Source organism: Phoca vitulina, unplaced genomic scaffold, assembly GCF_004348235.1.
Source record: "Phoca vitulina isolate PV1807 unplaced genomic scaffold, GSC_HSeal_1.0 scaffold11, whole genome shotgun sequence".
Classification (NCBI taxonomy): Eukaryota; Metazoa; Chordata; class Mammalia; order Carnivora; family Phocidae; genus Phoca; species Phoca vitulina.
In genome coordinates this window covers 1,506,424-1,650,602 of record NW_022589714.1, presented here as the reverse complement: position 1 = coordinate 1,650,602, position 144,179 = coordinate 1,506,424, and positions in this window count along the sequence as shown.

Below are 144,179 nucleotides of genomic sequence, written 5' to 3'. Positions count from 1 at the left end.
AGAAGGCAGAAAGGCTATGAACCAGGCACATGAGCTGCCAAGTCAGTCAAAGTGTCAAAACAGGTTATGTCTGTAAGTACACCTTAAACCTAATGAAGGCCAGTTTCTAGGGAAAGGTCATGAAGAAATGTTGGAGGAGAGTAAGTATTGTATCACCTGAAAGCTGTTCCATGACCAGGAGGTTAAATAGCCTTCTTTTGCCAAGAGAAAGGAGTAGTCTGCATGACAGCATATAGACTAGCTAAAATGAGGTGAATGAGGAAATAAAAAAGTGACACAAAAAGAAAAAGTCTCAAGAATTCTCTTTCAAAAAAGAAACTCCACAGCTTTTTAAAAGAAAAATTGCTTGCTAAAACCAAGGCTTTCTCTTAGTGTGTATGCGGATACCACAACTAGTTTGGGGAGAATACAGGAGTTATAAATCAGTGAAGATTAACTAAATGCTTATAGTGAGTGGCTATGAAATCTTGAATTGGATGCACTTTTTGATTTATCTTTTTAAAATTTTATGCCCACCTGGGTGCTTTGTGAGTCATGCCAAGTGAATCACCATCTACATGTTCTCAGATTTCTACCATGCCCCCTATTCATAACCCTGTTATTTATGGAACTTAAAATTTGGTTCTATTTACGTGATGATTTATAATTTATAGACAGAGTATTTAATGACTGTTCACAGTACCAATGTCTCTTCCAGAAGGTTCTCCCTCTCCTTGCTCTAGAAATGCTCTCTAGTCCTGTTTTGTACTTCATTTCAGCTGGTGAAGAACAAGAAGGTCTTGGCCAGTGAAGTATTCCATATGGCAATGAAGATACAACAAAGCAATTCATTTTTGTGAATCTCAATTTGTTTTGTAATGAACTTGTTTTAAAAATAGCTAACAGAAGTCTCTCAAATAAACTAGGTAGTGAGAATAAGGAAACGAAACCTACCTACCGTTTTGTAAATACAGGTTTTGTCCTGAGGTAAAATTTGAAGCACATGTTATTGCCTCTGTCATTCACACATCTCATCTTCCTGAACCCCTTTCCTCTTTCCTGACACCTCGGCTTTCCAAGTTTCTTATGTTACCCGGGCATACATACTGTCCAGCAAAGGCCAAGGCTGCAATGCATTGATTAGATCACCTATAATCAATCATTCAGATAATTTAATTTACATGAACCATGTTGAATACTATAATGTTTAAGGATATTCAAAATTTTAGGGGCACCTGGGTGGCTCAGTCGTTAAGTGTCTGCCTTCGGCTCAGGTCATGATCCCAGGGTCCTGGGATCGAGCCCCGCATCGGGCTCCCTGCTCAGCAGGAAGCCTGCTTCTCCCTCTCCCACTCCCCCTGCTTGTGTTCCCTCTCTCGCTGTCTCCCTCTCTGTCAAATAAATAAATAAAAAATCTTTAAAAAAATATATTCAAAATTTTAAAGAGAAATCCTGAAGCAATAAAGGCTTATACAAAGGGATAAATCTAAATGTGATGAACAGTAGAAGTGTTTGTGCTTAAATGAATTGTTAGTAAAATTTTCACACCAAAATTCATTTTTGGATTGGGAATCCCTGGAGAGACTCCAAAGAAAGAGATATTGAAGACAATTACGTTTTTTGAGAAGAGGATACTGATCTAGAGACAACTGACTGCACAGAACTTTTGGGAGATATGTAACTATTTTAGCCCAGCTTTCCTAGAAAACAAAGCATCTAAGGCAAAAGAAACTGCTAATGAGTATTGTGGAGAGAGATGCAATATCAAGGCAGAAAGAATGAGGGGGCAGAAGAAATGAGGCTGGGCGGGAAGGGGTGCATTACTGAGCTTCAGGAGGAACATAGCATAATACTGTGTCTCTATAGGGGTCATATAGAACCAATCAGCTCAGGACAGTCTTGGTGGAAGGAAGGATGAGGAATTTATCAGTTGAGTCTTTCTATCTCTTGCTCTCATTGGTTCTACTCTATTCCAGAGAGCATTAACTACCCTGCTTTTCTGGCTTATGTTATCAGGGAGGCTGAGATAGGTGGCTAATATCTCCCTTCAGTGAGAGGCTGAGGACACACATTAGGTGGAAGCAGGAAGGGAGACCATGCATGGCTCAGTAAATCTAAGAGTGCTGTTGGTGATTCTATGTGGTGGCTATCGATACCAACAGCCACAGATAAAAATGGTAGTGGTGGTGAGAGAAACAACAACAACAACAACAACAACAACACAGAAATAATCCCAAACAATGTGAAAATTGCCAAAAAAGAGAGAAGATGGAAGTGTTAAATATAAGTCGTATAGTCATGGAGAGCATATTCAAGGCACACGAGCTGTCCAGAAGAGAGGGGAGGAGAGATTCAGAAACACAGAGATGCTGCTTCATTGTCGTTTTAGTAGCGATGGTGACATACACTGTGATTAGATTTTAAGGCCCTTAATGACAGGCTCATATCCTTTTCCATTGTGTCACTCCGGGCAGGTAGCCGATGGCCTAGGCAAGTTGCAGACGCTCTAATTAGCATTTATTGAATTAGGGATCAAACACTTTAAGTTGAATCAAGTTCATCTCTTTGTTTACAAATAAGTTTTGTGTTGGTAAATGAACTTAAGACTTTAATGTGTGGAGGCCAGGGCTCTGTAGAGAATGTGATCTTCCTTGGGGCAGAGAAGAAGCCAGTATTTCTTTGGAGATAATATAACATAAAAGTTAGAGTCAAACAAATTTGGGTTGAATCCTGGCTTTGTCACTTGTTGTAGTGTGATCATAGGCAAGTTAGTTACTGTCTCAAAACCTTACTTTTCCTCATCTATACATTGTGTATTGTAATAGTAATTATCTATGGGATTGTTAGTACAAGACTAGGCGGTATAAACTAAATGGGTAATTACTGTTGGTATTATCACCATTGCTATTATTATGTTTTTCATGCTGTGAAAAAGGTACTTACAAAAGGTAGGTTAGATGTGGTCTGACAAAGAATTCCTTTAAAATTTATCTTACATCAATATTTATACACTTCTTTATAGGAAAGTGAAATAGTAAAAAGCATTTTGTTGGTAAGTCCTATATTATTATTATTATTTTTAAAGTTTTTATTTTAATTCCAGTTAGTTAACGTTAATACAGTGTTATGTGAGTTTCAGTTTACAATATAGTGATTCAATAATTCCATCTATCACTTGCTGCTCATCATGACAAGTGCACTCGTTAATCCCCATCACCTAGTTAACCCATAGCCCCCACCAACCTCCCCCTGGTAACCATCAGTATGCTCTCTATAGTTAAGAGTATGTTCCTTGATTTGTCTTTCTCTTTTTCCCCTTTGCTCATCTATTTTGTTTCTTAAATTCCACATATGAGTGAAATCATATGATATTTATCTTTCTCTAACTGACTTATTTCACTTAGCATTGTATTCTCTAGCTCTATCCATGTCATTGCAAATGGAAAGATTTCATTCTTTTTTTATGGTTGAGTAATATTCCATTATATATATATACACACACATACATATATATGTGTTTGTGTGTGTGTGTGTGTGTGTGTGTGTGTATATATATATATATATATGCCACATCTTCTTTACAATTTCATCAATTGATGGACACTATGGCTGCTTCCATATCTTGGCTATTGCAGATAATACTGCTATAAACATTGAGGTGCATGTATCCCTTTGAATTGTGTTTTTGTATTCTTTGGGTAAATACCCAGTAATAAAATTGCTGGATCATAGGGTAATTCTATTTTTAACTTTTTGAGGAACCTCCATACTGTTTTCCAGAGTGGCTGCACCAGTTTGCATTCCCACCGAAAGTGTAAGAGGGTTCCTTTTCCCCCACATCCTCACCAACACCTGTTGTTTCTTGTATCATGATTTTAGCCATTCTGACAAGTGTGAGGTGGTATCTCATTGTAGTTTTAATTTGCATTTCCCCGGTGATAAGTGAAGTTGAGCATCTTTTCATGCGTCTGTTGGCCAGTTGTATGTCTTCTTTGGAGAAATATCTGTTTATATCTTCTGCCCATTTTTAAAAATTGGATTATTAGTTTTTTGGATGTTGAGTTTTATAAGTTCTTTATAGATTTTGGATACTAACCGTTTATTGGATTTGCAAATATCTTCTACCATTCCATAGGTTACCTTTTAGTTTTGTTGATTGTTTCCTTCCCTGTGCAGAAGCTTTTTATTTTGATGTAGTCCCAGTAGTTTATTTTCGCTTTTGTTTTCTTTGCCTCAGGAGACCTATCTAGCAAAAAGTTGCTATGACTGATGTCAAAAAAGATACTGCCTGTGTTCTCTTCTAGGATTTTGACAGTTTCCTGTCTCACATTTAGGTGCTTAATCCATTTTGAATTTATTTTTGTGTATGGTGTAAGAAAGTGGTCCAGTTTCATGCTTTTGCATATTGCTGTCCAGTTTTCCCAACACCATTTGTCGAAGAGACTGTCTCCTGCCCATTGGATATTCTTTGCTGCTTTGTGAAGATTAGTTGACCTGTAATTGTGGGTTTATTTCTGGGTTTTCTATCCTGTTCCATTGATCTATGTGTCTATTTTTTTTTTTTAAAGATTTTATTTATTTATTTGAGAGAGAGAATGAGAGAGAGAGAGAGCACATGAGAGGGGGGAGGGTCAGAGGGAGAAGCAGACTCCCTGCTGAGCAGGGAGCCCGATGCGGGACTCGATTCTGGGACTCCAGGATCATGACCTGAGCCGAAGGCAGTCGCTTAACCAACTGAGCCACCCAGGCGCCCTCTATGTGTCTATTTTTGTGCCAGTACCATACTGTTTTGATCACTACAGCTTTGTAATATACTGTGAAGTCCAGAATTATGATATCTTCAGTTTTGCTTTTCTTTTTCAAGATTGCTTTTGCTATTCAGGGTCTTTTGTGGTTCCATACAAATTTTAGAATTTTTTGTTCTACTTCTGTGAAAAATGCTGTTGGTATTTTGATAAGGATTGCATTAAATGTATAGATTGCTTTGGCTAGTATAGACATTTTAACAATATTTATTCTTCTACTCTGTGAGCATGGAATATCTTTCCATTTCTTTGTGTCATCTTCATTTGCTTTCATCAGTGTTTTATAGTTGTCAGAGTACAGGTCTTTCACCTCTTTGGTTAGGTTTATTCCTAGGTATCTTCTTATTTTTGGTGCAATTGTAAATGGGATTGTTTTCTTAATTTCTTTTTCTGCTGCTTCATTATTGGCTTATAGAAATACAAGAGATTTTTGTGCATTGACTTTGTATCCTGTGACTTTACTGAATTTGTTTATCAGTTCTAGCAGTTTTTCGGTGGAGTCTTTTGGGTTTTCTGTGTATAGTATCATGTCATCTGCAGATAGTGAAAATTTACTTCTTTCTTACTGATTTGGATGCCTTTTATTTCTTTTTGTTGTCTGATTGCTGTGGCTAGGCATTCTAGGCTTATGTTGAATAAAAGTGGTGAGAATGGACATCCTTGCCTTGTTCTTGAACTTAACTTAGGGGGAAAGCTCTCAGTTTTTCCTTGTTAAGGATGATGTTACCTGTGGGTTTTTCATATAAGGCCTTTATTATCTTGAGGTATGTTCCCTCTACACCTACTTTGTTGGTGGTTTTTTTATCATGAATCGATGTACTTTGTCAAATGCTTTTTCAGCACTTACTGAAATGACCATATGGTTCTTATCCTTTCTCTTACTGATGTGATGTATCATGTTGATTGATTCATGAATATTGAATCACCCTTGCAACACAGGAGTAAATCCTACTTGATTGTGGTATATGATTTTTTAATGTATTGTTGAATTTGGTTTGCTACTATTTTGTTGAGGGTTTTTGCATTTATGTTCACCAGAGATAAAGGCCTGTAGTTCTCTTTTGTGGTGTCTTTGTCTCATCCTGATATCAGGGTAATGCTGGCCTCATAGAATGAATTTGGAAATTTTCCTTCCTTTTCTTTCCTTTTTTTTTTTCTTTTTTTGGAATAGTTTGAGAAGAGTAGGTATTAACTCCTGTTTAAATGTTTGGTACAATTCACCTGTGAAGCCATGTGGTCCTGTGCTTTTGTTTATTGGGAGTTTTTGATTATTGATTCCATTTCTTTGCTGGTAAGCCGTCTGTTCAAAGTTTCTATTTCTTCTTGTTCCAGTTTTGGTGGGTTGTATGTTTCTAGGAATTTATCCACTTCTTTTTTTTTTTTTTTTTTTTAAAGATTTTATTTATTTATTCATGAGAGACAGAGAGAGAGAGAGGCAGAGGGAGAAGCAGGCTCCCAAGGAGCAGGGAACCCGATGTGGGACTCGATCCCAGGACCCTGGGATCATGACCTGAGCTGAAGGCAGACGCTTAACCATCTGAGCCACCCAGGCACCGGAATTTATCCACTTCTATGTTGTCCCGAGTTGTTGGTACAGTTTTTCATAATATTCTCTTATAATTGCTCATATTTCTGTGGTGTCTGTTGTTTTTTCTCCTCTCTCATTTGTGATTTTATTTATTTGGGTCCTTTCTCTTTTTTTCTTGATAAGTCTGGCTAGAGGTTTTTCGATTTTATTGATTTTTTTCAGAGAACCAGCTCCTGGTTTCATTGATCTGTTCTAATGTGTGTGTGTGTGTGTGTGTGTGTGTGTGTGTGTGTTTGTTGTTGTTGTGGGTTTTTTTTGTTTGTTTGTTTGTTTCTATATCATTTATTTCTGCTCTAATCTTTATTATTTCCTTCCTTTATCTGGTTCTGGGTTTTGTTTGTTGTTCATTTTCTAGCTCCTTTAGGTACCATCCCAAGGGTTTTGAACCATTGTGTTTTCATTTTCGTGTGTTTCCATGTAGTTTTTAATTTCTTCTTTTATTTTCTGGTTGACCCATTCATTGTTCAGTAGCATGTTACTTAACCTCCATGTATTGTAGTATTTCCACATATTTCTTGTAGTTAACTTCAAGTTTCATAATGTTGTGGTCAGAAAAAAATGCATGGTATGACTTCAGTCTTTCTTAATTTGTTGAGGCTTGTTTTGTGAGCTAATATGTGATCTGTTCTGGAGAATGTTCCATGTACACTTGAAAAGAATGTGTATTTTGCTGTTTTAGGATGGAATGTACTTGTAAATCCATTTGGTCCATTTGGTCCAAAGTCATTGCTCTCTTGTTGATTTTCTTTTAGATGTTCTGTCCATTGATGTCAGTGGGGGTGTTAAGTCCCCTGCTATGATTATATCATTATCAGTTAGTTCCTTTATGTTTGTTATTAACTGTTTCATATACTTGGGTGGTCCCATGTGGGGTGTGTAAATATTTATAATTGTTATATCTTCTTGTTGGATTGTCCCCTTCATTATTATATAGTGTCTTTCTTTGCTTCTTATTACAGTCTTTGGTTTAAAGTCTATTTCATCCAATATAAGTATTAATACTTTGGCTTTCTTTTGACATCCATTTGCATGATAAATGGTTCTCCATTCCCTCACTTCCAATATGCAGGTGTTTTTAGGTCTAAAATGAGTCTCTTGTAAGCAACATATAGATAAGGTTTTTTGTTTTTTGTTTTTTTTTTTAAATATCCTGTCTGTCACCCTGTGTCTTTTGATTGGAACACTTAGTCCATTTACATTCAAACTAATTATTGATATATATATGTATTTATTGTCATTTTATTACTTGTTTTGTGGTTGTTTCTGAAGATTTTCTCTGGTTCTTTCTTGTCTTTCTCTCTTTTATGCTTTCCTAGTTTTCTTTAGTGATATATTTGGCTTTCTTTCTCTTTATTCTTTGCATATTTATTAATGGTTTTTGATTTATGATTGACATTAGATTTGTGTATAACATCTGCATGTAGCATCTGTATTAAGTTGATAGTTGTTTAATTTTGAACCCATTCTTTACTCCTGTCCTCCCCATGTTTTAGGCATATGGTGTCATATTTTATATCCTTTTATTTTGTGAGTTCCTTGACTGTTTACAGAAATATTCATTTTTACTGCTTTTGTGCTTCCTACCTTCATACTGTCACTTTTCATCTTTCCTTTCCACTCACAGAGTTCCTTTTAGTATTCTTAAGGGCTGGTGTGGTGGTCATGAACTCCTCTAGTTTTTGTTTGTCTGGGAAATTCTTTATCTCTCCTTCTATTCTGAATGACAGCCTTGCTGTATACAGTATTCTTGGCTGCAGGTTTTTCCCATTCAGCATTTTGAATATATCATGCCAATTTCTTCTGGCATGGAAAGTTTCTGCTGAAAAAACCACTGATAGTTTTATTTGGTTTCTCTTGTATGTAATGGTTTTCTTTTGTCTTGCTGCTTTTAATATATTTTTTATTTATCACTATATTTTGTCACTTTAATTGCGATCTGTCTTGGTGCAGATCTGCTTTTGTTGATTTTGTTGGGGCTTCTCTTTGTCTCCTGGATCTGGATATCTGTTTCTTACCCCTGATTAGGAAAGTTTTCTGCTATTATATCTTCAAATAAATTCCCACCCCCTTTTTTTCCATTTCTTCTTCTGGGACTCCTATAATATGAATGTTATATGTTTGATGGAATCACTGAGTTCCTTAAGTCTATTGTTGTTTTACATTATTCTTTTTTTTCCCCTCTCTTTTGTTCAGCTTGATTACTTTTTCTTACTCTGTCTTCTAGGTCGTTAATTTGTTACTCTGCTTCTTCCAGCCTGCTGTTCATTACATCAAGCATGTTTCTGATTTCATTTATCGAGCCCTTTATCTCTCTTACGTTATTCCTTATTTCTGTGTTAATGATCTCACTGATGCCTTCTACTCTTTTCTCAAGTCCAGTGAATATCTTTATCATCATTACTTTAAATTCTGTCAGACATGTTACTTATAACTGTTTTGCTTAGATCTCTGGCTGTGACCTTGTCACGTTCTTCATTTGGGACAAATTTCTCTGTCTTCTCATTTTGTCTAAGTCTCTGTGCCTGTTTCTCTGTGTTAGGAAAGTCAGCTACAACTCCTGTTCTTGAGGGTAATGGCTTTATGAAGAAGAGGTGCTATAGTGCCCTGAATGTAGTGTCCCCTGTTCCCTAGACCTGGAACTTCTGAGAGTGTGTCCAGTGTGTGAGGCCTATGCTCTGCTGTTGTGTTCTGGCTGCTTCAATCCTCAGGCCAGTCTTTTGCAGAGGCCTCTTTGCCTAGTGTGGACAGTGTTTGGTCCCTGGCCTGAATGTGGCATGTTTTACTAGGTATGCTCTGGTCTGCTCATGAAATGAGACCTGTCTCTATTGCTGCTGGAACCAAGGCTCCACAAAACTCTTGGGTTGGGAATCTTGGTGTTGGCAGGGGTTTGGGCTGGTCTTCTGGGAGAGGGGGACTGTGCTACTGGGACTAAGGCAAGTGTGACTCAGAAAAGCAGTTCTTCTGTAGTGAGGGGCCAGTAGGGCTTGGTGTAAGCAAGTTAGGTAGTGAGTATTGGCACTGCCCTGGTTCCCGCAGGTGACTCTGTGCTTGTGCTGAAGGGTGGGTAAGGGAAATGGTGCCTGGTAGTTCCTTTATTCCTAGAGGGGTCTCTCCATGAACACTGCCTCTTTGAGACATGCTCTGAGAAGAGCAAATAGGCTTCCCATTGTGTGCCCCAGGTACTCTTCAGATTGCTGTTTCTAGGCTGTATGTCTGTGGGCTACACGACTTGCCTTTTCTTCAAAAGCAGCCCCAATGCCTCTGGGCTCTATCCCAACCAAGCCCACTGATCTTTAAAACTCCAGGTTTTAAGCACCACTGGTTGCCAGAACTCACAAAATTCAGCCTCTCTTGCTTTCCAAGCCAACTGCCACAGGGATTCATTTTCTCTGTGTGCCCTCCTATGTGCCAGTCTGTCTCTTGCCCTTCTCCATGATGGTGGCTCCCTTCCTACCACAGCAGCCACAATTCATTTCTCTCCCAAGCCACATCTCCACACTTCCTACCTTCTTTGATGTGACCTCTTCTCTACCTTTAGTTGTGGAGTTTGTTCTGCCAGCCTTCCTGTCAATTTCTGGGATATTTAGGATAGTTATCTGGTTGTATTTGTCAGCTGAGACGAGCCTAGGGTCCTCCTACTTAGCTGCCATCTTCTAGCTCCAATCAAGTCCTATATTATTTTTAAAGTTAAGTTTCAGTGCTATGTAAAATAAGAAATTCTTATAAGTTAGGCAGTTTCCTTTTAGAAGATAACTATGCTGCATGTATGATTTATTCAAGTTAAATTGAAAGGAGACTAAAGTGCCTTTAGTGTCTCAATGTGAACATAGTCTATCAATGTGAACATAATTTGAACTGAAACTTCCTATTTTTTACCTTCTCTGTTATTACCATCCTCCATTAACAAACAGAAAAATACTGTCCATAATTAATTAATACTTAATCATGTCATAGGTGGATTTTGTAGTTATCTATTTGATATACAGATGATAAAAGTTACTATCTTATTAGCAGTAGTCCTTGATATAATTTAACAAGTAAAAACGTCATGTAATAAACATTCCAAATCAAAGCAGATGTGCCAACCTCCACACAGTTGTTTGTATATTGTTAAAAACTCAGATCCAATCAACATCTATGTGAAGCAGAAAAGTAAGCAAATTATTAATTTGCTTTTCTATGTTACTCTTGAAGAAAATTATTTATTTTTATTTAATTAAGATTTGTGGACTTTCAGAATTGTAAACACAAAAAAGTACTTCCTGGTTCTGGCTTCTTCCTACAAAGTGGAAATCTCATGAAAAGAAAAATTTGAGAGAGGGAAAAGCAAAACAAAAGAAAACATAGAAATTTAAATGTACAGGAAATTTATAACCAAGGTATAAGCTCTTACTTAAATCAATAAATATTTAGTTTTGGAAATAAAATTCTAAATAAAATCCTAGTTCACAAATGTGTCCATGAAATAGTGAGTTCAAACACTAGCTCCAACACTTACCAGCTATGTGAAGTGGGGCTAGTTAACACACTTTTTAGAATTAAAATAACATTAATAAAAAATGGAAACAGTAATAACCATTTACAGGCTGTTCTGGGGTTTTGAATTAATGAACAAAGTACAGTGTGAAACATCTGTCAGACAATAGGAATTTAATAGATATAAGCTATTATGTTCTTACCTGCAGTGTATATTGTTTTCATATAAACCACCTCGTCTATGAGAAACCCCTGCCCTCACTGTGTTTATTCACTGAGACAGACTGCATATGTTTTATCAGACATAGAGCTTATTACTAATTACATTTTGATTAAGGGGAGCATGGGAAGATCTAGATAATCCCTCATTCTGACTCTTTCATCTATTATTGTAAATATTGAGTGGGGATTTGCTTCTGATGTAAATTTCTAGGAAAAATGTAGTATTAAGAGAAATCTTATTAAGACTATTGAACCCATTATATAGCCAGAGAAATTAATGTAAAAAGATTGCACAACTGTCGATTAGGTTTTTTTCCCTATTGATTAGTAATTTATACTTTGCATAAGATAAAGAGAAAGTGATCTAGTTTGAGACCTCAACTCTGGGAATTTAGTAGCAGAGGAAATCTCTCAGCTCCACTATGTTGCTGACCTTCTGGAATTAAGAAATAAAGAAATTATGGAATTTGAAATATATAACAAGGATTTCATTATAATAGCCTGATAAATAACTACAAAAAGTTTATTAGCCCTTATGAAAAAAGTGACTTCCCTCTACCATGTGTATTACACTGGTGATAAAAATGAACAAAATCAGCATTCATTTTTATTCCCTTGAATAAACTGTTTTTCACCTTGGATGAAAAGGTGAGTGGTTATTTCTACTGCTGTCTTAAAATGTAGTTGTTTTATGTTGTCCAGTCTTCTGGCATTCCAGTCACCACAAATTTTTATCAGGCCACAACTTTATAATAATAAGAATAAATCCAACTATCTATTGGTTGTTACCTATTTACTTGAAAATAAATTCATTTAGTATGAGGAAAGGTATACTTCATTTTTCTCAGCACTCTACTTGTGTATACAAATTCTGTTGGAGCTGAAACTCTCTAGTAGTCATTAACTTGTTGAAGAAGGGAAATGAATCAACAGACATCAGGGATTATTAACTAGAACAGAGGGCCCATCCCCACCTGCCCCTACATGAAAACTGGGGACTATTCAGGAATCATTTGAATTTTTTCAATCATGCTCCAACTCCTCAGGTATTCTGATAGACCTACCTCCTTCCTGGCAGGTGACACTGGTGGTGGGATTCCTCTACCCCTTGGAAATCACACTAATAATGATGTGAGCAGGTCATATCTTTCCCTTTTTTGGGGTGGAAAGTTTTTGAAAATCCCTGTTCCTGATGGAAATTTAAAAAGTCATAGAATGTTTGCTTGGGAAGCATATAGACAGAGCCTCTCTTGCCTGGAAAACAAACAAAAACCCTCAATCCAGTAAAGAACAAAACATTCTTGAAATCAAAGCTTTAAACCTTTCTTTCTTGATAACTTAGAGTAAGGGCTTAAGATCAAATTGTCTGAGGTCTTTTTGTATCAAGTTGGCTGATATTTCCAAGGTAAGTTTTGGAGGCATGAATATGTCCTAGGAAGGGTTTTTGACTTTTTGTGTTTTCTGGACTGGTGTTTTAGAGAACATGGCTTTTGCAAGACATACTGGGAAAGAAAAAAGGGAAAAATTTGGATGGGCTTCATTGCCCTATTGGTTTGGAAATTCTGTATCATTATCCAAATGTTGAGAGGTCTTGAAATCACAACATCTATAGTACTCAAAAACAAAATGAAAATGCATACGGCTTTCTTCCTTAAGCTTACCCTTTGAGCCAATCCTGACGTTCAAAATATGGAGAAGAGAGGAAGGGATATTTGAATCATTATTGTGGACTTGGTGGCAAGTAACTAAAATTGTGAGCAAAGTTCTGTGGAAATTTGAATGATGCTAAACATGGTACATATGCACTTCTGATCTAGCCTTATATCTTTCCACCACAAATGAATATGTTGAAGGACATTACAAGAGCACACAGTAGACTTTTTTAAGCAGCAAAATTAATAAAAAAGGAAGCTATTTTACCTTTTGATGTATTACTACTTATTTCCCTGTGTGCACTGCTTTTGGCAGCTCAGAGACAGCTTTAAAAACCTAAACTCTGTAAAGTAATACTTGCATTTCCAGGCATGATTCAATCAGGGGCAAGATTTCAAAATCTAATGCTCTGGGATTGGAGGCCCCTGACCTTTTTTTTCTAGATCAAAAGTTGGTTTTCCAAGGCCTTCCTTATCAGTGGACAATGGCAAGTAGGACAAAGAGCAAACAAATTGTGTACAAAACATAGGGTCTTATGATGTTATTTGTAGGGATTCTGTGGCTGCATATTCACTGCCTCCTGCTTACTTGCTTTTTTTCATTGCAGACTGTTAACCTATGTACTTTCACTTTTGGAACTGAGTCCCCAAGATTGTACTGGAAACTATATGATATTAATTATCTGAGGTAAAAGAAAACTCCCTTTCCAGAACATCTTAAAAGTAACACATACTTTCTATTATAAAATAAATATGAGTGGAATGTCCTAAGTGCTTTATATGCATAGCTTATTCAATCTTTATGACATCGGGACTGTTATTTTACCACTTTAAATATGAAAAACTCCAAGCAGAGGTCATGCAGTTAATATAGGAAGCAGTACTAAATCTGGTCATCTGGCTCTAGAAACCATGCTTTTAATATTTGTGAATGACTGCCTCTCATACAGTTGAAATAGATGAGTCCAGATGTGAAAAATTGAGTGAGCTCAGATTCAAATAGTTATTGAAAATAATAGAAGAGATGTCAAAAGGAAGTGCATGATTATCAAATAAATTGTATAGGCCATACATATTATCCAAGTATAAAAAGAGAAGGAAATAGATTAGGTTGGGGATGCCCTGATTGGAAGAGAAGAATGTGGTTTTAGCTTAGGCTTGGAGGAAGGGCAATATTTGCAACATCAGAGACCATGGTGTCTTGAGGTCTTGCGAATAAAGCCTCGGTGATTCAAAATTTTAAGAGGAAATGTGCAAGTCAAAAATGAAAGATGGTCTTAGGAAATGAAAGCTTGTTATCGATGTTTAATCTGAGATGACAGGGAGATACTCAGGAAGGTGTCTGTAATAGACCACTGGAAATAAGGTACCAGACCTGGGGAGAGAAATAAGGGCTGGTGATACATATTTGTGAGTCTCCAACCTAGAGATACTATTAGAGATCATAAAAGTCAAAGAGTTATCTAAGAGGGCAGATAGGACATAATGGGAAATACATGGCCACATTAAAAAAGAGAAAAAAGAATTTCATGCCAGACATGAGTAAGTAGTCAAAAATTTCAAATGCTACAGAGAAGTCAATGAGAATAAAAACAAAATACAGGACCATCGATTTAAGAGTTAGATGGTCATTCATTATATTTAAGAGTTATTCTTAGCATAATGAAGCTACATATTTGGTGGCTTGAAAAACCAATATGTAATAGCCATTTTCTTGGAAATGTAGTTTAGATATGGCTGAACAATGTATGCATATAGGTCTTAAATATTATTTGTCTGGTGTTTGGGAAATCTTTTTCTTTTCCCATTTAATCCCTTAAATGGACTGTGTAGTATGTCTTCTAAGTATGTTTATATTCTGTGCCTGCTCCATCCTATATTTCCATTTCTTTAGGTGCAACCAAGTGGAAATATTTCATCTCTGTTACTATAGGTCAGGGTCTATCAACCTTGGCACTACTGACATTTTGAGCTGTGTAATTCTTTTTTGTAGGTTGTTGGCTTGTGATTGTAGGATGTTTAGTAGCATCCCTGGCCTTTAACCACTGAATTCCAGTAGCACTAACTCTCCCTGATCCTTCCCCAACTCCCCTGCCCCAAGTTATAACAATCAAAAATGTCTTTAGATTTTGACAAGTGTCTCTTGAGGAGCAAAATAGCCCCTGATTGTGAACCACTGCTGTCAGGGATATTTGTGATTTTGGCTTTCCAGGACTTAGTTGTTCTTCTGCTATTCTGGTAAGTATGCTCCACTATTCCTTGGGGAAACAACTGCCTCTCATAATCTCTACTTAACTGGCTTCAGATGGAGTTGACTCTGCTTTTCAAATAATGGTGGACATAGGACAATAAGTCTGGCTATTTCCCTGCCTAAGTTGTTGATTTAGAGATGGATATATCAAACCAGTTGCCTTGGGTTAAAGCTAATCCTAAAGCTAGTCTTTTTAATCAAGTGGCCAAACATATGTGGGTTCTTTTCCACTAGATTTGATCTCAGATGTAGCTCTGGAACTGTTGGCCAGCATTTTGATACACCTAAATTCATCTGTGTCTTCAAGCTAGTCAACCTGGACTTTTTAGTTATGTGAGCCATTAAAATACATTTTGTTTGTGTGCTTAAGTCATATTTTCTCTTACTAACAACAGAAAACCCATGATACAAAAATGAGTTCTAGAATTTGGGGTTACAAATGAATGATCCTATAATGTGGAATGGGCTGTTTTAAAGTTGGTGGAGGAGAATGAAGTCACTTCCATAATACTTTTTTTAAAAATTGCACTTTTAAATATTATCTCAGCTGTTGGAAATGGAAAGCTATGTTATACAATAGCAAAGCAGATGATTAAAGTGTCACCTTTGGTATCTTGGTGCTCAGACCATGTGCTTACTGAAGCTGAAGCATTAATTAGGGGCTTGATAGCAAAGTGGCAGGATACTGGATCTTTATGGACTATATTTTGAAGCCACAGTGATGTTCTACCAAAAAGAGACAAGCTTATGTAGAAACTGTCTTGTCTGAAGATAGAAGGAAGAAAATATAACTTGCTAAGAGAAGCCTTTTACCTGCAGCCCAGAGTACGAGATGGTTTAAAAGTCTGGTTTTACAGGTTTGGAAACTCCTAAACCAAATTCCCAAATTAAAGATATATGAAGTAAAGATGGTGTGTTCAGGCAAGAAGGTAGGAAACAGTAGGAAGTAAGAGTGAGGCTTAGGGAAAATCTGACTCTCCAGGCCTTTTCAGGGAACTTCTCTGTTATGCCTCCCTGCCTGAAAAGAGACCACATTCTCCCATAACATATGTGAGGTAGGTTAGGGCACAGGGCAATTAAAACCCTGGTGACAAATTCCTCCCAGGCAGAAGCCAAGATGGAGTCATTAGAATAAGAGAGGATGGGCTGAGCATCTAGACCTGTTGCTGAAGAATAAAATTCCCAGGCTGGGTTCTAGATTGGAAAAATATGACCTAAACAGATCCATGGGTTTTGAATACTAAGTTATTGAATTAGTTGGGAATCAAAAGACCAAACTCCTGCTAACTATTTAAGAGAATTATAATGCCAGAGAAATACCAAGTCTGTCACACAAGCTCAATGTCAGTTACTTCAAACCTCTAAATCTCCACCAACCAGTATGTTTAAAGGAAATATTCAGAACTAGTACTTATTCATTCAGTCAGCAAATGTTTAATGAGCGCCAGGGGTCAGACATTGTGTTCCAAGTGGTCATATGGTTTTAAATGAACCAGATCCCCAACCCCGCCTTGTCTGGCCCCAAACACACAGAGCTGAAATTCCAGTGAAGAGAGCCAAATAATAAAAAATGTAAACAAACAAATGAATAGATGAAGTCAGATTGTATTAGTGCTATGAGAAAGAAAAAAAGAGAGAGCTGTGATAGAGATTGTAAAAGGGTGTGATAATATGAAAATTTGGAAACTCTCCTTTTTATTCTAAAGTGTTAACAGGCTATTTTGGCCCTTCTACTAAAAAGCACTGAAGTAGGAAATTACCTTTGGCTTTGACACTGTACTTATCTCTTTGAAAGGTCCAGGTGTTTAGTATTCATCAATTACCAGTGCAAAGGTAGGCAGTTTCAGGTGGTCTTAATCATTGAAATATTTTAGCGTATTTGTCGAAGGCCATCTTCCTTATGTGGAGACAGAAACCTGAAATGCAGACTGGATGGCATATTACAACCACCTAATGAATCTGTTCCCTCCCAATTGGGATCTCGGGCGCATTTACTCATCTTCAAACAGTGTAATTAAAGATGAAAAGTATAACACTGATGTATACTTCTCTGGGGAGGGAGTTGTTTTAATTGTAGAACCATCAGTGGAAAATGAACTATGCTGGAGAAAGATCAGGCTTAATTACACACCTGTGGGTGGTATCAAGCAAAACTGTTGCACTCTGCTGTAATAGGGGAACTACCTAGAAAAACTCTGTGATTTGGCAAAGCTCAAAATATCACCTCATTAGAGCTTATAGTTTCTGCCTTTTAAATCATTGAATCATCAAATTTTAGGTGAAAGGAACTTGAGGTTGTTTAGCATAATTCACATAATTTACAGATGAGACAACTCAAGTCTGGAGGAGTTAACTGACTTGGCCAAATTCACACAAATAACTTAAGAGGCATTTATTAAGCTTCTTTGCTAACTGTTCATGTTTTCTAAATGTTATCTATTTAGATTTGAATGGAGATGGTAGAGGTCAGAACCTCTATTTGGAACCTCAGGAAAAGTTTTAAAATTAAAACCAGACAAGTTTCATTTTTAGCCAACTTTTCTCAAAATGTAAGAAACTGACCATTAGTTGGAGGGAAATGGCTATGATCCTAGATCCTTTAGGCAGCCACCAACATACTGGAGCTATAACCAATTCTTCTAAATTCCAGCAGGATATAAAGGATAGAGAACTCTCCAAGAAAAAATCGTATTTTTAAATGTCACCTCAGGATTTAACCTGAAATTCCTATTTAATTTTTTTTTCTTAGTGACTGTTCTGAAGTGTGTGATCCTGTCACCTCTTACCACTTTGCTTAATCCTACACTGATTATGGGTGTAAATAGTTGGCCCCAAGCTTCATTTCCCCTGGGCTGCCTCCTGGGATCTGATTTGCTTTTCTTAGGCAAGGTCTTCCAAAGCAAGCAGGCATACCTAGGCACAGTAGAGCCAGAGAACTCTAAGATGCAAGACAAAAGATGCATGTATTTCTACACACATGTGCAAGAAAGGGAAGAAGGGGAGGGAGAGAGAGATTCATTTATTAATTCAACAATTTTTACTGAGAGCCCATTGGGTGGCAGGAATACTGATGAGTTCTAGGTTTAGAGATATAAACCAAAGAGATATGATTACTCTCTTTGTGGAATTTATAGTTTTGGAAGAGTTTGAGCACACTTTTGGCACAAATGTTATCTTGGGCTAGATAATTCTTTGTAGTGGGGACTGTCCTGTGTATTGTAGGATATTTTATGGGATTCCTGGCTTTTACCCACTAGATGCCAGTAGCACACCCACAGTCATGGCAATCAGGAATGTCTCTAGGGGTGCCTGGCTGCCTCAGTTAGTGGAGCATGTGACTCTTGATCTCAGGGTGTTTGAGCCCCACGTTGGGTGTAGAGATTACTTAAAAATAAAATCTTAAAAAAAAAGAAATGTCTCTAGACATTGCCAAATGTCCTCTGGATTGGCCCCAGTTGGGAAGCACTGAGCTAGAGAATAAGCAAATGTTCACACTTAATTAAATCATCACAATGGTATCTAATCCTTTTATTTTCTTGTTGCTAACTTTAGAAAATTAATATGAAAAAAATATTATTTTTTGGAGGTAAATGTTTTATTGAAATAAAATATACATACATGAAAGTTATGAATCTTAAGTTTATATCTTGAAGAGGTTTTACAAAATGAACATCCTATGTAAATACCCAGATAAGGAAATAAAATATGGTCAGTTCCCTGGAAGCCTTCCTCAAACCCCATCCCAGTCACTATTAAAACTTCTAACATCACAGTATATACTCTTTTATGATAGGCTTCTTCTGGTCATTGTATCTTTTATGGGAGTCATTCATGTTTTTGCATGTGGAACAGTTTGGTTTTTTCTCATTGATGTATAATATCTTCTTTATCCATTCTATTTTTGTGGACATTTGAGTTGTCTCCATTTTCAGGCCAATAACAATAACAATAACAATAATGTTATCCTGGATGATGTCAGTAAGATGTCAGAAAAAGTTCTTTACACTCCTACCCTCAAAGAATACTGATTTTGACAATGGACAAGAGTAGCTTTGTGGAAGTCTGAGAGTCCAGTGGATAAGTACCAGCATACTTTTGGAGCAAAAATATCCAAGATTTGGATACATTGAAGAGGGTAAGAGGAATAGTTTCACTCTACCTGCATCACCCCTCCTCCAAGGTGACACAGCTTGGTGCCAAGAGAGACCGGCTCAGCCTATGATTTCTCCCACAGGGAAAAGTGAGAGAATGAGAGTTAGTGCCTGATTTCCCTCAATGTACAGGATAAAGTAAAAAAAAAAGCTCACTTCTTTCTTGCCCCATCCAGGATACTGGAGTGAGCTGAGTGACTGAGGAGCAGAAAGGGGCTGTGAGAACAGCAGCCAGAGCTTAGAGCATATAAAAGTTACACGGAACCTACTAGCTACTTTGTGGACTCCATAAAGAAGCCCATGCATGGATCTCTGGAGATGCCTTCCCTGTGGATCCTCCCAATGGGCATGACCAGTACTCATCGTGCCTCACCTCACCCCCCCCAACCCCATCCCCGCGCCATGTAGCTGGCTCCCTGTGTGTGCCCCCAGGGGCAGTGATTGTGAGCCTTTGTAGAAGGCTAGTGCCCATGCACAGAAACCAGGGCTGACTCTGTGGGACTGGGAGAAAACACATAAAGTTGAGCAGTTAGTACAAACTTAGGGAAAGCAAACCAGGAGGCTATCAGCACCTTGCCTGGCTTTCCAGGATGGAGAGAAAGCATACAATTAAAAAAAAGTCCTTCTAAGAGGGAATAAGAAGTGTGGAGTGGGTGAATCCATAGAAAAGATTGAGAAAGCCTCAGAATTCCCAGCATCACTGACAGATGGTATTTCTTTTCTGAAGTCAGTCAGTAAAAACTGGAGGAGGTGACTGCTACTTCAAATGCAAAGATAGCAATGCAGACTTTAAGAAACATGAAAAATCAAGGAAACATGATACTACCAAAGAAACAGAATAATTTTCTTTTTATTTTAAAGACTTATTTATTTATTTGAGAGAGAGAGAGAGCACTCAGGATGGGAGGGGCAGAGGAAGAGGAAGAGAATCTCAAGCAGATTCCCTGCTGCTCACAGAGCCTGACCTGGAGCCTGATTTTATGACCCTGAGATCATGACCTGAGCCAAAAACAAGAGTCAGATGCTTAACCGACTGAGCCACCCAGGCACCCCCAGAATAATTTTCTAGTAACTGACCATCAAGATAGGGAAATCTGTGATTTTGGAGCAAAAATATCCAAGATTCGATATAGTTGTTTATATTTGATACAGTTTTTTTTTTTTTTTAAAGATTTTATTTATTTATTTGACAGAGAGATAGAACACAAGTAGGCAGAGCGGCAGGCAGAGGGAGTTGGAGAAGCAGGCTCTCTGCTAAGTAGAGAGCCTGATGTGGGGCTCAATCTCAGGACCCTGGGATTATGACCCGAGTGGAAGGCAGATGCCTAACCGACTGAGCCACTCAGGCACCCCTGAGATAGTTGTTTTAAGGAAGCTAAGTGAGCTACAAGAAAACACAGAAAGACAATTAAAGAAAATCAGGAAAACAACACAAGAACAAAACAACAAATTTAACTGAGAGATAGAAATCATAAAAAAGAACCAAACAAATTCTGAAGCTGAGGAGTACAGTGAATGAAATGAAAGGTGCAATAGAGAGGATCAACAACAGACTTGATCAAGCAAAAGGCTCTGTGAACTGGAGGAGAGGTCATTTGAAATTGCAGGCATATCTTGGAGATGCTATGGGTTCGGTTCCAGACTACCACAATAAAGTAAATATCACAACAAAGTGAATCAAATGAAATTTTTGGTTTTCCAGTGCATATAAAAGTTATGTTTAAGCTACATTGTAGTCTACTAAGTGTGCAATAGCATTACATCTAAGAAAACAATGTAAATACTTTTTAAAAAATATTTTAAAAAATTTTAAAGTAATCTCTACATCCAATGTGGGGCTTGAACCTACAACCCCGAGATCGAGAGTCACATATTCTATTGACTGAGCCAGCCAAGTGCCCCAACAATGTATATACCTTAATTAAAAAATACTTTATTGCTAAAAAATGCTAACCATCATCTGAACTTTCAGTGAGTTATAATCTTTTTGCTGGTTGAAGGTCTTGTCTCAATGTTAATGACTCCTGACTAATCAGGGTGGTGATGACTGAAGTTTGAGGTGGCTGTGGCAATTTCTTAAAATAAAACAATGAAGATTGCCACATTGGTCAACTCTTATTTTCATGAATGATTTCTCTGTAGCATGTGATGCTGTTTGACAGCATTTTACCCACAGTAGAATGTCTTTCAAAATTGATGTCAATTTTCTCAAACCCTGTCACTGCCTTTTCAACTATGTTTATGTAATATTCTAAATCATTTGATGTCATTTCAACAATTTTCACAGCATCTTCACTAGGGATAGTTTTCACCTCAAGAAACTACTTTCTTTGATCATCCGTAAAAAGCAACTCCTTATCCTTTCAAGTTTTATCACGAGACTGAAGCAATTCATTCACATCATCAGGCTCCAGTTCTAATTCTAGTACTCTTGCTATTTCCACCACATCTTCAGTTACTTCCTCCACTGAAGTCTTGAATGCCTCAAATTCATCCATGAGGGTTGGAATGAATTTCTTCCACACTCCTGCTCATGTTGATACTTTGACTTTTTCCCATGAATCATGAATGTTCTTAGTGGCATCTAGAATGGTTGATCCTTTCCAGAAGGTTTTCACTTGCCTTTGCCCAAATCCATCAGAGGAATCACTATCCATGGCAGCTATAGCCTTACAAAATTTATTTCTCAAAGAATAAGACTTGAAAATCAGGAGTACTCCTTTATCCGTGTGTTGCAGGATGTTGTGTTAGCAGGCATGGAAACAACATTAATCTCTTGTCATTCTTTATCAGAACTCTTGTGTGACCTGGTGCATTGTCAAGGAGCAATGATATTTTGAAAGGAATCTTTTTTTTTTTTTTTTGAGCAGTAGGGGTCTCAACAATGGCTTAAAATACTCAGGGAACCATGTTGTAACCAGATGGGCTGTCATCCAGGCTTTGTTATTCTATTTACTGACTACAGGTAGCATAGATTTAGCATAATTCTTAAGGGCTGTAGGATTTTCAGAATGGTAAATGAGTATTGGCTTCAACTTCAAATCACCAACTGCAATAGCCCCTAACAAGACCGCCTGTCCTTTGAAGCTTTGAAGCCAGGCATTGACTTCTCCTTTCTAGCTAAGATGCCCTGGATGGCATCTTTTTCTGAAGAAGCTATTTCATTTACATTGAAAATCTGTTGTTTAGTGTAACCACCTTTATTAGTTATCTTAGCTAGATCTTTTGGAGAGCTTCCTGCAGCTTCTGCATCAGCACATGCTACTTTACCTTGTACTTCTGTGTTATGGAGACGGCTTCTTTACTTAAATCTCATGAACCAATCTCTGCTAGCATCAAACTTTTCTTGTGCAGCTTCCTCACTTCTCTCAGCCTTCACAGAATTGAAGAGAGTTAGGGCCTTACTCTGGATTGGGCTTTGGCTTAAAGGAATGTTGTGGCTGATTTGATCTACTATCCAGACCACTAAAACTTTCTCCATATCAGCAATAAGGCTGATTTTTTTTTCATTTGTGTGTTTAATGGAGTAGCACTTTTAATTTCCTTCAAGAACTTTTGCTTTGCATTCACATCTTGACTAACTGGCACAAGAGGCCTAGTTTTTAGCCTACCTTGGCTTTTGACATGCCTTTCTCACTAAGGTAAAACAATCCTAGCTTTTGATTTAAAGTGAGAGACATGGGACCCTTCCTGTCACTTCAACACTTAAATGGCATTGTAAGGTTATTAATTGGCCTAATTTCAATATTTTATGTCTCAGAGAATAGGGAGGCCTGAGAAGAGGGACAGATATGGGAGACTGTCCAGTTGGTGGGATAGTCAAAACACACACACTTATGGACTAAGTTCCCCATCTTATATGGGCATGGTTTCTGGCACCCCAAAACAATGACAATAGTAACATCAAAGATCACTGATCACAGGTCACCATAGGAAATTAATAATAATAATAAAATTATATAATATATGATAATATAGTTATTCTTATATAATTATATAATAATAATTATTATTATACTTTGAAATATTGTGAGATTTACCACAGAGACATGAAGTGAATAAATGCTGTTGGAAAAATGGCACTGATAGACTTGCACAATGCAAATATGTGAAGTATAGTAAAGTGAAGCACAATATCTGGGTGGTAGGGCCAGGTGCTGGTCAATGGGTAAACCTTCAGTTGTATGATGAATAAGTTCTGAGGATTTAATGTACAACATAGTGACTATAGTCAATATTCTGTGTTGTAGGCTTGAAATTTGCTAAGACAGTGTATCTTAGATGTTTTCACCACATGCACACACAAAAGTTACTATGTGAGATTATGACCTTGTTAATTAGCCTGATCACGATAATCATTTCACAAAGTATATATATATCAAATCCTTACATTGTACATTTTATTTATTTTTTTAAAGTGAAGGCTTTTTTTTTTTAAGGATTTTATTTATTTGTCAGAGAGAGAGAGAGAGAGCATAAGTGGGGGAGCAGCAGGCAGAGGGAGAAGCAGGCAGCAGGAGAAGCAGGCTCCCCGCTGAACAAGGAGCCCGATGCTGGACTCGATCCCAGGACTCTGGGATCATGACCTGAGCCGAAGACAGATGCTTAACTGACTGAGCCACCCAGGCGTTCATACATTGTACACTACATTGTATTCTTAATATTCTTAAAAATAAATTTATTCAGATATAATTTACATACCATAAAACTCGCCTTTTAAAAATGTACAGCTACAGCTAGGTGATATTTGTTATATCCACAGAGTTGTGCAACTATCACCACTACCTACTTTTAGAACATTTCCATCACTCCAAAAAGAAATCCTATTAGCAATCACTTTCCTACTAGCAATCACTTCCTATTCCCACTCCCCCCTACCCTTTAGCCCCTACCAAATCTAATGTACTTTCTATTTCTATGGATTTGCCTATTCAGGACATTTCATATAAATGGAATCATATTTAATATGTGGTCTTTTCTAACTGACATCTTTTACTTACCATGTTTTCAAAGGTTCCTGAATTTTGTAGTATGTGCCAGTACTTAATTCCTTTGTATGGTCAATTAATATTCCATTGTATGATTGTACCACGCTTTGTTTATTCATTCATAGATGTTGAGTTGAAATGTTGTATAGGTAATTTCAGCCTCTATTTGGTGTTATCTTTCTCCAGAAAGGGTTGCTTTGTTTGTTTGTTTGGTTTTTGTTTTTTGCTTCTGATTAAGGACAAGAGCACCTTAATACATCCAGAGATTGAGCAGAGTTGAATAATTCCTCCAACAGTGTTTTCAAAATGGATAAGATCACAGGTTTTAGAGCCAGAGAGATTTAGATTAGAATCCTGTACCATTTATTAGCTGTGTGAATTACTCAATCTCTACTCTGTGTTTTAGTTTCCTTGTTTATAAAATGAGTACAATAATGTCCTCTTCTTAGAGTTCTCATAAAGATTAGATAAATTTATGCTTATAAGTGCTTAGAATAATGCCTGGCATAGAATAATCATAAAAATGACTATAAGGAGTTATTAGAGATCAATAATAAAATGGTTGAAATTTTAAAATATAGTATACATGAGGGACGCCTGGGTGGCTCAGTTGTTAAACGTCTGGCTTCGGCTCAGGTCATGATCCCAGGGTCCTGGGATCGAGCCCCACATCGGGCTCCCTGCTCTGAGGGAAGCCTGCTTCTCCCTCTCCCACTCCCCCTGTTTGTGTTCCCTCTCTCGCTGTCTCTCTCTCTGTCAAATAAATAAATAAAATCTTTAAAAAAAAAAAAAATATATATATAGTATACATGAGATAAAAATTATATGGTTATAGCTGAATAACAAGTTAGTGAGCTGAAAGATCAAATAAAAACTCTAGCAGAAGATAGTAGGAAAGCAAAAGTAGATTGAAATATAAAAAGATGAGTTGTTAAGTATAGAAGAGACTTCTTCAGGAATATAGAAGCCCAGAAGTAGAAGGAAAAAAAAAACCCAAATCATTATGTAATTCTTATTCTATGCCAGGTTTTGTTTTGTTTTGTTTTGTTTTTGCTTCTGATTAAGGACAAGAGCACCTTAATACATCCAGAGATTGAGCAGAGGTGATTAATTCCTCCAGCAGTGTTTTATGATTTCTTGTTCCTGTTTCAAATTACTGGTAGCCTTCTTGCTCATCCTTTTTATAGTATTTCAATGCTAGGAGTGTAGTAAGTAAAATCAGATATTTTACCAGAAGTGATAGAGCTCTATCAAAAAGTTAGAAAATCTGGAAGGATATCATGTCTGAAATACTTAAAAATAATTAGGGGCTGGGAGAATACCTGGGGATATAGATGAAATAAGATTGGCCATGAATTGATAATTATTTAAGCTTAGTGAGAGCTTATAGAGATTTTTTATACTACTCTGTTTAATATGTTTTTGAAATATTCCATAACAAAGTGTTTAAAAAATAAAATCTAGGAAAAATTCAGAAAATATAACTCACGAAATAATTTTAAGTCATATATGCTGATAATCAAGGCTCCTCCTATAACCATAAGCAATTTCTCATTAATTATTATCTTTGGGAATCAATTTACACAAAAATGAGTAATTTATCAAAATATTAAGCAATCAAGCCAAGAAATTATATTTTCTTATAGTAAGGGATTTTCTAGAGATTTAAACCAAAGTATTTTTCTGAAACATTTGAAATTTCTTTAGGAAAATAATTTCAAATTAATACTAAAGTAAAAGATGGTTGTCTCCCCAAATCCATACTCTCAGGTAACATCTCCCCCCCTGCTCAAAGTAACATTTCAGTTTCAGCTGGTGTTATGTTGTGTTTAGGTAATGGTGCCCTCCTATGGGGAAGGGCATATGGCCAGAGAGCATCCTCAGGCATCCACTGAGGTGTAACTCATCCACTGTGTCTTTCTGCTTGGCTGCATCTGCTGATATCTTGGGGTCTGCCTTGGCTATGGGATATGTCCGTGTAGATCATTTTATGTTTTCCTGATCCTAACTGTAATGCTCCCTCTGGCCTATTTTGTATCCCTTTTGAGGATACAAGGGAAATTTGAGTTCTTTCAAGTGTGGCTAGGCTCTTCATCAGCTATTGTTACCATCTTTTATTAATTGCATAAATTTTAGGCCCAGTTTGCTTCAGTGAGTTTCAAAATACCTAATTCTGGCAAACCAATAGCCTTGACTTTCAAACCTTTTCCTTTGTTAAGAGCTCCTCCACAGTCTATTTTGAAACTCAAAGCCCAAATATTTTTTTGTCTCTCCTTACCTTTCTCCTCCCCCTCCCCCCTCCTCCCCCTCCTCTTCCTCCTCCTCCACCTCTTGTTCCCCCTCCTCCTTGTTTTTCTTCTTCTTCTTCTTCTTCTTTTTTTTTTTTTTGGAATGACCTCTGAGACAATGAGTCCTATTGAATTGATGGGGCTGTCAATGGGAATCAACAAAAAGAAATGCAGGGGAGAGTCCCAGAGGTAAAATATATCTAAATTCATTTCTACCACATGAATCTACCTCATTTTTTCTCTAAAATGAGAAGTTTGTAATTTGTTCTGCTATATGAAAATTACACAGAATCATACAGAAAGATTCAGTCTTTCCAATCAAACATAAATCCTCCAATATATTTTTCCTAGATCATTGATAATTGATTCACCCTGTCTACATCTCATATTACCATTTACACCAATATACCCTTATTTTATATGGATGGTATATACTATATTTGCTATTTTGTGACCTGCTGCTTTTTAAAAAATAATTCTTATTAAATATTGATTAATAAAAATAATATTTGTAAAATATGTGAGTGGTTTAAAGAATAAGACAAATACACATATGCTAACCATCTAGTTAAAGAAATGGAAATTCATTTACCTGTAAAGCCCATGTGTCCTCCTACCAACTTCTGTTCTTATTCACCCCAAGCGTAATTATTCTGAATTTTGTGTTTATCTTTTCATTGTTTTTAATTATTGTTTTTCTACATGAGTATATTCTTTACCAATGAGTTAACTGGTAATTAACCAGTAAATTTAGTTGTGCATTTAAAAAATTCTATAAATGGAATAATACTTCATATACTTTTCTATGACTTGGTTTATCCACTTACCACTTTAACCTTAGATTCCTCTATGTTGTGTGTACAGTGTACTCTATTAATTTCCACTGCTGTATAGTATTCTGTTATGGTATATACCATAATTTATTTATCTATATTGCTGTTGATGGACATTTGGGCTATTCTAGTATTTTGCTCATACAAAAAGTACTCCTATGAACCTTTTTGAAAATATGTCCTAGTGTAATTCCAAGTTCTCTCTAGGCTAGATAGATTCTAAAGAGAAAAATTTCTGGATCATAAGTTATGGGCAATCAACATTTGGTTGTCACTTTTTCATTTTTGCCAATAGATGAGTGTAAATGATACCTTATTTTGATTTTAATTCCATTTTTTTAAAAACTAACAAAGTTGAGCACATTTCTGTGTCTATTGGCCATTCATGTTTTTTCATGTTTACAAAGAAAAATTCCATTTCATGCCTTTTCAAATTTTTTTGTTCTCCTACTTTGTGTTATTAGTTTGTAGGATTTTTAAAAACCTGTTTTTTGATATGAATTCCTTATTGGTTATGTGGGTTGCAAATATCTTATACCAAATTATTTGTGTATATTAAGACACATTTTGGCAATTAGATGGCTTTCCATGTTTTGCTATCACAACATGCTATTGAATATTTTGTAGCATTTTGTTCCATTTAAAAAACTTCTACTACTGAGTAGGCAAAATCTCAGGAGTCCAATTATTGGGTCAAAAGGTATGAATATTTTCACGTATTCTAAATAAATATTGCCAAATTGCTTTCCAAAAATATTGTTCCAGTTTGCAATGCCAGAAACAAAGATGTAACAATTTCACTCTAATCAACCTTAGGTTTTGTCATTAAATATTTTTGGCTAGTCTAATACGCAAAATGTTTTTCAACATTGCTTTAATTTGCATTTCTTGATTACTAGCATGGATGAACATTTTTCAGCGTTTGTTTACTAATAGATTTTTTACTTATGTAAATTGTGTATTTTTACCTTCCAGGTCTTTATTTTATGTTAGGCTAAGAATAATAAATATAGCTCTTGCAAACCAAAAGTAGAAAGTGATCTTCTGTTTTCAAAATGATTACAGATTTTCAAAGTATGAGGGTCTCACATGCCTTTCATATAACTACTTACAGTAATTCTAACGAATATTTAAAAAATGTGTCTGGCTTTGGGAATACAGAGGTAAAAGAGTTGGCTTTCAAGGGATTTAGTCTTTCAGGTTAAAGCAGAGAATTATGACAGAGAGGTGCTCTAGTATTATGGGGACCCTTAAGATTGGTCTTAACTCAGACAAGGTTCCAAAAGACTTCCCGAGGTGGGAACCCTTGCATTAGACCAGAAAGATGAATGCATGTTGAGTAACTGGAGTGGGTGTTGCAGATCAAGCTGACTGCATGTGCAAAGGAGCAGAGGTGGAAAAGAGCATGGCCCTTCCCTGTAAGGGACAAGAGCTGGCACTGGAGAAGCAGGCTGGAGACCCAAGTGTCCACCCTAAGGAGTTTGACATCTATTCAGAAAGTGCTGGAGAGTCTCCAAGGATTTTTAAGCAAATCTGGAAAACTTCTCACAATGGCAGAATAGAAAGGAGGATAGGCAGGTCATAGAACAATTTAGAGACATTTAGTACTATTCTAGGGAAAAGAGATGGAGCAATAGTGATGGGAATAAAGAAAAGGTGATGAACTTGAGAACTATTTGGAAATGTATCAATAGCTTTAAGAAAATCCAATTTGCTATGAGAAGATGAGGAAAGGCCACTACACAACAAGGGACAGGGGTAATAATGTCAGGGTGGAATCAGTGAGGGGACAGATGGAGGTCCGACCGCTTTCTCTTCCCACCCACAGCTCCATCCCTTACTCTGAAGAACTCTCCTGAAATTGTGTGGGCACCGCACATAATTGTATCCTAGTCTCCTCACAATAAACAGCTGCCTCTATGCCTAAGGGTGAGCATAGTGCTTCCATCTGCCCTTGGGAGGACAGAGCCCTAGGAAGAGTCTTGTGCAGGTCCTTACAGCAGATGCAAGGCTGTTGGGACAGAAAGCATCAGGCTCCTGTGTGCTCAGAGTATACTTTAGAAAGGGGAGCATTGGGCTGCAGGTAGCCAGGTAACATGGGTGTCAGAGACTCCTTGCTCTATGAAGCACGACCTGGCCAGAGGAGAAAGCCCACTTTGCCAGGACTCAGGGCTATATAGTGAAAGGTCCTGCCTGCCCCAGCAGCCACGTGGCTTTGAGGCTGGAGGCTGAGCCTGTATAACATGGATTCTGGGGGCAGCTTTAATGGGCACTCTGCTCTCAGCTGAGCTTTAAGTGTCTGGAACAACTTCATAGGAACAGGGAAGCTGAGACCTTTGCGAACTTGGTGACAACTACATTTTTGGAGACACCCACAAGGGATGATATTTATCCACTTTTGTCCAACTCTAGCTTGAGGTTGGGTTGCCTGAGGAAATATCTGTTATAGAAAATTAATATTTATGTTAATAAAAATCTTCAAATTATTAATATTTTTTTATTCTGAATGGTCACTAATGGCTTTTCTATCAGTTTTTGTGTATCAGCTTTCTCATTCTTAGTAATGACAATTTATTTACAAATTAGCAAGATTGAAATATTCGACAATATTCAATAATATTACTTATTGAGTAACTACTGTGTATGTGGTTGGGGATATAGTGGTTAACCAGGTAGGGAAAAAAAGACCTTTTTGGAGCTTAGATTCTAGTGGGGGATAGAATATAAAAATGTAAAAAGTGAGTATATAAGATAATTTAAAAAAATGATAAATGTCTATGAAAAATAAAACTGAAAATGTGCTATAGAGTGACAGTGGAGTGTGGGGAGAAGACTTTTGTAAGGACTAACATTTAACATGTGTCTCACTTGGATTTAAGTTCTGTTGAGATACTGAAAATGTCTACTTTTAGTCTTAATGGTCATTTCCTCCCCAAAGTCATCCATGACTTTTTAAAATTTTTCTTTTGCTCTAAAAGCTCCATTCACCATTCTTTACAGCATTGATCATGTTTGCATTTCACATTTGTTTGGGTGATCATTTAATTACTGTCCTTCTGCCCCAGAAACTATGTCTGTGAGACCAAGGAAAGAGTCAGCCTTCAATCTGCACTCCATTGAGGCACCAACAGTGAGCTTGCTTGTTGTAGATGCTCAATAAATAATATGTATTTGTTGGAGTGAATGAATGACTAGCAGTTTTTAAATGCTTAACAAATCTGGAATTGTGTGTATTTTCCTGACATGTTGCAAGGTCACGGTGTGCTTGACAAAGTGGGCACATGCTAAATGTCTCATTGTATAAAAATGGATTTTTCCAGATCTTATGTTAATGTGCATGAATAATATGTGGCCCTGTTTGATTTTGCAAATTGGATCATTCCCAATGTTCATTCAGGAACAGTGGTGGAAAAACAGGTAAAAGAGGAGGGAAGACCTTTTTGAAATGGAAACTATTTCTGAGCTGACAGAAAAATCTCTCTGTATCAGAAGAGGAAAGGGAGCAAAATATAAATGTATGTCATCAGGACACAGATTTATGCATTATTTTGATAATATTTCGGTTGGAACTCAGGAAAAGGAGGAAAATATTTTAGAACAAGCAGTATAAAAAAAGTGTAAATTCTGTAACTTATGTCAAATTTTGAGTATTGTTAGGATTCAAAGGCTGATTTGTGAGTCTTTTCCTTTTAGGAGGCTACCAAAACCAGAAGGGAAAGAGAAATAGGGGATTATTTGGCTTGAAACAACAACAAAAAAGAATGGGTGAGACAAAAGGGAAAGAATTGCACAGGGAAAAAGGTCAGCCCTGGCTAGATCCTCCTTACACAACACAACCAAGTTCAAGGCTCCAATGGACATTTGCTAACTTTTTTGATCAACTGTGTGCTTTGCAAAAAATGGATCAGAAAGGAAGGATCACACAGCAAGTTTCAAAATAACTACCTGTGGCTTCTTCCTTCTAGGCTGGAAGATTCTCAGTGATGAGGAATTCATTGCTTTCCAAGCAGCTCATGTTACCTTTAGACATTACCTTTAGAGCATTCTTGTTCATGTTGATCTTAAGTCTGTCTTCTTATAGCTTCTGCCTATTGTTCTTAGTTCTAACTAAGTTCTTGGTGTTTTCAAAATAAATCTAATTTAGGTTCTACATAAGAGCCCTCAATCATATGTAGTCATGTCTTTGCTCCTCCTCTTGTCCCTAATTTTTCCTTTGTAGTCTACCTTCTTTGCTACCCTCTGTGAACGCATGGACTTATCTATGTCTTTTTTTATTATATTGCCATTTTAATGGAAAACAACAATACTCTTGGTAACCATATCATGCTGTATATATCTATTGAACTCAATGCCAGATAAAATTCTTAAGTTCTTCTCAAATTATTCTGCTTCTGAGCTGTGTCACCCCATTTTGCCTTTATGCAGTCACTTGTTTGGAACAGTTGTCCTATGACTTCAATATGGTGAATATATTAGACTAATTTTGTCATCTGAACTATTATTATTTTCAGTTTTATGCAATATAAAAAACTGTTAAGCATTCCTCTCTATCTCCATCCAAGTCACTGGTAAATCTTGATCATGAAATGACCAAGCTCAGAGTCTGTATTTACCATTAGAAGGAAATTCCTCATGGGTTGACATCAATCTGTTAATTGGTATCTTTTTGGATGGTTATCCAATTATTTACAACCTATTGTATAATGTTGTCATCAGGCCCAGGGTTTTCAACTTTTGCTGCACATTAGTTTCAACTGAAGAACTTTTAGAAATTCTGATGTCTGGTCCCCACCCAAGACCAATTACATCAGAATTGCTGGAGTAGGATTGAATATTTTTTTTTTTTTAAGATTTTATTTATTTGACAGAGAGAGACACAGCGAGAGAAGGAACACAAGCAGGGGGAGTGGGAGAGGGAGAAGCAGGCCTCCTGCCAAGCAGGGAGCCCGATGCGGGGCTCGATCCCAGGACCCTGGGATCATGACCTGAGCCGAAGGCAGATGCTTAACGGCTGAGCCACCCAGGCGTCCCAGGATTGAATATTTTTTTAAAGCTCTCCAGATGATTTTCATGTGTAGCCAAGGTTGAGAACAACTGACCTAGCCTAGTAATTGCCTAAATGTCTCTGATGACATGAATTTTCTGGGCGTGCATCTTATAAGTACAAATTCCTGGTCCCAGTCCCTATTCACTGAGTCAGAATCTCCTGGGAAGCCTCAAAAACTCAGGAACACTGATAGCTCATACTAATGATTTTTTTACTCCAAAAGGATATGACCAGAGAAGTAGTCAAATCCCTGTTGTAATCCAGATTTACTATTTTACCGCATTTCTCTGTAAAGGAAGGAAAAGTGTCAGTATGACTTACACATGTGTGATACATTGCACTTTTTGTGTTAAAATATCATCTTACTGGTGGTAGCACCTGAGTTGAAGTCCAATTTATATTTATAATTATTTTTGTGAATCTTCAAGGACATTTATACATTCAACAGAAATATATTGAGTGACTCTTCTTGGCCAGGCCTGAGGCCAACCAAGGGGATACTACTGTAAGAAGAAGGTAGGCATGGTCCTTGATCTCATTTGTTCACAGTCTGGGATAGGGTGGAGGAGACACTAGCATAAAACAAGTGCCCTAAATAAGAACAGATTGTGGTAAGTGCAATGAAGGAGAGAGAATGCTGAGACAGGAATGATGGGGATGGTGGTGATGAGGGGCTTGATTTAGGGAGAGAGGGGTTCTTCAGGAAATGACATTTGAATGGTACAAGAAGCCTTAGGCAGCCCTAGAAGAAGGGAGGGAAGAGCACTGTCAGGGAAGAGAACAGCATATGAAAGGCTCTGGAGGAAGATAGAGCCTGAATGTTTGAGGGACAGAAAGAAAGACAAGAAGGGAGGGTGTGGAGAATGAAGTATGAGAAAACGTTGAGGCAATTTTTATATCATGGTCATGAGTTTGGATATATTCTAAGTGAAATGAGAAACCACTGAATATTTCTAAGTCAGGTTGTGGGTGATGTGCTTGTGAGGGGAACTGATTGAGTGGGGATTGAGGGAAGAATGGAAGAAGAGAGACAAGTTGGATTTTTTTGTTGTTGTTGTTGTTTGCCTTTTTTTTTTTGCAGTAGTCCAGGTAAGCATTGATAATGGCCTGGGCTAGGATGATGGAGGTAGAGAGTTTGAAAAGCAGATGGATCTTGGAGCTAAAACAAAACCCACTTGGATATGGAGTATAAGGAGAGGGAGGAATCAAGGATGGATGTTTGTTATAAAATATTACTGGCCTGATAAATCACATCTACACGTGTCATGTATATGAAAAACATTTTCTTTGGATGAGAAATGCTTGGGGTAAATAAATAAACTATAATCAAACAATCAGCTAATAAATGCCTGCTATGTACAGACAGACTCTGGGCTGGCAGCTGTAGGATATACGCATCTGATTATCATGCACCTGGGTTCCAACCAGGAATCAGGGCAATTGAATTCTAAGGCCAGTTCTTTAATAAATTATTACATTGCAGTTTCTGGCTGGTGACACAATAAATGTAGAGCTGATAATTAATATGAAATAGAGTATCGAGAATAGTAAGATAAAATAGTAATTGTTTGAATGAACATTTATAGGTATATGATCTATCCACTGTGTGTCCATGGGCTCACTTTCCTGTGAGGGCTTTGGACCAGGTAATATCTCAACTAACTTCTAGCTATGACATTCTGTAATTCTGTCACCAATCTGTAGAGACAAGACATGCTTGCTTCATGAAGCACAGTTCAAGAAATTAAAAAATAAATGCCAAATGAGTGGGTCATGTGGGAGTTTTCTTAGAAAGTTCTGATAAAGGAGTCTGTAGTGGTTAGTCAAGTGAAAGTTTGCTCTTAGGGAAGCAGATCTGTTCAGCAGAACTAGAAATTGCAGTCAGAAAACAGTGACAGATAAGCTTGCAAAAACATGTTCAGGTGGGGTTGTGGAGAGTCTTGAATACCTGGTTGAGATATTTCAGACTTTATCCGAGGGTGAGATGTGAGCAATAAAACTAAAACTTATGACTTCGTCTTTGAAAATCAATTTTATGTGTATACAGCATAATGGGATCTAGGAGTAAGTAGGGGTAGCATCGACGTCAGTGGTCCACCTGAGAAGTGATTGTCTCAGAACCCTGGGACTCCCATTTGTTCCTTCTTTATCCTAGAAGTAGATGCAGTCTTCAGGATATTATGTGGTAGATGGATATTTGGCTCCTCACTTTGCCACTCTCTTAGACCTTGGGCAGACTCTGGACTGCTCTGTACCTTACTTTTGTGATCTCTTAAGGGGACCAATAACACCTTTCTTATGGGGTCATTGTGAAGATTAAGTATGAGAATTTTAAAGTCTTAGGAACGCTGAAGTTTGCATGTACCCCAATACATGTGTGCATTGATGTGTGTGTGTGTGTGTGTGTGTGTGTGTGTGTGTGGTGTGTGGAAGAGATGGCAGTGATGGGGATGCTCAAACTGAGTAAAGTACTGGAGGATTAGAGGCAAGATAGGGGCACACTCTGTCCTGAAGGAGAGACAGGAGTTTGCCACAGTTCATACTCTGTCAGAGTTGTCTGAGTCTCTCTTTTAGCAGGTGTTGTTTCATTTCATTGAGCCTTACAGGCTTACAGTACACACTTGATAAGTCAGGTTGTTTTACTGTAAAGCTTTACAGCAGTGCTCATCAATTGATGGCCATGGTGGGGTGCTTAAGGGGCAAGCAACCTGAGATTTTGTTGTATTCCTTAGGTCTGCATCCTCCTATTTCCCCTGCATGAAAACCAACTGGTGAAGTGATTCTATTCTTTCAGTTGGAGTGTTGCCTTGCTTTGGTGGGCTGGGAAACCAGTAAAGTTGAAAGTCATTGCTGTGGAGAATAAGCTGTGGTGTCCTCTAAAATTTACCAACACGATTCATAATGTAACCTAAGACCGATGGCTTCATGGTGGTTTTCTACTATTTCTGAAAGAGTGAGCTCATGGCTAAGAGTCACTGTGGATTAAGAAATGCTCAGATGGTCAAGGTTACAACTACCAAAAGTCAAATAGTCAAATACATTGTTTCAGTTGAGGGGCTGGGACAGGTCTTGGCCCATGTGTTTGAATTTTTACATCTACCATTTCTTTCTAACTTCTTGAACTACTGCACTCAAGTCTTAGCCTCTGGTCTTTCATCATGATCTTGGTCAGATACAGTAACAGTTTGTAGTGATTGCAGATTTATTTTTAAAAGACAACCTAGTGACCTTTATATGAATAGCAACTTTAAAAAGAAGACTAGAAGAAGTCTCTAAGTCAAGCATACATGCTTGGTATTAGGTTTAAAATTGAAAGTGATGCAGTGGGTAAGGCTAACCCCATTCTCCATATGTTTTTAGTTATTATCCTATTTAGTACAGTATAATTTATATAAGCTTAATCAAATTTATTATCTTTGACAAAAAGGCGAATGCTTGGAATACTAAGTTGTTTTTTTTAAAGATGAAGTACATAATTAATTTTTCCAAACTTGTCTAAAAATGCTTAGTGGTCAGTTTTGCCATTTAGATTTATTTAAACATATGTAAATTTGGCATTTTGAGTAGCAATTAATAAAGTTGCTGTAATTTTATTCTTGGATTTTCTTTTCCTCTCTGGCTTTTTGAAAAGGTAGTAGGCTAAGCATTTAAATTACTGTTCTAGTTTTCAAAGATTTTGGCTACTGCTTTGTGGGATAATAAAATAGATTGTATGAAAACAGTTTCCTTATGGATCTTTTAAAGATACAGCATTTCATTAAAAATACCATTTAATTGTACTGATTTTAAAGTGTAAATATTCTAGCCTAACTATTATGGCAATTAATAATAATCTTTTCTAATGTAAATAAAATTTTGATTTAATTACTTAATTCCCAAATATTATTTTCCCTACTGCTCTTTAAACTTCTGGATGCATTCCCTTTTATGCATTTTTTTCTGTATAGTATTCGTTTATAGTAAAGAAGTTTAAGTCTTTGAACAACATTGAGCAACTATCTAACTGTGAGTAATTTTGGGCAGGTCATTTTGAAACTTTTTGGGTTTCATTTTCTTCATCTGTAAAAGATGTTGAACCCAAAAATATCTAAGGCCCTTTCAAGCTTTAAAATTGTTACTCAAAGATCTCTTACCTTTGAACACACATGACAATTTTCTTGACACTTTTTGGGGCATTTATCTACTAAGCATTCCGTTTAATTTTTTTTATGTAGGCATCTTATCTGACCTATTTTCAAAACTCCGTGGATATAGATGCCTGATTTCTCATTTTTAAAAATTGCTCTTAGCATTTAATTTCTTTAATTTTTATTGTTTTTTAAGTATTTAATTACTTGGTCCTCATCATCACAAGTGCACTCCTTAATCATCATCATCTATTTCACCTCCTCCCCCACTCACCTCCCCTTTGGTAACCATCAGTTTGTTCTCTATAAAAGTCTGTTTCTTGGTTTGTCTCTCTCTCTCTTTTTTCCCCTTTACTGGTTTGTTTTGTTTCTTAAATTCCACATATGAGTGAAATCATATGGTATTTTTCTTTCTCTGACTTATTTCACTTAGCATTATACTGTCTAGCTCCATCCATGTCATTGCAAATGGAAAGATTTCACTATTTTTTATGGCCGAGTAATATTCCATTGTATGTACATATACCACATCTTCTTTATACATTCATCAATCAATGGACACTATGGCTGCCTTCATATCTTGGCTATCATAGATAATGTTGCTGTAAACATTGGGGTGCATGTATCCATTTGAATTAGTGTTTTTGTATTCTTTGGGTAAATTCCCTGTAGTAAAATTGTTAGATCATAGGGTAATTCTATTTTGAACTTTTAGGGGGACCTCCATATTGTCTTCCACAGTGGCAGCACCAGTTTGCATTCCCACTGGGAGTGCAGGAGGGTTCCTTTTTCTTCACATCCTCGCCAACACCTGTTGTTTTCTTGTGTTGTGATTTTAGCCATTCTGACAGGTGTAAGGTGGTGTCTCATTGTAGTTTTGATTTGCATTTCCCTGATGATAAGTGATGTTGAGCATCTTTTCATATGTCTGTTGGCCATTTGTATGTCTTCTTTGGAGAAATGTCTGTTTATGTCTTCTGCTCATTTTTAAAAATTGGATTATTATTTTTTGGATGTTGAGTTTTATAAGTTCTTTATAGATTTTGGATGCTAACTGTTTATTGGATATGTCATTTGCAAATATCTTCTACCATTCCATAGGTTACCTTTTAGTTTTGTTGATTGTTTCCTTCCCTGTGCAGAAGCTTTTTATTTTGATGTAGTCCCAATAGTTTATTTTTGCTTTTGTTTCCCTTGCCCTAGGAGACCTATCTAGCAAGAAGTTGCTACGGCTGATGTGAAAGAAGATACTGCCTGTGTTCTCTTCTAGGATTTTGACAGTTTCCTGTCTCACGTTTAGGTCCTTAATCCATTTTGAATTTATTTTTGTGTATGGTGTAAGAAAATGGTCCAGTTTCATGCTTTTGCATATTGCTGTCCAGTTTTCTGAACACAATTTGTTGAAGAGACTGTCTTCTTCCCACTGGATATTCTTTGTTGCTTTGTGGAAGATTAGTTGACCTGTAATTGTGGGTTTATTTCTGGGTTTTCTGTTCTGTTCCATTGATCTATGTGTCTATTTTTTTTTTTTTTTTAAAGATTTTATTTATTTGACAGAGAGAGGGAACACAAGCAGGGGGAGTGGGAGAGGGAGAAGCAGGCTTCCCGCAGAGCAAGGAGCCCGATGCGGGGCTCGATCCCAGGACCCTGGGATCATGACCTGAGCCGAAGGCAGACGCTTAACGACTGAGCCACCCAGGCGCCCCGATCTATGTGTCTATTTTTGTGCCAGTACCATACTGTCTTGATGATTATAGCTTTGTAATATACCTTGAAGTCCAGAATTGTGATGACTTCAGTTTTGCTTTTCTTTTTCAAGATTGCCTTGACTCTTCAGGGTCTTTTGTGGTTCCATACAAATTTTAGGACTTTTTGTCCTAGTTCTGTGAAAAATGCTGTTGGTATTTTGATAGGGATTACATTAAATGTATAGATTGCTTTGGGTAGTATGGACATTTTAACAATATTTATTCTTCCAGTCTGTGAACATGGAATATCTTTCCATTTCTTTGTGTCATCTTCATTTGCTTTCATCAGTGTTTTATAGTTGTCAGAGTACAGGTCTTTCACCTCTTTGATTAGGTTTATTCCTAGGTATCTTATTATTTTTGGTGCAATTGTAAATGGGATTGTTTTCTTAATTTCTTTTTCTGCTGCTTCATTATTGGCTTATAGAAATGCAAGAGATTTCTGTGGATTCCTGTGACTACTGAATTTATCAGTTCTAGCAGTTTTTGGGTAGAGTTTTTGGGTTTTCTATGTATAATATGTCATCTGCAGATAGTGAAAAGTTTACCTCTTTCTTACTGATTTGGATGCCTTTTATTTCTTTTTGTTGTCTGATTGCTGTGGCTAGGCCTTCTAGGTTTATGTTGAATAAAAGTAGTAAGAGTGGACATCCTTCTTTCCTGACCTTAGGGGAGAAGCTCTCAGTTTTTCCTCATAAAGGATGATGTTAGCTGTGGGTTTTTCATGTAAAGCCTTCATTATATTCAGGTATGTTCCCTCTAAACCTATTTTGTTGAGGGTTTTTTTTTTTAATCATAAATGGATGTTGTACTTTGTAAAATGCTTTTCTATACCTATTGAAATGACCGTATGGTTCTTATCCTTTCTCTTATTGATGTGATGTATACCATTGATTAATTTGTAAATACTGAACCACCCTTAAAACCCAGCGATAAATCTTATTTGATTGTGGTGTATGATTTTTTTTAATGTATTGTTGAAAGTGGTTTGCTACTATTTTGTTGAGGGTTTTTGCCTCTATGTTCACCAGAGATATAGGCCTATAGTTCTCTTTTTTTTGTGGTGTCTTTATTTGGTTTTGGCATTGGGGTAATGCTGGTTTCATGAAAGCATTTGGAAGTTTTCTTTCCCTTTCTAGTTTTTGGAATAGTTTGAGAAGAATAGGTATTGGCTCTTAATTTTTTGTTTGTTTTCAGTAAGCTCTACCCCCAATGTGGGGCTTGAATGCACAACCCCAAGATCAAGAGTGTCAAGCTCTAGTGACTGAGCTAGCCAGGTGCCCCAGTATTAACTCCTCTTTAAATGTTTGATATGATTCTCCTGTGAAGCCATCTGGTCCTGGGCTTTTGTTTATTGGGAGTGTTTGATTACTGATTCAGTTTCTTTGCTGGCAATCAGTCTATTCAAATTTTTTATTTCTTGTTTAAGTTTTGGTAGGTTATATGTTTCTAGAAATTTAGCCACTTCATCTAGGTTGTCCATTTTGTTGGCATATAGTTTTTCATAATTTTCTCTTATAACTGGTTTTCTGTGGTGGTTGTTGTTATTTCTCCTCTCTCATTTGTGATTTTATTTATTTGGGTCCTTTGTCTTTTTTTTCTTAATAAGTCTGGCTAGAGGCTTTTCAATTTTATTGATTTTTTTTTCAAAGATCCAGCTCCTGGTTTCATTGCTTCTTCTCGTGTTTTTTTAGTTTTGATATCATTTATTTCTGCTCTAATCTTTATTATTTCCTTCCTTCTGCTGGTTCTGGGTTTTGTCCGTTGTTCATTTTCTTGTTCCTTTAGGTGTAAGGTTAAGTTGTGTATTTGAGATTTGCTTTTTTAGGTAAGCCTGCATTGCTATAAACTCCCCTCTTTGAACAAATTTTGCTATATCCCAAAGGTTTTGAAACATTGTGTTTTCATTTTTATGTGTTTCCGTGTACTTTTCAGCTTCTTCTTTTAGTTTCTGGTTGACCCATTCATTGTTCAGTAGCATGATACTTAACCTCCATGTATTTGTGGTCTTTCCAGACTTTTTATTGTGGTTAACTTCTGGTTTCCTAATGTTGTGGTCAGAAAAGATGCATGGCATGACTTACATCTTCTTGAATTTGTTGAAGCTTGTTTTGTGGGCTAATATGTGATCTGTTCTGGAGAATGTTCCATGTGCATTTGAAAAGAATGTGTATTCTGCTATTTTAGGATGGAATGTTCCGAATGTATCTGTTAAATCCATCTGGTCCAGTGTGTCATTCAAAGTCATTGTTTTCTTGTTGATTTTTTGTTTAGATGATCTGTCCATTGATGTGAGTGGGATGTTAAAATCTCATACTATTATTATGTTATTATTGATTAGAACCTTTATGTTTGTTATTAACTGTTTTATATATTTGGGTGGTCCCATGTTGGGTGTGTAAATATTTATAATTGTTATATATTCTTGTTGGATTTTCTCCTTCTTTATTATATAGTATTCTCCTTTGTTTCTTGTTACAGTCTTTGTTTTAAAGTCTATTTCATCCAATACAAGTATTGCTACTCCAGCTTTCTTTTGACATCCATTTGCATGATAAATAGTTCTCCATCCCCTTACTTTCAATCTGCAGGTGTCTTTGGGTATAAAATGAATCTCTTGTAGGCAGCATATAAATGGGTCTTAGTTTTTTTTTTTTTTAATCCATTCTGTCACCCTGTGTCTTTTGATTGGAATATTTAGTCCATTTGCATTCAAAGTAATTATTGATAGATATGTATTTATTGCCATTTTATTACTTGTTTTGTGATTGTTTCTGAAGTTTTCTCTGATCCTTTCATGCTTTGCTGGTTTTCTTTAGTGATATATTTGGATTTCTTTCTCTTTATCCTTTGCATTTTTATTAGTGGTTTTTGATTTGTGGTTACCATTAGATCTGTATATAACATCTGCATATAATAGTTTATATTAAGTTGTTGGTTGTTTAATTTTGAAACCGTTCTTAACCTCTCTCCTCTCCACATTTTAGGCGTATGTTATCATATTTTATATTCTTTTATTTTGTGAGTTCCTTGACTGATGTTTACAGAAATATTCATTTTTATTGCTTTTATGTTTCCTACCTTCATACTGTCACTTTTGGTCTTACCTTTCCTCTTAAATAACCCCCTTTAGTATTTTTTGCAGGACTGGTTTAGTGGTCTTGACTCCTTTAGCTTTTGTTTGGGAAGCTGTTTATCTCTCCCTCTACTCTGAATGACAGTCTTGCTGTATAGAGTATTCTTGGCTGCAGGTTTTTCCCATTCAGCATTTTGAATATATGCCCATCACTCCTGGCATGAAAAGATTCTGATGAAAAATCCTCTGATAGCCTTATGCGGTTTCCTTTGTATGTTACTGTCTTCTTTTGTCTTGCTGCTTTTACTATATTTTGCCATTTTTTTTTTTTTAAAGATTTTATTTATTTATTTGAGAGAGAATGAGATAGAGAGAGAGCATGAGAGGGGGGAGGGTCAGAGGGAGAAGCAGACTCCCTGCCGAGCAGGGAGCCCGATGCGGGACTCGATCCCAGGACTCCAGGATCATGACCTGAGCCGAAGGCAGTCGCTTAACCAACTGAGCCACCCAGGCGTCCCTATATTTTGCCATTTTAATTAGAATCTGTCTTGGTGTGGATCTACTTTTGTTGATATTGTTGGAGCTTCTCTGTGCCTCTTAGATCTGGATATCTATTTCCTTCCCCAGATTAGGGAAGTTTTCAGCTATTATTTCTTCAAATAAATCTTCTGCCCTTTTTTCTCTCTTTTCATACTATAACATGGTATGAATGTTACTATATTTGATGGAGTCACTGAGTTCCCTAAGTCTGTTCTTATTTTGCATAATTCCTTTCTCTGCCTTTTGTTCAGCTTGATTACTTTCCATTACTCTGTCTTCTAGATCATTAATTTGTTCCTCTGCTTTTTCCAGCCTGCTGTTCATTCCATCAAGTATGTTTTTCATTTCATTTATTGAGCCCTTTATCTCTTCTATGTTATTCCTTATCTCTGTGTTAATTATCTCACTGATATCCTCACTCTTCTCAAGTCCAGTGAGTGTGAGTATTCTTTTTTTTTTTTTTTTTTTTTTAGAGAACGAGAGACTGGGTGGGGGAGCAGAGGGAGAAGTAGAATCATAAGTAGGCTCCATAGATATGGGGCTCAATCTCATAATCCTGAGGTCATGACCTGAGCTGAAATCAAGTTAGATGCTTAACTGACTGAGCCACCCAGGCGCCCCAAGTCCAGTGAGTATCCTTATGACCATTGTTTTAAATTCTCTATTGGACATGTTACTTATATGCTTAGAACTCTGACCATGACTTTGTCATGTTCTTTCATTTGGGACAAAGTTATCTGTCTTCTCATTTTGTCTAAGTCTCAGTACCTGTTTTTTTATGTTAGTAAAGTCAGCTACATCTCCTCTTCCTCCAGGTCATAACTCAATAAAGAAGAGGTCCTGTAGTGCCCTGCCATGTAGTGTCCCCTGTTCCCCAGGTCCTGGTGCTTCTGGGAGTGTGCCTCCAATATGAACTGTGTGTATTCTATTGTTATGTCCTGGTTGCTTTATCCTTTAGGCCAGTCATCTGCAGAGGCTCTCTTTGGCTGTTGTGGGCAGTGTTTGATCCCTGGCCTGAATATGGCATGTTTTACTAGGTGTGCTCTGGTCTGTTTTTGAAATGAGACCTGTCACCCCTGCTGCTGGATCTGAAGCCTTGTAAAACTCCTGGGTTGAGAGACTTGATGGAGTCATTGAAGGGTTTGGCAGGGGTTTGGACCAGCCTTCTTGGCAAGGAGCCCATCTTCCAGAGAATGAGGCACACATGACTGGGAAGAACAGTTCTTCTGGAGCATTGTGGGGTGGGGCTTGCTGTAATCAAGTTAGGTAGCAAGTGTGGGTGCTGTGTTGGTTCCCACAAGTGGCCTTCTGCTTGTGCTGAGGGGTGGGGTAGGGAAATATCCCCTGCCAGTTCCTTTGTTCCCAGAAAGGTCTCTCCATGAATGTTGCTCCTCTGGGACATGCTCCAAGATGAGCAACTGATCTCCCCACTATGCACCCCAGGTGCTCTACAGATTGTTGTTTCCAGGCTGTATGTCTATGGGTTGTTTGCCCGGCCTTTTCTCCAAGGTCAGCCCCAATGTCCTTGGAGCTCTTCCAGAGCCAAGCATGCTGGCCTTTAAAACTCCAGGCTTTAAGACCTGCTGGTTACAAGAACTCAGGGAATTTGGGCCCCCTTGCTTTTCCAAGCCAATTGCTATGGGGATTCACTTTCCCCATGCACTAGTCTATGTCTCACCCTTCTCCATGACTGCAGCTCCCTCCCCACCACAGTGACCACAATCCCATTTCTCTCCCAAGCCACATCTCCGCACCTCCTACCTTCTTTGATGTGGCTTCTTCTCTACCTTTAGTTCTGGAGTTCTGCCACTCTTAAGATCAATTTCTGGGGTATTTAGGATGACTTGATAATTATCTAGTTGTATTTGTAGGGTGAAGCCTGCCTAGGATCCTCCTACTCTGCCACCATCTTCCCCTCTGAAGTCAAATTGCTCCTAGCCTTTAGTAGACAGTTCCACACAAATGGAAACTATACAAAATATTTATGAAATGTATCAATGAATTTTTTCTCCAAAGCAATTCATTTCAATTTAAAATATTATCAGATTACTAAACTTCCACATTTCTTTTGTTTGTACAGTAAGTTTTTTTTTTTAAATTGAAATATTGGAATTTAATTTCTTAGACTCATGAATTAATTACATAATATATACTTTTAAAAAGTTGATGAAAATAAAAATGTCTATAAGATATCACTTGTTTTCACCAAGGTTCTAGTTGGCATGGCTATGTGCCTTGTTTTGATAATAAAATGCCACTCTTTAGTGGAAATATTAAAGAGCTGATGTGTAATTCCTTATGCTTTCTTTCCCCACTTGGTGAACATGAAACCTCATTTGAGATGATGGAGTTATAAAATGGTGGAATCTTTATCAGTGTGAATCCTTGTAGTACAAAAATAAATGAGTCCCTTTTTGTCCCCTACCTTCCCCCACCTCATTTGACAGGGTCTGAAGTAGGTACAGTTAGATAGACAGCATAAGTCACTGATTCTTTTTTTGTTACCACAGCATAACATTAGCCCATTCTGACTATTTCAAGTTATAAATTGAATGAAAATAATTTTATACTTAAAATTGTAAGAAAAACACTATAAATTGAAATGTTCCATATTCTATTATGAGCCTCCAATATGCTTTGTGAAAGCTTAATTGAAACATTTGAGTAAAATTTAGCTCAACTTTCACATACTGTTTTCATAGAGTGAAAAATAATATTGCTTTTGATACAGCTGCAAAGTAAATTATTAAAGAAACATTTTTAGAATTGTGTTACAATGAAGATAATGGAAAATCTGTGGTGGTGTGAATACTTGTTGGACACATTTTTATTTAAACTCACTTTTTGCTGGTAAAAACCAGGCTCAACCACTTTCTAAATTCATTACCATATTTATTTACCACTAGTGATTTTCAAGTCAGTTATTAAATTTTTTTAATAGAGAATAGGTGTTATCATGTGTAAACAGATTGCATTTGAACCTTCTTTAGTTTTAATTTCAGATTTTTCAGTTTTCCCCCTAAAGGAAAATAAAGAGATTAAAAAATTTAAGAAAACTGTCTAAAAGCTTTTTGCATACCAACTACTGCTTTTGTAAGCCATAGAAGTTACCAGCACAGACCTAAGGGCTGGAAGCCTGTCTTCAAATCTCAGCCTTACCTGTTATGAGCCTTATGATCTTGGGCAAGTTACTTATTCTCCTTGTGCCTCAGTTTTCTCATCTGATAAAAAGAGATAATAATCTTAAATCACAGGGCTTATGTATTACTATATGTAAAATGCTTAAGACTGTATCTGCCATGTAGGGAGCACCCAGTAATTATTGCCCAATCTTGGTAAACATTCAACGAGATTTCCTCTTATATGTAAGAATGTGTCTATTAGAAGGGTTCTTCTATTTTTGGAGAAGTTAATCGACAAATTTTCATTTATTTTACCATATGCTGTTTAGCTTTTTTCTTTTTTTATATAGAGTTGTTTTTCTACCCCTTATTCCTTTCTCATATTTTGTTATCATGCTGGTACTTAATCATGCATGTATATTGTGAACTATATTTTCAGTTTATTTTTGTTGATATCCAGTGATCATATCCTATGAGATTAGTTACCTATAAATGATTATTACTATGGGCAATTCCCTTAATAATACTAAAAATCTATAAGACTAAAACATGTTTCTAGAATCATAAAACTTATTTCTGATCCAAAGCATATAATATAGGTGAAACATTAATCAAGATAAAAAGCTAGGTCAACAAACATTTATTAATGTACTCAGCTCTGCGGGGTGCTGTGGAAAATAAAACTGATATAAAGACAGGACTCATGCTCACCAGAATTTTATAATATAATTGAAGAATTATGAATAATAAACATGAAGCAAACAGAGATCCCTACAAGATAGGTTAGAAACAAATAATTGTTTTTATATGGGTGACACAGAAATTTTGAGAAGGGAAGCATCACTTTAGGCTGAAGAATTCACAGAAGCTTCAAGAAGGAGCTGCAATGTAGATATTCCAGATAGTCTATTCAGTTAGCTTAATGCGTACACTGTTTCTATAGCACAAAAAAGCAAAGCAGCTTAAGGTACAGCTGCATGGCAAAGCATAGACTAATAAATCACTAGGGGTCTTCAGTGTTGTTATAATATAGAGCTGATAGAAATAGATGGAGCAAAATGGGAACAGTGGGTGTGAAAACATCCCAGGAGAATGGACTTCATGAGAGAGGAGAAGCTGGAGCTAGGTCTGAGGGGGTGAGACCATGTTAGGGAGTATGTGGGGGGTCGAATAGTTGCTATGGGGTTGGGGTGGAAGAGTCTGACATTTAGAGTGAAGCCCTTAGATAAGCCATATTATGGGATAGCTGATCTTTAAGTCTCAGGGCTCTGTGCAGCTTTTCAGAATATCATCCATGGCTCCAAAATTATATATAGAGAGAAGATTCCATTATGATCACATTGATAATGTGATTTAGGTTATAGTGATTGCGACTTAAAGTCCTAAAATGGCATTATAATGTAGAAATATCCCCTTATTTCTCTTACCTATTTTTACAAATATATGTTAATATTTGAGAAATAAATTAGAGTAGCCTTCTATTAGTAACTGGTGCAATCTGGCTCACACTTGATTAAGTGGCTATTATGGGCAATAGTGAGGCATAAATACTTGTGTTCTGGAAATATTGATCTGACATCATTTTCAGAAAGGATGACAAGGGAGAGAGAGGAGTGTCAAGAAGAGGAGACGAGGCAGGTGGTGATATAGGGGTGGAGCAGGGGGTATAGCTGTGTGCATAGAGAGGGTGTGGCAAATCAAAGATACTTGTCAAAAATCTCTATTCCTCTGCTAATTTTATGAGGAAAATTTTTTCCTGAAAATAAGATTTGAAAAGGAGAGTGGCATTTGCATTAGGTATTTAACAGGCTTACCTGGGGAAGGAGGGTGACCAAAGACAAAGGGAGATTAAGTAAAGAAAAGGAACTTAAACTTTCCCTGGTCTTCAGATGGAGGGTTTCCCAGAGGAAGTCAGCCTGAGCTGCTTTAGAGTCAGCTCCAGATGACTCATGCCACCACCTCTGCATCTCCTACATCCAAACTGTGCAAAACTCATTGGACTTTTGAAAAGAGGATCCCAATAGAGTCACCCTGCAACAAATTGTGGGAGCAGATGTGAAATATCTTCTTTTCTGACAATGGGGAAGGATTGTCATAGAAAAGAGGATTTTGAGAATATTCCTCAATCAGTAATGCTTGAGCAAAACCTAAATGTTATCTTCATAGATCAGTAGAACATTTATAGGACAGTTTTCTTTTAAAATTTCTTCTTGCTGTATAAAAGAAGTAAGTCATGCAGTGGTCAGGATGATATTCATATATTTATTTATCTGTTCAAATATACCAAAGTGACCAGCTAATATTTTTTCTTTATTTCTTTATTGATCTTTATTTCCCACTAACCTTGTAGTAGTAGTGGTAGATATAATAAATAAGGAAAAGCTGCTTTCTTTGCTAGTTTGGTATAAACCTTGACCCTTGGCATGTAGGCAAATGGCAAATTTCAGGACTGAATTACCCCATTTGCATGAATTCTGATTTTTGTCACAATCTACATGAGAAAGTGATAAGTGGAGGTTAATAGGAAGCTGGGTGATTTCTAACTTTTAAAATAGGCTCATTAAGCACAACATCAACTCAAATCTACGCACTTTGTTCCTGTGTGGCATGGCTGCTAATTATTCCCTGCTGAATGAATCAGTTATAAGAGAGCAACACAACAAGTCAAAAGTTGGGAAGTTCCTAGAAAAAGCTGTTGATGAATATCAATTTGTACCTGTTTACTTTCTTGCTAGCCAATTCTAAACTTGCAACATGAATTCCCTTGATCAAAAGAATGTCAGTGGACAAATATCCGCAGCTGATAGGACACTGCACTCCAATGAATGAGATGGAAGCTACCTAACCACTCAGATACCAGTTTGATGGGAATGAAAGTGGGTCCCAAGATAACTAATTGTACTTCCCAGCCCACCCAGCCTAGTTCACATTCACCTTTCTGCCACTGTACACTCAGGAATTACTCCACTCTCTTTTCTAAGTCAGATATTTTCTTGGTCCATCATGGCCTGAGCTTGAGGTACAAGAAACACCATCTTCTCTGAAGAAGGAGAGGAGATCTTTATGGTGAAGTTATTTATCCAGTACTCCTTGATACTCTATTGATAATCAATGAGTGAGAAAACTTCCATTTTAGTTGGTTGACTTAGTGCTAATAATGATAAGGCTGCTATTTATTGATCATTTACCCAAAACCAAACACTGTGTAGAATTTACCATGAATTCTCTTTTAATATCCACAATAACCCTTTGGAATAGGTGTTATTCTTCTCAATTTACAGATAAAGGCATTCACTGAAGATTATAGAATATAGGTATTGGTATATCACACAGGTACTAACCGGTAGTGCTAGGATTAGAACCTTTACCTCTCTAGAGCTAAGCCTGTGCTCTTTATGTAGAATGGCATTAGTCTGAAACAAGAATTTTTCCAACAAGTAGCCTGCTGGGAAAAGGATTTCTCCAGGGTTTAAAACTGTCCCTTTTGATCAGCTCTAGCCCAGTCTCTGATAAGTCTAGATTTTAAACATAGCAGGATAAAGTAACTGAGAAATAAACTGGCTTGTAGGTTTACCCCCACAGGAATGGGAAGAATTGTGTTTCTTCTATCTCCAGAGGACAGTCATGTATGACCTGGGTTTGCCTTGAGTCAGGGTATTAAATTAAAAGGTTTTTGTTTTTTAAAGTCTGGGTTATGTGAAGCTAAGTTAATAGAGTGAAGATTGAGGGAACAGAAAAGTAGCTCAACTCCTTAGTAGAAATAGTTGGAATGTGAGTGCTCTGTGTTTGCCTGTCTGACAGGTAGAAGGAAGGAAGAGACACCTTTGCTCTGGGTCCCTGGAGTCCCTTGGAGGGGGCAGGGCCAAGAGCATCTCAGTGGCAACCATGATGGACTGAAATCCAGGGTCCCTCTGCAATTTTCCAGCACTGTACTGGTTCTAATGTGGGTGTGCCCCCAAATGACTAAGGCCTGATTGTTTTGATTTCTTCATTTTTAAAAATAAATGTAACATCTCTTACATCTAGTGTATCAGAACAAAATTGTACTTGTAACCATAAAATGTGTGTTCTCAACAAGGGTGATATTATCCCCAAGGTGATGCAAATTGGTTCTTGGGAGGGGTGAAAAAAGTACTACTCCTTTTATGTATAAACCACAGATATACATGTAGTACATAAACAACTATATAGTTTATCTGTAGTATATCATGGGGAGATTAGGAAAAAATGTTTAAAGATTTCCCTTTAAAAAGAGGTATGAAAATGAAAATAAGTTGAGAAACACTGCTCTAGAGTTTCAGATTCTTAGAGAAATATTCAAAGTTACAAGGGTCAGAGAGGAAGATATGAAGTGCCATTTAGGAAGGAAGATAGATGTACAATACTTGCAGGAACAGAAGTAAGTGGGGAGAAGGACAAATACACAAGCATCATAAAAAAGATTTTTTTTGCTGCTTAAATGGGCAAAAACTTACATAAATAAAACAATAAATTAGTTAAGTTCATTTCTTTAACCCAGGAGATATTGTTATAAGCTCTTTAAAATGTCTCTGCAAATGTCAGGAAACAGAAGTTCCCCAATTAGTCATGTTTGATACATTCTCTGTCAATGCAGAATTTGCCTATTTTGGGGCATGAATCTAAGCATGGACAATGTAGCTTTAGGTGTCCTTTCCTTCCCACAGTTATATTTAGTACAGTTCTACCCTCTGTTTGCTCCCTCCAAAAATAATTGCGATCAGAATCCCTAGAAAGTTAAATTAGTTGGTTTTAAGTTTCTTCCCAATTGCAAAAGGACCACATAAGGATGAAATCCCCCTTTTTTTTTTTAGAGAGAGAGAGAGAGAGAGAGCGTGCATGTGTGCACTTGAGCGGGGAAGTTGAGGGAGAGAGAGGATCTTAAGCAGGCTCCATGCCCAGTGGGGAGCCCCATGTAGGGCTCAATCTCAAAACCCTGAGATTATGACCTGAGCCGAAATCAAGAGTTGGATGCTTAACCAACTGAGCCACACAAGTGCCCCAAACCTTTGGTTTTTTTTTTTTTTTTTTTGGCTGAAGCTTAATTTAAATTCTCTATGTCAATGGTTCTTAAACTTGAGCTGTGTCCTAATCACCTGGAGGCCTTGCTAAAGCTCAGGCAGCTTGCTGGGCTCTAGTCCCAGTGTTTTGGTTCAGAAGGCCTAGGGTGAGGCCCAGTGATTTGCAATTCTAATGTTGATGCTGTTGTTTGGGGACCACACTTTGAGAACCACTGTCCTGGATTAATGGGTTCCCTAACTTGTGGGTCATCAGAATCACTGAGAAGCTATTATAAAATATGTATTCCTGGGCTAACTTCTTAAGAATCTGAGTCAGTGATTCTAGAGGCACTCAGATTTTATTTATTTTATTGTCCCTCAGATAATTCTGATAACAATTTGGGCTGGGAATTCCTCTTCCATGTGGCTCTCGTGAGAGCTATCCTCTGGCACTAGAGACTGACTGCCCTTTGGTTCTTCATTTGAAAAATAACTTTGCAGGACAATGTATTGCTCCCAATAGGTGATGCAATTTTGTAGTTTCATTTATTAATATGGTAGTTATTATAAAGTGGATGTTGATTGCATTCTTGAGATTTTAGGAAAAAGAGCAGGTGTCTCTCTTTGGGGGTTGGTTTATGAAATTGTACTGCCCAGAGACAGAATATTAATTAGACCATTTTTGAGGAAAAATATAAAAAACAAAATTCTGGATTCTGTGTTCAGCTATTCAAAGAAATCAAACAAGGGGAAATGTTTATTATTTTTATAATTAATAATGTATCAGAGAAATGTATAATATTTTACTTAAGATTTTGGACTTGTTTTCATGCAGACTCTATCTTTGAGTTGGATCAGGAGAACCCAAAGCTCTAGCAAAATATTACTAGTATTTGAGAAATTGATTGGGGTTGCATGGTTCGACAGTATTGATATTTGTGCTTGAGGAAAATACAATTTTTTGAACATACTATAATTTTCTTGAGCTTATTTTGAAAGTGACTTCCAAGACCAGATTAGATAATTTTTTTTTTTTTTTTTTTTTAAAGATTTTATTTATTTATTTGAGAGAGAGAGAATGAGAGAGAGCACATGAGAGGGGGGAGGGTCAGAGGGAGAAGCAGACTCCCTGCCGAGCAGGGAGCCCGATGTGGGACTCGATCCAGGGACTCCAGGATCATGACCTGAGCTGAAGGCAGTCGCTTAACCAACTGAGCCACCCAGGCGCCCAGACCAGATTAGATAATTAAAGCTGAGATCTCTTTACCCTGAAGAAGGGGGCAAGAACCATATTAATCAATCAATTAATCAATCAATTAATCTGTTTAATCTCTATTTCTTTCCATTGAAAATTTGTAATAGCCCCCAGATAGACCTTTAAAAAAATCTTTCTAGGGAACTTTCTGATTTGTCTGAATTCAGGATGTTTTAGCAAACCCAGTCCGGGGAGAAACTGAGATTTATGCTGTGCAAAGACATGGGAATTCTGAGAGATTATATTAGGCTAGGATGGTGATACTGGGTCAGCTAAGCCTTTCTCCCTAGAAATTTAAGGACTGGAGAATACTTATGACACAGGGACCACCCACTAATCATCCTGGAATTAGTTACAGATCCTCAAGGTACTACTAGCTCAATAGCTGGAAAGGATCTTTATCAGAGAATCATGGATATATAATCACTTATTTATTACATTTCCGGATGTGTGGAATATGTGCTATCAATTACTTGTCAAGTTTCATTTCTGAGGTCAAAGACTTCAGCAACTCCCTTCACCTCAATGAATAAGCAATTCCACAGCAAAGATTGAGGCATGGGAGGCTCTGTGAAGAATCTTTGGCATCCTAATAAGCTTTTTATTGTTTTGTAGGCTACTGTCAATACCAATTTTATTATATATTATTGCTGATAGTTATTTTTCTACATTATCCTATCCATTCATTTTCTCTAATAATTGTGAAGTATAAATACCTGCTTATAAATATCTGTTGACTTAACCTAGCCACTAATGTATAAACCCTTTAACCTTCACCAAAATAACACCCTGGAAGCAACGGTGCATGAAACTTTACTTAGATATATACAGATATCCATTTCTTTCATGTCATTGGGAGATATTTATTTCATGGTCAAAAGCAGTGACTCATAAAAATGTAACAGAATTTCCATTCATTCTTTAGATTCCAAGGTGCCTGGTGATCCCACTGCTGGGCTGTGACAGCACTATCAGTTCCCTGCTCTGGGGTTCTTAGTGGGAGTGTGGTCTCCTTCATTTTAAATCCTATAGGAGAAGGGGGTCAGAGGATGTAGAGATAGAGGATAGAGAGAATAAAAAATAATGCACTGACTGTGAAGAGAGCTAACTTGCAGGAAGGAAAGTGAGGACAGTTGCGATTGAGAGAGGAGTAGGTATCAACCAAGGATTGTTTCCCCCAAAGCATAATGGTAAAATCTTTTCTCTCTGCTTCAGAATGGGTGCAACCCTTTGAAGAGCTGGAGGGAGATTCTGATCTTGCACAACTTTAATGGTGAAATATCAACACTGAAAATTTTGTCAATTAGATTAAACCCCATCTGATCATGCTAAATGAATGCATTTTCTTTCTAGGGTATGAAAACCAGATAAACATTGTCTAGGAATGCAGAGCTCAGAGTGGAATTTAACATAAACTTAGCCATATCTTTTCATGTCTGTCAGTGTTAATACTGTCTGTCCCTCTTAAAGCAGAGACTGTCAGAAACCGACAAGTATCATTTGATCACACACTTATCCTGGTGCATTGTCACCAGTGAGTGTTCTGTAAATGCTCCTTGGGTGGTGTTTTCATCACAAGCGGTTTTTTCAAAAAGTATGTGATGGGAATGGTCATTGGTTTCGAGCAGGGGACCATTTGCAGTAATTATATCTTCTTATTAAATATGTGATAGGCATCAGAAACACAAATTTCTTGTGCATAATAACTACAAAGGATCTTTGATAATAAGTCCCAGCCTTCACTTTCAAAAGTTTTTACTTTAGCAGGAAAAAAGGAACACAGGCAAATCACTATCCTGAGAGACTTGAAAAATGGCTGAGTTGACTCATTGTTTAAATGGGACAGAATCTTAGATCTCTTATCTTTTGATGGCAGACAGAGGATGGAGGATTGGAGAAAAGCATGGAAAATAAAACTTTAATTTTCTTGATGAAGTTATACAAATAACAACAGTAGACTTTAAAATGTAAGTCAGAAATGTTAACCCAAGCGGACACTTAGAAGGCCAGTGTTTTTTCTTAAGTACCCCTGGGTTCTTTCCTGTTCAAATAGCTTCCTTTGGAGTTAATAAAACATTCATTTAACTTTACCATAAGTCATATATGTTTCCCAAACATGAGAACGCATGACTGAACAGATAGCTAGATAGCTAAGCAGAGTAAGAAGATATCTTGGAATTGAATTGCAATTGTAAATATTGTTTGTTATGATCAAAACTCCCATAAAACAGCAATTAATTTTAGATAATTACTACCTGGAAACTACATAATTGCATATTTCCCTCCAGAGTCACCTTGCCTTTGTGCAGAGTATTTAATTGGCCATGCAGTTAACCTGAAAGGGAAGGGCACTTACAGTAGAATTAAGGATTGTAGCCATATGACATTCTAAATCGAAATATGTGAAGCCACTGAGATATTTAATCACAATAGTTATTATATCTTTGGAATTAAATCCACTAGGAGAAAAAAGTTTTAGTTCAAGAATTAGTTACATATGAGCCTCCCCTCTCAGAATATAAGAGTTTATGTGTGCATATCGGAGGACCATTCTTGAAGGTGAAAGAGTTTTCCATCCCCTTGGAATTGTGGAGAGACCCAACTTGGGGGATTTACATAGGAAGCTTGCCCAGCAGAATACCCAATGTTCTCAATAGTGTAGTGGTCAAGACAGAGGCTCTGGGATCCGATCCTTTGGGTCTGAAACTTTGTTCTATCACTTATTTGCTGAATAAGCTACTTCCTTTTTGAACTTTAGTTTCATCACCTATAAAATGGAAATAATAAAATATCTACTTGGGAGGGTTTTAGGGATTTTTATGAACTAAAATATGTAAAATGTTTAGTATAGTGCCTTATATTTGGTAAATGTTTGATAAATGTTTATTTTAATTATATTTAGTTTTGCGATGGTGATTTCTTCCCTAAGACATATACTGTTAGATATAAACTGACTTAAATTTTGCTTCATTGTGCTGTCTCATTCTCCATTCAAAGAGATTTAGTTTGAATTAGCCACATATGCATTATGGATTATCATGATCCTTAACTAGAATGAAAGTTTTTAAAAGAAGTTTTATCTTTGCATTTTTTGATAATTTAAAAATGTAACCAATGCCATCTATTATGTCCACCATAAAAATATGCATTGAAAGGCTCTGTTTAAAAAGTACAAGGTAAATTTTTTTTTTCTTTTTTTTTTAAAGATTTTATTTATTTATTTGAGAGAGAGAGAATGAGAGACAGAGAGCACGAGAGGGAAGAGGGTCAGAGGGAGAAGCAGACCCCCTGCTGAGCAGGGAGCCCGATGCGGGACTCGATCCCAGGACTCCAGGATCATGACCTGAGCCGAAGGCAGTCGCTTAACCAACTGAGCCACCCAGGCGCCCTAAATTTTTTTTTTCAGTCATCAAAATTGTTCAAAGTCTTTTCAAGGACTCCTTTGTCAAATTCTAAGTGCAAAATCCTATTTGAGTGGTTGAGATTTAAATTTCTTTCATCTTTTAAAAGGCAATATTCTACATCCCTTAAACTATATATTTTATTGGACATTTCTATCCAAATTTAATGAGAATTTCTTTAAACAATTTTTGGGTTTTTCAAGTCTATATTTATAGAACAAACAGCTTGTAGGATAATCTCCTGTCACTGTTAAATTTGTTATTGCCTTATAAGACAGTTCACAGTAATCACAGGACTATGCATAAATCCTTGACTCTCTAGGCTGGACAAAGTTAAATGTCATGATATGTATTTGCTGTTGAACTTGATATGCATCTGCAGTTATCAATGCTTGTACAAACCCTGTGTCTTAACATTATATCAAGAATCTATGTAGGTGTGAATGATCTGTAGATTAGAGAACAATTCACAGGGGCATAAAGCAAGGCTATATTCTACCTCGCTTTTATTATTTTTAAAAAATTACTTATAAATTATTAAAATTTTGATGGTATGGAAGCATGACCATACATCAGAAAGAAGTTTCTTTTTTTGGGCGCCTGGGTGGCTCAGTCGGTTTAGCGTCTGCCTTCAGCTCAGGTTATGATCCCAGGGTCCTGGAATCGAGCCCCACATCAGGCTCCCCGCTAAGCAGGGAACCTGCTTCTCCCTCTCCCTCTGCTGCTCCCCCTGCTTGTGCTCCCTCTCTTTCTCTCTGTCAAATAAATAAAATCTTTTTAAAAAGTTCTTTTTTATGCAGATGGTATGATTTAATTGTCATGTACCAGGAGAGGCTTCAATACATGACTGGTCTTATTAACTCACTGTTTCTAAAGGAATGATATAAGTTCCACTATCATATTTCCTGAGATGCCCTTAATTGTAAATTTCACTGAAGATTTAATAAGAGGTTTTAAAAATAAATATTGTATTTGATGTTCTAACAAATAAAAGACCTTCTCATTTAAGAAACATTAACATATGAGAAATCATGCAAGTGTATTTTACAACTGAGCAATGACAGATGGGGCATGAGGAGTTCTTAAAGGCCTCTGGGAATGCTGCTTGACGGGCCCATGCCAATATGCCATCTCTGCCCTGGCAAGTACTTACATGGATACTTCTTTACTGAAATGATTACCAAGGATGAACTTAAAAGTGTGGTCTGGATATAAAAATTATAAATGTTGAAGTTCTTTACAGGGTTGGGGGGTGTTCTTTGTCTCCCAGGGAACCTGAGCAGGGTGTGGGGGGGTGTACCAATGCTATACATTACTATAAATTATAAAAATCTTACATTCAAGCTTGGATAAAAACCAAATTAACAATCACAAACTGGACTAAAATAGAATGAACTTTGAAACAAGTTTTTATTTCCTATAAGTCTCTAGTGGGGAATATCAGTAAAGAAGAATGTGGTAGAAATACAAAAGTGAAAGATAAAATATTTCTGGGTGGCTCAGTCAGTTAAGCGTCCAACTCTGGATTTCAGCTCAGGTCATGATCTTAGGGTTGTGAGATAGAGCCCCATGTTGGGCTCCAGGCTGGGCATGGAGCTTGTTTAAGATTCTCTCTCTCCCTCTCCCTTTACCCTTTCCCACCTCTCTCTCTCTCTCTCTCGCCCCCCTCTAAAAAAAAAGATAAAAATATTAAGAAAGATATGTAAAAGGTTGTAAAATGTTGAGTAATACTTGTGAGCAAGAAAATCTGTACTAGAGCAGAGAAATATATGAGGTTTAATACATAAAAATAAAATATAAGACAGTGATTTTAAAGAGCAAGACCATTCAGTAAGATAGGATTCCAAAGAGAAATGTTCATATTTTAGAGATCATAAGAGTAAGATAAATTGGAGTCAACCAAATAAATCAAAGGCTCCCTGAGATTGTCTTGTACAATCATGAAGACACCTGTTCCTATTAGCAATATTATAATGAGAAAAATGACATGGAAATGAAGAAATGGTTGTTAGGGCTGAAAATACATATGGCCAAGTTAGCTCTGCCTTCCAGGAAGGTTTGATAATTGGTCTGGGACAGAGGGTGAGATTTCTAGGTCATCATCTCCAGGTTGTAGGGACCATAGGACTTACTCTCTCAGAGGCTTCTGTGTATTGCTTGGGTTATAAGGATTTGTGTCAGGTTGTTGTCTGGATGGATTTTCTTGCCATGAGTAGCCATTAAGGCTTCTGAATCCATTCAAAAAGATTAGTATAGTCATAAGAGTGAACAGCCAGATCTGTTTAAATTTCAATCCTCTGTTCCCTTCCCCAACCTCATCCTCTGCAAAATACTTTTCACTAAGTTATGGTTTGACATTCTGTCCTGGTTTACACTGAGGCATGATATACAAAAGAAAATTTTAAGAATAAAACCTATTAATGCATATACTATAAGGATGATACTAAAATATTACCTTTTACAGCCCTTAATGTGCCTTGTTTTAAGGCCTATGAAAAAAATCTTTGAACTTCTTTGAATTCTCCTTTTTATATGACTAAAAAGAAAAATTCATGTATCTGATTTTGTTTCCCCATTCATTAGAAGCTACCCAGGTGCTTGGAGACAAAATTTTAGCTCAATTTTAATAATAACACAGAATATACATGCAAGTCTAACCTTTCTTTTGGTCTTGATATTCTGTCTTAATTTATAATTTCCCAGGCCCTGACTTTTTACTTATTTATATTTTAGTGGAAGTAATCTTGAGAGCTGTTCCAAATAATCTGTGGAACAAGGCTTGTTGTAAATAAATATAGACAATACAGTATTTATAAGAAATTAAATACATTTTTTTTGCCTTTTTATCTCATTTTTGTTTGGTTTAATGTGATCTGCTATGGTGAATTGTTAATGTGTTAGTTACAAAAAAAAAAAAAAAAAATTGTGCACCAGAAAAGTAGGGAGTAGGATTTGTTAGAAAGACAGAAACACTAGTAAGTAATAATGTCCAATCGATGGGATGAGTAAAATTTTGGTAATTTCAAAGTTATTTATGGGATTATATAGTTGGTGAATTTTGTATTTTTTTCCTCTTGGACATTAAAAGTGTTTTTGCTGGCTATGCAGCATGTTCTTGTTAATATAATCACCTCTGTGAATTAATCTCTCTTTCTTAGGGGAAATGAAATTCTAGCTAAGATCACCAGAACAAACCTTGATGATCATGAAGAAAGGATGAATCATGAGGAAGGGGACCTATATATTTCTTATCAGCTCTGAGGACAGTAATATTCCAACAAATATGAAGGTCCCATATAAGAAAAACAAAAACCATAAGTACATATTACACAAACAGTTCTCAGCTAAATGCTTTATGGGGGTCTTTTCAGATTAAATGGAACTTTTGGAGCCATGTGCTCTTATTTAAAGAGTGGCCAAGTGGCTCACCCAGTGTCTCACAGTATGCTGGTGGCAGGACTGAGACTGCATTCAGACTTTTGGAATCTCAGTCCCATGTTCATGTCCTTTCACTCCTAAACCAAACATGGGAGAGACTGCCCTTCTAACTTTGGAAGTGATAGTCATTCTGTTTATGTGGGACTGTGTAAATGTGTAAATGTTCTTAGGGACTTGGAAAATAAAATTGAATTTGAGTTTTGTGTCTATTTGGATGATTTTAAATTTACCTAACTCATCCTTGTGATACAGTTTTTAAAAGGATATATATTTTATGGAGAGTTCCGACTGGTGAAATACTCAATTGTTTTTAAGTCAGTAAATACCGCTCTTAGTCATTAGAATAGAGTTAAGAAAATGGGCTTTGGAGCCAGACAGACTAAATTTGAATCCTGATTCCTCCACTTAGTAGCTGTGTGACCTTGACCAAATTTCTTAACCTCTCTATACATCAGTTTCCTCATCTGTGTAATCATATTAGGAACTACCTCATTTTTTTTGAGAATTAAATGAGTTAATACATAAGGACTTCGAACAAGTCCTTATATTTTAGTGGAAGTAATCTTGAGAGCTGGGCTGGCACAAAATAGGCAGTCAGTAAGTATTAACTTTTATTTCTCTATTTTTTATTTTTAAATTAATGCACAAATTCCCACATGTTTTCCTATCTGAATAGTAAATAAGATGTATAAGAGAATATAAGTGAGCTAAAAGCCATGCAAGGGAACATAGAGGTAATCTAATTTGAGGAAATATTCTATTTATAAAGGTTTACTGTGGCTTTTTACCAAGTGTTCATTTAACTGTGCTTAAACTTTCAGAGATGAGGAATTCATCTCTTCCTTAGGTAGTCCATTCCATATGGACAATTCTATTAAAAAGTTACCCACTGAAATAGAACTGAAATCTCTTTCTCTAGCTTCCATTGGTATGGAAGGAATGGCACAGAGCAAATTCAACTCTCCTTTCAAATGACAGCCTCTACTAAATATTTGAAGGGAACTTTTCCATGATATCAACACCTCCCTTTTTCTTCTTTAAAGACAAATGAATGGTTGAGACCTATGATTTCAAGTGTTCTTCCTCTCTCTCTGTGCTTTCTTCTCTGCAACGTTATCTCATCTATAGTAGTTTTTATCAATGATTGATATATGCAGCCCCGATTGTGTTCCAGAATCCAAAGTCCCCTGCATATTTTCTAATTGGTGATTGATGGAAAAATAAATTAATCCTGTACGGAACTTTCCTTTTTGTGGAGAACCTCATCAGGTGCATAGCCCCTTGCATCTAAGACATTAGAAACATGACGTCAATTTTTGGCCTCAAGGACAGAGAAACCATAATCTTAACACACAGTTCTAGTCCATTGACTGTGAACTTGATAACTTTATCTCTCTTTGAGGTCCTTTAAAAAATCTAAATTTTTGCTATTTTGATTTCTCTTACCGTCATTAGATACAGGTCAGAAAGAATTTCAGTTGGCTAAGTATGCATAACCCCTCCATCCTGGTGCAGTCAATGGATCATAATATCAGAAGTTTGGATCATACTTTCATTGTAATGATGAATATTAATACTTAACTCATATGTGTTTTAATGTACAGGTTATTTTAAATAAGATGTGTGTAGTGCTTAGTGTAATGCCTGACACAAAGTAGTTGCTTAGTAAATAAAAAGTAATGGGACTGATAAATTTTTAGTTAAAAAAAACCCCATTGTTTACTAGTTTTTGTAATGTTCTAGACATTGCAAAGTATTTCAGACTTCTTCTTGAGTATGGTATATTATCCAAGAAGTCGGAAATGTAGAATCTCCCTGTTATTCCCATCTTTTACACTATGGAATTCCATTTTCCAGAAATGGTCATTGTTGATGATTTGATATGTTTGATGATTTGATATGTTTCATGTCCTTCCAGACATTTTGTTTTCTTACACACGTGTATGGATATGTATAATATGCACAATATGAATGGTTATACATAAAAATGACCACATATATGTGTGTTGTTCTTTTACAAGTGGAATCATATATCTTTCTGCAATCCACTTTGTTCACTTAATACACCATGGTTGTGTGTCCATGGACTAAAAATTGACATACCTCACTTTTTTAATGGCTACATGTGTGGACATGCTGTGCTTTATTTAATAATCCCTTAATGACAGATATTTAAAATATATCCATTTACTTGCTAACGTAGCAATTCAACAATAAACACCCTGGGACAAATATATTTGCACACTTAGATAAGCCTCAAGGACATAGTCTTTAAAGTGGAATTACTAGGTCAAAGGGCAAATGTGTTCAGATTTTAATAGTTATTGCCAAATTGACCTTCAAAAATTTGTACCAAAGTGTACTTCCACTCCCAGTGTGTTAATTTATTCTTTCATTCAATAGAAAAGTTTCTGTTATTCCCACAGTCTCACCAATAGTGTGCATTATCAATCTTTACATTTTTTTGGTCAATTTGGTTAGTGAAAAATGATAGCCATTGATGTTTTAATTTGCATTCTGAAACTATGAGTCAAACGGAGCTTCTTAAAACATGTATATTGGCTATTTGTATTTCTTTTTCTGTGAACCCGCCAGATGAATTCACTGTCTATTGTTCTATTGGATTGCCAGTCTTTTTCTTATTGATTTAAAAATCAGTAACATATTAGGTCTCTGTTGCAAAATTTGTTTCCTAGTTGGTTGTTTAGAGGGAGGTCAACCATTTGATGATTATTTGATTATTTGAAGCAGCATGCTACTGTGGAAAGAGTGCTTGACTCAGAGTGTGAATGCATGGGTTCTAGTTCTGGCTCTGTCACTTACTTATTCCATGATTTTGTTTTTTTCATCTGAAAAAATGGGGATACTAACACCTGACTGTGACTAAATGTGATAATGTACATGAAAGCATTTAATGGACTCAAAAGTGCTTTGCAGATATAATATGTGGTTATTTTTATGATATCTTTGGAAAAATTCATGTGAGAAAAGGAAAGATTTTTGCCTTCAATCCTTAAACTCTGGTTTCTTGCTTTATAAAGCCAAAGCCAACCTTTTTACATGTGGCAAATTTATAAGTATTGACTTCAGATTAAGGACAAGTTGTATTAAGTCCTTTCTACTCTGCACTGGTCAGGTCTCATCTGGAAAACTGAGCTCATGTCTGGAGACTGGACTTTAAAGAAAGTGCTGTTGTTTTGGACAGCACTGGGTTAAGAAGGTGTCAGGAAGCAAAGGGCCTGGAAACCATATTGTTAAAGCCTAGGAAAGCTTATCTTGGAAACAGGGCATATTACAAGGATTTAATATTTTTCTTTAACATTTGAAAAGCTGTGCTGGGACAGGGAATAGACTTGCTTTTCATTGTTCTACAGAGGAGATCTACGACTTAGAGTCATCAGTTTAGGATCGTCATAAGGAATACCTTTCTAGCAATTCCAGCTGTTTGACAGTGAAACAGCGTATCTCAAAACAGTGATCTTCTCTTGGGGCATTGGGTGGCTCAGTCATTAAGCGTCTGCCTTCGGCTCAGGTCATGATCCCAGGGTCCTGGGATCGAGCCCCGCATCTGGCTCCCTGCTCCGCGGGAAGCCTGCTTCTCCCTCTCCCACTCCCCCTGCTTGTGTTCCCTCTCTCTCTGTGTCTCTCTCTGTCAAATAAATAAATAAAATCTTTAAAAAAAACAACCACCCCCCCCAAAAAAAACCCAGAGATCTTCTCATTACAGAATGTATTTAAGTAGAAGTAGAATGTCAGGAATGTTGTAGAGGGAATTTCTGAGTTTGAAGACAGTAATTTCTGAGGCCCATCGGCATTGTCTGTCATGTGGCTATCTTTTCCACTTAATTATGTTCATTCTCCTTATAATTTTTGAGTAAATACCATTTGCCTCATACTGAGGTTGGTATTGTAAGCAATATAAAAACACATAAGATTTAATTAAGGAGTTTGTCTGTTATAGGAAATCAATTGTGGAAATGTAGAGGAGGGCTGAACTAGGAATCAGATTTCAAAAGCCGGAGATGTGCTTTCATGACACCCATTTCCATCGTCACTGTTACCCTGGAGCCTTCTTTGCTGATTTTCTTTCCTTCTCTCTTTTGTTCTCCTTATTCTTTCTTTTATTTTTCTTTCTTATTTGGACCATTCTGAATGTTCTTGCTCTCTCTCTCCCTTCCTTCCCTTCTTCCTTCCCTCCCTCCCTTCCTTCCTTTTATGTTATATGAGGACTTCTAGTTTTGCTTTAACTCCGTGTTACTAAGATTCATCTATATTTTTGAGTATAGCTTTAGTTCATTTATTTCTCATTGCTGTATAATATTTCATTGTGTGAACATACTACAATTTATTTTTTCATTTTCCTGTTAAAAAGCACTTAATTCTATTTTAAATATTTTGCTATTATGGACAAATATTGTGGTATATACCTGCTGATACTAACTCATGTGCAAGGGTTTCTCTAATAGTTATACTATAAGTGGAAATGCTAAGCCAGAGAGTATATGTATGTTTGCCTTTGCAGGGTAATGTCAATTGTTTTATAAACTGTTCATAGCTTTGGCTATATTTAAGTAGCCTCATTTATAATAGTTTACCTTGGTAAAATATATTTTCTTAAATTACCTTATCAACATGCCCAAGAGTCCATAATAGCTTTCTGATCAAATGACTCTCAGTAGTGCGTTCAAAATTCTCCATTGACTGGCATTCCTATGCCCTCAGTCATCTCCTATGGTCCCCCATAAGGATCATTTCACTCTAATCAGGCCTGTGGCCTTATCATCTCACTCTGCTTTTCCCACTTTTCCTGTCTCATCTTTCCTTCTAACTTCTTATCAGTCTCAGTCTACCTACAGCAGAATTTTAAGAACACAGACTCTGGAGCTTGAATCTCTGCTTTACCACTGCCAGTTTATACATCTCTGTGTCTCTGTTTCCCCACCCATGAAGTGGGGATAATAACAGAACTTACCCCAGACTGTTGTATTAAATGAATTAATATTCATAAAATTCTTAGAACAGTAAATGTTATATAAGCATTTGGTATTTTTATTATTATTCTATAACAGCCTCTTTTCTTCTTCTAGAAGTATTTTCTGACTACAATTTTACATAGTGTTGCATTTCATAAATAATGCATCATTAATATCTTGCCTGAGAGCAGAAACCATACTGGTACAATTTTCTTTCTAAGTGTTTGGTTCAAGTTGGGCTTACTGATTGATAAAATGCAATAAAATAACCTATGGGAATCAGATTCCCAAGTTTTCCTAGTCTTGACACTGGCTGCAGAAGAGCAGTTATCCTGGGCTTGAAGCTCCGCTTTACTAATTTCTTGCTATGACACTAACTCATGACTTAGAACTTAATGCTAAGCCTAAATAATTCACCTTGGAACCTAAATCCTAAAGATATCATTGGGACGTAGGGTAGGAAAGACTCTCCAAAACAGAAGTCTGGGATTTGCCCATTTTCCTAAACCTGCAGAGTTCCATCTTCTGCAGATTGGACTGGATTGCAGGAAACTGTTTTTCTAGAGAATTGCTCTGGTGAAATGGTGAAACAACACAGGGTCATGGAGCAGGCCTGAATGATGCACCTTGCTATGCTCCCAAAGATTGACACTGTACCACAAATGTCCACTGTCCAGCATCATGCCTGAGCCAGGTGCCCCATTTACCATTCCCTTGATGACATGTGCTCGCAATGGCACTGCCATTTCTGAGCTTATGGACCAACATTAGTTGTCATGGCTACAGGTTCCTGGACAGCTCAATCTTTAAAGATATGTCTTCTTTGATTGCATGCTATAACATTATTCTTGCAAGTGCCATTTTCTGAAGGACTTCTGGAGCAATAGAAAAAGCCATAAATTGCTTTCCATTGCTGGGAAAAATCATGTATCTGTTTGAGTATACAGGCATCTTCAGAGGGCTGTTTGTGATTGTAGCATTTTTAGACTCCATAGAGCCACATAATAAAGCAAACTCTCTCTAAGCATTTGAGTGTCCTCTCTCTCTAGTTTGAAGTACACAGATGAAGATAAAGATACACTGAAGAGGAAAACATTTCTCCCAGAGAAGCAGAACAGAGTGGGAAGTGCTAAAGACCCCAAAAGGGATAATGATTAGATTTCAGGTATTCTTGAGCTATTGGATCAATTCAAAATGCATGAGTTTTTCAATTTTTATAGAATACTGTAAGTAGAAAAAATTGTCATGCCAGTTTACATTTAAATATTGATGACTTGTAGTTTTAACAAAGCAATTCATATTACTATGAATTGGAGATGGCAAAGATCTGCATTATGACTAAATCTGTCCATCTCCTGAGTTCCTAAATTCAGTTTTTCTCTAGTCTCTGATATTAAAATATTAACAAAATTATACATTCCTATTTGGTATACAATGTAGTTTAAGAAAAAGGAATTATTTATACTTTTAAAAAGTTGAGGAGAAAGAGAAAACACTTTTGAATACATAGGTAATATTTATAAATAAGTATTTTAGAAGTGTGACAAAGTTGCTTCTCTAGATAGTGAGTTGGGATGTTATAAACCTGGGAAAAGAGGAAGAAAATTATTTTTCCTTACAGAAATGGTAGCTAGAATTTTCTGTTTGTATTAGAAAGAAAGAATACTTAAACCTAGGAAATGTGATGTCATCCTTCATCTTTTTTTTTTTTTTTAACTAACCTTTTGGCCCATTTAAGAATTAAAATAATGTATAGCCTTCTCAAGTTGTAAGAGGATTGTCAAATAACATGCTTAGAATGAAGAGATCAGGATGATTATTCTTTAATCTGAACAAGTAATTTATAGGATTATGAAAAAATCCAGGTTCTTGACTATCCTCACTTCAGAGCGAGACATAATTAAATTACAAGACAGAAGAAAGAACCATGAATCTGCTACATCCTGTAATCACTCAATAAGTTTCAATGATTATTGAAAGCAGGTTAATGCAAAACTCAGCTATTTGTCTTTGATATACATGAGAATTCTTCGGACATTTCTTCTAAATCACTTTGAAACACCGAGTAGCTTGGTACTATAATGCGATCAGACCCATTCTTATAAATCTGGTAGTGGTACCCATTCTTTAAAAGGTACACCACATTACTATAGGCCAAAGGCTCTTTCATTTCATTATATAACAATGACAGCAACTCAATTTAAGTGTATAATGACCCAAGCCAGCCATCCATAGCAGCAAAAATTTAATAGCAACCTTATCTGGAATGCTGACGAGGAGCACTTCCCAAGAAACCATTACAGCCTCTTCAGTTTACAAAACAATTGGCTTTAATCTTTAATACTGTTAAGCAGTAGGGGGCAGATAGGCACATTAGCATAGCTTTACTTTTTATAAATAGCATTTAATACACCATATTCAGATACTGTTGGGCTAAGCATCTTATGTCAGTTTTAGACTTGAGCAAATAGTACAAGGATTTCTTTTTTCTTGAAAGGCAAGATATAATGCTTGCATTCCCACAATGGGGCTTAGGAGGGTTTGTATATCAGTGAAGTTTCAAGGCAAAAACCTTGAACATGTGTCCTTAGGGAAACGTGAGGCTCCTTGACATAAATTTAAGTAACAATAAGAAGAAAACCATTAAGAAGAAATTTTCTCGGTTCAATGTAGAAACATTAGCTTCATTAAGTTCATGTACTTTGCTTGGAGCATGAAGTCACACTATAGCCTCACCACGATAGCATTTCATCTGTTCTATGGTTTTTCATATTTAAAAAATTCTTTTATTATTTCATGAGAGAAACCCATGTGTGAATTGCAGATATTCTCTTTCTCAAGGAAGCAGATATATTTTTTATTGTTGTAGTATGTCTTTGGATAACATGGAAGAAAAAGCTTAATGAGATTGCTAAAATTGAAGACCAGGCTCAGACCCTTACTGGGATGCTCATATTCAGCATATGCTGGGTTGTACTGCAAGGCACACCATAGACATAGGGCTCACCTTCCTGAAGCATCAGGTTTCCTTGATGATAAGAAATACAAGTATTAATTTTATATTAAAACAGACACAAATGTCTTGTGAATATATTGAACAATGTCCCTGCATTTTAGGATAAATAAAATATAAGACTAAAAAAATTTCAAATTGTGTTGCACTGCCTCAGAGGTAGGCTTCCAGGTTCCTAGGGATGTGCATACTTGCTTTTCAGTTAAGGGCATTTTAGAAGAAAGGTTTGAGGAGGACTGGCTTAAACAATAGGGAGCTTGACCTACTGTCTGTAGAAAGCATGTGCTGGATTATAATTTAAGCCACAGAAATTCAAATATAGTTTTGCCTTAAGATACATTCTGGCAGAACTTTTTTTCTAACTGCAAATAGAATTGGGAAAAACACAGGTTTTAAATTCGTGGCATTATATTTAAAATGTAATAAAGCTATTTTAGAATTAACTTAGGCATTATTTATCTGGAGAGAGTAGATTTATCAACTTGCTTCACACTTTTTACTTCTGACCTCTTTGGATTTGCTTCTTGGGTTTGAAAGGAGTATTTCTTTTTAATAATCATTATCAACTATCTCAGTCATAAAGGCTTTTCTACTTTCAATGCTGTATCGACATGTTAAGGAGTTTGACCATTTTGACTGAATTGTTGCTTAAATACATAATGTATATAAATACCGTCCTAACAGGAACAGTTTACAGATATTAGTCTTCCATCTTCTGACTTGGAATATGTACTTCTGCATGAGTGAGCATACTTTCTATGGGAGAACTTCAACTGTATCGATTATCCTTTCCATCTTAATATAATACCATCAAGCGATCCCTTAGTCAAAGGAAATATCAAACCCCAATCCTGCCTTCAAGGAGTTTCTGGTCTGTTGTGGAAGATGAGATTAGGACACAGAAAACAATTTTAGAAAAAAATTGCACCATAAGTTGTTACATTAACTAGAAGGCTGAGGTGACTTTAATGGTGTGGAGGTCTATGTAGCCAAAACAAAATTTAAGCCTATGAATGCCTCAAGGTTATGAAATCACACCAGTAGCAAACAGCTAACCAGGCTTTAAGCTATAGTCATCACATAATTGCTTTTCTTTGCTTCCATATTTTCCGTATACGTCTTTACCTAGGCTCCTGTTGGTGGAGTGCTCCTAACCACTTCTGTTTTGGTGCTGCCCAATTTGAATCGAGTTTTGCTTAAGTAAACTATGAATTTTTTAAGGTGCCACAGCTTATTTTTTAACAAAGGTATAGAAATAGAAGTTCAGAAAAAGAATTGGCTGAACACAACACAGAACCTTTCTTTATAGCTTATTTGAGAACATCTAGCAAAAAGCATATATTTTAGTGTTAAAGCAGGCAGTAGTCACAATAACTCCCCATACTTTTTAATATAATCTCTATTTTCTAAAGACCTCTCCATTGATCCTCACAACAATCCTGTGAGACAGACAAGACTTTTGCTTCCATTTCACAGAGGAAGAAACTAAGATTCACGAAGGTCAAATCATTTGTCCAAGGTCGTAAACCTAAAATCGGTATTGCAGTACTTGACCCTACACCAGGGATTCCAAGCTTAGGGGTACTTTCTCAAATATTATGCTGCAAGCTTTCATGCCATGTAAGTCCTTTATAATTATGACTTTGTATTTATGAGTATGACCTTTAAGGAATCAGCTATGGAAAACAGACTTACTCTATCTGGGTACTCAGAAGCACACAAAATAATTATTTCTTAAAATGAGTTCTTTGGAACTCAAAGAAGAGGAAAAATGGATATCCAAAATTGGGGAATACTGTATACTACAGGCCTCTCTGGGAGACCCACAGTGTACCTGTGACACAGAAAAATACTACAAAAAATAAATTTATTTATTTACAGGTTTTCCAAACTAATTTAGATCTGGATCTTCCTTTTTATTCCATTCATTAAAACTTTCTATATTGATACTGAATTAGAGCTTATTTCAGAAATCTCTTAGTTAAGAGTGGGATTAAAAAAATAAGCTTAGTTTGAAATTCCCAGTGCCAAATTAGGTAGTAAATGCCTGGAATATGAATCTTATTCCCCTTTAACTTTGAAGGTCCCTGTAAAGAAAGAAGAGGATCTTTCAGTTTCTTTTTTCCATCTGCTTCCATCCTTTGGCTATTCCAGAGCTGTTAACCACCATGCTGTGATGGTTTGAAATAAACCAGCCTCGCTATGAAAAACTTTGATAGATTCAACATCTCTTTATTTTCTTCCCTGTAGTGATCATTGTGGCACAAAATGATTTTTGAGGTTATGGGATAAGAAAAAAGTTCTATGAAAGCAGGTCTTATTGATCCTATTGCAGAAGATCTTATCGCCGAGGACGGAAGATGCAGTTACTGAACTGCTTTTTACCAGCCTATGGAAGAGTCGATGCATTAAGTTGAAAAGAATGGGCTTAGATCATAAATCTGTTCTTCAGGGAAATTACAGATTCAAGCTCTTTGAAGATATTTATTCCTTCAAAGTTCTTAATTTATGTTTATTCATTTCCCCTAGTTGATTTCAGGCACAAAGATAAGAAGAAAAACTTAATTCTTTATTGTGGCCATTGCCTGGTCAGTGATTAGTATGAAAATGCTTTCTAAGTTTTCCAAAATTGCTTTTAAAATAACCATATTTTACTGCTTTCACTGGCATGCTTCTGTGTGTCCGATACTAGTCTAAATCTTTTATTTTGTGAATATTATAAAATAAAATCCCAAAGAAAAAAGGCTGAAAGGAAATTCACCAAAATATTAACAATGATGGTTTTCTTAGAAAAGTGGAATGGTGGGTAATTTCAATTAATATTATTTTTTTCTAATATCTTACCTGTTTTTCATATTTTCTACAATTTTATAATATCACATGTTACTATGAAAATCAGAAAAAAATGTACTAAAATTATGTGAAATTTAAAAATAGTATCCTATTTCTCCCTAAACTCCAGATATGATTTAAAGCTTTTTGTTTTTCTTTTCATCACCACCTTTAAAAAGGGGGAGAGGGCAAAGTAAATGTATAATTTCTCCAATAGTAATGCTTTGCTAAAATTAAATGATCACATAATGATGATTAAACATCTAGGTCTGCCTCCAATAAAGAAGTGAGGAATGGCCTAATTACTGTAGTTTGCCAGTAAAAACCTATTCATTTATCATTTCACCGAACATTACAACCAGAGTTTTACAAAAAGAGCATTTTTCAATCTATAATTTCCTTCCCTCATAAACTGAGGTTTCTGTTGAGCAGACATGAGGGATTTAGCTGACACTGGCTGAGGAAAGCCATCCAGCCTTCACCACGGAGTGCCTGGGGAGACTAATACCTATTTACATGCCTCAGGGCTTAGGAGTTATTGTCCCCAAAAATCAGAGACTGGGCATCTGTCAGTTCCCCCACCCGCCCCCGGCTTATGTTTCTTGTGTAGATTTGTTTCTGATATAAATTTGCTTTCCTATTGGTTTTAACATAGGCAAGACCAGAAGGACTTTACAGGAAAGATTTGAGTAGTCAACTGAGATTATTTTTTCCCTCCTGAGAGAAACTGGAAATAAGTTTATATGAAGAAGTAAGATTTTTCTTTGAAGATACAGGAGGAAATATTGTATGTATATTTCGTATATCCCTGGGATCATTCCCTAAACTCCATATTCAAGTGCTAAATTTAGCCAGTCTAGTTTTACATGATTTAGGTGATGTTCCTTAACTTCTCTGTGTCCGACTGTTAATTAGGCTAATAAATCTTGATGACAAAATAAGTTTCCCAATGAAGTCAATATTAAATTATCCTGAAGTTAATTTTATGGTTTTTGGACTCTCTAGACCCCTAGTTTTTCTCTCTCTCTCTCTCTTTTTTTTTTACCACCTTAATTAATGCTATTTCATGAGCTGCCATAAGAACATGAGACAATTGTGAAATCCATATCCCTTACCAAACCTTACAAAACCAACCCAAATAGCAAGCTGGGTTGTGTATGTTAGCAAAAAATAAAGGAAGACACAAAGAAGAAAACATATTACTAATGAGTTGGCAGAGACTAAACCTTTGGATTATCTAGTTGTCATGTTTCAATCTACTTTTCCAACCTTTCTCCATAATTTATCTCTCATGAGTCCCTTACCTGCATCCTGGACTCTGACCATGTGCTTCCTGAGGCATGGTTTGATATAAGTAGTTTTGATACCATCTTCTCATCCTGCTCCCCCTCCTGGGTGGAAATCATTGCTCTAGCCATGCTACATTTTTTGAATACTCTGAACATTGGCCTCCTTATCAATCGTATCTGACCTGGTTCCTCATTTATAATGTTCTTCTTACCACTTCCCTTCTCCACTACCTACTAGACATCATTCATCTTTTGAGAATTAGCTCAAGCACCATCACCTTTTAAAGATTTCACCACTTTCCTCTATGCTCCTGCTGTAGCTTGAAGTGTCTTCTTTTCAGCACATGGGATAAGTTATAATTATTTACATGTCTGTCTCCTCCATTAAGATGTGAGTGTCTCACAGGAGTCCATCAAAATCCTAAAGGAGAACACAGGCAACAACCTCTTCGACCTCAGCTGCAACTTCTTCCTAGAAACATCGCCAAAGGCAAGGGAAGCAAGGGCAAAAATGAACTATTGGGACTTCATCAAGATAAAAAGCTTTTGCACAGCAAAAGAAACAGTCAACAAAACCAAAAGACAACCGACAGAATGGGAAAAGATATTTGCAAATGACATATCAGATAAAGGGTTAGTATCCAAAATCTATAAAGAACTTATCAAACTCAACACCCAAAGAACAAATAATCCAATCAAGAAATGGGCAGAAGACATGAACAGACATTTTTCCAAAGAAGATATCCAAATGGCCAACAGACACATGAAAAAGTGCTCAACATCGCTCGGCATCAGGGAAATCCAAATCAAAACCTCAATGAGATACCACCTCACACCAGTCAGAATGGCTAAAATTAACAAGTCAGGAAATGACAGAAGTTGGCGGGGATGCAGAGAAAGGGGAACCCTCCTACACTGTTGGTGGGAATGCAAGCTGGTGCAGCCACTCTGGAAAACAGTATGGAGGTTCCTCAAAAAGTCGAAAATAGAGCTACCATACGATCCAGCAATTGCACTGCTGGGTATTTACCCCAAAGATACAAATGTAGGGATCTGAAGGGTACATGCACCCCGATGTTTATAGCAGCAATGTCCACAATAGCCAAACTGTGGAAAGAGCCAAGATGTCCATCAACAGATGAATGGATAAAGAAGAGGTGGTATATATATACAATGGAATATTATGCAGCCATCAAAAGGAATGAGATCTTGCCATTTGCAACGACATGGATGGAACTGGAGGGTATTATGCTGAGCGAAATAAGTCAAACAGAGAAAGACATGTATCATATGACCTCACTGATATGAGGAATTCTTAATCTCAGGAAACAAACTGAGGGTGGCTGGAGTGGGGGGTGGGGTGGGAGGGATGGGGTGACTGGGTGATAGACACTGGGGAGGGTATGTGCTCTGATAAGCGCTGTGAATTGTGCAAGACTGTTGAATCTCAGATCTGTACCTCTGAAACAAATAATGCAATATATGTTAAGAAAAAAAAAGAAGATAGCAGGAGGGGAAGAATGAAGAGGGGGAAATCAGAGGGGGAGACGAACCATGAGAGATGATGGACTCTGAAAAACAAACTGAGGGTTCTAGAGGGGAGGGGGTTGGGAGGATGGGTTAGCCTGGTGATGGGTATTAAAGAGGGCACGTTCTGCATGGAGCACTGGGTGTTATGCATGAACAATGAGTCATGGAACACTACATCTAAAACTAATGATGTAATGTATGGTGATTAACATAACAATAAAAAATTAAAAAAAAAGAAGATGTGAGTGTCTCAGTATCAGATGGTGGCTTATTCATCTTTGTGTCCCATCACTGAGCAGAGGCTGGAAAGACCTAAGTTCGTGATGAATGTTAGCTGAATGATTTTTTGCTGAATGAATTGTGGCTCTAAAAGCTATATATAAAAATTCTAGCAGGTGTGGTTGGAGGGAAAATAGTTTTAAAAGATTTATGGACATGAGCTGTATGCTATCAAGAGAGGACTGGTCCATATGGCACATCCTGGGCAATAGGGGAAGCTTACTGTGTAGAAGTAGAGAACAACGAGAGAGAGAGTAGGTTTTCTGATAACAAATATCAATTATTTTAAATGTTTTTTCTCAGAGTCTTCCTTAAGTTGTCCTGTATCCCTTTCTTATGCATTCATCTACTAGATAAATGAATTTAATATAAAATGAGGTCACTGCTTCTAATTGTAAGGTTTTATGTTTGCTTACTGCTGTCTCACATAGAATGAGGAGATTTCAAGAAATGGAGTATTTTCCTGATCTTTCCCAATCTCTATTTATATATCAAGCTCCTACAAGCAACCCAAATGACTTAATGGGAGACGCTCCTTGCTGGCCTTTGTGTACCTGGAATGCGTAAGGATCTTATGGTGAGAAAAATGACTTTGAAGCTATTGAGTTAGAGACATAGATTGTTCATTAAATGGGACAAAAACACTGCCTAAATTAGGGGAATAATATGCATTTTAGTATGTCAGTGGAGAAATGTATGTAGAGGGCAGGAGGTGAGGTGGGGCATGATTACAGTCACCAATTTCCTGGTTGCCTCTCAGGCATTCTGGACTTAAACTCTTGAAGACTTGAGTCATCACACCAAGTTTCTTTAAACTTTTTTTCCCTTTTTTTCCCGTGTACAGAATTGAGTGCTCTGCTGGGTGCTGCACTCTACAATCCTAATTTCCTTCCTAATTGCACAAGTGGCTGAGCTCTTACAATACCATATTTCTGTTCATTTGCATTTACACAATGTACTTCACCTTGTGCTTCAAATGCACCATTTGAATGTTGAGTCCTGTCTCCATCTTTAGGTTCTTATAATGGCTGGGCCCATGAATAGGGCAAGTCTGAGGAGAGCTGCTATAATCTCAATATGAGACTGTCTTCTTACAATCGGCCAATATTCAGTTGGTGATGCTGAGCAGTAATTCAAATGGAAGAACACAGCAATAAGTAGAGGGAAAGAACACCCAAGGTGATCATTTAGAAATCATTTTCAGGTCAGAATAAAAGAACATAGGATTTGTTTTATTTTATTCCAAACACCATATAATCAAAAGGGTCTCAGGCTCCCAGGGAGTTCACTACATGAGGTTGCTTTATAAAACTGTTGAACAAATCCTGAAAGAATTCTTGCTTTGCATTCCCTTCCTAACCCACAAACTTGTTTTCAAATAAAATGAAGGGGTCTCTCTGGTCAAATAATATAATTTCACCAAATGCTACAACTTCAGTTTCTATGGAAGACCTGTTGTCAAATGTAGGGTGCATTTGAGGTAGCAGAGCATATTCATAATGGGATTTATCATATTTATTACATTATGAATTTTGAACATATTCTCCTTTTAGATTAAATAAGAAAAAGCTTCTGGGTTGTCCTGAATGGCAGAATCACTGGAACCAGAGTTGGAAGAGTCCTGACAGAGTCATTCTGTACTGGCTTGTGCTAGCTATAGTGGTATGGTAGGTTTTTTCAACTTCCACACTTTTCACATTCTGGCCAGATACTTTGTTGTGGGCAGCTATTCAGTGAATTGTAGGATGTTTAGCAGCATCCTTGGCCTCTCCCCACTAGATGCCAGTAGCATCCTTCCCCAGTTATGACAACAAGAAAGTCTCCAGATATTGCCAATGTCCCCTGGGGGGAAAGTTGCCTTGGTTGAGAATCACCACCCTATAATAACAATCTTGGTGCCTGTGACCAGTCTCTTTGGGCAATATTATCATTCAAGCAGTATAAAACTAATATAAATCTATTTATCTAATAGATAAAATATTGAGGCTTGGCTTACATTGTGGAGGGTACACATTTATTAGTCCCAGTTCACAGCCAAAGTGGCCTGGGCTTTCAGAGTTAATGTAGTGATTTTCTCACCAGGCTATGCCCGGTATATGGTCTCAGACTCCCTGAGCTCTCCCAGTGTGGGCCAGATAGCAGCATAGACTACTTACCCCACAGGTTTTCCAACAAGGAACTATTGGTTCCATATATAAAATCCTTCTAATCTGAATAGATTATTACCATTACTTTGGACTATTTAACTTATCAATAGGGTATCAACAGTGGTGCTGCTCTGTAATATTTCAAATTAGAATCCAAATCTTATACTTTTTTTTGATGATTCACAAGTTGGATTTATAAATTTGTACTCTCCTGAAGTTATAAAACCAGGATTTAATTTATGGAACCTCCAGCAAATCTTACCAACCTTCCATTGATTTATAAGTCTTTCTTCTTTGTAATGGTAGTTATAACCAAACTGTTTTAGTGTTCTGTAGGCTCAAAAATTAATTTCCATATCCTTAAATGGGTTTACAAATCCTAATAGAGATTTACAAGTCCTGAGGCAGATTTTCAAATCATGCCAATAAATCCTAAATAAAAATACTTGATTTACAAACCTGGATTTTGCACCTGGTTTCCAGGAAGTGATTATAAATCAGGAGTTGAGAGCACCCCTGGCAGAATGAGCCCGCATTCTCTCTGGGAAGTCCTGTTCTCCGCATTGAATCGCACAGGCCTGATTTACAAGCAGTAGCCCAGAGCTGGCAGAGGCCCCTCTGATTTTGATACGCCAGGGCTGTTGAGGGAAAAGGGCCACATCCCACAGGCTGGCGAAAATGGCCACTAATCAGAATGAAGATAGCAAACCATTCATCTTTGTCAGAAGTGGGAAGTGGCGTCAGATAGTTGAGATTCCCAGTTCTACCTGAGTGAAAAAGCAGAGATATACACAAGGCATTCGGCATCAATCTAGTCAACATTAGCACTGACATTATGCTTCACAGCCCAGAACCACAGATAAGGTGAAGAGTGTGTGTTCTTCCTCAGATAGGGCCAAGGACAGGCATCTGTGCTTTGTCCCATTGTCATCATCATGCTTCTCAAGATGTCTGGCCTACGAAGGCTATACACCAAAGTGGGGACAATGGTTATTCTGGGGAATGGGATGAGAGTGGGTGGAAGGAGAAGGGGGAAATTTCATTTCTAGTTTATTCACTTCTGGGCTATTTGAATTTCACAGTGAGCATATATTCATTTCGTAATTGAAAAAAAAATAGAGATTTTATCAGGAATACAATGGAAATAAGAGGTTTTGTTTCTTTGTGCTCTTTTGTAACTACCTAAAGTAAACTACCATCACACAGGGCTCCTTCTTCTTTAGCTAGCATTCCCCTCCACTCTTCATAGGTGTCCCCTCACATTTATAAAGGGGATTAGAATCTTTTCATGGAATGCTTTCCTATTTACTTATCCAGTTTCCTGTGTACCAGGCAAAGCAAAAGTCATGTTCCAGATGTGGAAAACGAAGATCCCAGAAATAAATGGCTTGCTTTTTCCAAATGAATATTTAAGTGGCAGAGACAAAATTTGGACCAGCTTTGGATTTCTGGTTCCAAGACCAGTGCTCTTTCCGTGACACCATGTGCCATGGCCTACACAGACCTTCTCATTGTAGAGATGGAAGAATATTCTGTCTCCTCTAGTCTGGTGATCCTAGCTGCTATTTACCACTAGGCTATGTCACAATCTGTGATCCCACTGAAGCATTGTCAGTGATGGTCTTTGAAAACTGTGACCTATTAAATACTCTCTTCTTTCTCCCTCATACCATTCCACTGAGCCAAGATGTGTCCTTCAGCAATTCCACCTAATTCTCTCAAAAGCCAGCTGAAACACCAGTTTAGTTCATTTTCTTTTTTGTTTTGCTTTTGTAAAGTTTTCCTGACCATTATATCTCAAAGTGCTCCTTTAGATGATCATAGCAATAATTGCTTATTCATCTGACAGATTATTATGTACTTACTCACCTGATGTCTTTAATTTTGGTAAGAAAAGTCTCTGGATTTATTATTTTTTTAAAGATTTTATTTTTATTTATGTGACAGAGAGAGACAGCAAGAGAAGGAACACAAGCAGGGGGAGAGGGAGAGGGAGAAGCAGGCCTCCCACCGAGCAGGGAGCCTGATGCGGGGCTCGATCCCAGAACCCTGGGATCATGACCTGAGCTGAAGGCAGACACTTAACGACTAAGCCACCCAGGCTCCCCAAAAAGTCTCTGGATTTAAAATCAGGAACTCTGTGTTTGTGTTGTGGCTGCATTACTTACTGGAAATGAAGCTTGATGAGTCTCAACTCAACTTGTCCAGATAAGAATATATTTTAAGTTTCCTATCTATTGAACACAGCCATTATAATGCCCAAATGAGGTAAGAGAAAATGTTTTGCAAACCTTAAATGCTATATAAGTTATGTAAGCTATGTAAGTTACTAATGTAGTCCCACAGTTGAGGATCTAAAAATTTTAAAAGTGGACAGGGGCAGTAATGCTTAAAAGCAACTTTGATGGTGATTTGGACACAGTAAATTACAACTCAATTACATAGCATATGAATGTGAATTATGTAAATTTGAAGAGGGTAATATAAAATATTAATAACATCTTATTTTATATGTAAATTTTGAGATGAAGGAAGTCCTTCAAATTAAAAAAAGTTGCCAAAATTATACAATTTCAAAGCTGAGTAAATTATAAACTGTGTCTATGATACTGTTACTTGGCAGTGCCACTTTAGCTGGTAAAGAGAAATAGCATTCACCCTTTGTCAGAATAATGTGAACCATGCCTTTATTCCATGTGTTGAAATGTGCTAGTTTAAATTTACTTTATTATAATGAAACAATATAAAGAGCCATTAGAAACATTACTTAAACTTTCATCAAGCAGTGGTGTTAGCATTTGGCCTATGAATCCCCCTCTTTCCTTTTCTACCTTCCAAAATGGTAATCTTGCAACAGGTTTGTGATAAAATATCACTTTATTGTGCTATTATTTAGCAGAAATACAGTAAACCAGGCTTCCTTTCAAATTCTTTGAAGTTGTTATATATAAAGTCAAGCATAATTGGAAAAAGTTGGTAAGACTGTGGGGACATAGCGATATGATAAACATCACTGTGGTGTACCTGCCCCTGACTACAATGAATATAACAGAGTTCACTCTGAGACTAAAAAGCCTCTATTTAAATTTATTCATATGAGAATTAAAAAATGAGCAGAAAACATGAATGGACATTTTCCCAAAGAAGACATACAGATGGCCGACAGACACATGAAAGGATGCTCAACAGTGTACTCATTATCAGGGAAATGCAAATCAAAACTACAATGAAGTATCACCTCACACCTGTCAGAATGGCTAAAATAAAAAACTCAAGAAACAAGTGTTGACAAGGATGTGGAGGAAAGGAACCCTCTTGCACTGTTGGTAGAAATGCAAACTGGTGTAGCCACTGTGGAAGACAGTATGGAGGTTCCTCAAAAAATTGAAAATAGGACTGCCCCATGATCCAGTAATTGCACTACTGGGTATTTACCCAAAGGATACAAAAACACTAATTCAGAGGGATACATGCACCCCTATGTTTATAGTAGCCAAACTATGGAAGCAGCCCAAGTGTCCATCAATAGATAAATGGATAAAGATGTAGTGTATATATATATATATACATATATATGTATATATATACATATTTTATACATATTTTATATGTATATATACATATAATACATAATTACATACATAATACATACATACATAATTTATATGTATATATATATACACACATATATATAATATATATACATATAAATTTAAACTAGCACATCTATATCCATACACACATATATATACATATATATATACACACCATTGTATATATGTTTATATATTGTGTATGTATGTGTGTGTGTGTATGTGTATATATATATATGTATATATAGATAGCTAGATAGCTAGATAATGGAATATTATTCAGCCATAAAAAGAATGAAATCTTGCCATTTGCAACAACATGGATGGAGCTAGAGTATAATTCTGAGCAAAATAAGCCAGTCAGAGAAAGACAAATAGTATATGATATCACTCATGTGAAATTTAAGAAACAAAACAAATGAACAAAGGAAAAAAAATAGAGACAAACCAAAAAACAGACTTAACTATAGAGAACAAACTGGTGGTTACTAGAGGAGAGGTGTAGGGGGATGGGTAAAATAGATGAAGGGGATTAAGAGTACACTTAATGATGAACACTGAGTAATGTATTGAGTTATTTAATCACTATATTGTATACTTGAAACTAATATAACACTGTATGTTAACTACACTGGAATTAAAATTAAAAAACCAAGATAAGGGAGGATAAAAAAAATTGATTCAAATGAGGAAATTAAAATTTGCAAGTGTTGAAATGTCTCTTTAGGAAAACCTCTCTTACGTAAACTCTGATTTCCCTGCAATCAATGTGGTGAAGATATGACCCCTAAAGATTGACAGGGCACTAGAATATAATATCAGTGAGATTGTAACCTTTAAAATGATGTCTTTTATCTCCAAGATCTTCCTCTTTCTACATCTAAATTATCAACTTCTTGAAAGCAGAATGCAGTCTATTTCATATTCTTTGGCCTTCCTCAGTATCTAGTAAACAAGTACTCAACAGATATTTTGGAATAATTGATTGAAAATATACACCACTGTTGCATATACTCTATTTTAGAATCTAATAAGAATTTCACCCCATGGATGATTTTAAAAGATTATTTCAATAAATGGGGTGCTTTGTTCACAATAAGTCACTGATTTGTACCTGGGCTTAGAGCTAAGATGTGATTTGAAAAGGCCTGCTGATTACTAAATGATTGTTTAAATCTTTGCTTGTTGTCAGAGGCCCTTTACTGAACACCACAGCATGTTAAAGAGATGCTCCTCAGTGTAAACAAATAAATCATAGAATCCTAACATTATATAAGAATCTATGAAGCTAATGAAAACTCAGGGAAATGTGCTATAGCTGAGGGTTGCTGGAGGGGAGGTGGGTGGGGGGATGGGGTAATTGGGTGATGGACATTAAGGAGGGCACTTGATGTAATGAGCACTGGGTGTTATATGCAACTGATGAATCACTAAATTCTACCCTGAAATTAATAATACACTATATGTTAAATAACTTGAATTTAAATAAGACAAAAAAATTTATGTGCATCACTTAATCTAATAAATAGAATAAAGCTATAGACCTGCGGGTGTGCCACATACAAGCAACACCCCCTATCTCCACCTGCCCTCCATGATGTCTGTTTAAGATCACTGAATTGACAAACACATACCAGGTGTTAATTCGAGGTAAGTATAAAGTTTCTAACAATATTGGGGATTTATAGTAACCAATAGAACTAATTAAAAGGATATGCTTCTTTTTTTAAGAGAATAAAGTCCAAAGGGTTCTGAACTTGGATGAAAGAAATTTAAAACTGTAATTTCAACCTTTAACTAAAATTTCACATTTCCATCTGTTATAAATATAGGCAACAAACCACTATAGTAATGACTAGTTTTTGTGACCTCAACACAAGATATTTGCATATATTACTGTTGATATAGATATCTTGAAATAGCCTATATGCTCATTTTTAGTTAAAATGATGGTAAGTATTAGATAAATCCATTAGATCTTGTTATTAAATGCATTAGTAAAGAATACATAGATCATTATATTGTAAATTTTAAAAAATGATGTCTATGTGATAAAACTAGTTCCCTTTGTAATCCCATTTATTTTATGCTATGCATTTAAGAACATTTCTGGGAAGAAATGCAGAAAACTCACAAGACTCTCCAAAGGGCTATGGCCCAGGAAAGATTAAGAAACCCTGGTCTAATAGCAGTCAAAACCAGAGTAGGACTGTCTTTACTTGAGAATTAACAGGTCGTAAGTTTCAAAGACAAGTAGCCTAACTCACAGTTGACAAAAAAAAGATCCTTTTACTGACCAGGTCTATTGTGATTCTAAGTTGGAGACTGCAGAGGTAATATTTTGTCACTACTATGTGTCAGAGATGTCTACATGAGAAGAGAGGTCATAATCATTTTGTTCTTTGTGGTTTTTTCCCCATATATTGGTTAAAAATTACTTTTAACTATATCTGTTTGGACTTTCTCAGCAATAAGTAAATGATCTTTTAAAAAGCCACATAAAACAGAATCATGACTTTAATTCTTTGTGCCTTATGTACAGGCATGAGATTTGCCATGTAGTGATATATACAGTGATTATGCTTTACCAAAGAATGATGGCAGCAACAGTAACTCCCAAAGCTGCTTTTGTTCATTGAAATGAGTGATATTTGTTGCTTTAAAAAATATTTCCTAATTATATATGGCTATTTCCTTGACGAGTGCTGACCAGTCCTGGCCTTCCTTTTCCAAGCTGACAGAAGGTTTCAGGTTGAAAGGGATTTGGACTTGAAACTGAATTTCTAATCTGACCAGCTCCCCAAATGGGGCTCCTGTTCTTGGCAAAATGCTCTCTGCATATTTCCAGGAAGTCATCAATTATTCAGAGGGACCTTTCAAATGCCAACAGTTTAAATAAGAAAATGTGCCATGACAGAAGGAAGCAAGAATGGAGAGTCTCAGGCTGAGCTGCTCCTGCTAAAAGAAAACTGCATACCAGGGCTTTAATCTCAGGAAGGCTTTTGACCCAGTGACTCCTTAGATCAGCTGGGTCCAGAGGGGTTCTGAGTACTGTGAAGCTTTTAACCCATTTGCCCTGAGGTGGGTGGTCTGTAATATACTGATTCTTCTTATGTCTCACACTGTATTCCCTGAGAAACACTAATGAACATCACTTGATTCTTTATTGAAATTGCATTCTTTCAAGTGCATACCTCATGCTCTGATATTGACACAATTCTTTCAAATTCAAAGTTTCAGGAAAAAGTTGGACCTAAAAAGTTGATTCCCCTCCTCTCTATTTCATTTTAATAGATATTAAATGTCTATCATGTGCTTGGCATTATGCTAGCTGTTATGGCAGACACAATGTTTGCTCTGAGGAAATTCAAACTAAAATAATGGATTGGACAAGGACACAGTGACTATAGGTGTTTGAGTTAAGAGGTTCATGCCTTAAGAGAAGTAGAGTAAATCTCTCGTTTAGAAAGCTTGGTGAATCCTTAGATTCCCAAATATCACTACAGTCAACAATCTCTTTGACTTTTTAATTTGTAAAATGAGAAATTGAAAATATAAATTGTTATTACACATGGTTAAATGAGATTATGTATCAAAAGAGGACAATACCTTGTAGACATCCGAGGCTTGGCTAATTCATTAGTAGAACAACTCACTCCTGCTTGATAGCCTTATTGTATGTGCAACTCATATGATAAATCATACCAAATCAGTTAGTTTTCGGTCACTCCTGGATGAGCCTTGAGTATTAAATTGATGGCATAATTAAGCCATTATGGGAATTAGGGAAAAGTTAACATAAAGATGTCTTTAAGGAAAAAGTGGATTTTGCCATGGACCTTGAAGAGCCATTAAGTGTCTAAAGCAGAGAGGGAAAAGATGGTTGGGGATGATTTCTGGTAGAGAGAATAGCATAAGGGAAAACAAAGAGTTGGGTGACTATGACACATGTGCAGGAAACAGTGAGGCCTAGTTTGTGTGGAGCACGATGCTTGCATTACATATCCATGAAGAGATGGACATAAGAGAATAGATTAGGCCATATCGTGGAAGTTCTTCATTTAGTTAACATTCAGCGGGGAAAAATGGAATGCGATTTAACAGGGTCAGAGCTGTGCTTTGGAAAATTAGTTTGGTACAGCATGTAGAATGAATTGGAGGGTGCAAGTAACATTCACGGGAAGAGAGAGGCTGCAATAGTCCAGCTAGGGAATAGCTTAGGAGTTCAGCAGCTGGCTCTTGGCCTAGCTCAGTAGAGCCAATGAAGTTATTGATGATGTGAACTTGGGCTGTGACAGGGGAAGGGGGAGGCATTCAAGAAGCTTTGCAGAAGTGCACTTTACCAACTTAGCACCAGCTTTATAGGAAACAAGGGAGATATCAAGATGTTTTAGAAGTTTGAGGCCTAGGTGACTGAGAGGAGACAGAAATAACAGACATAAAGAATTTGAGAGAGCTGTCTTGTGGGATCAGGAAGATGGAGTAACTCAGGAGATCAATTTGGGGTACGTTGAATTTAGGTTGTAAGTGAGGTTTCTGAGTGGAGGTGCCTAACTGCAGTTAGCAATTTAGATATGGAGCTAGAAGAGAGATAAGGGTTCAAGTATACACTTAGGCATCATTTCAGAGGTAATTTTGAAACTATCGAAAGTAATAAGATTCCTGAAAAGATAAAAAAAAAAAAAGACAAAAGCTGAGGTTTGAACATTAGCACATGTCAACTGTTGGTGTAAGGGTATGGATGAAGGCACTGTGGACGAGCCTACGAGGGTCAGCTAGGTAACTTAAAGAGGGAGGGGAGCCTCAGGTTAGAGCATACTTGCCAACTGAGTGTGAGGTGGGGACTGAGGCACCAAGGAGGTAGACCTTTTTTAATGGGGCCCCAGGTGAGTTTCGATGAGTAGGCCCAGTATTGCCAGATCCTCTGATCTTTCAAAAGAAGTCATAACTCTAGATTATAATGGGAATCATAAGATTATAACACATTAAATTAGACTTTTAAAAACACTGTGTAGGAGAAATAGAACATATTTGTGATCCTGGACTACACCAAGGGTCATGGTGCTCTCCTTCTGAAGTAGATAGAGAACAGCCAGAGAGGTAGGACTAGAGCCAAGTTCTCATCACTCACAAGGATTCACTAATCCCTATGATGCCATGGAAAGTGAGAATTTCAAGTTGTGTGGGTTACATCCCTCTGGGAAGCTAAGGAGGACAAGAAGTGAGAGTAGCACATTGAGTCTGATGAGTAGGAGGCAGTTGGTGACTTTCTAAAGAGCAGTTTCAGCAGCAAGGTAAAGTTAGAGGTCAAATGAAGAGAGACATAGCCAAAGAGGGGAGAATTCTGAGAAGTTCTGCTAGGTCGATAATCTTACATTGCTATTGCTGGGATGGCAGATGGGAAGTCTTTAGTAGCTAGGACCACTGATTAAGAACATTTCATGAGGAAAATAAAAAAGCCTTTCCAAATTACTACATTATTATGAGTGAATTAGGAGAGCAATTTGATCACTTGGAAAGTGCTCCTCTTTCAATAAATGTAAAATATGGATTCTTGCTGAGATTTCTAAGCTGCTTCATCTAAATTATATGCTAAAGTAGAGAAACAGATGTTAAATATGATTAAAACCAATTACAAGTTCCACAGTACAATACTGTGTTTTACTTACATTAGTCTCCCTGCTAGCTTAGGTGCCATCCGTTTTGCCTTTATTTCCTGTTCATAACTCCAGGGTAAGCAACATGGGGGATTTAAGCAGTTCAGACTGGAGCCTGATAGGAATATACGGATTCAAATAGAATTGCCTCAGCAAATCTAAACATCTAACATAAGGCTTACTGGAGAGGGAGGTGGGGGGTGGTGTCCTGATTTTGCATATAAAGCAGATATTGAGTTGCTGGCCTGACATATCAGTGCTTGTATCAAAACGGAATTTTGACTCAATAGTAGGGTGAAATTTTCTGGATTTTTTTTGTTTTTAATCTTTTCAGTGGGTTATTGCTGTCTTAAGCATATGACTGAAGCCTACTTTTTATCATTCAGGGACTGGGAACAGTGACTCACTCAAATACCTCAAGAAAAAGGGGTCCCCTTATCGAAATTTTGGTGGCCTGGGATGGGAAGTGATCAAGAATGGCAATCCAGGGACTTGATTCTCCCCTTGCCTCCTGGTCTCCTTCCAGGTGTCTCTGCTGGGTCAATGCGCACGCTCCTCTTTCTCTCCCTCTCTGGATGGATTCTCGTGCTGACTCACAGAACAACCTCCTGAGAACGCTATCTTTCACAGGACCTTGCGGCTATTCTTTTTTTTTTTTTTTTAAAGATATTATTTATTTATTTATCTATTTATTTATTTGAGAGAGAGAGAGCGTGAACACAAGCAGGGGGAAGGGCAGAGAGAGAGGGAGAAGCAGGCTCCCTGCGGACCAAGGAGCCCCTGCGGGGTTGGATCCCAGGATCTGGGATCATGACCTGAGCCAAGGGTGCCGCTTAACCCACTGAGCCACCCACGTGCCCCCCTTGCGGCTATTCTGATATCTCTTACTGCATGTACTTCAGCTCTCACCACCGACTATATTAGTCTCCTAGGATTCTCTCCTTAAATTTCCCGAAATCATGGTTTCTGATTATCTTTTTTGGGCTACTGCTGGCCAACTATTTAGGATTGGCTGGCCTTGTGTCAGTTGACCATCACCTAGCCAATCACCTTCAGTGAGGGTTTGGGAAGATGTCTGATAAAATATATTTGTACCTTGTGCAAGGACTTTAGACCTGGAAGATTTACTTGAATGGGTTTGTAGACAATACACCTGTACTAAATTTATTTTAAATAAATAAATTTTGCTATTCTCTGTCTACGACAGGGGAGGCACTCAGTAAATATCTGTTAAATAAATGTTGAATAAATGGAGTAGTTTGTGTTATGATTAGCTGTGTGTGTGTTTGTATATGTGAGAAAAATGTTCTCACATTTGGGACTAAAGGAAGTCCACTTATATATTTTTTAATTATTGCATTTGGAAAACTAAACAAGGAAAAGCACTTGTGCTGGAGCAGCATCTGATTTAAAAATAGCTATATTTCTTTTTAGGGCTTTAATTGTAAAATATCCTAAATTCTTCTTAAGCTCCAGTCAGTCACGGGTTGTGTGCTCAATAGCGTACTCCCATATTCTTTCCTCTCTTTGTGTAAAATAGGGCCAATAGAGGAATCCAAGTTGATTTAAACATATATCTTTCTTACAAAATGAGTCAATTAATAGTTTAAAACTCTTGATTTCCTGGGACTCAAGTCTTACAAGAAACTGATTACCATAACTCATTTTCAGAGTCAATTTTCTCAATTCTAATTAGAAGTTTCTGAGGAATCCTGAGTACTTGTAATTCACACATAACATTAGCTATGCTTGAGTTATTCATTGGGCAGTTTTTTCTTTTTCTAATGACCTCTCCTCAATTTCTGAATGGATGGAGACCTCAGCCTTCTCTTTTCTTACCTTCCTCCACCTTCTTTACATTCCACATTGTCATCCATTACAAAGTAACTGATGTGGTTTCAGTTATAGTGTCTTGGTTTCTTGTATTTTTCTAAAGTCTTAAATTATTTAGCAGATTCCATTAGAGAGTGTTGCCCTTGTGCACATTTATTTGTAATGAAATGCATTCTGGAATAACCCAAAAATAGTCATTTCCTTGATACCATTGGCTCCTCTTCCATTCAGTGGTAGTTTGTAGATATTGAGAACCCATGATGCAAAATGGAAATGCCAGTGTATATCCTGAAGCTCTACTTGATGGGATTCAATGATTCCTATTCCACAAAAATTGGCTCCAGTGGTGATACATGCACTGCTGCAACTTTGATGCTGACCCTTTCATGTCAAAGCAGAGGGTAATATTCAGGATAAAAACACAGATAGATAGAGGTGAAGCTGCAGGGAGCCAGGAGAGGGCAATGGAACTGGGAGAGTGGCAGGCCTTGGGTCAGGCTATTACTGAGTTCTGGAGTTTGAGTATTGAATGGAATGTTTAGTTAATCAATGAAAAATCGGTAAAAAATTAAAAGTATAAAAATGAGGGTTGTGAGAAGGCATGGGACAAACTGGCCAGCCAGCTGAGACCATGTTTAACCACAACAGGAGATGTGGCCAAGTTAGCACCAATGGGCATTGAAGAGTAGGGGCTGAAATCAGGAGTAAGGCTGACCACTCAAGAGTGAGGGTATAGTGAATAAGTCAGCCGAAAATCTCATGGCAAATTGTCAGTCTCCATGGCATTTACTCCATCCCCTTTAGAAACTGGGACCCAGTTCTGCCTCAGTAGGTGCTATAAATTATCTACACTTGAGATTAGTCATTCTCAGTTGAGAGTGATATGGCTCTTCAGGGGGCATTTGACAATGTTTGAAGACCTATTTTCTTGTCACAAGTGGCTGGTGTTACTGGCATCTAGAGGGTAGAGGGCAGTGATACTCTTAAATATCGTTAATACATAGGATAGCTCCCCCTACAACAAAGAATGATCTGATTCAACATGTCAACAGTTTCAAGTTTGAGAAAGTTAATGGGAGACATTCTTAAGGACCCATTTCCTACATGTTGACCTTATATTACATGTTGACTGTAATGATTGCTATCTCTTCCTAACCTTCCCCACTGCCACAATTACACCACCTCCTTCTTTTTCTTCCCAAGTGCCCATTCATACTTCAGTGGATTTTTGAAAATTGCATCTGAAAGGAATTATTCTGGAGTTTCTGAATATTTTGAAAATGTTTATTAATAATTCAATTCAATTCAGTTCAACAAACATTTGTTGAGTTTCTACTCATAAGTATTTTGCTGTATTTCCTATATAAGGGAATACAGAGGTTAATAAGCCAGGGTCCCTGTCCTATATGAGATCATAATTTAGTGTGGGAGCCAGCATATATAATTAATTATAATAAAGACAGACTAAGGTAGAGCCCATAACTGAAGGATAACTTAGATGCCAGCTTGGGTCTTCTTGGCTCTAGAGATATAGGTAGCATTGTTTCATATCTCCAAGTCTGTTACTTGAGTATATGTGAACCTTCTAAAATTTTTTGCGAATTCACAGGGCTTATACTGTTATGTTCTGGCTCCTGTATTAATGCCTCCTTTCTCTATCCACCTCCTCCACAAAGATTCATTCCTATGTTGGTTTTCAAGTGTAAAACCACCTACTCCAAGATTTCCTTGCATTTTTGCAGAATGTACCATTAATTCCAGGGTATTCATGGAGGGATCTCTTTGAATAATCTGCTCATTCAGAGTCCCCCACCCTCCATCATTTTCCTTTGGACTCTCACCTCCCAACTTTTCTGTAGAACAACACATTTCTTCCATTGTCAGATGCCTAGCAGTTCTCCCCAGGCCCAGCCCATTTGTGTTCTCACCTTTTATCTTTGACCTTTTTCAGGATATACTTCTTTCCATAGAAATACAATTCCCTTCCTAAGAGAATTTTTGGTGCCAGAAATAACATTTCCTTCACGTCTTTACAAAAATATAATCACATTACTTAAGTAGAAGAAATAAACTGGATGATGGGATCAGGAAAGACTGTGTAGGGGTTGTGAGCCTGAAGATAGCAACAGGAATTAGCAGACAGAAGGGAGGAAGCTGCAGATATTCCAGGCATGGCAGACAGTATCAACAACGCACAGAGGCTAGAAGTGCTCTGTGTTTGGGAAATTGGTATGACAATAGTACAAGGAGTGTTTATGCTGAGAAATTTAGGCTTTGCTCTGTATTCAGTGGGAAATCATTAAAGCATCCTAAATATATGTGTGTGTTGGGGAGGATGGGGGTGCCATGATCAGATCCACATTTTAGAGAGATCACTCCAGATACAGTGTGGCAGGTGGATCAGAGCAAGGAGCAATGGTGGGTAGGTGACCAATCAGGGGACAATCACAGTCGTCCAAACAAGAAATTACATAGTGCCATACACTGAATATGTCCCCTCCCCCCCCAAATTCATATGTTATAGGAGGATTATCAGACTAAAACACATGGGAATGGGAAAGGGGAGTGCAGAATATTTTATTTAATTTTTCGGGCAATATTTTGTAATTTCATGTGCACGTCTCTTCTATTTTATGATATGGAAGGAAAGAGAATATAATTTAGTGTCATAAGATCTAAGTTTGACTCCCAGATCTGTGAATTTTTTAGTCATTATGCCCACAGGGCTGCTATTTTTGGGGTGTCTCAAGTGGCCATTTGGGCTGTGTATGTCATCGTTAACCAAAGAGACCCTCCTTTTAGGAGGTCAAGCAAACAATCATCAACCTTTTCTGAAATAGATTCTTGAGTGGGTTTCCTCCTCCTACCCTTTACTTCTGTTCTATAAGGTTATCTTTGTTTTCTTGAGATAGCTGTGGTTCAGTCACTTTTGTTTTCCTTTGAAGAGTTGGTTTGGCAAGGCAAAAACCCTGGGTGTTCAGCCCCCAAATGCCCCCTTTTCTCCTCAAAAAGTTGCTGCATGGTCCTGACTTTTGTAACCTGAATATGCAATACTTATTTGCTTGACCATGGAAAGGACCATTTTTTTTGTAGGTCTCTGGAATATTTTCCTTGAGGATATTCCTGGTAGTTTCAAGTTCTAAATATCTTTACCTTGCTCTCACTCCTCTGCATGGTAACTATACAAACTTCATTCCTGTATGGTTGTCCTTTAATATTCCTCTAGCAGTTGCCATTCCAGGCTCCTGGTGTTCCTTTAGTTTCTCCAAAGAGCTTCTGGAACATCCTTCCAGTCACTCCCACTTCTCCCAGGAACATCATCTCTGTCACCCTTGTTTGGAGTGAGTCTTTATTTTTATTTCCCAGGAAGAGAAACTCCAGTGGATGCACAGGATTCGTCAGTTCAAATCTTGATTCGATCAGAACATCCTTAAAGAGACAAACATGTAAGAAATAAAACATTGCTTAGAATCAGCAATCATTTGCTGTCTACTAGGTGGGAAAGTTACAGTCTTTCTCTAAACCTTAAAATCCTCGTCTTTCAAGCTAATATAACACATTGCAGGGTTATTGTGAGAGTTAGATGAGATGATGCATATGAAAGCACTGTTTGAACTTTGCAATAGGATATACATTTTGGTGTCATAATTATTCTACATCACTTATTGCATGTTGTATAATATTTCATTAATAGTGGATAGGCAAAAAAGACCAGTAAATGATTTAATGTAAATAACAATCTAATAGCCCTTGTTATGAAGTGAATGGGAGTAAGAAAGGAGGATGTGCGAGAGAGGAGGTGCCAACTTGTTGATGTAATTTTTTTGTACTTAACAGTAGATAAGAAGGGCCTCCTTAGTCTTTTGGTCATGAGCCTAAAACTTGATTCATGCCACTAATCTGAGTCTCTATTTCAGTCTAGTATGTAACCAAAAGTACTGTTATGACATACTTATAAGGCCACCTCTCGAATTTTTGGCTTTTAGGTGTTGAATTCTTACCAAACATTACAAGACATTACTACTTGGAGATATTAATTATAAGGACTCAAGAGATAAGCATCTCAGCTTTTGGAAGATTAAGTTTATCCTGAAGTTTGCCCACCTCAATTAAACTTGCCTCTCCAGCCCTTCATTTGGGACAGTTAACTCAGAGACAAGGATGCCTCATCTGCAATGATTTCCTCTATAATTAGGAAAGTGCAAGCATTAACATTTAGAAACAAAGAAACTATTCTGTGTATTTTGGATGATTCACAATCATTTAGACAAGTAGCTTCCTCTGTAGTCCAAAGCTTTCTCCAAAAATGTTCCAATGGTTGTTGCAGTATCTCATGCCATTTAAGTTGACTTCATTTTTTTTTCCCTGACAGTTTTTCACCTTTGTTTTAGCTACTTCTAGATTGTACACTTGGAAATCAGGCTTAAAGCTAACTCTCTTAGAGAAATCACCATAGCACGAAACTGAAATCTGTCACGTGACTGGCATCATGTTTTTTGTAAATGGGGAGGTTTGCTGAAATCAGGTGGTCAAGTAATCAGAAGAAAAGATGAGAGAAAAGCCCCAGGGAAGCATGCTAGAAATTGGAAATGTGTGGGTACATACTTGTATTTGCCATCTGTTCAACTGGATTTATAATTTGGGAAGAGTCAGGGAAGAGATGAATAGAAAAAAAAATATATTAGTTGCCACAAGAGAATTTAAGAAGAAGCTTAAAAAAAGCTTTGGTAGACAGAGATTAAACTAATGAAATGAGCCAGTGAACTTTTGTTGAAATTTTCTGTCTCTGGATGATTTCTCCAAATGTTTGGAACCTTTCTTATTTAAAGGCTTAGGAATAGCACATTCTCAATTGTTTTATTGACTTCTACCAAGGTGACTTATAAAAGCATCCTAACGCCTTTGGCTTCTAATCGCTCCTCCTGAGAAACTGTTCTAATTTTGCCAAATGAATTGGGAAGGTGAGAGTGTATGAAACTTCTTCCAGGTTTGTCTTGCTTCAAATTATGTTCCTTCTTGTTATGAATGTCTAACGATAAAAATACTATCCCATTGCCATCTGTTAAGCACATTCTAAACAGTTTGGGAATATATTAGAACAATACCTTGCATGTTGAGTTTATCTTCCAGAGATGGAGTGGCCTCATCAGTCTCCAGGGTCATGGCACAGTCAGGACACCTGTGAAGAATGAAGCCACCCTCATCATGTGCAGATGAATTCAATTTTCTCTCTATTGTAATGTCATGTTTGATTCACTCACTTCTTATTTTTATTTTTAAAGACAGCCTACTGCTGCAAGCCTCTTTCTTTGTCACCGCAAATAGGAAACATTCCTCAGAATTATCAAGCTCTGACTGTCTTTGGCTTTCCAAGGTTGGTGAACACCTCAAACACCAAAGTAGAGTACTTAGATTAGAAATATTTTTGGTCTAGGAATGTCAGGCAACTCTATGATGATATCCAAAGTTCGACTGTTAAATTCATCATCACAGAAATTGTCTATTTGATTTGATTTTTGCTTTTCTTGATCTTACGTGCTAAAGCAGCACACAGGCCCCTGCATCGTGTGGGCAGCATCCTATACGCTGCACCTTAACGAGGGATGGGTCACAACACAGCCTGAATCTGAATCCAATTAGAGTAGCAAAAGGTTCTGCAGAATAAGTCTCCCGTCTTTGCTGGTTTCCTCTTTAGAGAAACAAGACAATGTTTCCACATTATATTTACTTAATGGATGAGACTCAGTCTATTAGATGAGATATAAAATAAATTAAATTCTGTGGCAGGGGAACACCCTGAGGGCACTGCGGTTTGTAACACTATGTTAATATTCTCCAAGACCACTGCATGAGCTTAGCAGAACTATCTTCAAAATTAGCTTTACAGGCCACCTGCAGACTTCTCTTTTGCTTTCCTAATCAAAACTGCAATCCTAGGTAATTTAACAAAATATTAAGTAAATAATTGCTTCAGAATATTTTAGGTTTAGGGACATAAATTGTATTCTTTTTATATGCCTGCTGATGCTGAGAAGCAGGGAGGTTCCAACTTTGCAATTTCAGTTTTGGGTGAGCTCTATTACTTTCCATTCTGAAAAATTAAATTCCTTCTGCAGATGGATGTAACAGAATCCTTAGCTAAATTATACTGGGAAGAGGATCTGACTTCAGGGGTCTGTACAGTTACATACTCAGGATCAAGATAAAAAAGAGTGTAACAAGCTCTAGGGTTTTGGAGTATATCCACGCGTACTTATGAATGTGAACTCCTTTTTTGGGGATGGTTTTTGTTATGCTCTTCCAAACCAGTGCTTTCTGAAACTGAACACCAACTGGGATAATAAGGACCTGTGGTGGGTGAGCCTCATAACTGCAGTTGTGGATGGAGGGGGCTTCCTAATTAGACGCTGGCAGCTTAAATCTGGCAATCTCTGCAGCAAAAAAGTGGTTGTGATAATAATGACAGCAGCGGGGTGTGCTGTGTGTGAACAGAGAAGCATTTGCATTTTGCAATAAGCAATCTGCTTTTGGATGTAGCTCTTCCATAACGTCAAGTTTTGGTTTAGATTCTGCTTTGGTTCTGTCGATGGCTCCTCCTATCCTCCTTTAGCTCCTTCCTTCTCTATTTTCTATAGAATGATGGGGTTTTCTTTATTCCCTCCCCCTGCACCCGTGCCCCTTTCTGGTTGGAAGGTTTTTTATTGTCTTTTCAACTCCTTAATGGTTATTTTTATTTTTAGCATGTTTTTTACTTACTAATGCCAAATATTAGTCAGTGTCCTGCTTTTCTCCCAAATCCTATGAGGACTTTAGAACTCAGTAGCTCTTGTCACCTCTGTAATAACTTGTACATTGTTTTTGTCCCATAGCTGTCTCATGTCATTTAGAAAAACTTAAAATTAGTCATTTTTATTTCCTAATAAAGCTGATACTCATGCTTCCAGTTCTTTGCTCACTATTCCTCCTTGCATATGTCTCTTTCCTTTTCATTTACTTTTCCATTCTAAGTTCATTCCCCTGAAGTGTATCTTTTAAAAGATTTTTTGTGTAGGGATCTGCTAATGGATAGTTATGCTCAATTTTGTAGTCTGAAAATGTCTCTATTTTGTTCTCATTCTTCAATAGTAGTTTGGCTGGTCATATGACAGTAAGTTGACAGTTATTTTCTTTTAATGCTTTGTATCCTTCCCCCGCCGCCCCGAGCTTCTATTATTGTTATTAGGAAGTCCCCTAGGGGATGCCTTTGCTTTCTATATTATCTATTTATTTTAAAAACATTATCTTTGTCTTCAGTGTATTCCAGTTTCTCCACTATGTGCCTAGGTAGAATTTATTTTTGTTTATCCTGTTCAGGACCAGGAAAAATAATTGCCTAAAGTCATAGAAAAGAATTCTAGTATTGCCTATCCCAAATGTTCATCATTTGCCAATTACCTTCACAATGTTTGCCCCATCTGCTTGCCACCATACTTATGTTTGCCATCATACTTAATATCTTTCTTTAAATTGACTTTAAAAAGCTTTACTATAGTATAAATAAGTACAAAAGAAAAATTCTATGAAATTATGTGTTTAATATGCTAATTATAATTTCCTAATGAAAATATAGCTAGTATTTTATTTAAATAGAAAAGTTCTTATTTGTACCACCTAAAATACTTTGTACACAAGCAGTGAATTCATCTTATGGAATGAAAAATGCTACTTTAAGTATGCCTTTGTTTGAATTCTTCTTCAGACTTATGAATAGAATCCTCTATTCCCTAACTGGATGAAATGACTTCCGGAAGCTTCTGCATTTGGTTAGGGCATTGTCTGATTCTGGGAATCTTGCCCCACCATAAAAGGAAAGTATGATGTTCTATGGTCCTGGCCATTTGGGCTAATGGAAGTGACTAGAAGTGGTGAAAGCAGAGGTTGAGAATTGAGAGTCCTCTAGCTACTCTCAATTCTTAATCTCTGGTTCACAAAATGGACACAAATTTGCATTTCAACACAATGTTTGAGTCAATCTCTTTTACCAAGGAAACTGATGAGTAAAGCCAAACTTTTAAGTTTATACTTCATAGGAGGTTAACAAAGCAACAAAACACTAAGCCAACTTAACCACTGCTCTTGTGAGCCAAGGGTGAAAGAAATTTATGGTCAGATTTAAAATGCTTTCCTTGATCAGAATTTTCACACAAGTATGCTAACTCAGGGAGAGATAATTCCTCAGTCAAATTCCCACTCCAACTGAGATATTATCACTGTTTGAAACACTGAAGAGACTATGATATGCTAATAGCTTTAAATTAGTTCACATTCAAATTTCTAGGTGTTTGGGGAAACTAAACATGCTTTACAGTAATTGGCCTCTTCTGTAAATGTGGCCTTAGGTACCACTTCTTGTGTTGAACAGCCACTTTTGAGTCCAGGAGTGAGGGGTTCCAGGCCTAGTTATCTCAGTCTTCCTTAAGTAGACATGGCTCTCTGCCATCTCACTGGGAGGCCTTCCCCAGTGTGGTACCTAGCTGCTTAGCTGGTTTTAATTTGGTCTTTTGTAGAAAGTTTTATTTAAAAACAACTATGAAAAGGACCATTAATGTCCAAGAAAGTGAAATTTGGGCCAGGATGAAAAGGATGCAAAGATGCCAGTAAACCATGGATACTTAATGAGAAACTCCAGAGAAGGAATGAAATCAAACAAATTTGACTCCATCCCAATGAGCTGTGTTTAGTTTTAGATAAATATATACTTAAGCAAGTCATGTAGGGGACTAAAAATAGCATTCAGGTTCAGGATAGTTTCTACCCCATTTATTAGAAAATGCATGAACTCAATGGTAATTCAAGAGGATCCAAATTAATAACAAAAGAAAAATCTTTGAGAAAAACAACCCCTGCTCCCAAACAAGAAAAACAGAAAGAAATAAAAATAAACTTAAAAATAAGGAAGAAAAATAAATGCCTAAAAGGTAAAACTTTGATATTTTAGGTTAAGAAAGAGAGAAGAGAGTTAAGAATCCCTTCTTTCCTCCCACCTGGTGACTTCTCCATTACCCGGGAATGCAGAGATGAAGGACAGTAAGCTGTTTCTGTTGGAGAAGGCACTTGCATTTTGAGATGGTGTTGAGTGTAGGGCAGATATGGATGGAATGGTCAGATCCTGACATTTCTGATGGAACAGTGGCAGCAGTTCTGTGCTATAACTGTGCACAGTTGTAGACTACTAAGTAGAGTTTACTTAGGGTGCCAAACTAACCCTCTGTTGAAAAGCTGGATAACTCTTCAAGGTCACTGAAGAAGGGGTAAGTATACCAAAGAGCTGCCATAACAAAGTACCACAGATTAGGTGGCTTAAACAACAGACTTCTATTTCCTCACAGTTCTGGAGGCTGCAAGTCCTAGATCAAGGTGTCAACAATTTTGGTTTCATTCTGAGGTCTCCCTTCTGGGCTTGTAGATGGCGTTCTTCTCCCTGTGTCTTTACATGCTCTTCCTTCTGTGCATGTCTGTGTCCTCATCTCTTCTTATGAGGACAGTGGTCATATTGGATTAGGGCCTATCCCAATGACCCTGTTTTACCTTAATTACCTCTTTAAAGGCCCCATTTCCAAATACAGTAACATTCGGAGGTCCTAGGGGTTTGCATCTCAACATATACCTTTTTTTTGGTGGTGGTGGTAGGGGAACAATTAAGGCTTCCCCAAAAGAGGGTGATTTGGGCAAATATCCATGCATATCTTCGCAGAAGTAAGTGGTACCCTCTAAAAGTCCTTGACTACCTGTAAATATTATTTAAGTCAAACCTGCTTTGTGTGAGTTTTTTCTAAAATTAATAATTGAATACTAAGGTATTAGGCTTACTTAGAAGAATATTAATTACAGAGTTTTGAAATACTTTTGTCTTCTCACCACACTCAAAATAGAAATCAAGAATCTTGATTGAATATCTAGTGCTGGTGAGTGTTCAATAATGATGATATTAGTTAATAATAGTAGAACAATTCTGAACAAAATAATAATAATAATAAAAAAACCCAACCATGGAATTCTTTGTGGCCTGAAAGAAAAGTCATAATTTTTCCATATATATAGGAATAAAAAATTGTGTTGAAATGGTATAAGCCATGTTTGAGGAACTTGAGTATTTCTTGAACTACAACTGCCTCAAGAAATATTTTCCCACAGTTCCTTCCACCCCTAAGCCATGTATCTGGTGCTTTGGGAAGGGTTCTGTTTCTAGCTGGCCAATTATGGATGATAAATAAGTGATAAATATAGTCACAGACTGAAGTCCAAACATTTGATAAGCTTTGAAAGATAAACTTTAAATGAAATTGAAAATGACATCTATGTCATTTTGTTATGTTACCTTTTAATATGTTACCTTTTCTTTTGGCTTAATATGTTACCTTTTAATATGTTACCCTTTCTTTTGGCTTCTCTGAGGACAAAGTTTGGGTCCAAACCTCAAGGTAGGGTTGGACATGGTTACCTCTGACATGGCCTGTTGGGCACTTTAATCTACATCTAAGTACTTTCAACTTTCTTTATGCATTGTTAGCTTGTTTTAGGCCTAGAGACTCAAACGGAAGCTAAAGGGGAAAATATATATTGTTAATCAGACTGTACCTCTGCAGAGTCCAAAAGAGAAAAGGAAACTATTTCCTAAAGGCCAATGTTTGCATTTTCCCTGAGAACTAGGAAAAGTTTGAGTTTGACAGAGAATGAGGTTCACCAGTGATGAGATATTGTTCTCATTTTATCTTTTGTAAGAAAATAAAAAGTAAAAACAATACAGAATGTATAGTCAAAATTGGAGGCATGATTTTAATATTTTCAAGAAAACGCAATGTTCCAGACCAAGTTTTATCTCCATACAAATTGCTGATTTTGAAAACCATAAAAGTGAGGTATTTTTTGGAACCCTTTGAATTCAGATATATAATTCTTAATTTCATAATAAAGTATTGGGACTCCCCCTCCCCCCCAACTACACATTAATTTTATTTTGTTTGTTTCTTATTAAACTGATTTTACCACTAGATACATTTAAAAACATCTCCCAAGTAGCAGTAATTATAATTTGGTTTGGCAACTCATGACAATGCTTGGTGTCAAATAAAAATTTGCCTTTAAAATGATACGCATATATCTCCCAAATACTTCATTTCTTATTTTTATGAGCATTGTGGAGAAATAGCTCTGCAGTGAAGGCATTCACAAATCTAATAGTAATGCTATTATTTCTGATTTCTATATAGAGCTTTTTATTTAGTGATCACAAAATGCATCAGAAATGTAGCCTCATCTGTTTGCCCAATACTAATCACTGCCGAATTTCTTGCTAACAAATGTAGAAAGAGAAGCAAGGAAGTTGGGCGTGATTTTATACAAATGTCCCCGATGTTTGGAAAGACTGCCAAGGGGAGAGGATTCTTTTCTGACCCCTGGGTTGCTATTTTAGCCCCTATTTAGCCTTTTTCCCATGGAGAAAATGAACTATCTCACACAATATGTTTACAGTACAATATGTAAGGCAAAATGGCACAACACAGTTCTGTCAATATCATTTACGATGAACAAATTAAAAAAAGATTTCCTTCATAAAATCAATAGCGCGCGCGCGAGAAAAATCGAGATGAATAGGCGAGGGAGAGAAGGTGCCCAGGGTGACAAATGGGTGGCATCTTTGCACGTTCCTGCCTGAGTGAGCAAAGGTAAACAATTATTCGCTGAATTTGTGTTTTCACTGTGTAAGTTGGGTCAACAGAGTCTGATAGGAGGAAGAGAGGATATATTGTTGAGGCATAAAATAAAAATGTTTATCTGAGCATTTATCACCCCTTGATCTAAAGTGGAATTCAGAGATGGGGCTCTGCGCTCGGCAGGCTCAGCTCTTGGTTTATACGCAGCCTCAGAATCGTTCCGCAAACCATAAAACGTGCTTTCTCACTTTTCTGCTTGGATGATTTTAGAGCTGCTCTTTAGGGACCAATTTCTCTAATGGTGAGATCTAATTCAATTGTGTGCTCACTCAATTCAGAGGGAAGTCCATGGAAAGAACAGCACCACAGCATGTTTGGGTGCTGGTTGGATGAAAATCCTATTCTGGGCAGTGAGGAGAGTAAATTCCCACTGAATGTGTTGCTTATGCCTCGCTCTGAAGCCTTCTTATTCATTTAATTCAGGTGAAAACTCTACTGTGCAAAGATTACACACATCTTGACTGATTTTGAAATGGTTGTAATAGTTTTTCTTTTTCCTGAATTCTACTTCTAATCGCTGTTATTTAGGAATGGACTATGTCAGGTCACTGGATTTTTTTCAACTTAACTATAGCCAGTTACCATACCATTGATTGCATGGCTTATACCCATTCTGAATTTGTCATTAAAGCCCCCCAATACCACAGTAATCTCATGTTGTTGTTTAGAAAGACCTGCGTTGTAAACTCTCATGGACCAAGGTTAAGCTAATGCTGCTCATTCTGTATTGTTCTTATTTAGTATTGTGCTCATGATATTTGGACAAATCATAAATACCTCTGATGATAATGAATTTATTTGAATGCTACATTTGCCTACAGAGAACCAACTCTCAGTAGGATCTGTGCTTTGAGTTATTTGTATATAGTGATGGTAGATGTGATCACCTCATTCAAATATCCTCTTCTAGCCATTTCCCCAGAAATGATTATTTCATGTGTGCTCTGGACAACAAGGAAAGGTAAGCAGACTGTCTTGTACATTAGGCCTTATTCATTGATTAAGCCTTCCAACTTTCATACTATACTTAGTAGGCTTACATTGAAAAGACCAATGCTTCAGAGACTTTTAATTTTCTCCTAGTTATCTGGTTTCTAATGAAAACAATAGAATTACAGAATTTTTGGAAATTAAAGGAAGCGAAAGACCCTCTAATACTCTGACTTTACAGATGGTGAAAGAGAGGCTTGGTGAATTCGAGTTCTGAGATTAGTTAATGGCAAAGTCAGGTCCTGAATCTGACTCTGTTCCTTTTAATTACTTATAACATGGGCCTCCTCTATGGCAGGCACTGTGCTAGTTGCTATGGATACAGAAGTGGATGAGACAGATCCAGAACATGAGGGATAAAAACTTAGTGAGTCTATCTCCTTTCAACTGGACCTATGAGCTAGATCAACTCAATGTTGACTTCTTGAAGCACATTCATGGCTTAAAGTAATATTTAAAATATGTAAATTCTTAGGTAACTTTTTTTTTTTGAGGGAACATGTATGTATGCGTGTGCGTGTGAGCTGGCAGGCGTGGGAGGGGGAGGGGGGTAGGGCAGAGGGAGAAGAAGAGAGAGAGAATGTTACGCATGCTCCACACCCAGGGCAGAGCCCAAGGCAGGGCTTGATCTCATGACCCTGAGACCATGACCCTGAGTCATTATCTGAGCCAAAATCAAGAGTCCAAGGCTTAACTGACTGAGCCACCCAGGTGCCTTCTTAGGTAACTGTTTTTAATCCTGGCCTGTTCTTCCATTTTTAGCATCATGGTTTTCCAAGAAAGTTATCTTAAACTAGCTTCACTAACATGTTCCTCTTCCCACTGGTGTAGTTTGTTTCTTCGAAGTTCTTTGACTTTGTGCCAGTGGTCTCTCTTGTTTCCACTACTGTCTGGTGCTGGTAGTCCAAAAAGAAACCCGGAGAGAGAAACTCCTAAAGATCAAGAAAGAGAAGGCCTACTCTTCTCCAGCATTCCACAGACAGCTGATCCTAAGAATCATTCTTCTGACTCTTCCCTGATAGCCAGTTTGTCAAGATTTTTCAGAATTAATTTATTCTTTCCTCTCTACATCTTCTTTTATTTTCTTTTAAATTTTATTTATTTATTTATTTATTTATTAGAGAGTGAGCGGGAGAGAAACAGCATGAGAGGGGAGAGGGTCAGAGGGGGAAGCAGGCTCCCCGCCGAGCCGGGAGCCCGATGTGGGACTCGATCCCAGGACCCTGGGATCATGACCTGAGCTGAAGGCAGTTGTTTAACCAACTGAGCCACCCAGGCGCCCTCTTCTTTTATTTTCTATCTTGGAAGATACTAGAACAAAAACCTAGGTCCTACATCTGCCAGCATAAAGCCTTGTCATGGCTTTTTATTCTTATTAGCAAGAAATAATTTTCCATTTTAAAAATGTTGTCATTTTGTCTTTAATGAAAACTTATGTTTACATGAAGCTTTATTGTTTACACAGTGCTTCATATATTTTATCCTTTTTAAAAAAATATTTTGTTTACTTATTTGAGAGAGAGAGAGCGTGTGCATGTGGGGGGAAAGGGGCAAAGGAAGAGGGGAGAGAGAATATCAAGCAGGCTCTGTGCTGAGCATGGAGCCCAGTGCGGGGCTCAATTCCAGGACCCCGAGATCACGACCTGAACTGAAACCAGGAGTCAGACTCTTAACCAATTGTGCCACAGAATTTCTTTGTCATTTTACATATATCATTTTATGGTCTTTATAGTTCTTTATTATTTTACATTTTACATTTTCTCCATTTTACAGTGTGGAACCAAAGGCTCAAAAGGTGTGGTGAGAAATAAGATCACATTTTTGCTGCCTGCTAGAAGGTGGGTGGCAGTTTGCTGAGAAATGATCCTGACTTATTCCATTAAGCCACACTACCACCGTGACGACTTTTAAAACCATTCCTCTTGATTACTCATAAATTATATTGAAGTCTTCCTGAACAAATTTTTTTCAGAGCATAAAGCATGTTTTGAAAACATGTTGGAATAGAACATAGCAAAATTTTAAATAGCAATATGAAGTTGTGTCCCTTTAATAATGTATGAGTTTATGTAGGATTTGTTAAATAATTTGTAGAAGTAATGGCATTTGATCTTCTACAAGTAGTCTTCCCTTGGGAAGGGAGTTTGGGTCCCAACATAGAGGTTAAGAGTGTGGACTCTGGAAACAGACTGTCTAGTTTCAAATCTTGGCTCTGTCACTCCTAGCTGTATAACCCTAGGCAAGTTATTTAACATCTCTATGTGTCAGTTTCTTAATCTGTAAAGTGGGCATAAAAAAATGACCCTAGCTCATAGGCTTATTGTGAAGATTGATATATATATATATGTGTGTGTGTGTGTGTGTGTGTGTGTGTGTATATAGAGAGAGAGAGAGAGAGAGCAAGAATAGTGCCTGGCACATAGTAAGCCATTCAAAGTGTTAGCTATCCCTCCTAAGATGGTGTGTCAGGAAAGCAATCTGGACTTGGAGTGGAGGGAGAGTAACTTCAAGGGCACAGGAGAACAGAGTACAGCAGAAAGGCAGGAGTATGTGTGATAGAGATGGTACTGGTGGGCATAGTAGGGTCGGCAGATCTTGCAAGCTCTGATGCGGTCAGGATGACCTTGTATGCATAGTGCACTGCTTTCCCTGCTGAGCTTGGTTTGGGGGTGCAGAGTTACCCTCTGGGGTGAGGCTTGGAATGAGCAACGCTGAGCCCCTTCCTTAATTGAGGCAAATGATCAGAATAAAGACTTTGGGAAAAGGCTACATGAAAGCTTCCAATCATGGGAACTGGTCCACATAGTGGCCAACTTGGTCTCTAAAACTCTGGAAAAAGTTGCTAGATAAGAATGAAGACATCACAACAGTGCTATCCTATCAGCAGGTGTCAATGGAGATCATGTGTTTCTGGCTGCTAGAAGGTCTTGGGAAATAGCTTTGCTTCCTGGGTCTGACCTTCAGGGACATAAACTTACTCCTACATGACCTGAATTGGGGCTAGGAGTGGGCATGGGGGAAAGGTCAAAGCTGCTTAAGAATTTTCTCTTTCAAGTCAGGGTTGCTCTGTGAACCAGGTTCAGGCTGGGGCTGTCTGTGGTGGGAGTCTCCTTGCCCATCTTCCTTTTTAAATGTAAGATCATTGTGGGCAAGGACTGACCATATGCACTGTTTCTCCCTGGCAACTACCTGGTAACTGTTATAATTACAGGTGATTGATAAATAATTGGTGGATGAATCGGAAAAGCTAGAGAGAAAAGGGGAGATGAGGTAAGAGCTGACTTAGCCAGAGACTAAAAAAGGAATTAGGCCTCAGGACTGATGCCTGGTCAATTGAAGTGCCCACCAGATCAGCACTTTTCAAATTACAGGAAACTATATAGACTTCTGATGATGCTTGAGTACAATGGAGCAGAAGGAAATGAAAATTGATCCCAATTCTACAGGAGAAACTCATAAAGAAACATTTCAGGAACTGAGAGAGCCAATCAATGTAGTTTTAAAGATGCACACCAGTGTCCCTTATAAACTGACATTAAAAAGGATTATTGTCATTTGCTAAATAGAGAAGTTGAGTCAAAGAACAGCAAATGCCTTGAGCCCCTACAACTAGTAGATGGCAGGAGCCAATCAGTCTTACGTGCTGTTCTGTCTTCCTGTTTAAAATTTATAAAATCTGAACAGCTAATGAGGCTGTGTTTAATTCTAGGGAAGAGACCTAAAATGATTTAGTTCATGACAGGTGCAACTCCTTAGGGTAAGGAGGGAGATCCAGGGCTTCATGTGGAGGAGGGAAGCAGAACGATGTAAGAAGCCATCCTCTAAATGACTGTGAGGATTTCAAAATCAGTATAGGAAGCTTCAGGCTGTGGCCTAATCCTTCCAGAAAGAAAGTCATTCTGGTCTCACTTGGAGCTGAAGCCTCAAGCAGTTAGCCCAAGGTGGAGGGTGTCAGAAACAAGGCATGGCTTTAATTCAAGCAGAGTCAGTCTGTTGACTATGAAAAGCCAGACTCAAGTTGTCCTCCCAGGACAATTGTCTTTCCTGTTCCTTAGTTCAGGTCATTTCAGTTACTTTCCTGCAGCCTGTAAATGGTTTCTGAAGAGCCTTGGTAGCTATACCATCTTGATTTACAAAGAAATATTCTGCAAGACTGGGGCTTTGGCACATGAATTTTAATGATTTCTTTCTTCTTCTTTTTTTTTTATGGGTCAGGCCTGATGGAGTGGTTAATCTTGTGCTGAGTTTTAGGCACCTGCATTGTCTGAGCTGCTAGCATAACAAACCTTTGCTATCAATGGAGAATTTTTAAAGTCAACTTTCACACTGGCTTTAGAATATCAAAGGGAATATAAAAACTAGAAAGGTAATATTGGAATTCTAAGTCAATGCTAAGAAAAATGTTACAGTAAACTGCCATAAACCTCAGGCTCTTGGAGATGGTAGCAGTGGGAGGTGGGACACAGGAAGGCTATATTTTGATTTTCAAAAGACCAGTGAAGAGAAATTTTTTTTTCTTTTTCAAGGTTAGCATATATTTTGCCATTTTAGTTTTAGCACTGGACACATATTGTAAGTATTTTATTTCATGACACCCTGACCTTCTCTCTCTCTCTCTCTCCCCCTTTTATCTACTTATTTTGTCTCTTTCCTGGTAGTCTCTGAGCATCTTTAAAACTATTCTTTTTCTCTATCCCCACTTCTTAGGATCATGCCTGGCACAAGGTAGATCCTTAATAAACATGTGTTGAATGAAAAACTGAATTCCAGTATGTGGAATGACCAAAGGATAATGAAAAGATTAATTTTATTTAATTCATGCTTTTGTTTTTGGTTAAATGTTTTAGGTTGTACTTTGATTCATATGTAGCACTGTGCTGTGCCACAGTAGGTCAGAGTGAAAATTATGGACTCTGGAACCAGGTTTTCTGAGTTTGACTCTTAGCTCTACTACTTATTGTCTGTGTAACCTTGCACAAATTGCTTAACCTCTCTGTGTCTCAGTTCTCTCATTTGTAAATGAGGATATTAGTAGAATATACCTCAAGGAGTTGTTAGGAAAACCAAATGATTTATTCCATGTAAGGCACTTAGAACAATTTTTGGTCTGTATTAAGTGCTGTGTTAGTGTTGGTCATTGTTTTATTAATCATGCCCTGGGAGTGATCCTCAGAAAGCAAGTCTACTAAAAGGGTTCTATCTTATTACCAAAAACTCAAATGAGTTTTCCAGTCTCTTTGTTTTAATAAGTATTCAAAGTGACATGCGGTTTCCTCTCAGTCCTTTTGTGGGATTTATTTTTAGTAGCTGGGAAAGCTGATATCTTTTTTTTTTTTTAAAGATTTTATTTATTTATTTGACAGAGAGCGAGAGCGAGAGCAAGAGAGGGAACACAAGCAGGGGGAGTGGGAGAGGGAGAAGCAGGCTTCCCGTGGAGCAGGGAGCCCGATGCGGGGCTTGATCCCAGGACCCTGGGATCATGACCTGAGCCGAAAGCTGATATCTTAAATGATCACAGCTTTTGATGTCCATGGATTTGGCCAAGACCAGCTTTCTAAATAAATGCAATATGAGGATCCTTTGGTCAGAGATGGGTTCTAAAACTACTCTTCCAAGAAAAAGTCTTAGGTGGAGTGAGGGGATCACACCCTCATTATAAATCTACAGTACAAATATAATATAGTCCCCCAAATAATCCTAGTCTTCAAAATTTGATTCTTTATAGGGAATGCTTCTGATTTATATGACTTGAGTTAGGCCAATTAAAAACTCGATGGACTGAATGGTGAATACCTAAACTGAAAAAATGTGACTCTCTGGATTGTTGCAGTTCTTAAAAATGTGAAGTTATGTAAAAGCAGTATGTTGGCTCACTGCAGGATGCTTGATACAATTTCATGGCATGTTTAAATCTCTGCAATCTGAGAAGACGCACTTCTCTGTTTTAGCCCCAGATTGGCTCTTAGTTACATTATCCTTCTGCTGCTTTCCCTTCCTGTTTGATTTACTTTTTTGTGTGTGGGGCTTCTCAAAGCCTTAACCATATGGGATTATATTAAGTGGCTCTAGTAACCAAGTTGAACACCAATAAACATGAAATGGCTCATTATAGGGCAGGAATAAGGAAATGGAAAGTGCTGGTAGTTATATAGGAGTTTATGTATCTAGTAAAAGGGGTTCTGTTTTTTAATACCTTTTGTGGCATATTAGATGTGCTTTCTTGTGTTGCAAATCTTTGCATCTCTTTCACATTAAATATTTCAAGATCATTTAGTTATTTATTTTTCAAATACAATGAGTAAAACTATCCCAAAAGGAGGAAAATGGCAAATTGCTGAAATTACAACTGTTTTTACTTTTCTCTATTGGAAGTAGCTTTAAAATCCATGGGGGGAAAATCCAATTTGAAGGAAAGCAGTATTAGAAAGCATGCAATTATGTATAGTGAATATTTCCTCAATGATGGAAAAATTCAAAATACATGAAGAGAAGCCTTCGTGACCATTTTCTCAATAAGGTGAATTGATACCGTACACTGCTATTGGGGACTCCTGTTGCCAAGGAGGCAGAGTAGAAATGGATTTATTTTTGTATTCTGGACTGGGGTAAGGGCACAATATCATTGATGGAGATGGGACCATGTGCCAGAGACCACATAGGAATTAAAAATATGCAATTTGATTTTCCATTCTGATTCTGCTCCTGAGAATAAGAATAGTGATGATAATAGCAACTATTAATATTTAATTCAATAATACAGTTGTTGCACGTATTAAGTGAGATATTTTCTTAAGTTATAAAGTTCTGACGTGATGTAAGTCAAGCCACTTGGCCAAGTTTTATTCCTATTAGTAAAACGGAATAAACTACTCTTTTGCTACCTTGAAGATGAAGGCCCTTAAAGATTTTCTATTAGATATAGGATATGTTTACATTAATATAGAAGTTGGTATAGCTAATTTTGTGAGTTCTTACAGGTACCCACTTAGTGTTCTTTTCCATTTCCCGTATGTTGGTATTTCTGTTCATATAATAATTGCATTCAGGCAGGTGTGAAGCTGTTGGACAAGGAAAATATGAAAATGGTCCCGCCTTTTTTTTTTTTAAGATTATTTATTTATTTATTTGAGAGAGAGAAAGAGAGAGAGAGAATAAGCAGGGAGGAGAGGGAGAAGCAGGCTCCCCACTGAGCAAGGAGCCTGACATGGGGCTCTATCCCAGGACCGTGGGATCATGACCTGAACTGAAGGCAGACACTTAACTTACTGAGCCACCCAGGCACCCCTCACTCTGACTTCTTCACTTAGCACATGGAAAGATGGATAGAGTATTGTGAAGCATACTTAAACTCACCCAGGATGAGTGTGCTGAATTCTGGAAATAGGGGACAGAGTTCTTATAGCCTCATGTAGGGGCACTTAAAGGTGAAGCATTCATTTGGTCATATCTGGGCCGTACCTCTATAAACATAAATTTTATATGGCTTATGGGAATGAGGCACTTAAAGAAATTAGATGAGGAAAAATAAATCAGGTGCAAACCCTCAAAACATGAGAAAGGGAATTGAGAGGGAATGAAATATATTTTTTTCTTTCCATTTCTTATGTCTACTCTTAAGGTTTTATGGAATTATTTTCCCAGGATTTGGCTATTGGGTTTATGGGTTACCCTTCTCAATCTTTATATTATACAGCCTGATATTTGTGAACTTTGGATATTATGTATTTTTGCACATGTTTTACCCACAACTAGTTCATGTGCTGTGATAGTTTGGAATTCATAATTCACAATGCCTTTGGCAAGGTATGCTCAAAAATGTATATGATTTTTTCCCCAATTTTCTTTTTTAGAAGTTATTCTAAAATGTTAGAATATAGAAAAAACTCTAAATAATTATGCAATGAGTAACTGTGTATCCCCCACTCAACTTAAGAAATAAATATTGCCAATAAGGTGAAACTCCCCATATCCTTTCTCACTTTACTCCCTCCCCAGCAGAGGTACCCCTATCTTGAATTTGGTAATTATTATTCCCATTTACATCTTATTCTTTTACTAAAGACAGTAATATGTAAAATTAAATGATAAATATGTAGAAGGAAAATGATGTATGGCTTTTCATATTTTAGTGTTTTATATAAATAGTCTATTTTACTGAAACTTGCCAATTTTTGCTCAGCATTATGTTTGTGAAATTCATCCATGTAAATATGCATGATTCTACTTTAATTCATTTTCATGGCTATATAATTATCCATTATATGAATATACTACAAATAATTTATTCATTGTCCTCTTGATTGACATTTAGGTTGTTGCTAGTTTTTGACAGTTGCTATGAGAACAGCTGCACATGCCTTTTTGTGTATATGTGCAAGAATCTCTAGGATACATGCTTAGAAGAATTGCTGGGTCCTAGGATAAGTGCTTCAACTTTACTAGATATTGCTGAATTACTCTTCAAGGTGGTGAATATTAATTTACGTTCCCGCTAGCAGTGTATCAACATTCCTGTTGCTCCACATGCTCTCCAGTATTTGTGATTGTCAGACTATTTAATGTTTTCTCATCTGATGAGTAAGGGATGGTGTTTTATTATGGTTTTAATTTCCTCTCCCCCTATTACTAATGGGACTGAGCATCTAATCATGTTTATGAATTTTTGTTCATATGTTTTGTCCATTCACCAATTGATTTAATTATCTATGTTTCCCTCTCAACTTTTTTTTTTATTGTGGTAAAATATGAATAACATAATATTTGCCATTTTAACCATTTTTACACGTACAATTCTGTGGCATTAAGTGCATTCACAGTGTTGTACAACCATCACTACCATTGTATTTCCAGAACATTTTCGTCATCCCAAACAGAAGCTCTGTACCCATTAGGCAATAATTTCCTTCTCTCCCCACCCCTCCCCCAACTCCTGGTAACTTTTAATCTACTTTATGTCTCTATGAATTTGCCTACTTAAGATATTTCATATAATTGAAACCATACAATATTTGTCCTTTTGCATGTAGCATATTTCACTTAGCATAATGTTTTCAAGTTCATCCATGTTGTAGCATGTATCAGAAATTCATTTATTTTTTATGGCTGAATAATATCCCATTGTATGCATATATTACATTTTATTTATCCTTTCTTTTGTTAATGAACACTTAGGTTGTTTCCACCTTTGGCTATTATGAATAATGCTGCAATGAATATTGACACACAAGCATCTGTTTGAGTCCCTCTTTTCCGTTCTTTTGGGTATATATTTAGGAGTGGAATTGCTGGGTCATATGGTAATTTGGTGTTTAGAATTTGTTTTTGAGGGATTGCTACACTGTTTTCCACAGAAATGGGACCATTTTACATTCCCATTATCAATGTACAAGAGTTCCAGTTTCTCCACATCCACTCCAATTCTTCTTATCTTCCATTTTAAAAAGAAATTATAGCCATTCTAGTAGGTATGAAGTGGTATCTCCTTGTAGTCTTTATTTGCATTTTCCTAATGACTAATGATATTGAGCATCTTTTCATTGATTATTTGCATATCTTCTTTGGAGAAATATCTATTTAAGCCCTTTACCCATTTTTGAAGTTGGGTTATCTCTTGTTGTTGAGTTGTAGGAGTTCTTTATATATTCTGGATATTAAATCATTGTTAGAAATATAATTTGCAAATATTTTCTTCTATTCTGTAGGTTTCTTTTGATAATGTTCTTTGATGCAAAAGGTTTTTTAATTTTCAGGAAGTCCAATTTATCTGTTTTTTCTTTTGATGCTTGGGGTATTTTATCTCTTTCTTATTGATTTGTAGCAATCCCTTATATATCCTGGATATAAATTTTTTATTGATTATATTCATTACAAATATTTTCCTTATGTGTGTGGCTTGTCATTTCTCCCTTTAAATGATGTCTTTTGATGAGCACAAGTATAAATTTTAAGTTAGTCACATTTATTTATATTTAGTCTTTAGTATTAATAGTCTAAGAATTCGCCTTGTTCAAAGATCAAAATGATATTATTCTGTATTTTTTTCTAAACATTTTACATTTTCCTTTCAAATTTAAACCTTTAATCCAGTTCTCCTTTTCGTGTGGCTGGCAACATTAAGAGAATCTCTTGAAGCCACTGTTGGACTCCAAATGTCACCACAAGTGTACGACTGGCAGCCCTTTGCCTCCAGATCCTACTTCTTGTTCGGTTCTTTCAGGTGGTCCTCCTGACTTTCCTTACTGACTTCTTTTCCAGAAGGAGAATCATGGGTTGACCTGCTATGCATCCATCAATCTATGCCTGTGAGTATCTGGCAGATTTGGATTAAACATTCTATCTCATGCCTAGAATGAATGTAGACTTGTCCACATTTTGTTTTCTATATAATTCTAGAAGGTGGAAAAGTAGGCATTTGTATTGGTGCCATCCCAAAGACTTTCTGGAGCATATTTAGTTACTTTGGTCAATTGTAGTGGTGCCTGGAAGGGGAGACCAGGAACCACTCTGGGCCTTTCTGATCTTGACATTTTAGAAATAGAATAGCTCTTATTGGTGGCATGACATATACAATTTGTTTTATAAGATGAACATTTCTTTTTTTCTTCTGTTCTTGTCAGAAGTCAGATGGAATCTCATATTTTCATAAATTACAAATTTTATTTGGTAACAGCTAATCAATCATATTTCAGGATCCTAACATCTACCTGTACCTGTATTTTGTGTTGAGAGATGAAAATAACTGATAGCTCTGAAACTTTTAAACAGGGAGACAAATGATGGCTGCTCATCTTCCCTGGGGCTGGCAGGGAATCATGTGAACAGAGGAATAGCGTAGCTGAGAACATTGATTTTGCAGTTTGAAATATCTAACTTTTAAAAACAGTATAAGAAAACTTATCAATTGCAAGGACTACAGCTGAAAGAAGCATGGCTGCCTGTCATGTTCTTTTATAAACTTTAAAACATCTATGGTTAAGAAGTCCTGGGAAAAGGCAAAGGGATTCATCTGAGACTTTGGAGATCTGGCTTTTTCATCATGGCTCTTTCTTCTCCATACCAGATGAGTATGTTTTCTGCATAATATCTCTGGATCCTTCTCTCCATTTGGCATAGTGATGCCTACGTTGCTGTTATGCCAGGATTTTTGAGAAGAAGGCAATGCATGGGAAAGTAGCTCATGAATCATAAGCCCAGGCCACTGGTTATGTTCATCATCCAGCTGATGAGACAGGAGCAACAGGTTCTGGCTGAGTTAGAAGGCATCTGAAAACCACAACTAATGGAAGAGTTATTTCTAAATTGTCAAACTTTTCTCATTTTTTAAGGACTTTGCTTATTTAGCCATGACAAAAACCCATAGCTGACATTTTAGATGAAAGGTGAAATGGACAATTTACTCTTTGGATACATGGGAGTGGGGATTAGGTATATGGACCCTGCAGCAATCCTAGGAACAAGGGAGAGACCGGCATCTGGAAGAAGATCCATTCTAGGCTGGACATTGTGCCACCTGTGTTTCTCAACCCTTCTGTGTTCCTGCTTATCTTTTGGGGGAGGTCCTCCCCTGTATCACTTGCTGTGGATTTGGGTTTACAAAAATACAATCACTTTTGGCAAAGTGTTCCAGATGTTGGGAGAACTACTACAGAATAATCTTGTTCTGCAGAATGATTTGATTCAAAATGTAGCCAATTTCTAGCCAGCAGAAGGCTCCTGAAATGTTTGTAGCATCTGTGGCTCTGAGCTACTCCAGTCCAGGGCTCCAGATGCTGGCAGGCATTTCTCTCTATTAAATCAGCCTTAAAGGATTGCTATATGCACTTCAATCAAACCTTTCCCACACACACGTTCCCATAAAATTGCTGCTCTCCAGAAATCTTTTCAACCACACTCATGTAAATGTGGCTTTTTCTATGACTAGAAGAGAAAGAATATGTATAAAGTCTGGTTCAACAATAGCACCTTTATATACCCCATCATGCTTTATGTTGTGTGATGGGACACTGCTGCTTGATCCTTCAGAGATTGTCAGGGGATGTTTGGTCAGGTTTTTCTTGCCATAAGTTTAGTGAGTTCCCATTATGTGACAGGGTTGGAACTCAAGAATAAAAACTTATTTTATGGATTTCCTATCCTAAGTTTCATTTCTTCAAACTTTATGGCTTTCAAACTCTTTTCCTGATACCCAGGTGAAGTAGGCAGAGCAGGTGTTATTATTCACATTTTATAGATAAATCAAGGCTTAGTTATGACTTAGAGATGTTAAATAGAGTTCACTGTACTACATTTAATAAGATTTTTTACTATGTTATTTTATGTTACTTATTTTTGAGTTTTCTATTATAAAGTAGTTTCATCTTTGAACAATGTCTGATCAAAATCATAGGAGTCAGACCTGTATCCTTTTGAACTCTCTGAGATTATAGTTAAATGGAAATAGATTTTTGGAAATATAGATCAATGTATTTTTCATTTCCCTTCAGTCATGCTTCCCTACAAAAGTTAAGGCAGATACCTTCTAGAACAAATACATCCATAGGGTAGAGAAGGGGGATATGGCCTTCAGGATGTCTTCACCAAATAGGAAACAGAAGGGAACCCTTATGGTAGAGGGAAGGGGAAAGAGAGTATCCTAATTCCTTGGGTGTAACCTGAGGAGGCAGCCAACCTATCTGAGTAGGAATATGTTGAAGTTGATGCTGTTGTTGGCAGGATGTGATTTAGCTAAGAGTTAGGGATGAATCTGGCACTTTTCAATTTCCAAAGCCAGTGGGTGAGATGCAGAAGATTTCAAAATTCCCATGGGCTCTGCTGGGGAAACATACGGATATCCAATGGGCCAGCAGGAATCAGAGGGCCCTTCCCAACCAGAGATGAATAACCTTGATCATGCACTCTAACTGCTGCTCTAGCACAGTGTCTACCCCCATCCCCTACCCCACAGTGGTCACAGCACAGGACCTCAGGGCCCAGGGCTGCACTAGTGACAGGACTCCGAGGACCCTCTATGGATCAAGCCCTATCTCCAGCCCCATCACACTGAGGACTTGTAATTTACTCTTTATACCCACATGCCATCTTTACTTCAAATATGTGGGCTCATAAGGAAAACTTGAGAGACTGAGTATTTTTCCAAATGAGACCAAATAAGTAATTCTTTTAAGTAAGCTTAAAATACAGAGAAAGTATTGAATTCAGTAGTTTAAAATTCCTTCTTAGATCATTTCCATTTTGACCTTCCCCCTTCTCCCAATTCCCAATAAAATGGAAGTGCTCACAAGAGATTTAGTTCAGTTAGAGGGATACAAAGGAAGTTGCTTTTTTTTTTTTTTTTGGTAGTGTATTTGAGTTTTAGCATGTGAATTGTCCACCTAGTTACAATAGGAGAAGGAAATATTTCAGTGGAGCTGAAGGGTATGTTAGAGGTCGGTGTATATGAGAACCTTGGAAACAATAGGAGACCATAGGCATTTTTCCTTTCTTGTATTTGCTTTCATTCTTGCTTGCCTAAGGATCTTTTATATAATGGACGTCAGCAAAAGTGCCTTCCTCTAGGAGGGCAGTCCCTGTGCCTACTGTGCCGGCCTCCAGGGGTCCCTTGGTTTCTTGATTTAATTACCATAAGACCTTTTGCAGTTGCCCCATGGTGCTTCTAGGCTTTCCCAGAAGCTGTGCTATAAATCTTCCACCCACTGAAACCTTTTGTATATCCCTCAACCAGAATAATTGGGAAGAAAATTATGTGCATGTCATTTCAGTTGGAGAAAGTGCTAATAATTCAGGGATCTGTGCAATGGGACATAGAAATCCATTACTTTTAGGGTTAGCTCCATATTCCATTGACCTTGGGCAGCTCTCTGGGCCACTGTAAAGTGAATTGGGCTATGTGATTTTAAATGTCACCATTTACCCTTTGCTTGATTTGCCTATTCACTTAACACATATTTATTAAGTGCCTACTATGTGCTATCCTAGGTGGTGGGATGTGATAATGAACCAGATAGGCATGGTCTATGCCTTCATGGTGTTTTTATATAGAGAGAAAAATTGGGAAACTTTGTAATAAATTATAAGGTGATATTTACCATAAAACCATGACACAAACACTAATCCCTTTACAATCAAATTAACTTTTCAAGCAACACTTTTGTTCCACATGTTCTTAGGCATCCTTAACCAGCTCTCTTAACAAGCCTGGTTCAGATTGGGTTCTCCAAAGGGCAGTGGAGAGAGCACTAAGGTCTCAGCAGAGATCTTGCAGGCAAAATGGTCCTTTCATGATTGGGGCAAAATAATGGAAGTGACTAACACTCTGAGCACTTATTATATGCTAAGTGCAACACGTGGGCTTAACACCCATTATCCCATTTGGGGGAGGTCAATCTCAATTACATTTGGCCTTGAACTCCCAAGTAAACTATAGATAGATGGCTTTCTATCAGAGCTTTCCATGTTCTTTACCATGACCTTCTTTTCTAATTCAGTAAAATAGAGCACAAGAGACCACCAAATGTATTAAATTAAAGATAATGGCAACTGATCACAGAACTTTTTGGTGAAGAAGGGTGTATATAAGAGAGAAACAGATGGGGAAGATTAATACCGGTGAGTTCACCTCTTCATTTCATAAGAAAAAGGCATTTTATAGCCATCTATATTATTTTGAAGTAATGAAACATTTTCTTAAGTGGGAAATCCTATCATCTGTTGTGCTTGAGTAGCCTTAATCTAAAGAGAAGCAAATATTTCATGTTTTTATAAGGAACTCTGAAAAAAAAAAAAAACAATGACTAACCATCTGGTATATGTTTAAAATCTGTTCTGGAATGTATATTCTATGTATTTTCTAGATTGTTATATTTTAATGCTAAGCATCCTTACAGATGCACCTATTTCAGGATTACATGTCCAGATGACTGCTGAAAGAAGACACAATATCCCTCCCCAACCCCAAGACCAGTATTCTGACCATCCTTTATTCAGAATGTTTAACAAAATAGAGTCTCAAACGAGGGCATATACACCTAAATATTCATGTATAACTCTGTTGCCCAGTAGACTGGGGAGACCTTGGGCCCTGAGGCCTCTACCCAGCCCAGCCAAAGGATGTTGCCCTAGGCTTGGTCTTGCCAGGAGGAAGAATTCAAGGACAGACACAAGGCCTTGGATGAGCAATATAAGCAGGGAAGTTTATTAAAGTGAAAGTACACTCTCAAGATGTGAGAGCGGGTGGACTCAAGGAAGAGCTGTGCCCACTGGGGTTTGGGTTTCCTACTTTCATTGACAGTTGCTAACAAATGGGTAGAATACTCATTACTTGAGGAGGGGATTTCTTGGAAGCAGGGTGGTCTCTTCCAGGAATATGGGTTATGCTGCCTTTTCTTCCTTATCTGGTCAGGGATTTCCTGTCATGGCACCCTTAGGGAGGAGATTTTAGTACATTAATGCAGCAAATAAAGGAATAATGTGAACTTTGTTCTACTTTGTCAGCCATCTTGTGCCTATCTGGTTTGATCTGGTTTCTTGTGATTTTGTTTTGGAGTGCTGCCACAACAGGCCTCTGACTTCCTCTTAGTTGCCCATGACTTCCTCTTTGCTGACTTCCAGGCATCCTGTTAGAACCTAACTAACTGCCTACTCTAACAACTCATGTATGTTAAGGCAAGCCCTTGAACCTGAAATAGCTCATTTTCTAAACATGTACTACTTTCCTTCTGTAGAGGGGTCAAAATTTATATATGATTCTTTAGATGGGGAAAAAATGAGGAAAACTTTATTTTCTATCACTAATGTTACTTTGCTTTTGAGCTCTATACCTGAAAATGGTGGAAAAAACTTAAATTTGTAAAGATATCTTGGTTTCATATTTTAGGTAAACCTTCAACTAAAGTTCAAACTCTTTATAATTGCTGTTTCTCCCATATCAAAGGCCCACCCTGCTTTCCAAAGGGGGATCTGAGTGTAGTGTAAGGTGTGGTAGAAGTGTAAGTGGCCTCAGGGTCTCAGGGGCCCATCTGGCCTACCTAGTGTCTTCTGGGGTTTTTCTGAAAATTTCCCTTGACCTGACTTGCTCACCACTGCTACCTGTCAAGTGTGGCTTGTCCTGCCCAGTTTGTTTGCTAACTGCTGCTGATTATCGATTTTTCCACCCTCCACAATCAGGATCAGGTACATAATTTGTAAGACCCCATGCAAAATGAAAAAGTGGGGTCTTATTCAAAATTATTAAGAATTTCCAGATGGCTACAGTAGAGCATTAAACCAAGCACGGGGCCCTTCTGGGCACAAGGTTCTTTTAAGCTTCTCTGCTATGACTACTTTCCAGAGTAATTCAGAATAACCTAGTCTGGCAAAGAGACCACTTTAAGTCCTTAGGAGATTGGGGAGGAAGAGAAGCTGAATGGGAGAAAACAGATTTATTCATTTATTTAAAAAAATGAGGTGGGTGAGAACATGGTTGCATATTAATAAGTCTTGTTTTTGACACAAGCTCAGTCACTCAATTCTTAAACTTGTGAATGATTGCTGTATCTCTTTGTCTCTAAACCAAGCTCCCCATAATTTGCTTTTTCTTTTTGCAAAGGTCAGCATCCTCTTATTGAGGTGGCTAATTTTCTCCATGTGGCTAATTTCTCCATGTTGTGACAACTAAACCTATATTTATATAGATAAGCCTTTTATATTAACACTATCAAAACTCCTCCCTCTGCAACCCCCCTCCCCCCCCGCCAAATGCTCTAAACTTAAAACAGTGCCCTAAAATATTAAGCTTTAATATTTACATTATTTTGGTACTGTGTCTTCAGGATGGGAGTGGAAAGCATTTCTTTGGGGTGGAAATAATATTTGGTTTGTATGATGGTTAGTGCATTAAAAGTAATTTATTCAGTATTCATAATCCACATGAATGCTGATGCTAGGGCCCCATCTTGTGCTTTTAAAAAAGGAAATATACCTGTGATTGAAATCCATTGGAATATAATAAAATCAGATTAAAAATTAGAATAATATTGTTAAATTCTAATTCTAGTGTCTTCTATACTATGCAGACATATACTTAAGAAGTTGAAATAAGATTAAAAATATTTGCCGGAAAATTAGGTGGCAATTTAACCTAACATTGGCTGACACTTTTTTTTTTTTAAATTCAGAAGGCTAATCAGTCACAAATTACATATTGCTATGCTAACAGTATCTTATGCAATGTCTAAAAATCAGATTGACAACTTCATACTAAGGGACGATGGTCCTGTGTTAAATTAAGAGAACATTTTTATTTTGCAGTTTGCTATTTACCTGGAACACCATAGCAGCACTAATACCTACAATTATAGACAAAGAGGTAAAATAAGGTGGCCATCTACCCTATTTGATTTGTTAGCAGCTAAGACCAACTTCTTAATAACATAATTTAGACTCATGCATTCTATGCAGAGGCAGCTGATTGTGATATTTCTGGGGAGGGGGGAAAGTGTTTTTTCCAACAGATGTTTTTGGAAAGATATGCTAATGTATAGTTGGAAGAAGATTTTTGCCAAGGGTTTGGGCTTGTAGATTAAAAAAAATTCTCTCATTAACAACATTGTTACAGTTAGAAATATGATTGGTAATTTCCAGATTGCCTTTCCTCACCCTTCGTATACCTCTATTTTGTTTACATCCTAGTGAAATATTAGCACATTTCTATTCATTAGTCAAGTCCTGCGATTCCTTCATAATGCTTCATAAATCTGAGCCTTCCTTTAGCTCTCCCCACTATCCATGTTTAGGTTTCTGTTGCTTCATTCCTCCACAATTATAAAAACCTCTCTGTCTTCCTGCCTTTACTCTTATCCTTATTTTATTTATCCCATACACAGCTGCCATATTAATCTTTTGAAAATGACACTGGATTACACTATTCTCGTACTCAAAAAACTTAAAGATGCCCCAGAGTCTAGAGAATAAAATCCAACTTTCTTATTCTGGCATGTAATCCCTGCATAATTGGGCCCCAACTACCTCTTCAACCTATATTCACACTGGTCTTCCCAAAGATTCTGTCATTTCATTTCAAATTGGTCAGATGAGGCAACCTACCCGAGTGTGCTTCTGCCCTCATGTATTTTTACTAACTGTGTTTTCATCACCTGAAATGCTCTCCTATAGTTTCATCACTTACCCAAGTTATTGTCAGTCTTCAAAGTCAGCCTAAATTCTCTCTGCTCTGTGGACCTTTTTTTCTAGCATTTGAGATAACAGGTATTTTGGTTCTTTTAATTCACTCAACCAATAATTACTAAACTCTTTCTACATGTTGGTTTCCTTTACAAGGCCCTAGAGATGTAATAGTGAGCAAGCCAGATGTGGTTCCTGCACTCATGGAAGTTCCAGGCACAAAATAGAGTAAACCTTCTCTCCATTTCCAGAGAGAGCATTGACTATTTATGATCTAATTTGAACACAATATATTTTATATGTTGTGATATATATATATATATATATATATATATATATATCTCACAGAGTATATATTTATATCTTCTTTATATACTTGATTAAACCCTTTGAGAACAGAAACTATGTCTTATGTTCAGTTCCATGAAAGAAGCAGTGTGGCATGTTGGGAAATAGTGCAGCTCTGTAGCCAAATGGCAAGCTGTCAGTTTGGTTCTAGCTCTTGATGGTTTTGGAGCTGGGGTGAGTTACTTACTCTCTCACAATCTCATCCTTTCAAAGTGGTTTAATTTTAATATACCTACCAAAACAGGGTGGTGGTGATGAGTATAAAGTGATTTCACACTTACAAAGTTCTTCCAACAGAGCCAGACATATATTGGGTGCCCAGCAAATGCTAGTTTTTGTTCTTATTTTTTAATGCCACACACAGCCTTTGCGGTCTTAGGCAAATCATTTAACTTCACCATAGTTTCTTTACTTCACATGTAAAATAAAAATGATCATGTAAGCCTGCTGAAAGGGGTGTGTGTGTGTGTGTGTGTGTGTGTGTGTGTATTTGAGGAAATTAGATAAAAGATGAAAGTTCTGGGAAAATCAGAACATGCTATAGGAATGTAAGGCTCTGCCATTAACCTGTGCTGGTTGCCTGGGAAAAAACAACCATAGTTCTTGACCTCCCATAGCCTACAGTCAAACAGGGGTAGCAAGAGAGACAAATAAGCAATGACAGTATATTGCGTTAACACTTGGAGAGGGAAAAAGGAAACTGTGTTCAAGCATGTAGCAAGAATACCTCGGGTAGTCCTGGAATGGCAGCGGTCAGAGAAGGCCCACCTAGGAGGGATATAAGCAGATGGAATGATATGTGTAGAAGCAAGGAAAAGCATGAACTTGGCTTGTTTGAACATGAAATAAAATTTAGTATAGCTGGCACTTGGAATGTGAGCATGAAAGTAGCAGGAGGGTGGGTATGTAAGGTATTCAGGGCTGACTACTACTCTAATTTGTGGGGTCTCAGTACAATATTAAAATGTAGACCTCTTTTCAGACAGCAAGCACATGGCTTTTTCCTTTCTTTTGCATACTCTGTCTTGACTTATTTTTTAATTTGCTGTTTAATGTGCTCTCTCAGGCACAGGGAAACTTGGAGGGTAAGTGCAGACTCTGCAGTTCTCCTGTGCTCTATCCTGCTACTTGGTGCTAATTGTCCAACTTCAGCTCTCCCTGAGGGCTGGGACCAGTTGGCAGCAACAGTTGCTAGGTGGGTGCAGGGAGCATGCAGCTGAGAATCCTTCTTGGGACAGTCAAGAAGCAGTGAGGGGTGGGAGGCCCCAGGACATGCTCCATTGTCTCAACAGCCTTCATTGACAAAATTCAAAGATAAAATTATTTAAGAATTTCAAGATGGTGGTATTCTGAGTATGGGAATTAGTGTGACTGTATAGTATTGGTATAAGACTATTTTTTTATTATGTTATGTTAATCACCATTCATTACATCATTAGGTTTTGATGTAGTGTTCCATGATTCATTGTTTGCATATAGCACCCAGTGCTCCATTCAGTACATGCCCTCTTTAATACCCATCACCGGGCTAACCCATCCCCCCACTCCCCTCCCCTCTAGAACCCTCAGTTTGTTTCTCAGAGTCCACAGTCTCTCATGGTTCATCTCCCCCTCCGATTTTCCCCCCTTCATTTTTCCCTTCCTGCTATCTTCTTCTTCTTTTTTTTTCTTAACATATAATGTATTATTTGTTTCAGAGATACAGGTCTGATTCAACAGTCTTACACAATTCATAGGACTATTTTCTTATGTTCTAGGGATAAAAGGTAGATATCTACATATAGATATATAAAATTATACAATGCCAAATCAATGGATCATTTCGATCACTTCAGAGTCAGTTTTTAAAAAATAATTAAGAAAATTAAGTAGGAAATACATGAGCAAATAAACAGGGAAAAGATGTGGAAGGTTTAAACGGTTTCCTCTGAGTGGGGAGATTATTGTGTAATTAATATATATATTTTTTGCCTATCTAAACTTGATAATTGTTCTAAAATAAACATTGATTTTATAACAAAAAAGAATAAATTATAATATTTTTTATCCCAAAAAAAAAAAACCTCTGGAAGGGTTTTTCTTGAGTAGTGCTCAGAAAAAAGAAGGTTTTAAAGCATGTATGTTCATAGCAAAAGTGGGTATATTAAATCATTAGCCTGGTATTTCCAGAATAAACCCAACTTGGCAATGATTAAACAAAAAAATAGCCTAAAGTATTTGGATTTGTTTGCTAATAATTTATTTTTTTTATTTTTGTTTCTAGGTTTATAACTGAGATGAAAAAATTTACAGACTATTATTTTGTATTAGAAAAATATTTTGAGGAGAATGACATCAGCAAGATGGCAAAATGGGAGTATATTGCCATTGTCCCCCAACAGAATTTACCTATTTTAGGAGGTGTATAGTTTGATGAGTTTTGACAAATATATAGTCATGAATCCATTACCAAAATCAAATATTGCTTATTTCTGTTACCCCACAAAATTCCCTTATGCCCCTTTGTGATCAATCTTCTATCCCCTAGCTTCCAGCAACAACTGATCTGATTTCTGTCTCTATAGTTATTGATTGATAACTATTGATTTTAATTTAGTTGCACTGTGGCTAGAGAACACAGACTTTATTGTAATGATTCTTTGATATTTGGTAAGATTTACTTTTATCACATTATGTGGTTAATTATCATAAAGTATCTTTAGTTTTGAATTACTATATGCAGAGTCCTATATATGTCAGTTAAGCCAAACTTATTGATAGTTTTTTCTAATCTTCTATCACCTTACTCATTTTCTGTCTGCTTTATCTATCATTCTGAGAGAGGTATATTAAATTTTTCCACTATTGTGGTGGATTTGTTAATTTCTTGTTGCAGTTTTGTCAATTTTTTTTGTGTGCCTTGTACCTGTTGAAATTAGGTGCTTACAAGTTTAGAATTGATAAATCTTCCTTGTGAATCAAAACTTTTATTATTATATAGTAACTTTCCCTTATCCCTAAAATTTTTTTAAAATTATATTTTTCTGGTATGAATCCAGCTTTCTTCTAGCTAATATTTGAGTGACATATTCTTTTTTCTAGCCTTTTATTTTAAATATTTTTGAGCCCTATGTTTTATGTGATCTTTGTCCAAAGCTTAAAGCTGTATTTATTTTTTAACACAGTCTAACAATTTTTGCCCATTAACTGAACAGGTTAGGCCATTTACATTTATTATTACTTATATTTTTAATTTGCTTCCTCTTTTTGCTTCATATTTTATTTTTTCTTTTCCTGCCATGTCTGAATCCTTTTGAGCTTTTTGTTTGTTTCATTCCCTATCCCCATTGCTTTGGAAGTTATATACACTTTTTTAAGTGATTACTCATAAAATTATAATATATCCACTTAATTTGCCAAAGTTTAAATATAATATCTCTATTTTCTTCATGACCATTAAATAAGTTTAGAATTCTTTAAACATGATTATACCCTTCCCATCTTCTATGTTATTGTTATCCAGTATTTTAGTCCTCAGCTGTTTTTGTATCCCTCAAATCAATTGTTTTAAATAATCCATTTAGATCTATCCATGTACTGAGGGATACATGGATATTCTTTATTCACTACCCCTAGCATCTCAGACTTTCCTCCTGAGATCATGTTTCTTCTTCCTAAGGTATATCTTTTATAAGTTCTTTTAATGATACTCTGTTGCTAGTCAATTTTCCTAATTTGCTCTTGTTCTTTTTAGCTATGCATACAATTCTGGGCAGACAGTTATTTTCTCTGGATGCTTAATGCTATTACATCATTGTCTTAGTTTAGGATGTTATAACAGAATACCACAGACTGGATGGCTTATAAACAGTAAAAATTTATTTCTCACAGTTCTGGAGGCCGGAAGTCTGAGTGAGATCAGGGTGACAGTGTGGTTGAGTTCTGGTTGAGGGTCCTCATCTGGCTTGCAGACTAGTCTTATTGTATCCCCATAGCATGGAAGGGATTAGACCTAATGACTTAATCATCTTTCAAAGGTTTCACCTCCAAATGCCATCATACTGGGGCTTAGGATTTCAACATATGAATTTGGGGGTGGGGGCACATACATTCAGTCCATAACAATCACTACCTTTTGTTTTCCATTGTTGTCAGTAAGTCTTAGAATTCATTTATCTACAAATTCAATTTTGGAAAATCTCCGTCATAATTTCTACAAATATTCCCTCTTTTCCATCCTCATCTAGAAATCCAACTTGACATATCTTGGAGCCTCTCATTCTGTCCAACATGTCTCTTAATTTCTCTTTCATAATCTCTGTTTCTTTGTATTGCATTTGGAGCAATTTCTTTAAGTTTATCTTCCAGATAATGCCTATTTTTTTCACCGTGAGTTTAGCTTTTCAAGGATCCAGGCTTTATGAAGGCGCTTTACTATTCCCTTTAAGGACTAGTGCTTAGGTCCTACCTAGAGGTTGTTGTTAAAAGCAAAACTAAAACTTAAATTAGGTTATGGATAAGAGCATATGCCCAGGAAAGCCAAATCTCACATGATGTTACTATACTGGTTTTCAGTTATCTTTTCTCTTTTTTTTTCCCCAGTCTGTAGGTATTTCCTTTATATTTTATGATCTCAGCTATACATTTCAATGGGTATTCGTTGTATTTTATCCAGTACTTCTAGATGTTTCATTTGGAAAGGAATTTTTGGTATATTTATCTGCCATACTGCTAGAATTGGAAGTCCAGAGTTCATTCTTTACCTGAATTTCCTTTATACTTGGTCAGATTTTAATGTGTATGTATCTTAGCTTTCCATATCTTTGTGTTTTGCAAGAATACAAAGCATTCCACAATCCTGCTGTCTTGTATTCACTGTTCTACTCCTATATCCACAAGATCTTTTTGATCTATATTATTTCTTAGTTTCTTAAATTTCTAATGACACTTTCTACTAACTAGCTCAATGTGGGGATACAGGCATTCTTAGATGCCACATAGCTGGAGGCAGAGTCAAGGGAATGAATGCACTGATCATTAATCACCCCAGATAAGGGGTTATTTTTACTAATATTGAGATTGACATGAGAAGTGGGAAAATTATAATGTCTGTAAATGTTCCCTTAAATCGAAATGCATAGGTGGGCAAATTATCTCTATATAAGTATATAAGCCTTTAAGTATAAAAGGACCATGGTACCATGTAAAATTAAGCTATATGGCACTGACAAGTCCCCATTTTGCTTGGACAATATCACTGGTAGCTATGGATCATTTTGGGGGACTAGGAGGGGCCTTGGGAAACTGTGAGGAGACATCCTGCAAAGGCTACTGCTCTGTGTGATCCCCTCATTTCAGGTGAGTTTCTATGTCCTTTGGTTCTTAAAGTCTTTGTGGTTCTTTGTCACCAAGCCAAGCTCACCTCACATGGTACACTAACTTCCTTCGATATAATAGGCTTTCTTTCCAACCATCCTGTCCATTTACAGTATGGATTTATAATTGTTATAATAAGACTTCAGATAAAACTTTAGATAAGACTTCAACTAGATGGTCAGCTCTTGAAGGACAACAGTCTTTTCTTGTATCTTTCATAAGTAGTATCACATTGCTATGGCTCATGCTTAATACATACTTGTTGAGTAAATGAATGAACACATACTGTTCACAGTACATCTTGAGTGGTCTGTCATGGAAATTCACATCTAGAGACTTTTGAAAGTGAATTTTATATCTATAAATGAAACTGTCTTAGCCCTAGTGGCCTATCATTTCAAAGAGTTTTAGTACTTAGTGACCATTTAATGTATGGATTATTGACCTATTCACTCATATTGCAGATGCTTTGAGCTGTCCAAGTCTGCCAACAGAAATCTGCTACAGACTTCAAGATAAATGACTTAATAGTCTTTAATGGTTGCTGTTATGGATGGCTGTGCCCTTAATTGATAGTTTAGCAGATTAACAGCTCACTGGATAGATTACTTCACTCTGCTATACATTTTATAAATCTTTTTTTTTTTTTTTTTTTTTAAGATTTTATTTATTTATTTGACAGAGAGAGAGATAGCGAGAGAGGGAACACAAGCAAGGGGAGTGGGAGAGGGAGAAGCAGGCTTCCCGCGGAGCAGGGAGCCCGATGCGGGGCTCGATCCCAGGACCCTGGCATCATGACCTGAGCCGAAGGCAGACGCTTAACGACTGAGCCACCCAGGCGCCCCACTCTGCTATACATTTTAGAGAATGAATGCATCTCTAATTGTTCAAGTCAAATCAAATATTTGCTGAACTTCCACTATGGGCAAAACACTGTTTAGGTACTAGAGTGGGGGTGATGTGGGGGTGAGAATCAACTTTCAAAACACACAATAGCAACAAAATGAATACAGTAAAAATGTCAAAATCAAATGTAGACATCTATAATGGATGCTTTCTATGAATATTTGCCAATTTTATATCAATGGAGCACTAATAAGAAATGCTATCAGTCATTATTCTTAAGAATCTCTAAAACTGATATTTGTTGAGTGCTTGCATAGGCACATTTAATTGTGCTAAAAGAGTGTTACTGAATATTATTGTTCATAAAACATGAAATTAACAAAAACATGAACAGCATTTGAGTAATTAAGAGATGTGTTAGCAGCAGCAGCGGTAGCCGCAGTAATCATGGCCATGGTTAAAAACAACAACAAAAAACTTGTCAAATACCATGCTGTGTATGTTTTCTTCCTTGCTAGTAATGTCAAGTCTAAGAAAAGATTTGTTGCAAATGAGAAGAGGGGGGACTCCTCTGTCTATTCATGAGATTGTGTGTAATGGTTAAGAATATGGGCATTGTTACCAAACAGACATTATTTTGAATCTCCAATTTTTTGATTACTGGCAATAAGAAGCTGGGCAAGTCACTGAACCTCTCTGTGGTTTTATCAGTTAAGAAATGAGTGCAATACCTACTTTTATGTGTGGTTACTTTACCAGGTAGTTATGAGTGTCTGGCCCATAGCTTGCACACTCAGAGTGTTCAAAAAGTAGTAACAGGGGCGCCTGAGTGGTTCAGTTGGTTAAGCTCTGACTCTTGGTTTTGGCTCAGGTCATGATCTCAGGGTCATGACATCAAGTCCCACCTCTGGCTATGTGCTCAGTGCAGAGTATACTTGGGATTCTCCCTCTCTCTCTGCCCCTCCCCCCACTCACGTGTGCACTCTCTCAATAAATAAATACATCTTTAAAAAATAGTAACAATTATTATTCTAGTTATTTTACTTGTCCAAAATTCATGTGTCTGCCATGACTGTAAAAATCTAGCAAAGTCATTAACTGTTAGGGAGCAAGTGTTTGGAAAGTCAAGCTGAACTTTGACGATGAAGTGGACATGGGCACAGCTGGGAAGTTGGACTGCGAAAAGATAGGCTGTCTGTAGGACAAGCTGGTGAAAACTGGAGATAGAAAACTCTGGTTGCAGAAACTCAGTGTTGGTAATTGTAGAAAGAAAGGGAGGATTAGCACTGTGTTTTCTCCCAATAAGCCCATGAAGACTGTTTGTTAAATCTAGTTTAAAAGAGAGAAACATTACCAGAGAGCACACTGGAGTTTGCTCTTTGTAGTCTGTCTTATAGAAATATATTATTGTTCTTCCCTGCATCACTGTGCATGATTTTTTAACCTAATCAGGACTTACTTTTCTTGACTCTTTGGCCTTCCTTAACATTGCTGGAATTTACTGGAAGGTCAGAGGTCGCAGAAATCCATGTGGTACAGAAAGTAAAGTGAAGAAAGATTTTAGTTTCTTATTAATGCATTTTACTTACATAAAATGGAAACACTTGATAAATACAAATAAATCTTAGAGAAAGAGTTGGCAGAGTAATAAAAACCAGTTTTCCTCCCGCCCATTAAAGGTGCCTTTTGGATACCACAGAGGAACCCATTCACAAACCGTCGGCTCCAGCACCTCTCACCTAAAGCAGGAGATGCACAGCCCAGGTTGGCTCTAAGATTTCAAGTCCAGAGTCAGCTTACATTTCCCATTAGGCAGGGTAGTCTTGTGATTCATTGCCAGTAGCCTGCCCCTGGAGGGATGGTTAATGAGGTTTTGAAGTTTCATTTAAATTTTCTTTTCAAAATCCTTTTCTTTCCATGAAGATGAAAGTCAAGAGTTTCCAGATAAGCTTAGCTGGAATGCATTCCACTTCTCTGAAGTTTAAGAATGGTTAAAAAAATGTGGGTAGAAATGCAGGGACCATGTCTGATTTAACTGGGTGGGACTGCCCCAGTGTTACCTGCTGAGAGGTTTCTTGGGCAGGTACCAATTTGCCTCAGGCATTTAGAAGGCTTATTTCTTCAGGTGGGCTGGCCCATTATCTCCTCAGGGCACAAGACTGCTTTCCATTAGTGCTGACGTGAAGGGCGTGCTCACTGAACATGAGTGCACAGACACAAGTGTGAAGAGCAAGACTGGCGCTGTCGAAAGGAATTGGCAGGGCAGGAGGAGGCTCTCTTGAAATGGTGGCACACGTTCTTGCCAGGAAGTATGCACTCTTGAAGTTTCTATTCCTGTCTTTAGAAGTGGAATTGGGAGATTTTTAGACAATAGAAAGCCAAAGGTAGAGCATGAAAGTTTTTACTTGGCCCACAGGGATCAGCAGGGTAAGGAGAGAGATTTTTTAAGCTGCCACAAAAACAGAACACAAAGAACAAGAGCAATGAAGATATTAAGGAACAGCTAATCTTAGCCAAGCGATGGAGTAAGAAACACAGGATACACCGTGAGTCCAGGTGTGGCTTGCTGCAGCAGAAAGCTTCTGACCTTGATCTAGTGGTCACTTCTCACCAGCCCTGGAGAGCATGGAATTCCAAGTGTATTGCTAAGTACTAATTTGTCACAGTTGGAGGCTCTAATAAAAGCTGTTTATATAGATGCTGTTCTTTTGAAAAAGGTTGAAGTGGAGATGAATAGGTAGGGTCTGTTGCCAAATTTTAGGTTGTTATGACTTGGGTTTCATTACAGCTTACTTGGTAACCTTGATGCTATTTCCCAGGGACTTTTGTGTCAGCCTTCATTGCACTGGGCCAATTAGTATTTCAACCAACACGGATTAAGTTGACTTCAGAGCAGGAAAGCAGTCTTCAGACTATAAGAATAATTATGGCCAGTGTCATCCTGTCATGTCAACCACCAAACTCTACGTGCATGTTTTTAAAGCCTGAGCCCAGCTATCTACATCAGAATCACGTGGTGTGTTTGCAAAAATGCCCCACCCCAGATCTGCTGCAATAGAACTTGATGTACACACATGAACACACACTCGGACCCCTATAAATCTAATGTTTGAGAACCACTATTTTTGTAGATATTTATCAGTTTTAAAATATAGGTGGGCAATATTTATATAGGCAGTTTTTCTTCTATACCTACCTTTTTGTCAGTTAAGGTGAAAAGCACACACTGTGGTAACAATGATCCGTAATTCACATGGCCTCTGTAGAGGTTCAAACTGAGAGGCTTATGCTTTCCCAGAAATCCAAACTGCAATAGCAAAATTTTCATACTTAAAAGTAATAATAATAATGTATTTCCAAATACTGGGCCTATCAAATACATATCAGTAGATTAAATAATCACCTTGAACAATTCTTTAAAAAAAGAAATGCCTTTTCCACCCATATTTCTTTTTATAGTTTAATGTAACCATGTTCTTCCATTTAGATTGATTTTTAAAAACTTGAATGGTCTATCTTTTTGGAACTGCATTTTAGAGGCATGCCATCATAACACATAATATGTGTAAAGCATGTAACAGAATGCTTGTCATACAATGATGCTCAGAAAAATGAGTCTGGTGTTTTGTTCCTTCCTCCCCTTCTCCTTCTTTCCCCCCTAGATGGCTCCAGAAATTCATATCAACTTTGTGGTAACCACCTTTCTGATTCATGATTTCCAGTTTAAGCCACAGGCAGTCTATTCATCCCATTTATAACATTGGAGGTAATTACAGGTACCATTTGGTTCTTAATTAAAAGCATCTTCTTTGCCTGACTTAGTCCTTCATGTAAACTTGGAGGTGTATGCTTCCTACTGAGTCCCTGCTCTCAACATGGCCAAAGGAGAAAGAGAAGAAGATAAATGTGGGGAATCCCTTTATGGAAAATGTACACATTCCACTTCCTTTTTGTCCCAAATGGCGAAAAAGTAATATCCATGTTTTCTTTTTGAGAAAACGAATAAAGCTATATCTTCTCGTCAGTGTGATTGCAGAGTTTTGAAGATTTTAACTAGACTAAGGACACCTTTGTTTATCTCTTGTACTGACATTATTGCTGCCCTTGGATCAGTTACCCAGAATCCTCTAATTGAGCAGGTCCCATTACAAGGTTCAAGAGAGAGCATTACATATTTCCCTTTACTTTCACATATATAATCATATGTAGTCACACAAAAGCTCCTCAAGAGGCACAGGGAAGCCATTTTTCTTTGCTGGGACAATCCCTGCTCAGTTTGCCAAAGATCTTACATTTCATTCTCTTCACTGTTATTATACAAATACTCATGAAAGTTACCATTTATTTTTAAGGATCATTTAGAAGTGTTTCTGGATTACAATTTTAAATCCAGAATATAGATCACTGGCAGAATGCTATCTATACAGCTATCTCTTTCTATATTTATATTATAAATAATTTTAACCCCATTCGTGCTGTTTATTTAAATTGTCTTAATGTTCTAGAGCAGAGTTACGCAGATTACAGATCTTGAAGCACATCCATCTCTTTCACATGCTGCCTTTGCTCTTCATGATCTCTAATTTATGTATTGGAAAATCCTATTAAACCAGACTTGACAAGGCGAACAATAGTAATTTGCTTTTTCTGTTGATTGCAAATGTGCCTTCTGGGTTACCTGAGTACTAGTAGTTTCTTTTCTTCAGTTTGAGATGCACTGGGATTTTATTTTATTTTATTTTATTTTTTTAAAGATTTTATTTCTTTATTTGACAGAGAGAGACACAGCGAGAGAGGGAACACAAGCACAGGGAGTGGGAAAGGGAGAAGCAGGCCTCCCGCTGAGCAGGGAGCCCGATGCGGGGCTCGATCCCAGGACCCCGGGATCATGACCTGAGCTGAAGGCAGACGCTTAACGACTGAGCCACCCAGGCGCCCCTGCACTGGGATTTTAAATAAAAAAAGTCAATTTAATTTCCAGTGCCATTTGTTTTGGAAAAAAAATAAAATAAAACAAGGGAAATTGGGAATCTCTGAGGTCTTTACCCTCTATCTGAATTTGAATTTACAGTTTGTGGGGAGTAGGACCTTTTACATTTGTTTAGAAACAAAGTTAACATTAATGAAGAAATTAAAGAAACACAGTGGAAGAGATCCAGAACGGTGGGAGAATTCTGATTTAGATGTCAACTTTGCGCTGAACTAATCTTGGTGTTCTAGATTTTTACTAGAAGCCAACTGGTTCATGATTTCCCACTTAAGCCACTTACAAAGTTGCAAAATCACTTACAAAGCTCATGATTTGGGTATGGGGCCAGGGAGGCTGATGTTCAGAGAATATGGCTAAATGGCAGGGAGTTCTCTGAATTTCATATGCTTTAGGATGGTTACTTCTTCTTCTTTTTTATTTTTTTAAGTAGGCTCCACACCCAGCATGGAGCCCAACACAGGGCTTGAACTCACAACCCTGAGATCAAGACCTGAGCTGAAATCAAGAGTTGGATGCTTAACCAACTGAGCCACCCAGATGCCCCTGGGATCATTACTTCTAAAGACTACTGTCAGGGCGCCTGGGTGGCTCAGTCGTTAAGCATCTGCCTTCCGCGCAGGTCATGATCCCGGGGTCCTGGGATCGAACCCTGCATCGGGCTGCCTGCTCGGCGGGAAGACTGCCTCTCCCTCTCCCACTCCCCCTGCTTATGTTCCCTCTCTCGCTGTCTCTCTCTCTCTCTCTCAAAAAAATAAATAAATCTTAAAAAACAAACAAAAAAAAGACTACTGTCCTTGAGGTCAATAATGAGTTGGTGGAAACTTGGGATGTCAATACCTTCTGGGAGGACTAAATCTATTTATTACTTATAATTTATGCTCGATGGGAGCTGCCTAACAGGTCAACACTTGAGTGACGTCAGCCTCAGGGAGTGGTAGTGTTGGTCTAGGGAAAGAGAGAGTGAATTGAGGGAAGACACATTGATCAGAAGAGGAAGGAAGGAGAGAAAGAAGGAGGATGCAAATACTATTTGAATAGAAAGTTTAAAAGTAATGATTATCTACTGGTGTATCTTGAGAAATATTAGTAAGTACAGAAATCTATAATAGGTACTTTAATAAATTTGATTATTTATTTCTCCTTTTATCAGGATACTTCTGTTGACAATCATGGGAGAATGTCTTCATAATGATCCTGCGTCTTCAAAAAAATATACTCAATCTTCTTGGCTTCTCTCCAATCCATTGTTTCTATTTATTTCTCCCTTGACTCTGGGTCTAACCTCCACTTCATTTTTTTTTTTTTTTTGTTAACCAAATTCTGAAAACCATAAAGTTTTAAATAAAGTAAATAAATAATAAAGTAAACCATTATTTTTATTTACCCACTGCCTGATCCAGAGTCAGTCATAAAGTTGGTTAGTTGTTGAAATTGTTGAATCATTTTGTTTTCAAAGACAAAATACAAAGACTTAATGGAGTACCACCCATTTTACTATACACAGTTGGAATGTCTTGGCTTTTCTAAGTGAGGACTTTGGGGTACCTTGCTCTGTATATACGATACTCTATACATGTCTTTCTGTCTCTAATGGGGGACTATCTCTCCCATTACTCTAGATCTCTTTAATCTCAGCCTGGCCAGTGCTGCTCAGTGAATGGTAATGAGTGGAAGATTAACTAAAGTATAGAGAAGCCAAGAATGTCCCATGGGCCATTTCATTTAGCTCTTCTAGTGCCCTCTCTTTATTGTGGATATTGGGGGATGCTCATATTCAAGGGGGCTGCTAGCAGCTGCCTATGGTTCAAGTGTTCCTCTGTATTTTATGTAAGTTTAATCCAGATGTTAAGACCATTCTCTAGAGTTTAATGGTGCTGGGCTTACTGCATCTAAACCAGAGAGGAATATTTGTATGGTAATAGGTAATTTGGCTAGAGAAGAGAGCTGGGAGTTGAATCCACAGTATGTTTCTTCTGTTCCAGTCCAAACTGTTTTCCTAAAGTAGGAGAAATGTTGTATTGGGGATAAAGTGTCCTCTTAAGTGTTCTCACCTCTAGTAGGAAAAATTCAATTTCCCTGAAAGATATGTCACCACTTTTCCCTTCCTGGGGCTTTAATCTCTGTATCACAGTGGAAAAGGCACTGAGGATCAAAGATGCAATACAAATTACTGGGTCACGTTTTGAACCCTACTTGTGTGGTCATCAGAACATCTAGGAGCAGGAGGAGGCTGGTGGCAGATGGAGAGCTGTGGGAGTGTCGCAGGAATAGCAGGGAAGGCTGGTGAAATTATCTCAACACAGAATGGTGATTTTGATACTGTGCTCTGCCACCAAGCACAGGTTATTAGCTATAAAAAATCAATTTTCTTTGATAGTGTCTCTATGTCCCTTACCTCTTCTCTGAAATTTAGGCGATGACCACAGTAACTTCAGACAGTATACTGCATAGTGCATTATGTGTTTTTTGCATTTAGTTGCTCTGGACATTATAAAATCAATAGATTATGATGCTGAAGCCAAATTTCAAAGTGTATACCGTATTTTTCCTATCTCCCTTGTAATTTCAATCAGATAAGGTTTTTTATTTCTTGTCCAATACCATTTGGTGAGTATTCAGTTTCTTGCAAAAAGCTAAGTGTAATATGTGGATATGCTTCAATCTAATCACAACATATTTATTTAGTTCATAGTATGTGCAAGTACATAGAAGGTGCCATGAAAGAGACAAACTTTGTATTAGACACAGCGCTCTTCCTCTCTTACAGAATTTACTCCTGTATGTTAAATTCTCTGGCTCTTTTTTCAATTTTTGAGCTTATCCTTTTTATGACAAAATTAATATAACTACATTATCAACAAATTGGAAGCAAGTGAATCCATATTGTAGTAAGTATAGTAAGTAGTAAGTAATATTGTATTCTAGCAAGAACTCTGTTTTCTTCCAGTCTTTTCTTCTGGGCATGTGGTTTAGAATTTCTTTGTTGCAGTGTACCTGTATGCTTATAGCTTCTTTACCTTTTACAATAGTATAAACACTGTCCATTTTACTACACAATCTTCATATTTTAATTGTGAAAGGCTATGATACTTTGAAGAATAGATGAGAGGTAGTCCCTTGTTTTTATATCTGTAGCAGCAGCATGGGATGGTGAAGTGAACATGGGCTTGGCCCAGAAATTGGGCTTCGGGACAGACTCAGTTACGTTTTTGCTCTGTGAACAGAAGCAAGTTATGTCTCCTTTATGAGCCTCAGTTTTTCTATCTGTAAAATCTGCCATGTATTTAGTAAATGTGTGATCTGGAAATGATAGTTATTATCACTTAGGCTCTTTCCAGCTTTTGTCATAAATAGTGAAATGTGGATCATCTTTGCATGTATAACACTTCCAGATTTTATATTATTTTCTTTGGCTACAACTCCAAAGTGGACTTTCTGGGTTGATTTATTTAAGGATTCTTGACTTGCTTTTTCATGTTGCTTCCCAAAAGAATTTACTAATTTAAATCATACTGTCAATGTATGAGAAATCCTCATCTTGCTTTTTGTTTTTCAGATGAACCTTAAAGTCATCCATTTAAATTCCTGCTAATGCAAATGGGATTTTGATTGTAATATTCAGCCTTCTCAATTGGGAATATTGTAGGTCTGTCCATTTACTAAAATATTTTCTCTTTTTATAAACTTTTATATTTTTTCATATATCCTATTTTTCTCATCCAGAACACGCATAAAGCTTTATGTGTCTTATTGCTATTCGGAATATACACATATTAGAATAATTATAGATTATATAATTATAGATAATTATGTAATATGATTATATTACATAATCTATATTTTTCACATTTCTTTAATATTCATACCTGTTTTGTGTGCTTTTGCATCACCCCTCTTTTAGTTAGAATTTCTAAGCCAATATAAGTAGTGATAGAGATAATAGGCATCCTTGATTTATCTGAATGTAAAAGGAATTTTTCTAGGACGACATTTCCCAAACTGTTCTGAGGGGACTATGCTTTGAGCAAAAAAAAAAAAAGGTTACAGTCCATTGAGATTTGTAATTGGCAGTACCATCTTAATGTTTTCAAGGAGTCCTATAGTCAGAAATACGTTTAAACTTTGTTCAACTCAGCATTTCCCACACTTACTTGGACAAGGAATCCTCATATCCCATCCCCCACACCTATTTTTAGAACCGCTCATATTAACATTTTAGAGAATGGTATTTCTGAGTAACTCCCATTTGGGAGAAATTCTATAATATACCCTGTGAAGTATAATGTTGGAATTAATTTGGAAAAGATTTTGTTAATAATGTCAAGGAAGTAGGCATTTATTCCTTTTAAAAAATGTCATTAACAGGAATGAGTATTAAGTGCCTTTTAAGTATCTATTAAACAATTTAGTTTTTGTTATTTAGCCTACAAATAGGATATAATAAAAAGTTCCTCAAGACTGAACCCTCTTTAAAAATCCTGGCATAATAACTACTTGGAATTGGTGGATTTTTTTTTCAATACTCCTTGGATTCTCTTTGCTACTATTGTACAGTAACTACTATAATTACAGTAATTTTTGCATCTACAGTCTTAAGTGAAATTGGTCTATGATTTTTATTTTTGTGTTAATGTCATTAAATTTTGGTATTCAGGGATATATATATCCCTGAATCCCATCATTCAATCATCCATTGAATGATGTGAGTACTGTCCTATCTTTTCTCAATACAGTAACTGCTTATATTCAATATGGGAACCCTTTGCTCCTTGAATGTTTGAAATAATTCCCTGGTTAATGGGCTGAAAGCTTTTATGGGGGATATTCTTTAATAACCCTATCAATAATTTCCCCAGTATTGCTCTTGTCAGGTTTTCTTTTCATTGTTAAGTCAGGTTTGGTAATTTATATTTTTCATCCAGAAAACTGGCTATTTTGTTGGGATTGCCTAATTTATTTGCTTCTATATAAAGTATCCACAGTATACTTTATAATTTTCAAATATTTTCTGTCCTAGTTTTTTTATATTTTCTTTTTTCTAATTGTGCTCTTTCTGCCTTTTTTCTAAGAGCTATGCTTGAATTTATTAACTCTACTATTTTTCTTTTTTTTGATTTCTGAATTTATTATTATTTTATCTTTCTGTTTTCTGAAGCGGCTTGTATTTCTTTTCCTAAATAATGAATTTGATTATTTTTTCCCTTTCTTTTCTACTTTTTAAACAATAAGAACACTTGACCATAAAATTACCTGTGAGTAGATCTATAAATTCTATAAAATTTAGTGTGTTTTATTACCATTTTTTTGTATCAAAATAAGATTTTATTGTATTACTGTTTGGCCTATTGAAGATCTCAGGAAACATCCCCTAAAAGGGCCTGAGATTTGTGGCTGCCATTCATTCCCTTTTCTTTCTCATGTTCACTGCTAGATTTCATTGGGCTAAGATGGCTGGTCAGAAGCGGGCTATGCTAAAGTCACTGTGGCTCATGTAAAAGTTCGACCCCTCACCTACTCAGGAGAGAGAAAGCTAGCTACGACCTTCAAAGTGTCTGTTTAAAGCCACTTTAAATTTATTTAACAAACATTGATAAATCAATTACTATGTCCCAAGCATCACTTTAAGCATTTTGTGAATATTAATACAATTAATCCTGTAACAATTTTGTGCTATAGATATTATTCACCCCTTCACAGATGAGAAAAGCATAAGGCGCAGAGAGGCCGATGAGAGTCAGGACTTGAACCCAGTGGGTCTGGCTCCAGAGGCTGCAGTCCGAACAATTAAGTTAAACTGCTCTTTTGTTTTGAAATTCTGCCTGCTTGTTCCTTTGATACAAATATCTCCATAAATATGTTAGAGAAAAACGTCTCACTTTGTACCCTGTTTAAAATTTTTAAAAAGGTTATACCTGCATAGACTTCAATACTTGTCCCAGGAAGGTTATAAAAAGGGTGAAGGGAATCAGGATATGCCACCCCAAAATACAGAATCTTGGATATTTTCAGCAGAAGGAATTTGGGAAACAGCCAAGCAAGAAGGATTCCTTGACCTCCTCCTTCTCTCCTGAAGCCGATCCCAAGACCCTCTGGTGAGAGGTGCCCTCCCTATACAAGGAAGAAAAGAGCATCTTTATCTCAGGAGACTGGAGGTCCTGGGAGGAATCAAAACCAACAGTCCTTGCTAATTTCCCCCAGTTTAATAACCTTAGCTCATACCCTTTGTCCTAGTGTGTTTTCCCAACACTTGCCATTCTTCATCAAGGCTAGTTTTAAAAGGCTCAGACTTAACTGTTTTTTCAAGTCTTCATTTCCTTATGATGGCTCCCATGTCACTGAAAAGCTATATTAAATACATTTGTGTGTTTTTTTCATGTTAATCTGTCTTGTCACTTTAATTTTTAGGTACAGCCAGGGACCCCAAGAGGGTAGAGGGAAAGTTTTCCTTCCTCTATAGAGGTCAGAACACACCTGTCTTATTCTACTCCTTGCTGGAATGACCAGAAAGCCTGATCATTTCCTTCCCTGTGGTAATTGCAGGCTACAGACAAAAACCTGCATCCATGCTTATGCCAAGCCAGTCTTAACAGCTGCAGAGTCCAAAATGTTCAGATCATTGAAAGCCCCACCATTGACAGGGGGGTGCAAGCAAGATGGACTACACTGAGACTGTCCTTGGCACTACCTTAGGTAGGAAATAGGAGGAAAGGAAACACAGATTGGTTGCTATTCTTGGTATTCTGAAGTTGCTGTCTCAAATGATTCCAAAGAATGAAAGCAAGATGTAGTTCAGTTAAACAAGTGGCCCTGAGTTTGGAGGTCTGACAACAGGAAACACTTAAGTGGCTCAGGAGAAACACAGAACTTTGCTTCTGACCATGGATCACTCCTTGCAGGGTGCCCCACTGAGCAGTTACCTCCTGGCCAGTCAACATCTATAATTCAGTCTCTCTTCCATATTGTAAATGCAGTTTTGAAGTTTATGTTTAAATGGCTGCTGGTTTTCTCTGACCAGGACCTCAAAGTACACAAAGAACATCTCATCAGTCTTTTTATTGTTCTTCAGTTTCAGCTCCTTTGGCGGAAATAATTTATTTCAATAATGTGCTGCCTAGTAAACCACACCCCCCTTAGCAAATTTTACATATACCTTATAGTGTATATTTCACTCAAGACCATGCCACGTATAACCTTCAAATTCTATAATAAACACACGGAAAATTAGCTTTATTTATATAGATTGAGTTCCTCCTTGACCCAGTTGTTTGTAAGATAATTCTATTTTTTTTTTCCCCAGTGAATGGAGTTTTAATTTAAAAATATCATTACTTTTAGTGTGTTGTGGTCAGAGAATATGTTCTACTTTTCTCTCTGTGTTTCTATACACATATCTTTGGTTTTTAGTGTCAGTATTTGATTTAACAAACACATATAGCTTTTTAATGAATGGGGCAGTGATAGTAACATCAACCACACTCAATGGCACTATACAACATAACAAATGTTAGTTGTGTCATACTTAGCTAATGAAGTTTTGCATCAATTGCTAAAATGATATGATCATACAGTGAAGATGTAGATCATAGATCATGTAGTCTTATCTTTTCCCAAAACAGTTACAGATTTTAGTAGGCCATTTGTTTAATTTCAGGATTTACCTAACAACAATGTCACCTACTTGCAAATCAGCTCTAACATATGGAAGCTCATATTTCATAATAAAAGCGTCATATATTAATTGTAAATCATGCCACAGCTCTTGAGACTTTTTTGTATCATCTTAAATATTTAAAGTCATAGAGAACCCTTCATCCATTTCAGCCAATCAACCATTTCACTTTCATCCTTTGGTTCTTCATGACACCTAATTTCTGAACTACAATATTCTTTATAATAAACTAGAATGGGTAAATTATTGTCCAATGATTCTTCTGGCTAAGAATGACTACCAGCATAGTTCTGGAAACACTCGAGTGCCATTTCCCTAGAACAGAGGTCCTCAAACTTCAGCAGGCATTAGACTCACCTAGAGGGCTTATTAAAACAACATTGTCAGGCTCTACTCCCCAAGTTTCTGGTCTGGCAGATCAGCACGTTGCCTGAGAATTTGTATTTCTAAAAAATTGCTGGGTGATTCTGAAGCTGTTGGTCCCAGTCTGTACTTTGAGAACCACTACTCTAGCATCACATAAGACATGTACAGAACTTTTGTTCCAATATAACCTAAAGGGATATTGTCAAACTTGACAAGTCCCAAGTCTCAATCCACTGGTCTTGATTGTAAGTCTGAAAAATCTATTCTTCTTCAATAATAAGTGCTTCTCAGAGTCCATCTTCTCAGCTTTCTGGCTGGCTTAGTCTTAATCTGGGGGGTTATCATTCTCAGACTTGGAAACTCCATCATGTACAAGACAGTGCTTTGGCATGCTTTATTCCTGTGGCAGGCATCATTTGAAGTACACAGACTCTTGCTCTCTCAAACACCTGAAAAGAACTTTTCTGTACTTTGATCTGTTTTCTTGCTTACAAGAGTGAGATAGACAAGAAGAATGCAGAAATGGTGCAGCAAAGACGGATGCTCCTAGAAGCCAAACAGAACAAGTAAGGGCGTTTAGGGCTGTCCAGGCTTTTGCTGAATTCCTTTGAATCTCTATTGCCTCTGGGTGTGCACATTTTTTTGATGCTCAGATTATATGATTTTTTTTCTAGTCTAGACAAGGGAGACAAATTAGGATTCTTTCTGGGGTCTTTTTGCTTCATTGCATACTAATCACAACATTTCTTGAACTTCATGGAGAATTAGGAAGAGTCCCTCATAGTAATCAGTTCTGTGTCATCCACAAATAAGGTTACAAAGAGAAGCTTTCAGGTTATCTGACTAAGACCATCTTTAAACATGTTTAGGAACAGATATTCCAATCTAGGTAGCCTCTTTTAGTGTTCATTCATCTGTATATTGATGACGTTCTTCTCCTGAATTTGTACAAATCCTTAAAATGTCAGCCCTTTTTTTTTTTTCTGATTCCATTTTTCTATCCAGATGAGAATCAGGTTAGGTGTCTCCTCATGGTAACACAATTAAATTACACTTTTAAAGGCAAAACGAATTGAGATTCTTTAATTTTTTTAAATAGATATAGCCCCTAATCCTGTTAATGCTTTTTTTAGTCTTTGTCATCTCCTTAAATATTTGTAAGCTAAATTTTTTTAAATAATAACATGTTTTCTTACTTGCTATGTATCAGGCAATGTCCTAAGCATTTCACATGTCATTGCATGCTTTACCAAATTAGTAGATATGCATTATTAAAACCTCATGGGTTTCTAAAAAATTAATCATTTTGCATAAAGATTCAGACATTTCTCTCAAGCGAACAGAAATAATTTTTCCTGGTCATTATTTCTTGTTTTCCTATCTTGTAAAGGTTCTCTGGAAATTGATTTTTGATTTGCGCCAGTTGTTTTAATATTCTAGTGTTTTCCAATTCTGTCAGTATTAGTAGCTTCGATGAATACTGCAATTTTCTTTGGCATTCAGGGAAGCTCAATATGCTAATTAAAAGATGCTGATCAGGAGATGTTAAAATTTCTTTTCGGATCTCAGTTAAATATAACACAGAGATTTCTGACAGAAAAGAAATGGGTGATAACAAATATAGAAGCAGGTGGCAGAAACTGTTTAAAAGATTGCTAGATGTCACTCTGGAAGAGTAAGCAAAATAAGAACACTCTCCTGAACAGAAAAGTTTAACCCTTGAGAGTGATTACAATCTTTGTGCCTAACATAGAAGTTCTTTCATTCATTTGGCCACTCAAGCAACAATCACGAGCAGTCCTGCACTGTGCATGTGGCCCTGCACTGAGGTGAGGTTACAGCTATAAAATCCTGGTTCTTGTCCTTGAGGGAGAAGCTCCCAAAGGACAGGATGGTGTAAGCAACGCTCACCTCACCCCTGCATTTCACTTGTACACTCTTATAATGCTGGAGAAGGGCATTTTCATTTGGGATATTGTTATTAAGAACAAAAGGGAAATGTCCTCAGGGGAAAATACTTTTTCTCAAGGGGCTCACGATAGGAGAGAGTGTGAGGAATTTTGCTGGTGGTGGGGAGGAGTGACTGCTGGTGCAACGTGAATGCTTAGGAAGTTCTGTCCTCACCTTAGGAGGTTAAGAAAGGGCTCCTCCTCCAATCTGCCACAGGACCAGGGCTGAGAGCTAAGTGGGTGACCTGATCCTAAGGGAGAGGGCAATACCTGGTCCTGGGGGTCTTGGGGACCCGGGGTCAGGTAGTGTCTGATATCTGAACTGGATGAAGAAGATAATGCTCATCACGAGCTGACACTATCACACTCTTTCCATGTGCAAATAAGGTTGAGGGCTCATTGCTGCTTTTTCTTAATAAAATCTCTTCTACATCATTTTCTTAACATGTTTGGTGGAATTATTCTGAAAGATGGAATTTGTCAGGTTGGGCATTAGCCTCATCCTCTCTCAAATAATGTGACTCCAGATCTGCCACAGACAACCCTGGCAATCGGATCATATAAGTATCCAGTAAATTACCATGATGCTTTCAGTTATGATACCATTAAACTTTGAGTAGGAATTCCATAAACTGAACTTCATTGCACTGTATAACACAACATAATATAAAATAACACAGCATAACATAACATCCTGTTAAATCCTTGTCAATAAACGATAACAAGATTAAAAGAAAAAAACCTGTTTTTTCTCAGCCATCTCAAAGTATAAGATTTGAGCATATCAGCATCATTTAATCTTAGGCATAGTACATTTCAGGTCTCCCTCTCTCTCTCCCTCTTTGCAATTCCTCTTCTGACCACATTTGATTGAATGTTATTTATGCTATTAGGAGTAGCCATACACTATGTGCCTCTTATGCACTGGGCATTTTGTATATATTATTGCTAATACACAGAAACTCTACCAACATAGGTATTATTATCTCTCTTTTACACTGAACTCAGATTTGTTGGGAAGAGCGGAGGTAGGATTCAAACCCAAATCTGACATGTGCCAGAGCCCAGAGCCGGGGCTTGCTCTTCCCAGTGCACAGCCTCCTCTGGAGAAGTGCTTTCTGCTCATATTCACAACACATCTAATCAGGTTCATTGCGAACTGTCCTTTACAACTGATGAGATTGCAGGTATGGTTATAAGAATCAAAAAGAGTAATTGTAACAGCAAATACAACACTTAAAAAGGAAAGCAATGTTGTTAAAAATGGTAATATTTTGCCAGTTTTATGATTTAAATAACCATTACTCCTGTATGGTTGTATTTAAGGTAGTGTAGCAGGAATTCAGTAGTGCCAGGAATCGAATTTGACATTTACTTCAGAGCCAGAGTATATATGGTTCACTGCTCTTCCCCAAAGAGACCAGAATGACAGGTTGCATGTCCAGCCTGAAGATAGGTGGCCTGCTATCACTAAAGATTTACCCCGAGCCGGTGGTCTGGGAAATTTAACCATGCTCCCGCTCAGCGGGCTCCACAGCCTGTGGCGTCTTCTAACTTCCAAATGCGGCTCAGTATTTGGCTGTTAGATCCATCCTCCTATGTTCAATCAGAGGGGTCAGGGAAGTCATTTGGAATGTTTTGTTCCAAATCCCTGCTGCTGTTACTAAGCATAGATGCAAACGCAGTGAAGCAGGGGTGGAGCTGACCTCAATGCTTGCACTATGGTGGATGGGGTAAGTAGGACAATGCCAAGGATGGTTACCCGCTGATTACTTCCCTGGAGACTTGAAATTAGCTTCATGGTCCCCTCTGTTCCATGTCGTCTCCACCTGAGGGTGGCCTGGACCCAGGGTCGTCTGAGCCCAGAGAGAGCATGCCCATATCTTTAGGAGTCTGTCCTTTGTGTGTGTGTTTTTATGTGGGCCAGCCTCTGTGCCCTTGCTTCACTAGCTAATATTCCCAAGATAAAAATATCTCAGAAATCAAACCACTGTTCTTCAACTGCACAAATGACTTGGTGGAGATAACCCTGGAAATATGACCATTTTTCTAAAGGAAGAAAAACAGTATGTTAGGAACTAATAGAACCAATGTTTGAAGATGTTTTGTCTTGTAATATGTGTGCATCACACAAGGTGGCAGAATAAGCATAAGGCGATCCTCCAGCGAGGCTGGCCGCTGCATTGTTTGCAAGGCAGTGACGGATTACAAGCCCCTACCTTTGCATCCACAGCTTCAGCTGCTACTTCTTTCTGTGTGTGCTCACACGTTTGTGTTTAAGTAGAGTGTGGCACATAGTTTCATAATTTGCCGGCAAGCACTCAAATCCTTTGCTTTCAATGAGAAACTGTGTTAAGTGATTAGACTTCATTGGCATCTTGAAAATATGCACTGACTCCTGGCTCTGATTTATATGCCTTCTTTTGACTGAAAACACAAGCTTATTCTCCATCAGCAGTCTAGTTCAACTCAAGGGTATCGTAAAAGCTCAGCCACAAGACAGTGTTATAACCTATGATATCAAATTTTACTTTTTTTCTTCTCCATATAGGATGTGAATGTGAAGTTAAATATTTATTAAATATTTGTCAAGCTTATTAACTCTGTTTGTTTTTCTCCATAAGGAGAATTAGAAGTCCCTGGATTTATTTTTAAATTTAATTGAATGGTTAATACTTAATTTTAATCATTATTAATTCAATTTTTAATGTAGTCATTTTTATGGCTGAATTAAATATTTTACCAGACTCAGGCTTGTGAACAAGGCCATTAGCAGTGGACTACACAGGACTGTCACACCATGCATTAGAAATACTATAGGGGCGCCTGGGTGGCTCAGTTGGTTAAGCGACTGCCTTCGGCTCAGGTCATGATCCTGGAGTCCCTGGATCGAGTCCCGCATCGGGCTCCCTGCTCGGCAGGGAGTCTGCTTCTCCCTCTGACCCTCCCCCTCTCATGTGCTTGCTCTCTCTCATTCTCTCTCTCTCAAATAAATAAATAAAAAATCTTTAAAAAAAAAAAAAAAAAAAAAAAAAAAAAAAGAAATACTATAGATCAAATTTATTTGTACTATTAACCTATTCAGTACAAAGAAATGGGTCGTCTCTCAAAGTCATGGTGAAAACATTTGATCTCCAGAAAAAAAATGGAAGCTATGCATATACCTCATTTCTCATATAAAATTCACATGTTTTACTTAGCCTCAGATGTTTTAACTGATTCAGTTATTTTCCCAAGTTCTTTATAGAAAATATTAGGCTGGACTATGGGATGGTAAAATGCCCATCCCTAATAAAGTGGGTCATGTAATTTACCAAACTAGACCACCAGGTAGACAGATGACTGTGGCTGATCATCTTTGGTCACTTCTTTCCTATGATTACTTTTCCAAGGGCTTTCAATACTTCTGGAAATCCTGTTGCTTCCTGCATCTGTGTCTCTCCTTTCCTTGAGCTTAAATTATAATCCTTATTTCTAGGCCTCTTGCATTTGGCTGCATCTTGTCATTCCCTCTTCCACCTAACACCCACCTGCAAGTGCTAGAGCTAGCTCATACTGGCCTGGGAAAGTCGATTTTACACATCTTTTCTCAATTCTGAGGTTAGCAACACCAGGTTGATAGCTTGAAATTGCCCATGGTGGGAGAATTTACACCACAGAAATCAGCAAACACTACAAAAAATCAGGGCTCTCCTCCTCACCTCCTGAGCCACTTTACCTGCACACCACGGAGTAATACCGTGGATTCGAATGAATAACCCCAACTCCCAAGTCAATTCTGTCATTCCCCCCACCACCCCAAATTTGTAGTTAATGGCACATTGTATGAAGTTACTCTTCACTGTGTTAACTTTTGTAACTAGGAAATAAATATATTTATTCACAGAACTGATGGTATTCTTGTCCATGTTTAGGAATGACAGATGACTGTTATGCAGCTGGTGTGTCATTTGAGCCATTGTGCATGCAGCAGCTGGGCAGAGATTTAAATGGAAAGTGTCTCCACCTAAAGACCATGCCAAAATTGAACTCCAAATAGTCTAAACACCATACTGAGTTTAGTGAAATGTCTAGCACTTCTTCAATTTGCTGGCTACTCCTGGAGTGCTTGGCACAGTAGAGTAGTACAGAGTATTACAAAGTCACAAATTTGATTTTTGAGGGACCTTATGAGCAGCTTTATCCTTTTTTTTTAAAAAAAAATTATTTATTTGAGAGGTAGAGCGCGAGCACGAGCAGTAGGGAGGAGCAGAGGGAGAGGGAGAGGGAGTGGGAGAGGGAGAAGCAGGCTCCCCACTGAGCAGGGAGCTGACGTGGGGCTTGATCCCAGGACCCTGAGATCAAGACCTGAGCCAAAGGCAAACACTTAACCGACTGAGCCACCCAGGCTCCCTTTGAGTTACTTTATCTTGAGGACTTTTGTCACCCTGAAAAAGAGATGCCCTGACTTCCTGCACTAAATTTGAATATTGTCACCTGGAAGTCAAACAATCCGGCAGAGTCAAGTATTCAAAGTGTTTAAAAATCCACAAAAATCCAGAACATTCTTTAATCTGAAATTCCAAAGCCCTCAACAATATTTTCCCAACCAACTTCCCAATCTATCATCCTCTGTGATTTCCAGTCATCCTGTCTTTGCTCACTCTGTATCTTCTGCCTGAAGTCTCCTTTATCCTCTCTTATTTTATCTAAACTTTATTCTGTTTCAAGATTGATGTGAAATTCCAGCCCTTCCCTAAAGCTTATCCTGGTCTACCCACTTGGAAATAAGTACGTCCTCTACAGAACACTTACACCATTTTCTATACAAATGTGAGGCTACTTATTAATTTTAGCTATATTTACACATGTTTTATCTTTTCTACTCGATTTGACAGCAGAAGCCATGGGTGCCTATTACTAAGCTCTGGAGGCTTAGCTCCCAGCTCTCCCTCCTCACTCTGCTCCGCGATGCCGGGGCTGGGGCTGGGGCTCAGCAAACCACACGTCTGCTTTGCCGGCTGCTCGCTGTTAGCTTCTGCCATTAGTGCCACCAGGAGGAGAGACGGGAGGGCAGTGACTGAGAAGGGATGTGCTCCTTCCTGTTTGCTTGATGTTTCTGAAAATAATGTCTCAGGGATGGCACATCACCTCATCAGCAGCAGTTGCTTCCAGCCTCCAGCTTCTTTTCAAAATTCCACAGCCCACCTCACACTGTCCCTCGGAGGCAGCAGCAGCTGCTGTGCAGGGCCTTGTCCTCAGGCACCTCAGCTCCGGTCCCCGAGCCTCCCCTCCGCTTTCCTGAGCAGCCACCGAGTGGTGCTCCCTACTCACACACTGGAGCGCAGATCTAAGGAGCGCCTCTTCTAGCTTCTCGGTTTTCCCCTGTGTTTCTCCGGCTCAAGGCTCAAGGACGGACGCACTGCTTCCTCTGGTTATTAACTCTATGTTACCTCAGTCTTCCCTCGAAAAGGCTTTTTCCACTCCTCCCAACACTTGCGTCACCAATACCCTATACTAAATAGCCTGTTGAAATATCCAAGTGTGGTTTCGGTGCTCCTGACCAGACCATGATTACTACACAATGACTGATCCATCTGTGTTTCCTCTTTTGCCCAGTGCCCGGCCCAATTCCTAACAGCCTGGTTTGAGCCCAGTAATTACTTAATAAATATTAGTTGAATGAATGAATGTATATTTATGAAGATAAAAGATCCTGCTATATTTCATTATTCTGTCTTTTCTCTGCCATTTTCATGCTTACTATGCTCAAATAAGGGCTTCAGTTAACATTCGTGGGCATTTTTGGTTGGATGAGGAAACGTTTCCTTGGAGTTTATGGGGTGGCTTACAATGCATGACTTGTCACTGTGCTTTACAAAGAGCCGAAAACACCATCTGCATTATGCAGCGCCCCTTAGTGTTGGCCACTCTTCTACTCCAGACTCTGGGGAAGTTTTCCATACTGAGAGAGATACGGCTTCCCTCATGTGTACTGGTAACCCAAAGAGACATGATTTATGATGTACACATCGAGAAGGAGAAACCACTGGCCACACTTTTGCTCTCTCTTAAAACTTGGTAAGGATATTTTTCAGGATACGATGTAAGGGCCGATTGTGGAGAAAACAGCTGCTCTACAAGCATATGAAGAATTGCTACTTTAACCAGAGTAAACTTTGCAGGAGGCTGAGGCATTATCCATTACAGTAGAAGATAAAAAGAGTGCTGGGGGGGGGGGAATGTAGAACTGGACCAACTGGGTGATCAGCAAGGATGTGATTTCTAGGCTGGATTATGAGAAATGCTCAAATCTGGATATGTGGTATACCCATAGGAATCTAGTAAAGTGTGGGCACACCTAGATCTCTTCCTCACTGCTTTTTAGTGCTTACATCAACTTAAGCAACTGATCTCATTAAAGTGCCTTTGAGAAAACTCCTTGAATACAGGTGTGAAATTGGTAGTTACAGCAATGGCGGCAGTGTGAATGTTTTCTCTGAGTATTTTACTGATTTTGATCATTATTAGCATACAAACAAAGCCAGTACTCCAGTGAATAAATACAGCATCATTAAGCAGTCAAGGGGGGGTAAGCCATACCCTATACCCCTTGTTCTCATCTAG